At 54.9% G+C, this 135,609-nt stretch overlaps 8 protein-coding genes and 2 non-coding genes across 12 annotated transcripts in view; 5 read left to right on the top strand and 5 right to left on the bottom strand.

Moving 5' to 3' along the window:
- The window catches only part of NSUN5 (NOP2/Sun RNA methyltransferase 5), a 3,508-nt gene extending 953 nt beyond the window's left edge, over window positions 1-2,555 (top strand). For both annotated transcript variants that reach the window (XM_068154488.1, XM_068154487.1), the window contains exons 5-10: window positions 168-306; window positions 667-782; window positions 1,176-1,354; window positions 1,437-1,641; window positions 1,715-1,867; window positions 2,071-2,555. In XM_068154488.1, the coding sequence (XP_068010589.1) occupies window positions 168-306; window positions 667-782; window positions 1,176-1,354; window positions 1,437-1,641; window positions 1,715-1,867; window positions 2,071-2,176 (898 nt within the window). In that variant the 3' untranslated portion in view covers window positions 2,177-2,555. The remainder of the gene's footprint in view (window positions 1-167; window positions 307-666; window positions 783-1,175; window positions 1,355-1,436; window positions 1,642-1,714; window positions 1,868-2,070) is intronic.
- Window positions 2,556-2,757: 202 nt separating this feature from the next.
- On the bottom strand, window positions 2,758-16,490 carry LOC137449189 (putative nuclear envelope pore membrane protein POM 121B). The gene is made up of 13 exons (XM_068154486.1): window positions 16,210-16,490; window positions 15,916-16,134; window positions 15,380-15,544; window positions 13,472-13,552; window positions 12,978-13,149; window positions 11,868-11,959; window positions 10,979-11,049; window positions 10,120-10,238; window positions 9,616-9,718; window positions 8,898-9,074; window positions 6,884-8,593; window positions 6,062-6,190; window positions 2,758-5,835 (listed from the first exon to the last, which is right to left on the bottom strand). Exons 1-13 carry the CDS (start codon window positions 16,488-16,490, stop codon window positions 5,741-5,743), a joined length of 3,414 nt encoding a protein of 1,137 aa, XP_068010587.1. The 3' UTR covers window positions 2,758-5,740.
- Window positions 16,491-19,639: 3,149 nt separating this feature from the next.
- On the bottom strand, window positions 19,640-63,870 carry HIP1 (huntingtin interacting protein 1). Of its 2 annotated transcripts, none has more exons than XM_068154484.1 (31): window positions 63,700-63,870; window positions 31,646-31,709; window positions 30,871-31,013; window positions 30,343-30,399; window positions 29,797-29,877; window positions 29,090-29,166; window positions 28,745-28,806; window positions 28,507-28,647; window positions 27,921-27,978; window positions 27,201-27,276; window positions 26,722-26,853; window positions 25,963-26,060; window positions 25,705-25,777; window positions 25,163-25,346; window positions 24,974-25,062; window positions 24,771-24,887; window positions 24,581-24,682; window positions 23,635-23,829; window positions 23,344-23,491; window positions 23,110-23,196; window positions 22,885-22,992; window positions 22,542-22,678; window positions 22,341-22,451; window positions 22,169-22,227; window positions 21,925-22,018; window positions 21,450-21,550; window positions 21,236-21,341; window positions 21,022-21,145; window positions 20,739-20,800; window positions 20,063-20,174; window positions 19,640-19,754 (listed from the first exon to the last, which is right to left on the bottom strand). In XM_068154484.1, the coding sequence occupies exons 1-31, from the start codon at window positions 63,814-63,816 to the stop codon at window positions 19,744-19,746; spliced, it is 3,126 nt and encodes a 1,041-aa protein (XP_068010585.1). In that variant the 5' UTR covers window positions 63,817-63,870; the 3' UTR covers window positions 19,640-19,743. The 2 variants fall into 2 exon arrangements, with proteins under 2 accessions (XP_068010585.1, XP_068010586.1); XM_068154485.1 differs by lacking the exon at window positions 63,700-63,870 and adding an exon at window positions 39,955-40,137.
- Window positions 63,871-72,291: 8,421 nt separating this feature from the next.
- Window positions 72,292-73,751, top strand: LOC137449455 (C-C motif chemokine 5-like). Its single transcript, XM_068155006.1, has 3 exons — window positions 72,292-72,539; window positions 72,807-72,918; window positions 73,442-73,751. Exons 1-3 carry the CDS (start codon window positions 72,467-72,469, stop codon window positions 73,539-73,541), a joined length of 285 nt encoding a protein of 94 aa, XP_068011107.1. The 5' UTR covers window positions 72,292-72,466; the 3' UTR covers window positions 73,542-73,751.
- Window positions 73,752-74,296: 545 nt separating this feature from the next.
- LOC137449186 (E3 ubiquitin-protein ligase TRIM39-like) lies at window positions 74,297-82,397 on the top strand. Its single transcript, XM_068154483.1, has 6 exons — window positions 74,297-74,979; window positions 75,919-76,014; window positions 78,733-78,963; window positions 79,111-79,133; window positions 79,569-79,681; window positions 80,648-82,397. The coding sequence occupies exons 1-6, from the start codon at window positions 74,542-74,544 to the stop codon at window positions 81,217-81,219; spliced, it is 1,473 nt and encodes a 490-aa protein (XP_068010584.1). The 5' UTR covers window positions 74,297-74,541; the 3' UTR covers window positions 81,220-82,397.
- A 5,599-nt stretch (window positions 82,398-87,996) lies between these two features.
- On the bottom strand, window positions 87,997-89,643 carry LOC137449454 (C-C motif chemokine 4 homolog). The gene is made up of 3 exons (XM_068155005.1): window positions 89,493-89,643; window positions 89,021-89,135; window positions 87,997-88,427 (listed from the first exon to the last, which is right to left on the bottom strand). The coding sequence occupies exons 1-3, from the start codon at window positions 89,560-89,562 to the stop codon at window positions 88,340-88,342; spliced, it is 273 nt and encodes a 90-aa protein (XP_068011106.1). The 5' UTR covers window positions 89,563-89,643; the 3' UTR covers window positions 87,997-88,339.
- A 9,621-nt stretch (window positions 89,644-99,264) lies between these two features.
- LOC137449453 (C-C motif chemokine 4-like) lies at window positions 99,265-100,914 on the top strand. The gene is made up of 3 exons (XM_068155004.1): window positions 99,265-99,429; window positions 99,944-100,055; window positions 100,398-100,914. Exons 1-3 carry the CDS (start codon window positions 99,357-99,359, stop codon window positions 100,483-100,485), a joined length of 273 nt encoding a protein of 90 aa, XP_068011105.1. The 5' UTR covers window positions 99,265-99,356; the 3' UTR covers window positions 100,486-100,914.
- Window positions 100,915-105,870: 4,956 nt separating this feature from the next.
- Window positions 105,871-108,309, bottom strand: LOC137449452 (C-C motif chemokine 5-like). The gene is made up of 3 exons (XM_068155003.1): window positions 108,052-108,309; window positions 107,117-107,228; window positions 105,871-106,488 (listed from the first exon to the last, which is right to left on the bottom strand). Exons 1-3 carry the CDS (start codon window positions 108,122-108,124, stop codon window positions 106,401-106,403), a joined length of 273 nt encoding a protein of 90 aa, XP_068011104.1. The 5' UTR covers window positions 108,125-108,309; the 3' UTR covers window positions 105,871-106,400.
- A 3,480-nt stretch (window positions 108,310-111,789) lies between these two features.
- TRNAE-CUC (transfer RNA glutamic acid (anticodon CUC)) lies at window positions 111,790-111,861 on the top strand. The gene has a single exon. It is a non-coding gene; the product is annotated as a tRNA-Glu (tRNA).
- Window positions 111,862-112,662: 801 nt separating this feature from the next.
- TRNAS-UGA (transfer RNA serine (anticodon UGA)) lies at window positions 112,663-112,744 on the bottom strand. The gene has a single exon. It is a non-coding gene; the product is annotated as a tRNA-Ser (tRNA).
- Between the last annotated feature and the right edge of the window lie 22,865 nt (window positions 112,745-135,609).

Below are 135,609 nucleotides of genomic sequence, written 5' to 3'. Positions count from 1 at the left end.
ACTTGGGCCCTCTTGGCACTCCTCACTTCTCCCTCTCCTGGGTGCTGCCTGCTGCTGAAGTGTAGAGGAGGGGTGGGGTGAAAGGGTTTCTCTGGGCTCTGGAGTGCTCTGGGGAGGGCACAGTGGAGTAGGACTGTGTGCTCATCCTCCCTGTGTCTTGTGAGCAGTGTGGAGGAGCTGAGAGCCCTCTCTGGGAAGAAATTCGTGCTGGATCTTCACCTGCCAGAGCTGCTGGTATTCCCTGCACAGACAGACTTCCATGACAACTTTCTGTACACTTCAGGACACGTAATTCTGCAGGACAAGGTAGGGGAGCTGAGAAGCAGAAGAATGGGAAAACCACTGGCAAGGGGTGGAAACTCATCCCCTTCCTGTGGTGCTGAGGGCTGGGGCTGGCTTTGCTGCAGCACTTGGAGTGTAAGCAGAAATTGAATGCAGCCCACAGCTGCGGGGTTCACCTGGGAAGTGAGCTACACAACGTCCTGTAGGAGCTGGGACCAGCAGCTGGGAGGGATGCAGGGCTTTGGGCCAGGCAGAGTCTTCCAGGGCTGGATTTGGCCCCATGTTGCTGTGGCTGCCTGTGACCCTGCAGTGTCAGTTGTGCCCTAATGAGGGACCAGGGATGTTTGCTGCCCATGCCTCTCATAGGGCTTTGCTCTCTTGCAGGCCAGCTGCCTCCCTGCCTTCCTCCTCGCCCCTGCTGCTGGCTCCCATGTCATCGATGCTTGTGCTGCCCCTGGGAACAAGACCAGCCACCTGGCTGCCATCATGAAGAACAAGGGGTGAGGGTGGGTTTGTGTGCTGTGGGAAGGGAGGGATTGCAGGTGGCCCTCATCCCCCTGAGCCCACAAGGAGAAAGTGGCAAGAAGAGCTAGAGCCTGTCCCCCTGCAGGCTAACTCAGGGGTGTGCTGGTGGCTCTCATAGTACTGGGCCACTGGAAGGGCTGGGGGGGATGTGAAGTGGAATAGGGGTTGGCTTCCTAGCCCCTGACCCTGCTTTCTGCCCCACACTGGCCTTGCTCAGTGCTCCTGCCTGGAGGAGCAGCTCCCCAGCTCTGCCCACCTAGTCGATGGATGGTGTTTGGGGCTGCTGGGGCAGTCTGGTGCTGTCAGTGCAGTTCTTGGGGCTGGGCAGGATATTCATGCCTCTCTTGGGTGCTGGGCTCTGCCTTCAGCCAGATCTTTGCCTTCGATGTGGACACCAAGCGCCTGGCCACCATGAACACCATGCTGATGCGGGCTGGGGTCACCAGCTTCCAGCTGGCCCAGCAGGACTTCCTGACTGTGGATCCTGGAGACCCCAAGTACAGCAAGGTGACCTACATCCTCCTCGATCCATCCTGCAGCGGCTCAGGTAAGGTGCCAGGCTCTGGCCACCCCACCTGGAGCCGGGCTCTGGGAGCCTGGCCCCTGGGGTGACAGCTGCTGTGCCGCAGGGATGGTGAACCGAGGGCCAGTGCAGGAGGCTGCCCCGAGCGCCGAGCGGCTGCAGGCCCTGGCTGGCTTCCAGCGCAAGGCCCTGAGCCATGCCCTGAGCTTCCCTGCCCTCCAGCGCCTGGTCTACTCCACCTGCTCGCTGCACCGCCAGGAGAACGAGGACGTGGTGCAGGCTGTGCTGCAGGAGCGGGGCTCGGCCTTCAGGTATGCTGCATGCTGTGGGGAGGCAGTGCAGGGGGCCGTGGGGCTCAGCCTTGACCCTTGTCCCACCCCTCAGGCTGGTGGATCCCTTCCCTTCCTGGCCCTGCCGAGGACTTGCTGACTTCCCTGGGGCCGAGAGCTGCCTCCGTGCCTCTCCTGCAGACACACTCACCCAGGGCTTCTTTGTGGCTGTCCTGGAGCGGTGTGAGGAAGGAACTGCAGACCACAGGTGAGAGGAGAGCCAGGGGTGGGGGCGCTCTGCCTGCCTCCAGCGGCTCCTGGTGGGGGACCATGGGCTGCCAGCCAGGGGAGGGAGTTGCCTTCCTGGTGGGAAGAGGGAAGGCTCTGGCTGTGGTAGGTGCAGAAGGAGTGAGCAGGAACTGTGGTAGTGACTGATGGTGTGTGGCTTAGGCTGTTCCCACTTGTCCACAGCTCCCTGCCTGCAGCAGCTGAGGAGAACCCACAGCAAGCAGAGGGGAGGGAGCGAGGAGCAGCTCCCAAGAAGCGGAAGAGGAAAAAGCAGCGAGTGAAGGAGTGAAAGAGTGCTGTTAGGACTGCACAGTGCTGAGCTGGGGCTACCAAGGAAGACTCTGCTGCCTCAACAGCAGCAGGGTCTCTGAACACAAGCTCTCTGCCAGCTGCAGCCATGGTGGCATCTCATAACCCTGCTCTCCTGGGACTGACTGCCAGCCCCCAGGAGGTTTGCCCCAGGCTCAGGTCTGGCTATGGGGGCAGCCTTGGGAAGCCTGCAGGTAGCACAAGCCCTGTTTCTGTACCCTGTAGGGCTGGAGTGTTCCAGCTGGATCAAGGCTGTTACTTTACCATGTTCCCAAAACATCCTTACCCTGGCCTGATGCAGGGTTTCAGAAAAGCCTTTGACTGTAGGGATGAAACAGATTAAAGTTTCTCTTTCTTCACTGTGTTTTCTAGCATCTTTGTGCAGGCTTGCCCTGAAATTGCTGCTGGGCAGAGTAGAAGCAAAGTCAGGGGGTAAAAAGGTACCTGCCTTTGATGGGCACCCAGAAGGCAGAGGCTGATGGAAACCAGTGCTCTGTGCTACACCCATTGTGTACCCACCCTGTGCTCAGGCCCAGGAATCAAACACAAGCAAGGCAGATGTGAACACAAGTCTTTTTATTTTAAACCAGGGACAGAAGAAGCAAGGAAGAAAATTGCACATTCACACTAAAATCCTCATCAGCCACACCAGGAATGATCCAAGTTCTCAGCTGGAGTTAAAACCCAGCCTCCCCTGGCCACACAAGGCAGCCTGGGTACAAGGGCCTCTCCCAGCAGGGTCTGTGGTGGGGAAGGGACACAGCCTGGTTCCTCAAAGAACTGGGCACTTGGGACCTTAGCAGGGCAGCTGTATTGGGGCCAGCCCCAACAGCCACAGCTCCTCAGGGTGTCCTCACCTTGTCCCCTGCTTGTGCCCCTCTGCCTGCCATGCGGGTCTCTCTGGAGCTCCTGCCACTGCCACCCCTAAGGGCTGGGGAGCAGCAAGCACTCTCCTGGCTCAGGACCCTGCCTGGGGCAGAGGGAGGAATTGCTAGGGTCAGCCCTCACATGCAGTATTCCCTTTTCAGCTGCTTTCTCAACCTCTGAGGAGAGGTTTACCCAGGCTGGCTCCTCCTGCACAGCTCTGCCTTGCTCCAAACCGGCCATGCCGGCCAGGAAGGCCCGGAACACTCCCTACCACCGCTAGCAGCAGGCACCAGCCTGCAGGCCCTCCACCTCCACTCCCTAAGGGGCTGTGTCCCTTCTGCCTTCTTCCCACCTGCTGGGAGAGTCACCTTGTTCCTGGCAGGCCACCAAACCCACTCGTCCTGCTCCTCACCTTCAGAGAAAGAATTAAAAAGACAACCCAAAAGGTTTAGTCACGTCCACGTACATCACATTGGGAAACGAAGGAGATGATGCTGCTGCTGATGGCAGAGGCTGGGAGGAGCACAGGCAGTGGCAGAGCCCACGGGACATGGCTGCCTTTCCCCAGCACAGCTCGGTCCTGTGGGCAGAGCTGGGGCACCAGCCGGCTCCTCACCGGGCTGGGACAAAGGGGACAGCTAAACACTACCGACAGCGCTGCGGGGGTTGGGCGACCTCACTGAACCAAGCTTGAAGGAATTCCAAGGCAATTTAGCTTAAATATAAAAATAAATTTTTATTTGGTTAAAAAAAGGTTTTAAATATTTGCTTGTGAACTTTTTTTTTTTCTTTTTTTTTCTTTTTTTTTTTTTTCCCCCTTTTATTTTTTTTCCCCCCCTGTCTTTTTAATTTAGACTTCAGCAGACACACACACTCACACGGCTCGGGAGAGTAAAAAACACCTGGCAGCAAAAAAAAAGCACTCCTGGAAGGAAGTGGGGGGTGGGGAGCCTGTGGACACGAGTGGGGTCCCCATCCCTCACCTGGGGCAGGGTGGGGGGCAGCTCTCGGGTGACCCCCTGGCTCCAACGGTCTCTCTCTGAAGGAGCTCCCACCAGGCAGGGGGAGGGGCACCAGCTCCTGGCAGGATAGGAAGAGGGGAGGCAGCACCGTAGCTTCGAGGAGCTGGTAAAACCCAAAGAGGGTGGGGATGAGCTAGAAGTGAAAAATAGTTTGGATTTGGGGAGGAGGAGGGGGAACACCCAACTGCTCTGGACTCCTGTGAGTGGCTCCAGAGCACCCCGAGATGGGGAAGGGCAGTCAGGAGAAGAGCAGCCAGGAGAAGAGGGGAAGGGCCAGCCAGGAGAAGAGGGGAAGGGCCAGCCAGGAGAAGAGGGGAAGGGCCAGCCAGGAGAAGAGGAGCCAGGAGAAGAGGGGAAGGGCCAGCCAGGAGAAGAGGAGCCAGGAGAAGAGGGGAAGGGCCAGCCAGGAGAAGAGGGGAAGGGCCAGCCAGGAGAAGAGGGGAAGGGCCAGCCAGGAGAAGAGGAGCCAGGAGAAGAGGGGAAGGGCCAGCCAGGAGAAGAGGGGAAGGGAGGGGAAAGACTGCCAGGGCTGGAGCCGCCATGCCTGGGGGTCCAGGCTCCATCACACCTCCCACCAGCTGCCTGCCTTTCAATCTCGGCAACAAGGAAGGGACAACTCCCCCAGCGCGAGCAGCCACGCAGTGATGCTACTGTCAACACCCAATTAGCTGGGACGTGTCCCCCGCAAAGGGACAGGCGCCCCCCAAGAAAAGAAACTCCAAACAGCAAATCCGGCATAACCAACATGCCGCCACGCACACGGTTCAGCTCTTCCTCCAAACTCGATTCAGTGAGCACATGGGAAGGGGAGCACAGAGAAAGCAAAACAGGGGCAGCGGGGGAGGCTCTACACGAGCGGGGCAGGGGCAGCCCGCAGCCTGGCGGGGAGCAGCGAGGGCTGAAGAGGCTGCTCGGTGGCTGGCAGAGGGGTGCAGGGACCCCCATCCCCACCCCTGCATCCAGCCAAGGGGCATCTTCGGCAGAGGTCTGATGGGAGATGGAAGTCACAGCAAGGGGGGTCACCACCCAGCTGGCTCAGTCACCCATGCCACCGAGATGCCTACCCCAGGCTGGCACTAACCCCAGCTCGCGTTCTGCAGGGACAGCAGCGAAGCAGAGCCCTCCAGAGGGAGTGCGTTCACCAGGCCACCGGATGAGAGTGGGGAAAGCTTCTGGGACCTGGTGAAGGCAGCAGCCCATAGCAGCCTGGAACAGCAGCCAGCAGGAGCACAGTGTGTCACCAGCAGGGCTCCGACCAGGGACACGAAGCTCTGCTGGCTGCTGTGCCATGGGGCAGGGTCTGACTGGAAGGGGGGTTGAGGAGGAGGGCACAGGAACGGCTAGAAGAAGCAAATGGGGGAGAATTTACACATCATGGAACATGGCAAAAGAAAAGTGAGGGAGGAAATGCTGCGGATATGTACAAGAGGTTGATCCAGCCTTGGCTGTGGAACTGTTCAAGTAAGAAGAGTTTGGTTTATCCCATCCCACCCCGCTCACTGGCACCCAGCATGGTCTCTGGCTGGCATCAGTGAGGGGGTCCTGGCCCCATCACCACCGGTCCTGCCGTGGGTACCTCTCCAGAGCGGAGCGCCCTGTGCCCGGGCAGGGGCTGCCGGCGCAGGCTGGCGGCAGGGGCCCGGCGGCACCGGGGGTTACTTTTTGCGGGTGTGCTGCCTCCGTGCCTGCAGCCGCTGGCGAGTGCCCGTCTTGGAGCCTGACCCGATGGAAAACGTCGGGGTGGACGAACCTGCAAGCAGAAAACTACAGCTCAGGTCTCTGCAGCCTCACTCGGAGCTGGCACAGGGAATGAAATCCCTGCCCCAGGGGGAATGGAGGGTTTCACATCCCCTGGAGCTCAGCAGGTACTGCCTGCAGCACAGGTTGACCCTTCTGCTGTCCCCAGCTGGAGGACAGCCCCAGCTTCTGCGGCGCCCATCAGCTCCCTGAGGCCAAAGCCCCAGCTCCTCCCTTACCGAAGGAAGTGCCGACTCCTCCGAAGCCTGAGGCAGGGGTGCTGGGGGTCCCAAAGGTCAGGCTGCTGCTGCCGCTGCCCACGGCTCCTGGGACGGGCGTGCTCTGCCCAAAGGTGGGCGTGGGAGTTGCTGGAACACAACAAACCACCGTGAGCTGGGGCTGGCAAAAAGGGAAGGGTCTGGCCCTCAAGGGCTGGCAGCACCTGCAGGAAGCCCAGATCTCCTTCCGGGGCTGAAGCACCACAGTCCCCTGGGAACAGCCTCTTCACCTGAGAAGCCCTTTTAATGCATGGAGTTGTGCTCTCATGGTAATCCCTGGGCTCTCCTGCCAGTAGGGCAGCACAGGGGCATTTGCAGGCCAGGTGCCTGCCTTTTTCTAGACCAAGTAGCTGCTCAGCATGTGGCTCTCAGCTGCAGAGGAGATGAGATTGGCCAGTGAGGATGCAAAGTGCTGAGGAAAACCTCAAGAGGTGAAGAAAACCTGAGAGAGCGAGCAAGAAGCAACTTCAGTTGCTGGCTGGCAGAGCTTCTACTCTCCAAGGAGCTCCAGATTGCTTTTAAGCACTAGCAAGAGCTTGGCTTCTGCAGGGCACCTGGTTGCCCTCAGCGCTTGTGTGGAGCCAGGGAGCTGGGGCCAAGGAGTGCCATTTAAGGATTCCCCTCCATCACCAAGGGCTGGGGACCTGGACAGTCCCTTTGCATGGCAGGATGAAGGCCAGCTTCTTTAAGGCTGCTGAGCCTGGGGAACTCAGCAGAAAAGCTGCATCCTGCATCTAGCCCTGCCCTCCATCCCCTGAGAAGCCCCTGGCTGCCCCAACTCACCTCCGAAGGCCAGCCTGTTGTTGGGTGTGCTGGGCATGGCGAAGGCGAAGGGCGTGCTCTGGCTCTGTGCCCCCAGCGTGCTCTGTGCCAGGGAAGAGCCAAACGGCGTGGCCGCTGGGGAGGCCCCGCTCTGCCCGGCCCCGAAGTTGAATGCCACGGCGGGAGAGGCACTGCTCAGGGAGGGGGTGCCGATCCCAAAGGCGCTGCCAGAGGGGCTTGGCTGGGCGGTCGCCCCGAAGGTGAAGGGAGAAGGGGTGGTGCCGAAGACCGTGCTGCCCGTGCTGCTGCTCGTCGTCTGGGTGGTGGAACCGAAGCTGGCGGTGGTGGAGGTGGCTGTGCCAAAGGAGAAGACGGACGCGGTGGTCCCGAACGCCGCCTGGGTGCTGCTGGTGCCGAAGGAGCCCTGAGCGCTGGTTGTGCCAAAGGCTGGCTGAGCACTGCCGCCGAACGCCGGCTGAGCGGCAGACTGGGCCGCGGGGGCTCCGAAACTGAACGGGGGGCCAAAGGTGACAGGGCCAGCTGCAGGTTTGCTGGCGGGAGGCTGGCTCTCGGCCGTGCCGGCGCTGAAGGCAGGCTGGGTTGCTGCGCCGGGATATGGTGGCGGTGCCTTCGTGCCTGTGCTGAAGGAACTGCCAAAAGCTGAAATGGAGGAGCCAAATGTCAGCGTTGCTTGACCTGTGGTGGCTGGGGTAGAAGTAGTCAGTGCGGTGGCCCCAAATATGCTGAAGCCCACAGTGGTGGTAGGAGCTGTCGAATTTGCAGGTGCCTGGCCAAAGGCAGGGCCTCCCGGGACGCTGGTGGTGGCAGTGACTGTAGCTGCAGGTGGCTTTCCAAACTGGAACACTGGCGCTGGGGTAGCAAAGCTGCTTTCTGTTGTGGTAGCTGAGCTGGTTGGGCCTCCAAAGAGGAAGGGCTGCGACATGCTGGTGGATGTGGCAGCGGTGATGGTGGTGGGAGCAGTGGAGGCAGGTGGGTTGAGTCCAAAACTGAAGACAGGTTTAATGGTGGCATCTGTGGAGGAACTCTGCGTGGTGGAAGTCGTAGCTGCAGTGGTGAAGATGACGTTAGGAAGACCTGTGAACCCTGCCAGGGTAGTCGTGGAGGCTGCTGGCAGATCTGTGGCTGAGGTCAGCTGTGACATTGGTTTGAAGGCAAAAGGAGAGACCTTGACTGGAGATGAAGCTGTGGTGACGCTGCCGAAGATAGGCTTGAACATGGTGGTGGTGGAGGATGCTGAGGAAGCGCCTGAGCTCACGGTGACCGTGGCAGAGACAGCGGCTGCAGAAGGTGCGGTGCTCTCGCTTTTCGGCAAAGCACCAAAGATGGGTTTGAAGAGAGGGGTCGTGCTGGGCACTGCAGTGGCTGTGGTGGGCACAGCAGTGGCTGTGGTGGGCACAGCAGTGGCCGCGGTCGTGGCTGGCTGGCTGGCAGGAGGAGCGTTTGGCATCCCAAAAAGGATGCTCGGCTTCGTGAAGGAGGGAGGCTTGCTGGGGGTCTCGCCCAGCTCTGTGAATGTAGATGGTGCCAGGCTGCTGGGGGCCTGCAGCCCCAAGGCAGGGGGGGCAGCAGGGGCAGATGTGCTCAACACAGGCACAGGCTTAATGTCAGCAGAGGTGGCAGGCAGAGAAGCAGACTCCTGCGATACAGCAGGAGCAGGTGGCTGTGCAGCTGATGGAGGCGGCTGGGACACTACTGCAGCTCCAGTGGAGTCTGGGAAGGGGTAGAGAGATTACTTAGGGACAGGAGGTAATGGACAGCCAGCCAGCCTTCTGTCACCCACCCACCCCACTGCTGTAAAAGCTCCTGCAGCAGCACCCACCTGTACAGACAGAGCCAACCCTCCACACTTAGCACAGCTCCCAAACGGGCCACAAGCTAAGTGTGCCCAAACTTGCCTGCCAGCTCAGGTGCCAGCAGAGCCATTGAACAGGGAGTTTTGCCACCTGCCTCCCACAAAGGCAACACAGAATTCCCACCATGCCCACGTTGCTCTACCAATCCTCCTCCTCCTCACCTGCTGATGTGGGCACAGCCTGGCTGCTCTGCATCTTCTTCAGGCTGTCCAGGAAGGAGTTTGTGGTGGCTGGGGCAGGAGCTGTCGAGGCAGACACAGGCACTGAGGAGGTCACGGTGAACGCCAGTGGCCTGGACACAGGTGTAGAGTCTGCAGTGGTGCTGGGGACCACATCTGCTGGGAAGGAGCAAGAAATCAGGCCCTGCAACTTGCTGTAGGGAATTAACTCTTAGCAGAGCTTCCCCAGTGGAGGGGGAAACTGCATGAATATCCCACAGCTCCAGCCCTGAGGATCCTCACCCAGACCCTATGTGCCTGCTAGCACACCCACACTGCCAGCACCCCTTGCTTATCACCTGGAAATCCCTTCAGAGCAGTTGCAGAGGGCAGCAGAAGTGCTGCTGCCTTAGGATCAGCACATTCTTAGTTTCCAGGTGACATCTCAAGGCAATCTTTACTTCAGACCTCAGCTACCTCCTCTCCTGCTGCTTGCTCACACTGGTGGCCCACCCAACCTGGGCACAGAGCTGGTACCCTCTCATGTTCACCCTGAGGACGCTGGGGCAGCAACTCTCCCGAGTCTCAAGGCACTAAAAGTACCTCCAGACCTGAGGACCCAGGAGCTTCCGCAACCTGCACTACCCCAAAACCTCCCTGCCTCGCCAGCCCTGGGTTTCTCTGCCTTGCCACCCCCTCCCCATTCCCAGCCTGCCCTTACCAGCCTTATCCTCCAAGACTTTGTTGAACCACTGAAACGCTGCCTTCTTCTCCGCGTCCAGGTCCTCCGAGGTGATGGAGTAGCCCAGCTGAGGCGGAGGGGGCTGCCAAGAGAGAGCAGCAGCTTAGCTCCTTCTGAGGGAAGCGGGCAGAGCCTCTCTGAAGGTGTGGTGAAGGCTGGCCGTCGCAAGACCCGTCAAGCAGGTGGTTCTGCCGCAGCACGCCACCGCGGAGCTCCGATTCCCCACTCATTTTGGCCCCCGGCTTGGCGCTGAGGGCTCGGCAGGCCTTCCCCAGGCCGTTACCTGGTCCGGCAGCAGGCAGCACAATCACGCACAGCCCACCAGACACTGGGGCTGGGGATAGCGTCACTTCCCACTCGGCCAAGGACGGGGCCTCCTTCCTGAGGGCAGGCAGGTCAGTCTCCCCCCAGCCCTGCAGAAATTGCAGTGAGCACATTCTATCTCCAGAGGAGGGCAAAAGGGGCTGCGAGACAGCGACGTACCAGCGCCAGCTGGTCCCCCCGGCGCGCCGCCAGCAGCTGGATCTTCCGCTTGCGCTTCCCGCTGCTCCCCGACGCCGGGCTCAGCGAGTTCCTCTTCTGCCGCACCGGCGTCTCCACCGCTAGAGGAGGAGACAAGTCAGGACCAGCTCCAGGCAGAGGTGTGCTGCTTGACATGCACCGACAGGGCTGGCCCTCCTGACTCCTCTCGGGGTGACCCATCTCAGAAGGCAGAGAGCCAGGAGCACGGCTCTGAACTGAGGACAAGGCTGTAGTGCCCTGGAAGAGCAGCTGGCTGCAGTGTATCCTGGGGCAGGCTGATGCAAGAGCCTGCAGAGGCTCTGCTGGGCAGTGGTCCCTTCCCACCTCCACGCTGTATGCTGCCTACCAAAACCACAAACCACATGAGACACATCTAGCCATCGGACCTTCACGTGTCTGAGGCACATCCAGCTGTAGGACCCCATCTGCAATGGGTACAAAGGATCTCCTCTTAATTTAGCCTGAGGAAGCACTGGAATAAGCTGAGCCTGGAGTTTGATCAGGGTGCTACTTGTACCACAGCACATGTTGTCACAGGCTTAATACCCAGACACATGGTGGCTTAGGGGCTGATGTTCCTCCTTGCAAGTCAGCTCTCAGGCATCTGCTAGGGCACCCATACTGTCAGCACCCCTTGCTTATCATCTGAAAATCCCTTTAGGGCAGCTACCGTGGCCAGCAGAAGTGACACTGCCTTGGGACTTCTGCATTCCTAGCTTCCTGATGACACCTCAAGCCAATCCCACCTGCAGGCCTCAGACACCTCCTGTCCTGTTGCTTGCATTGGTGGCCCATCCAGCTGGGGCCCACCTACACTCACCTTTCTCTGTCTGCAGCTCCTTGTCTGATTTGACTGGTGTGGAAGTGTTGGAGTGATGTGACTCCTCCTCCCTGTGCAGATGGGAGAGAGACAGTTATGGTCAGCCCCCAGGAAGTTCCCTGTCCCTGGGGAGCAGGATGAGACCAGACATGGTAAGGACTTGCACAAACATCCTTGGTGTGTTTCTTTGCCTCCACCAACCTATAGACTGGAATACAACAGCCTTGCCCTCACTGTACCAGCCTGAAAGCAGCTCCAGCTGCTTTCCTTCCCCAGGCCCAGCTTGGTAGGGCCTGAGCCTCTGCACCTGCTGCAGGACAATGCAGCACCTCAGGGCAGCAACTAGGGGGTCCAGATGGGATCTGCTGGCCTTCACAGGTCCCAGGTTTGAAGCCACCCTGTCACCAAGGTGGTTAGCTTGTCAGATATAAGTTCAGCTCCTTCCCTGAGCTGGGAAAGAGGAGGAAAAGGGTCTGTGCTCTGAGGCAGGTGCTAAAATACAACCCTGCTGTAGGTGTCTTCAATTGATGGTGGGGAGATAGCAAAAATCAGGGCCCAGCTCTTCCCAACGTTTCAGCAACCAGCAACCCAGGTCATGCCAATGTCACCTCTACAGCAACCTGAGCCCTTAAATCTCTAACCCAGCCTGGGAGCAAGACAGGGATGGTGTAACTCAGCACTGTGACTGAGACCAGGATGTGGCAAGATGGCAGGAACACCAAGTGACACAAAAGGGTTTCCAACAGTGGTGGGTGACCCAGCAGCCAGGTCTCAGAGAAGGGCCAGCTCCAGCAGAACGCAGGACTCAGGCCTTGGGATGGCTGGGAAGGTGACTGCTGTCTGCTGGCTGGCATCCACAAGCTCACTTGCTGGGTGAGCAGGCAGTTACCTGGGCTTCTTGCGAGGCCACTCGGGGGTCTGGGAGCGGGAGGAGGCTGGGCTGGACAGGGGGGACACACTCACATCACTTCTCTTCCGCAGCTGCAACGCAGAGAGACACCAGCAGTAACTCAGCACAGGGGCTGGCAGGGAGCACAGCCTCCCATCCTCCTGCTCACCTGCAGATTAAACCCCATCTCCCAGGGCCATGATTAATCAGCCCAGAGCCTCTCCTGCTTTAGCACTGCTTAGCTTCCCTCCACACTCTGGACTGCAAAGTCTGGCCACCCCAAGCTGAACCCATGCTGGGAGCAAGCGGCTTCCAGGCTTGTTACACCCTGGTTGAGAGGATGGGGAGGGAGGATGCTGCTGGTCAGATGGTGGCTCTTGCCTTTCTACAGCACAGGCAGGGGCTGCTTGGTTGTCTTAGATGGTCTTGTGTGCTTAGGTGTGTTCTGACAGGAGCAGACCTCCTTATCAGTAGCCCAGAGCAGACAGGCCCCACCTCAGAATCTTTTGACTTGCCCTAGCCAGAGGAAACCTTTCCCTGCCAATACATCCAGAAAGAAACCTCTCCTCACACAGATCACAGAGCTCCATTAGCCATGGCAACATACCACCATCACACCTGCAAGCCTGGCCCACAACATAAGCTATGTTTCATTACAGCTCAGCAGCTTTGACCTGGGTCAAAGTGGGAGTGCAGGGCTCCAGTGCTGACTCCAGCTGAAAAGGTGGCAGCACAGCAAAGGGATTTTTTTTCCCCCCTCTTTCCCTTTCACCTGGACCTATCTACCCTAGCAGAACACTTGAGGCTGAAGCCTCCTTCTTGCTTTGGTGCAAAACAAGCACTGCAGCAGGACAGCTCAGCCTGGGGACTTCTCCAGCAGCATGCACCAAAGGGCAAGTGACATCACTGCCTGCTGCTGCTGGCCCTGCAGCCTGCCTACCTTTCAAAGAGATGAAACCACCCTGCTGAGCTGCACTGGTCCCCACAGTGCTCACTGCCAGGCTCCCACCAACACTGCTCTCTCCACAAGTCCTCTCTTACTCAAACACCTGAGTTACAAGGGGTGATCCTACAGCAGGGCTGAGCCCCTTTGTCCTGGGTGTCCCCTACCTGTGCAAGGCCCTGGCTGGAGCTGTAGGAGCTGGCGATGGCGTTGCGGATGGAGCTGGGGATGCCGCTGGTGTAGCTGTGGTTGAGGGAGCTCGTGGAAGAGGTGCAAGACCTCTTGTTTGAGCACTCATCTGGGTAGTGAGACACGAGGCTTCTCTTCAGAGAGCCAGGCCTAGAGGAGATTGAAGATGATTTTAGGAGGCACCCACCATGCTGTCCACAGATCCTTTAAATGCAGGGCAGGTGAAGGAATGCCACCCCACTTCTTCTCATACTGCAGGGCTTGGAAGTGAGCCACAGCAGTGGCACAGCCCTTAGGGCCATCAGCCTGTGCTCAGGGTGACAGGCCAAAGGCACAGCCACAGCCTCTCTTGCGCTCTCTCAAGGCTGGACTCTGCAAGCAAAAGCCCAGCACCTTCTCCAGAGCACAGAGGACTTCAGACACCCACCACCCCCAGCTCACAGCAGCTGCTTTTGGCCCAGCAGGCACTTACTTGGGTATGAGAGAGGTGGGGGCACCGTTGGCGACTAGTGGCTCAAATGCTGACTGCCCACTTCCGCTGCTGTCGTGGCGCCTGTGGGAGAGAGTGCAGCAGCCTGTGGTACTGTGGAGGCAGCAGAGACACAGGGGCTGCCTGCCCAGCCTGGGGAGAGGACTCCCTCCAGGTGGAGTCAACACTGAGAAAGCACAAACCTGACTTTTTTCCTGCCACCCAATAACTAGAGCAGAGTGTTTCCCCATCTGCATCCTCTTGCAGATTCTCTCTCCAGCTGCTCCTGTCCTCACCAACTCTCACCCCAAACTACCCTCCTCTTAAGTATCAGCAGCTCCAGCAGCTGCCTGCTAGGCACAGCAGTTTTGATTTTGCTCAAACTCATTATTCTAAGCTGAATTATTTTAGAGATACTCAGGAGCTCATTTCTGGAATAGACCTAAGCTCTGAAATGTGTACCTCCAACCTCTCCCTGAACTGCAAGTAAGAAACTGTATCCCCCTTCCCCCAAGGATTCTGCAAAGGTCTGAAGCCTGAAAATCTTCAAGCAAACACTGCTGTGAAGCAGAGCCAGAGGTGGACAATCAGCCCTGTCAGTTAACCAAAATGCTTCCCTTGAGCTCTTGAGCATGTTGACCCCACCACACAGACCATCCTGTGCTCTCCAGGGGACACAAGCTCATTTCTGTCCTCAGAGGTCACAGGACTTTCTGCCTACAAGCACTCCTCATGCTTGCCAGATACTAATGCTGACTTTAGGGGCAGAGCTAGACATTATGTTAAAAAAATATAATATAGTGAAAAATAAAGTGAAAAAGAAGCCAATCCTGTCCCCCTGCCCTGCCCCTCATGGCCCTGCACTCATCTTGTTGTTGTCCTGCTCAGGTGTCAAGGAATTTGGATTCACTAAGATGAAGCAAGGCTCCAAAGGCAAGAGGGGAAATTCACTGGGGGAGGACAACAAGCCCTGCTGCACAGCAAGGCAGCTGGTGGCTCCCTTCAAACCACTCCTCACCCTGCTGTGCTCTCAGGGCCACTCCAGCAGCAGCCCCAGCATAGCACACAGAACAATGTGCCCAGGCACTGCCTAAAGCCACTCCTGCAGACTCTCAGTTCCCCTGCTCAAGCCCAGGCAGGCAGCCCCAGCATGAAGGGGGCATGAGGTGAATGGCCTCCACAAACCCTAGTGGAAGAAGAATGAGGAGGGGAGACAACAGCAAGGCAGCACCTGGGCAGCTCAAAAGGCTCCAGCAGAGCCTGGCACGCCTTGTCCTTCCCAGAGGACTGGCAAAGACACCACACTTTCATCTCTGGGAGCTGGAAACTGCTGACCTTGACTAACACAAGCAGAAGATAGTCTCTCTTGCTTACTCCTGTGTTTTCATCTCTGTTTGCTAGCTACAGTACACAGAGGAAGCCAGCAAATATTTTAGAGCACAGTGCTTCCACCTGAGGCCATAGGACTCGGGGATCCTGTCTCTCCTGGAAGCCTGGGGCTGACTGAAGGCCAGAGATGATACCAGCATTTCACATCAAGTTTCACTAGTCTGCAAAGGCCTGTGATGACAGAGGCTGCTTCTCTGCCAGGTTTTCCTGATCTACATCCCAGCCTCTTCCAACCCCAGCAACAGAGGGGAACACACTTGACCCACGGGTTTGCCCAAAGACCTAAACCAAATCCTTTTGATCCAAGGACAAAAAGAGCTCTTGAAGCCTTTCTTCTTCTGACACAGCCCAGAGGGCTGAGTGATGGGGTGTGTTTCCTCTCTGTGGTTCAATGCCCACAGCACTTTTCTAACCCAGACTCCTGCTCACACAGGCCCTGGTGTGCTCTGGGACACATCCCATTTGTCACCATTTATGACCTTCCCAACACACAGGCTGTGACTTGGACTGCTGGTCTACTACCTTCTCTTGCTCTCTTGATTGTTTCCAAATGCCTGATCCTCCTCCTCCTCCCGCTCCACAGCCCTCTTCCTGCTCTCCTTGATGGCACTCAGCACAGTCTCTTTTGCACATGGGTCCAGGCTGCTGTTGGCTGGTGAGGCAATAGGTGACATCAGCTGCTCCAGGCTAGGAAGCAAAGCAAAGAAAGACTATTAAGCAAGCTGAGATCCTCAGTATGGTACCTCCTAGTGCCCCAGCTGCTCCCATGAGAAAGAAGAGAGGGTTATCCTGGCCTCTCCTGTGCAGCCTTTCCACGAGGTCGGGATTGCACAACCCTCCCCACAACACAGCAGCACCCGCGCTGGGGCTGGAGCGGTAAGTACCGGAGTCGGAGCAGCATGGTGTCCCCAGGGGACCGCTCCGAGCAGCACAATCGGCTGAGGGCCAGGTAACCGACCTTCCCCAAGTCAGCCTGATCAATCTGAGGTTCCTTCGGCGCTGCCCACCCGTACGGCGAGGCCGAAGGGGATCCCTGTGCCCCCCACTCCCACACTCACGCCGGGGAGCGGGCCAGGCTGGCTGCCGGCCGGGCGATCCTCACGGTGACCGGACTGCGGATGGGGCCGGTCTTGCGAAGCCAGGGTGCGCTCCTAGGCGAACAGCTCGTCTCCCAACGGGCGGCGGGCAGGACAATCGGGACGGTGCTGAGGGCCTGCGGCAGCGGGTAGCGACGGCGCGGGCCCTGCGGCGGGCAGCGCGGGGTGGCCAGCGAGGCCCTGCGGGGACAGAGGGGTCAGGGCCGGCGGGCTCCCTCCCCAGCCCGCCGCTCTCCCCTCCCCTACTGCACTTACCCGAGGCCGAGGCGGCGCGGAGGGGCCCTCATGGGCCGGCCTGAGGTAGCGGCCGGGTTCCCGTTGGCCGCGGTTTTCCCGAGTGGGCGCGGTGCGAGCGGGCCGGGCCGCATCGCGCACCAGGCCCCCGCCGCGCCCAGCGCCGCCGCGCCCAGCAGCGCTCCTCGCAGCAGCAGCAGACAGGCCAGGGCCAGCGCTAGGGACAGGGCCGCTGCCGCCGCCATCGCCGCCGTGCCCCGCCGCCGCCCCCAGCGCGCCGCGCCCGGCCCGCCGCCCGCCATCGCTGCCGAGCCGAGCCGAGCCGAGCCGCCCGCCAGCCGCGGCCGCCCGGCATGCACTGCGTGGGGCGGGGCCTGCCCCGTGCGGGGGCGGGGCTCACCCCGAGGGGGCGGGGCCGTGCCCCCACCCGACCCCCGTGTCCCTGTGCTCTAGCCCTGAGCCACGGGTGACCGCATCCTGACCCCACTGTCCTCCCTTCCTGCTTCTCGTCCCAGCCCCTGTGTTGCAGTAACGACCTCTGGGTGATCCCATCCTGACCCCACTGTCCTCCCTTCCTGCTTCTCGTCCCAGCCCCTGTGTTGCAGTAACGACCTCTGGGTGATCCCATCCTGACCACACCGTTCTCCCTTCCTGCTTCTCGTCCCAGCCCCTGTGTTGCAGTAACGACCCCTGGGTGATCCCATCCTGACCCCATTGTTCTCCCTTCCCGGTTCTCGTCCCAGCCCCTGTGTTGCAGTCCCGACCCCTGGGTGATCCCATCCTGACCACATTGTTCTCCTTCCCGGTTCTCGTCCCAGCCCCTGTGTTGCAGTCCCGACGCCTGGGTGATCCCATCCTGACCTCACTGTCCTCCTGTCCCGAGCCCTGGGTGATCCCCTCCTGAGCACAGCATCCTCCTGTCCACATCCCTGTCCCCCAGTCCCGAGATCTGAGTGATCCCATCCTGACTCCAGTCTTCCCGCCCACATCCCTGTCCCCGACCTGACCCTCTGTGTCCCCATCCTGACCCCCATCCTCCCATCCCAGCCCCTGTGCTCCACTTCCTAACTATAAGGTAACCCCATCCTGACCCCCATGTCCTCCTCTCACCCTCCCTGTCCACTCATCTTAATCCACTTATTCCCCATGCCATAGTCCTGCCAGGGTGACCCTGAAAGTACAGCAGGGGAGGGCAGGTTGATCTGCACAGGCCCCAACCCCACCCCAAGAAGGGACTAAAGTCACCACTGCCCCTTGGGTCCTGCTCCTCATGCATGGAAGGACAGAGATGATGTGCAGGTTGGCCCTGGAGACAGAGCCAGGAGGGGGACATCATTATCAACACATCCCACAGGTCACCTCAACAGCACCTCCCCAAGTTATTTATTTTGGGGGTCACTGAACACACCCATCAGGGCAGAACCCCAAAACCTCCACAGTGACACAGGTTTCCTGCTGCCACCCACTCCAGAGCTGGCAGGGCTGGGGGCTGAAGGCTTTATTGAAAAATCCAAAACACACAACGTAGTAATTATTATACAATGAAAAAACAGAAATCAACCCAAGCTGCAGTGGAGGGGCACCCTGCCACCCCTGCCACCAGCACTGGGGACTGCAGGAAGGACACTGTCCCCACCAGTGCCCAGCCAAGATACAAAAAGGAGAAGAAGTAGTTTCAGCTGAGGGTGGTGTTGCCATCCCCAAGCCCCTGCCAGCATCGTGACCCCCTCACCACCCTCCGGTGCCACCCCGGCCTGGAGGCCTGAGGTAGTTAGGGGTACCCCAGGCAGGTGAGACCTCCCCCAAAAGATCAGGGAGGGTTTGGGGCTCCTTGTGTCCTGCAAGATCAGGATGGTTGGTATTGCATCCGGAAGGGAGCCAGTAGGAGTCACTGTATGGCTGTGGCAGGGTGTGGGTCCTGAGGTCCCCAAGGTCCCCCTGGCAGGCTGGAGGCATGAAGCCAGGTGTGTTGGCAGCAGAGCTGGCTGGGGGACATGGGGACACCAGGTCCCTGCACGGTGGGTGGACAGTTGCACTGTCCTGAGCATAGGGGTGGCAGCCCCAAGGCCATGGTGATGGCAGGGGGATGGAGGCAGCTCCCACTGTTCTGAGTGCCAGCCACTGGGAAAGCACATGGTGACAGCCCAGACTGGGGAATGCCACCACTTCCTACACGGAGAAAGGCCAAATCCTGCATCCCCAAGCACCCTAAGGGGCTGGTCAGGCTGTCTCCCCCCTGAGGAAGCAGCAGCAGCCTGAAGGCAGGGTGCTGGCAACAATGGTGCCAGGCTGGAAAGGACACCCTGGCCCCGCAAAGGGCACCAGCAGGACCATGGGAGTGGCTGCAGGGGATGGGGACATCACCAAGCAGTCTGATGTCACCATCCCTGCCACAGTGAGACGAGCTGGGGGGGCCAGAGCTGGCAGACACCCCCCTGCATTTTGAGCCTCCCACTCCAAGGCACAAAGGTTCCCAGATGGTGCCAGCCCCACAGCAACCCCTGCCCATGGCAATGCCAGCATTGATGCCGTGTGCGTCAAAGAGGGGATGAGGACAGAGGGGTGGCACCGGTCCAGAGTGAGTGGGCACAGGGAGTTGCTTGCTCTGGCTTCTGGGTGCTCTAGATTTGAGACACCCTGGTTGCCCCTCAAACCCTCTGTGCTGCTGCCCTAGAGCCACCTCCCACCCCCAGGAGCTGGTGGCTTGTGCGGTGGCACCACGGTTGCCCAAACCCACGCCCAGCACCTTGCAAAGGGTTTATTGCTGGCATGAACACAGTGATCTGTTGAGGCAGGGCAGCCCAGCTCTGGGGGTGTGTGTGTGGCATTTTGGGGACTCAGAATGGTGGGGAAGGAGCTCACAGCAGCATCCTTCCCCCCACCCTCCCCACCTCTTCTCACCACCGGCTGCTCCCAGCACTGCTGCTGGTACTACTCCAGTCTCACCATCCAGGTTGTCCCATGGGAACGTTTCCTCCTACCCTGCGATGGCCAAAGGCACTCGGTGCCCCCAACAAAGGGTGGGGGCACACCTAGCACCAAGCCCAGCAGCACCCCAAAAGCTGGTTCCTGACCCAGCAGCACCCCTGGGGGCCCTTGGCACCATGGCAGGCTCTTCCCAGGGCAGGGATGTTCGCTCCAAGCCAGGGACTGGATTAAGGCTGGAGAAGCAGCGAGAGGCGAAAGAAGCCTGTGACCACTCTCGCTCAGCCAGAGCCGGCTCAAAGAGTTCAGAAAATCTGTGCAAAAACAAAACTAAAGGGTTAAAGACCCCCCCTGGAGACCCCTCCCCAACCCCAAGCAGCTCTAATAAATACAGGTGCGGTTTGTGGCTGGCATCCTGCCGGCGAGGCCTCGCTCCCGGCCCTGGGGTGCCGCCGGGCAGCTCTCGGTGCTCTGGCGCTGGAGGCAGCTCTCGGCAGGGGGGGACACGAAGGACGTGTGCTTGGGGTGGCTTTTGCACCAGGTTATTGTAGGGCTTCCAAAAAGGCTGTACCCAGCTGGGTCCCACCCCACTGCTGGGGTGTCCTCTGCAAGCTGCTTCTGCCATGGGCGTTACTCAGCATCTGGAAGGGCAAGGAGAGGGTAAAGGGGCGCGGAGCAATGTGGTGTCCCCAGCATCTCTCTGCTCCATCCCCCTGGGGCCCCATGGCTTCACAGGGTGGTGCGAGTGCCACAGGCTCTGGCACAGGTCAGGGGCCCCATTAGCTTTGCCCATGTGTGCCAACAGTCCCCAGGCTCCGTCTGTGCCAGCTGGAGTGAAAGCCACTCCTGCTGACTGGCTAGATTGACTGCAGGCAGGGCTTCCCCATCCTGCCCCACTACTGCCCAGGGCAGCTTCCCAAGCAGAGCAGGGCTGGAACCCACTACTCACCATCCTCCTCCCAGCCCTCGGCCACTCCTGCCAGCTCGTAGTGCTTCTTGCGCAGCTCCCCCAGCTTCTGCCGCTCCTTCTGCAGCTGGTTTTCCAGCTCCAGCACCCGCACCTGGAGGGCATCATGCATGCCATGGCCACCCTTCACCCTGGCACACCACCTGGGAGCTCCAGCCAGACAGAGCTGTGCTGGGCTGGGCACCCCCCTTTCACACCCATTAAATCCCCAGTATAGAGCCCAAAGACAGCAGAGGTAGATCCTGTGAGCTCTCCAATGGCAAGAGGTCCTGGGGAGGGGGTAAAGCTCAGGTGGATGCTGCCTGTGTCAGCAGATGAAGGCAGAGTGACCCATTTGGGCACCCAGGGAAGGGGAATTCCCTCAGCATGCCCTATGCCAGGTGGAGGTGAGTGCTGTGGGGCAGCCCAGTGGGCACACAGGACAGAGGTTGCTGTGCCATGATGAGGATGGTATTGGGGAAGGCTCAAGGACCAACTTCATGTGGCAAACCCATCTCTTCTCTTCACACCTTTGGCTTTCCCCTGAGCTGGTGCTACCTGAGGTCAGGCAGCTGGACAGAGAGTCCCCCATCCACCTCTCCCCAAGCCTGGGTAGCCTCCCACCAGCCCAAACAAGGCACTACTGGGTGTGTTTCCAAAACATGGGGCAGCCTCCTACCTGTGAGTCCATCTCCTGACGCTTGATCTGGGTGAGAGTCATGCTGGAGAAGTCCATGCTGTCTGTGAAGAAAGACACCACCAGCCCACTTCAAGCTCTGCTCCCCAGCTCAGACTCCCCAGCAGGTCTGATGCCACCAACAGGGTCTGCCACCATGGGGCACACAGACAGTGAGCAAGGGGCAGCTGCAGGCAGAGACCACCTGGGACATGGCCAACCAAAGACGGTGAGTGTGAATAGCAGAGGCTTCAGGGCAAATCCATGCTCAGCAGCCCATATTTACCTTTCTCCTCCACCTGTGACTTCCCAGCCTTGGTGGAGGCCACCACACCAGCTGTGGCCTGGTTGACACCTCGAGAGGCTTGCTGGAGCTTGCAAAGGTTGGCGCTGTCTTTGTCTGCCTTCACCTGCCAGGGCAGCAAAAAGGGGCACGCTCACACCCTGCCAGCTGAGCAGATCCCCCCAAGGGTGGCCTCCTAACAGCACCAGGCTCCTACCTTAGAGGCTGCCACAAGCTGGGCAGTGCTGGCGGCAATCTCCCGGGAGCAGACCATCAGCTCCTCGAATGTTCCCTTGCCTTGCACCACCAGGTCAGCAGCATCACTGTGAGAGGGCAGGGAGAGAGGGGCTGGAGCATCCTCCTGCAACCTTCATCCCCTTCCTTGTGGGGACAGCAGGACTCTGCCCTCCTCCAGTGTCAGTGGCACTTACACCATGACAGTGGCACCCCAGCCCACAGCCTTGGAGGCAGAAATGAGGCCCTCAGTCCAGCGGGAATTCTTGGCATAAAACTCCTTGGGGGATGCTGCACCCTGCCATGGGGAAAAGGACAGTTGTGAGCCGGGGCCAAGAGGGTGGCAGGGCCTGGGACCCCAAGCCGCCATCTCCCAGGGGAACAGAGTAAGTCAGGGTTTCCTTTAGGTCATGTATGGGAGCTGCAGAGACACCGAATCTGGTGGCTCACAGGGTGCCCTATGTGGGAAAGGAGATCAGGGACCTCCATGACACCCTGGGGACCACAGGCAGGGTGAGACCCTAGGGTTGGGGTGGGAGCTCCTGGCAGCCAGTGCTGATTCCCCAGTGGGCCAAGACTTGGAGCAGCACATCCTCAGCAAGTACATGGTGACTCTTGACTGGCCAAGTCCCTCCTGCCCTGTGCCCTGCCAGCACCCCTGCCCTGGCTCACCCGTCCGCTCTCCACAATCTCTCTCTGGAGGTCCTTGGAGGCTAGGACCAGGATGTGGATGGCCTGCATGAGGCCAGTGCAGGAGCCCAGGATCCTGCAAGACAAACTCTGCTGAGCCCCTTTGGTGGGGGAGGGAGACCTCAGAGCCATGGGACAACCACTCCGTCTGTGGCACTGGGCCACATCATAGTATCATAGTATCATGCCTGCCCAGCTCTCTCCAGCGTCCTGGGCAACCACTCACCTCTCATTCACTTCCAGTTTGACCCCGGTGTCACCAGCCCGTGCCTTGTTCAGCATCTCCTGGTAGAGTGGGGAGAGGCTATGTTGAGCCCCACTCACCACCCTGGCTGTGTGCCAGTGGTCCCAGCAGACACAGGACTCATGGGTGCCTTGTGGCATGTGGTGACCCTCACCTCGATGCGGGCAGATGCCGTTTCGATAGCTGCTGCTGTTGCTGCCATCTCCTTGTCCACCAGGTCACCCAGCTCCTCCTGCTTGATGTCCAGCCCTTTGGGCCGCAGCTCCTGGGGACGGGATAGAAAGGACCATCTAGCTGTGGCACTGCCCCTCTAGCTGTGCCTGCCATGACCTGACCTCATCCCACCAGCGCCCACCTCCCCGATGGCGCTGATCCGGCCCAGGCAGGTCGTCACGGGGCTGCAGTCAGCGCCTTCTGCTGTCCCTGGGTCTTGCAGGGCTCTGAGGTAGCTCACAGCCTCGCTGCCGCACTGCTTGCACATCTCCAGCAGACCTGCATGGGCAAGAAAGAGAGGCTGAGGGTACAGAGACATCTGGTCCCTGCCCTACCTAGCATCCTACTTGCCCCAGTGTCCTGCTTTCAGCATCCTGCCCACCCCAGTCCCTTGCCTGCCTCAGAATCCTGCCCACCTTGGCTCCTTCCCAATCCAGCATCCTGCCCAACCCAGCGCCCTGCCCACCCCAGCAGGTGGCACTCACGGTCAGCAGGCTCCATGGGGGCCACATGGGAGGTAGCACTGCCCTGCACGAGGGTGTCGCTGACGAGGTGGGCGAAGAGGGCCAGGCAGGGCAGCAGCGAGCCCACGGCTGTGACGGGAGAGCAGGCACACACCTCAGCCCCAGTGGCTGCTGCCCACCCAGCCCACGAGTGCCAGCACTGCCCCTTGCCCCCACCCCATGCCCAGAGCTGCTGCTGGCTCTCACCTGCACGATTGGAAAGGTATTTGCCATGTGCCTCCCGCAGCCGCTCCACACACTCAGAGGCTGCCAGAGTCCTGGACAGGAGGCAATCTGCAGGCATACAGATGGGCAGGGCTCAAAACACGGGCATGGCTGCGCTCCACCGCTGGCACAGCCCAGAGGACAGCACGGAGCAGGGCTCTGCATGGCAGCAGAGGGCTGGATAACGCCAGGCTTGGCAAGCACCAGGGAACCCACCTGCCGAGCCGGTGCAGCCGATGTGAGCAGGATCCTCCAGGCGACTGAGGGCATCCTGCACCATCCGCTCGGCCTCTCGAGCGGTGCCCTGCAGCAGGGCAAACTGCTCCTCGGCCAGGCGCTGCTGCCCTGCCCGCTCCTCGCTCTCCTGCCAAGCCAACATGGATGTCACAACCCCCACCGTGCCAGCTGGGAATCGACCCCACATCCCACCACCGCCTCCAGCTCTGCCAAACCCCTGCAGCTCAAAGGATGCCAGGATGCCCCGTACCAGCTGTGCCCCTGCGGTACCTTGTCTCGCAACTGGGTCTGCAACGTCTCCAGCTCCCTCTTGCTGCTCTCCTGCTCACGGCTGAGTGTGGCCTGCAGCTGCTGGAGCTCGGCTCTCAGGGCAGCCATCTCCTCTCTATGCTGCTCTGCTGCCCGGCTCAGGCTGTCCCTCTCCTGCTCCAGGCCTGCGATCCGAGTGCTCTGCTCTGCTCCCACCTGAGTGGGCACAAAACAGCAGCTCTGACTGTGCCAAGGGCTAACACCAGTCTGGGGACTTGTTCATGGTCCCGGCTCAGGCCACCCTGCCCATCCTTGCTTGGTGCACTGCAGCCTGTGCAGGTCACAGCCTTGCATCACCCACTGCCCAGCAGCACCCTTGCAGCACTGACAGCCTTGCCTGGGGCTGGCTAAGGATCCCTGGGGAGCCTTTTCACTTTTATCAGTGAAAAGTCACTTTTATTATGACTGCAGCATCCTGATGGAGGAGCGGATGAAGGGTGCTGGCTGCTGGCTCTGCCCCATCCCCACCCTGCTGCAGCGTGTCTGGCCAGCCTAGGGATGGGCAGATGCATTTTCCTGCCAGTTTCTGCCTTCTACAATGAGCCTGGAAAGCCCCTGCTGTCTTCCACAGCCATGAAACACCCTGTGGCACGGCAGCAAGCTCACACAAAAGTGATGTAATGGCACAGTCCCTGTCTGGGCTTCGCAGCAGGCAGAGCCATCAATGATCCCTGCTGTTGCAGGAGGCTCTGCATGCACTTGCACCTGGGAGTGTTAAACCCCCTGGTATGACTGATGTGGGAAGGAAGAGGACAGGGAGCTGGTTATCACATTAAAGGTGGGTAACGCCTCCTGGATGGGTAATACCTCACCCAAGCATCATGACAGCAGACAGACCTCCCCTTTGCCCAGGCTGCCCATCCCAGGGTGCTGGTGGGGTTGGTGGTGACCACCGTTGGGTTTTCACCTGTGTCCTGGACTCAAGGGTGCCCTGAAGGACCTGCAGCTCCTGCTTGCTGGCTGCCAGTTCACGTTTCAGTGTGTCCAGCACCTCTGCCTGTTCCTGAGACTGTGGGCAAAAAGAGAGGTTGCTGGCACTGGTGCTCCACAGGGGAGCCCACCCTCCATCCTTGGCATCCCTTCCCATCCCTACTCACCTTCCTCTGTGCCTGCTCACTCACTCGCTGGAAGGAGTCCTCCAGCTCCTTCTTCTCCCGCTCCACATCCCCCTGGGCCTGCCTGGCCACCGTCACCTGCTTGGTCACCTCTGCGTTCTGGAGAGGGCAGAGAGAGAGCTCAGCAACCCTGTGGGGGGGCTGGCTGGGAAAGGGGATGTCAGGGGAGAGTTCAGGGAGCCCACCTTCCGCAGCAGGTCCGCGTGGTTCTGCACCAGCTCACTGTACTTCTCCTTCAGCTTGCTGTAGCGCTGCTCGTTGGCCTGCGCCCGCCCTGCCAGGCACGAAGAGGGACACTGAGGTGAGCAGCCAGGACAGCCCCCACCCCACACACCCACCGGGGGCTCACCCTCACCCCGGCTCTCCCTGCTCACTTTCGATCTCCGTCAGGCTCCTCTGCGCCTTCTCGGTGTCCTCCCGCTGCTTCTTCAGCTCCTCCAGCTCGGTGCGCAGGAACTCGCTCTCGTCCTGGGCCTGCTGCTTCAGGTGCCGCTGCTCGGCCAGCTCGGCCTCCAGCTCGCTGGCACGGCCCCGCAGCTGCACCGTGCCGCGTGCGCTCTGCGGGACGGCACCGCCGCTGGCTGCTGACACCTGCCAGCACCTGCTGGCACCCACCCCTCGGGCGGCATCACTCAGAGCCCCAACTGCAGCAAGCTGAGACGTTGAGGGTGCCCGGAAGGGATGGAGCCCCCATCCCCATCCTGGCACACCCTCGTATGGGCAGGGAGGACTGTGCCAGGGATGAAGAACCCAGCGGGGACAGGGTAGGACAGACAGGGTCTCCACCTCACCCACCCATGGATACAGCTAGCACCCCACCAGCCCAATTGCCAGTGTGAGCTGCCAGGTCTCATCCTGCCCCTGGACTGCCACACAGGTGCTCACTGCATGACATCACCAGACAGGTGTCACCCACCTCAGCTTTGAAGTTCTCCAGCTCCTCCTTCAGGGCTGCAGTCTCCCCGTAAAGCTGCTCGATTAACCTGTCCCTGAGAAGGACAGACACCAGATGCATCCTCAGTGCCACCAGCCATGCTGGTGCCATGGGGACAAATTCTGGGAGAAGAAGTGTTCCCTCTGCCACCACAACTGCTGTGCCATGGGAGCCTGGCAGGTGGCTGCAGTGCCACACCAGGGAGGGAGCTCCTGGTCTGGCACCTCCAGGACTGCTCACTTGTCATCCTTGTTCATCCCATTCTGGCTGCTGAAGTTGAAGGGGTCGCTGCTGAAAGAGCTGCCGAAGATGTCGTCAAACTTGTTGTCAAACAGGCTCTGTGGGGACAGCAGCATGGACCTGGGGTGAACCCACCATCCCCTGGTAGCCCTCATCCCCTCCATGTCCCTGGTGGCACCACCAAGCCAGCCCACATGCTGGCTGCTGCCTGCTCCTGCTGCCTGGACACCGAGGCTGGATCCCTCCCACTGCTCCCAGGGCCTTGAACGTGTTGAACATGGAGCACCTCTTGTCTGTCCCCAGAAGACCCCCAAGCATGTCACCACATATCCCTTCCCCTCCTAAAACACTCAGTGCCTGAGGAAAACCCCTGGTGAAGGGCAAGAAAACCTAACACAAACACTCAGAGCTGAGGAGTGGTGCTGGGAAACCGAACATCTCCAGCCAGCACTGGAGGGCACCAAACCACCAAGAGAAGCACTGTGAGATGAACCAGTCTGGCTCAGACCTAGCAGCACCCACTTGCAACACCCAGCAAGGACTTGGCTCCCTGCAGTCATGCTCCTCAGCACCCATATGTGACACCCAGCACCCACACAGTCCCCTGAAGTGATGCCCCCAAGCATCCAAAGGCCATCCCAGCTGTCTCACTCCCCATTGTAGCACGGTTTGGGAGAACTAGCCCCAGTTTTGGAGCTGAAGGGCACTCACCATCCTCTCCACAGCCCAGGGGGCATGGGCTGTGCCAGGGTGGCTCACCTGTGAGGCTGTGTCCATCTCCACCAGGTCTGTGATGGGCTCACTGTCGGGTGAGGACGCCTCGGCAGGGATGACCACCACAGGGCTGATGTGCTCCGAGAGCGCCGAGGCACGCAGGAAGTTGGGAGGGTTCTGGTGAAGGAGGGCAGCATGGCAGGGCTGGGAAGGACCAGCATTGCCACGGGGCTTTGGGCATGGCTGGCCAACATCCTCTCCTGATGCTGAGCTGGCTTTGCCCGGAGCCATGGGAATGGAGCCAGAATGCACAAGGATGGATCCCAGCAAGGGCTGAGGGTTGCTGTGAGAGGGATCTCAGCTCCATCCCGCAAGATTCCATCCAGGAAGGGATTCAAGGATGAGCCCCACAAGCCCCACATTGCCACCAGCCCCAGGAAGCCAAGCAAGGTGGCAGGGGCCCTTTTTGGGCACTTTCCCAGTCAAAATGGTGAGCCTGGGGACCAGGGACCACAGGGGCTCACCTCTGGCAGCTGTGGGATCTGAATCAGCCGCTTGAAGTACTGCAGGTTGCTGGAGCGGTAGAAGAGGTCCTTCAGCCTGCAAGGGGCAGGGAGCGGTTAGGGATAGCTCTTGTCCAACCCAGACACCCCCATCCCAAAAGTGGGTAGCTCCAACCCCTCAGCTGGCTTCAGGAGGGTGTCAGGGGGCCACCACACTGTGCCCAAGGGGATGGCCATATGTGAGAGGCTTTTTGGGCTGCAATCACACACTGCTGACTCACGTCCCATTTTCCACTCTGCTCACCCAACATCCAGTTTGGGCATCCCTGGGGTCGCCCTACTGACAACCCCCCACCACGCTCAGCTTCTCAGCCTGTCCCCAGACTTTCATCTCAGCAACTCAGCTGTAAACTGTAAACATTTAAAGCTGCAATTAAAGGGCTTGAGGGTTCCAAACCCTCGGGTGTGCCAGCAGCAGCTGAACGCCTCGTTAGAATTAATAACGCCGGTGTCTGGTAATTCAATAGCTCTGCATTAGCCAAGTGTCCTGCAGGAAGCTCCAGGGAAAGCAGAGGTCAAAGCAGGCTGGATTTTCAGAGCCCCAAGCAAGACTGACTCCTGCACTTCCCTTCTCCATCATTCAGCTGCTAGGCCCTGGCACAGGGACTCAGGCATCCCCCTGTGCTCCCTCTGCCCTGTGAGCACCCCTGGAGCATTGCTGGCACTGGGATGGGCACTCACTTTCTGAACTGCTCCAGGAAGCGATCCCGGTGGCCCTGCAGTGTGTCTGCTGGCAGACCTGGAATAAGCAGCAAGTAGAAACATCAGCAGGCACCTCCATGCCAGGAAGGAGTACAGATCAGGGGATAACCCATTGGCACAGCCACGTGGGGTGGATATTCCCCAGAGATGGCCACCCTCCTTCTGGGGTCTGGATGCCCTGGGCTCAGCATCCTGCTGCAGAAGGGGTTCACATTCATTCCAGACACCCCCAGGGCAGGGAAAGGCAGTGAGCTGGTGCTCAGGCAGCTGCCACCACTACACAAGGTCTTGGGGTACATGGAGTCTGCAGACAGTGCCTGGGAGTGCTCCTAGTGGGCACTGACTCTGTGGCCAAGAAGAGTTTGGTAGGGCAGGCTCCCAGGACAGCTCGGTCCCCCAGTGCTTGCATCTCCTTGTCCCTTGCCCTGGTACCTCCCTTCGCTCCCCTACAGAGGCCATGAAGGAGATGGGGGAAGCACATGGCCCAGCCTGAGCGGAGTGCTGACCCCTGTGTTCCTTTCTGTGTCCACTCCCTGCCTGAGACAGTGGTGCTGGGGACACTCACAGGAGTGGAGCTTGAAGAGCAGCTTGACAGTGTAGTCGTAGAGGTGGCTGCAGTCCAGGATCACCTGAATGAGAGGTGCCAGGCGGCACTGCCCCGCGGCTGTCACCGACACTGAGCGCGACATGTCCAGGGAGCTGAACACTGCAGGGAAGGGGCAACAGGATCAGTGTCCCACCACCCCCAGCTACAGAGCTGATTCCTTAGATGCAGGCTCTGGCAGGGCAGGGTAGGGGCTTACCTGTCTGGAAGAGGTTCAGCTCACACTCCAGGTAGTCAAACATCTCCACTGTCAGCTGAAAACTAGAAGAAAGGGATGGGGATGGTTGAGGAGCATCCCTGCCACCACCCATGGGCCTCAACCTGGGCCAGATGCCACTTCAGAGTGATGAGAAGGTGCTCTGGTGTGGATGCATCAACCCCGCCCAGGGGTCTGCCCATTCCCAGCACCTGTGGCAGGGGTGGGAGGAAGGTGCAAGGTCCCATATCCCCAGCTTGTGGTGCTGCCTGTAAGGCTGGGCAACACCGTGCCACCCTGCCTGCAACCACCCCCAGCCCTCACCTCCCAGCCCTGCCCCACGCTCACAAGTTGTTGACGTCGTTCTCCCCTGCCTCGTCGAGCTGCCGGTCAGACATCTGGAGATTGCCAGGGAAGCGAGGATTCTGTGTGGGAAAACAGGAGCTGGGAAAGGGTTTTGCAGGATCTCCTGCTCCAGCCACAGCTCTGGGAGCACCAGAGTTGCAGATTTAGCTGGTAGCCTTGGTGCAAGAGAATGGGATGGCTCTTTGGATGTGGCAAGTGAGTGATGCAGGGGGGTAATGGGGGCTAAGATGAGGTCTGCTGAGCCTCAGGTGATCACAACAATCCCAGTCCATAGGGCCTGTATGGAGGCACCCATGGCCCAAAAGCCCAAAGGTCCCCAGAAGCCCTGCCCACTCCAGAGCTTCATGGCCTCTTCCACCTCAGCCCATCCAAGATACCTGGGAGAGACATGCATCCCAAAGCTGGGGATCTTTTACTGCTTCTTGTAGTACCTCAATTCCCAGCCCAGCCCAAATGCCTCCAAGGAGCCACAAAACCATCAAGCCCTGAGGCCACTTTTAATCCAGGCTAAGGTTGGACCCTGGCAGCCTGGGACATGTTTGATGGTAGCTGCAGGAAGGTCATGACAGATAAGAGGACCCTCAGGGGTGACAGCTCTGCCAGGCCCTGTTCTGCACTGTCATTGGTCACCACTTTCACACCAGTGCCCCATCACATGGTCATGGGAACAGGGACAGGACAATGCTCACCTTGGTGTGAAACTCCATCTTGGTTCTCAGCAGTTTGAGGTAGATGCTGCAGAGCTGTCCATAGCCCTCACTCAGGTGGCCCTAGGGACACCATAAAACTGTTGAGACCTGGGGCAGGTGTGTAAAAACCTTCACCCCCTTGCAGGATGACCAATTCCTCCCTTATCTTCCCCAAAACCCAAGCCAAACCCCTCCTCATTGGCACAGAAGCTGCAGGCTGGCTTGCAGCATATTTGCTGGAAGGCTTTGGTCAAGACCTTCTCATCACCTTCTCCACAGATTCCAATGCTGCACTTAACTGCCAGAGCTGAGTTTTACTGGGTTTTGTCAAGAGGGGAAGAAGGTGTTTGGCTTTGGTGGAAGGGGATGTTGAACTCAACCAGCAAGCTCAGTTTGGAGAGGTCAGGGCAGCCACAGGTCAGCCAGAGCCTGGCTCCTCCTGGGCCAAGGATGAAACCATCATCCAAGCTCATACCACCCCAGCCTGGATGGCAAGGGACCACTGGGGTGTCCCTGCCACAGCTGCTGGTGGGGTTGGCCACTTACCCACATCCTGCTCATGTCACTCAGCTCATTCTTGTATCTCAAGGAGTCTTTCAGGACCTGGAGGAATGACCACAGCAATAAGCAGGAGCACGGGCAGCAGGCAGGGCAAGGCGTGCCATACTTAGAGCTGGCAGTTGGGGTGAGGAGTGAGAGGTCTTGATGTGTTCCCAACCCTGCAGCCTGCCACTACTGCCAGCCTCAGGGTGCCTCAGTTACCCCAGCTGCACATAGGGCAGGAGGATCCTCGCTGATAGCTTCCACACCGATTTTCTGCCCCGAGTGGTTTCCTCCTTCACCGGTGCTGCAGTCAGCACTGGCATTTGCAGCTCAAGGCGGGAGTGCCAGGCAGAGCAGTGCTAGGAAGGCTTTAGCAGAGTGCGCAGGGAGGGGGCTCTGTGCTGGTCCCCATTCAGGAGTGACCCTCCAGGAGAGCACCAACCCACCAGCATCTCCCACCACCCCGTGCAGCCCTGCAGGGGAAAGGGTTTGGGCTGGGGGCAGCTGCCAAGCTGAGGCTGCAGCACTCACGTTGGAGTGGCCGTCCCGGAGCAGCTTGTGGAAGACGTGGCAGAACTTCCAGCAGAGCACAGCGTTGCCTGACAGCGGCAGCCGGTTCACCACAGACCAGAAGGTCTGTGCCCCCTTCTCGTGGTGCGTGCCCAGGATGCATGGTGCTGGCCAGTCAAGGAAATGCTCCTGTCCCCTTCAGCAGTGACGGAGAGCGGCCACCCGGGAGCCGGCACCCGCGGAGCCGAGGGGAGCCAGGCCGCTGCAGGGGGCTGAGAAGCTGCCAAGCCCAGGCTGTCCCCGGGGGTGGCACACACCCTCCCCTCTCCTCCAGCCCCACGCCGCCGCTCTGGGCGCACCATGGCACGCTCAGGGCTGGGGTTGTGCATCCACTGTACCTTCTTGGCCGCCCTGCCAGGATGCTGGGGATCTGGCTTTTAGTAGCAGCACGCTCACAAGCACCTCTGGGGATTAAACATCCTGACCCCAGGCAGAGAACCTGCTGCAGGAATCTGTCCATCCAGCCCTCCCATGGGACGGCAGCACAGGGAGCACAGGGTTGGGCACCCACCCAAAAACAAAGGCTGCAGCAGCAGGAGCAGGGACCCTGCACTTGCTGGAAACCCCCCAGCCATCAGCGAGAGGCCCCCATCCCAGCCACCCTCAGCATCCCCAGCAGGCAGCCTGCAGTGCTGGCCCCTCTCCCCATGTGCCAACTTGCCACTGCCCCTTTTCCGGGCAGCCCCAGCCCCGCTCCCACGCTGGCTTGTCCCAGGGCCAGCTTCGGGAAGGATATTTCTGGCGTGCTTCTCCTTGACAGCCACTTCCTGCGCATTAATGGCCTTATTGATGCTGACAGTCTGCAAAAGAGAAGTGGTGTAAGGGGGGGGAGGTGAGATGGGAACAGCTCAGGCTCCTCTCTGGTCCCCCTCACCCACCGAGACCCCCCGGCTCTGCCGGCACCTGTCGGTGGTTGGGTCCCATCCAGGTCCCCGGCCCCCTGCTCGTGCCAGCTGGATGCTGCCCGTTGCCGGATGCCTTTCTGGGATGTGGTTGGCATCCGCCAGGTTCAGCTGCTGCCAGGGCTCATTTATTCAGCATAATAACGATGCAATTAAAGCAGGGATCACAAAGGACCCTCTCCTATCCTTGGGGTGGTGGGATGGGCAGAGGGAAGGCAAATCCCTCCCTTGCCCTTGGATCATGGGCAGCATCCAGCAGCTCCACTTTCGGGGGGTGAGGGGGGCTGAGTGAAAAGAGCATTGTGAGTGGCACAGGGAACCTGGCACTGGAACATCATGACCATGGCATGCTGCAGAGTGGAGTAGGACCAGGGCTGCCTGTCTGTCTGGCACCAAAGGGCATGGCCCCAGCCATAGAATCATACAATTATTTATGTTGGAAGAGACCTTTAAGATCAAATCCAAACATAAACCCAGCACTGCCAGGTCACTACTAAACCATAGCCCTCAGCACCACATCTCCATGGATTTTCAACCCTCCAGAGATGGCAACTTCACCATTTCCCTGGGCAGCCTGTTCCAGGGCTTGATGTAACTTTCCTGATGTCCAAACTAAACCTCCCCTGATACAACTTGGACTTGATGAGCTCTGAGGTCTCTCCCAACCTTATTGATTCTATGATTCCATGACATTTCCTCTTGCCCTATCACTTGTTTCTTGGGAGAAGAGACCAACCTCCTCCTTGCTTCAACCTCCTTTCAGGAAGTTGTAGAGAGCAAAGTGGTCTCCCCTGAGCCTCCTATTTTCCAGACTAAACAATCCCAATTGCCTCAGATGCTCCTCACCAGACCCTTCCCCAGCTTCATTGCCCTTTGCTGGACCCACTCCAGCACCTCATGGTGTGGGATTAGAGGAGCAGGAGACGGATCCACTTGCCCACAGTGCAAGCAGCTGCCCTGGCTGGCACCCACTGCCACCTCCCCACCCACTGCTGACAGTCACATCCAGACAGGGCACAACCAATCGCCAGCACCCGGAGCTCCAGGGACACTGATCCCACTGGGAGCCAGCACAGCCCTCCCACAGCGCTGGCAGCAGCACCCAGTGCTTGCCTGGCACCTGCTACATGAGGATCCTGTTGCCCAGGGAAGAACCTGGCTGGCTCAGCACCTTCCTTGCTCGAGTCCTTCTTGCTCACCCTCTCTGAGGTGGCCCTGCCTTCAGCACGACTGACTGCAATGACTGTGGTGAGCAGGGCTGGGGGAGTCCATGGGCACCCCGTGCATGGCTGGGCACAGCTCCAAACCCTCTAGCACCCAGCCTGACCCAAGCTCCCAGAAATCCTTTTGCCACCAAGACATCAGCCAGCTGGAGCAGAGAGGACGTGCTGAAGGGCTGAGAACTTCTGATCTCACCCACAGCTGCCACCTGCAGCCTCATCCCAGGGCTGAGCATCTCCTTAACTGAAACACTGGGGCTAGGTCCTCATATCCCAGTATGAACCAGTTCTGCTGCTGGGACTCTGCTGCTGGGACACTGCTGCTGGTCCCAGCTGTGTTGGCTGCTCTTGAGGAGGGATGGCTCATACAGCCCCATGGTGTCTGCAGCCTCATCCCTACAGTGCTGGCTTTGCCAGGGACTGTGGTGGGTCTCCAGCCCTGCCAAGCTGCTTACCACCAGGTCCCTGCTTACTGGTGACCATGGAGGTCATGGCAGTAACCAGTAGGGACCATGGAGGTCATCAGTAAGATGCAGGAGGCTCATTTTGGGGTGCCATGGGACCTGGATCGTGGGCTACAAGGCAGCAGCAGGCTGGACACAGACCAGAACCTACATCTTAGCTTGGTTTTAAAAGGAGCTGACAGTGGAGAAACCTAACCTCATCAAACATCCCTTCCCAAAGGGCTGGATGGAGGTGAGCAGGCTCCCAACACAGGAGGACCAAGGGTGGGAGCCACCTCTGCAACTCTGCCCAGCCCCATGGCCACAGTCCACAGTCATTTATGAAATCCACAGAATAAAACTCAGCATTAAAAAAATGCCCCCCCCAAAAAAAACATCCTCAGAAGGTGCCTCTCTGCCAGTGGCAGCAGCCTGGAGGGTGATGCCCACATCCCCATGGCTCTGGGTGACTCATGCCATGGATCTGGCTCCAGGTGCAGCTTGGCTGTGCCCAAAATGCCAGTTTGCAGCCAGGAAGGAGCAGACAGGAGTTTGACTGCCAGCCAAGCTCAAACCACAACATGAGGGGCTGGCAGCTCTTGGCTCCAGGTGGTGACCTCCAGGACCCTCCATCCCCAACCCCCTTGCTCTGTTTGAAGCACAAGCAGTACCCATGTGGGCAGCAGAAAGGTTTTCCACGAGGAAAGGATGGATCCCAGGCTTCTGCCCTTGAGGGTGCTGTGGGTACCTCAACTACCAAGAGGGCAGGGCAGGGGTCTCATACTGGGAGCTGCTTGGAGCAGCCAGTGGAACTCCAGAGAAGCCCAAATTGCTACTCCACTGGCCAGCAGTGCTTGCATAAGGAAACTGGAGGAGTGCAGGGCAGCAGTGAGGGACCAAGGCTACAAGTGTCACCTGCAAGGGACAAGCAGGGTCACCGAGGGTGACAGCAGCATATCCTCCAGTCCATGAGTTTTGGCTGCAAAACTGGGTCAAGAAGGAGGCAAATTTGGGGCTGCCTTGAAAGGAAGTTCCCAGAGAGGGTCTTTCACTTTGACCCACAGGTGCTGCTTCCCAACACCATCTGGTGCCTACAGCTGGTGGTATTTTAATTATAATTTAATTAGGAGCTTCTACACCACAAGGGCTGTTTCCAACCTGCCAGTGCTGCTGGCCCAGCTCCAGTTTCTTGCTGATGGGGGGATGTCAGGTCCTGGTCTCTGTACCCACACGGGCACCCAATGGACTCCTCTTCCATTGCTGCTCCCCCTTAGCAGGAGCAGCAGGGCAGGAGGCCACAGCAGGCGTGGGGCAGCTGGGCTCTTCTCCAGCCCCACACCCTCCCTGCTGCCGGGACAGGAAGCCCTGCTGTTTCCTCTTGTGCAACCCAGGGAAGCGAGAGGAGAGGCCAGCGGGGCCCCGTTTGCACAACGAGAGCTGCAAGGGGGTGGCACTGCCATGCCAGCCTCCCCTTGGCAGGGCCATGGGTCTGGAGTGTGGGGCAGACCTTAATGGAGCAGCACCCTGGGCAGGGCTGTGCCATGGGTGCTCTGCTGAGGCTTGGTGAGCAGCACCAGGAACGCTGAAGCACCACCAGCGCCTCAAGCATTGGAAGACAACTTGAAGGTCACCCAGTCCAACCCCCCTGCCATGGGCAGGGACCTCTTCAACTAGATCAATTGCTCAGAGCCCCAAACAACCTGACCTGGAATGGTTCCAGGGATGGGGCATCTACCACCCTTCTGGGTGACCTTGGCCAGGATCTCACCACCCTTAGCATGAAATATCTCTTCCTTGCCTGTAGTCTAAGTCTCCCTCTTTTAATTTAAACTCATCATCCCTTCTCCTATCACAAAAGGCCCTGCTAAAATGTCCCTAGCTTCCTTATAGCCTCTCTTTAAGTACCAGAAGGTCACTATAAGGTCTCCTTAGAGCCTTCTCTTCTCCAGGCTGAACAACCCCAACTCTCTCAGCCCTTTGCCACCAAAGGGAGAAGCTGAGTCAGTTCATACAGACCAGGGATTAGCCAACCCAGTGTCTCTGCCCCACAGCAGTGGGACCTACCTGAGGAGCTGCTTCTCCCTCTCCAGCACCCAGAGGGTCCTGGAAAACCCCCTGCAAGGTCTTTTCCTGTGGCTCCATATGCCACTGCAGCCCTGTCCCGAGGGAATTTCGTGCCATTCCCATGGGACTTCCAGGAATTCCACCAGCCAGGAGTGCTGCCAGACATTGAGGTGAGCTGGACCACATCCTGTGGGACCCCACTAACCCCTGACTTGACCCAGCTCCTCTGACAGGAAGATGCTACACCAGAGCCAAGCCACCAACAGCTCCACACTGAGGTGACCTTTCCCCTGCCTGTGGGTCATGTCAATACCTCTCTGGGTGTGCAGCAGGGACAGAGGAGCCCAGAATTGCATGGGGGGACCAGGGATAGAGTGACAGCAGTTTCCTAAGCACTGAGAAATGCTTGGCTCTTTCTCATGCTCATCTGCACACCCTCACCCCCTGCCAGACCTCCTCCTGGTCTCCTCTGTATTGCACGTCCTGGGGGGGGAAGGCGAGCTCTGCTCAGAAGCTGCACGGTGCCTTCCCACTTCTCCTTTCATTTCCAAAAGGAAATGAGTGCTGATTAAAGAAGCCAGAGCCACTGCAAATTATGTGGAGAAAGGGAGTAAGTCGCAGTGCAAATCCTCTTAGCAATGCTCCCTCATTTCTCCTTAATTCCTTTCTATAAATGGAGAGCAGGGACGGAGCATACCTCCGGAAAACCGCTCGCAACCGAGCCCCGCAGACGCTCCGGGGAGAGCTAGCGAGGAGGGAGACCTGACTATGACAACCCTGGCAAAAAAAATGGAGATCCAGGAGCTTAATTAAAACACAAATCCCAGCCTAGCAAAGCCTTCCTCTGGCCCTGGAGGTACGTGGGACATGGAGGTGAGGGCAAGTTTTTTTGGAGGGCACGTCTCTCTCTCTCTCTCTCTCTTGTGAAACATTGACTGCCAACAGCAGCTAAAAGCAAATCTCAGCCCTGCTGAGGCTCAGAAAAAGGCTTTTCTCCAGCAAAACCCTGAAGCAAAGCTGGCTGGATAATGCTGAGGGACAGCCAGGGTGGCTATGGTCCCCACTCTGCCTGTGGCCTTCAGCAGCAGCAGCAAGGAACAAGCCCAGCTTTGTGCCCAGCAGCTGGAGGGAAGACAGAAGCTGCGCTGGCGGCTGTGTAGGGCCAGGTGCTGTGTGCCTCATGTGTGCACGTAGGGATTCCACGGAGAGGAGAGGATGCTCAGCACAAATCACTCTTCCTGCCCAATCCTAAATGCTCCCTTTGAATGGAGAGTGTGAGGAGACATCAAAGCCACCTTCCCACCAATTAGTCCAGGCTATTCGGCTGCATCCGCTGCTGGATCCGTGCTTCCCTCCTGCCCTGCTAAGCGCCAGAGCTGCTCCAGGGATGAAGCACCTGTAGCAGGGCTGTGTGAGCATCTCCCTGAAGGAGCTGATGCCCTTCTTGCCTCCTGCTGTCACCAGATGAGAAATAATCCCCCACATGACACGAGCCTCAGATTTCCCTACTCTTGGGTCATAAAAACAACCACATTTCCCCAAAGCAACGTTGGCCTCCAGCGCTACAGAACCTGAAACCTCACTGCGTCTGCCAGGGTTTGCTCCCAGCGGTGGTAGCTCAAGATGATCTAGGAGATCCCACCTCCTCCAGCTTGGATGCCAGCAGAAGGAGGACCCAGGTATACCAGAGACAGCCTGGAGTCCCAAGGGTCACCAGCGTGAGGACCTTGGAGGGGTGTTTTGGGACACCTCACCCCACACCTTACCCTGCTACAGGACACTCCAAACTGGAGTCACTGGGAAGATCACCATGGGCTACACAAGCAAGCTGGAAGCCATCACCACGAGGCTTATCTTGGCAGAGACCTGCCCTGGCATTACCAGCTCCAGATCTACTCTGGAAAAGTTGAGAGGATGACGACTCCAGATCTCTGTCATGCCTGGTCTATTCCCCTCCCCAGTGCTCTCTGGCACATGGTGAAGCCCAATGTGAACATTATGGAGGAGCTCTTCCACCATGGGTGATGCTTCCAGAGAAGAAACCACCTGGACCAGACCAAGAAGGGGTGATGTGATGCTCAGAGGTTTCCACCCCACAAGAAGACACAAGAAAGAAGCAAGCTGCTGTCCAACTCCCACCAAGGCCTTTGCCTTGTGAGCTGTAGGACCATTGGCACGGTAGAAAAATGAATTAAGTTGAAGGATACACATTTTGAGTGTATCTAAACAGCCCACCCCACTAGCTCCCAGCTCCTCTTGAGGGCAGCAAGGTGACACCAAAGCAGAGGATGGGATCCACAGGGTGACGTTCCCATGAGCTGCATGTGCATGTCCTTCTGGCTTTTCCAGAGCCAGTTATGAATTCAGTATCATCACCAGAGCTGGAGCAGGGTGAGAGACACAATCTGATTGCTCCTCCACCTTCAAGACAAGCAAAGGTAATCAATGAAGACAACCACTCAACCAGCTGGTGGTGGCTCCCAAGTGAGACATCCGATGCCAGGAGGGGAGAGCCAGGCTGGTGACCAGCAGCTGGAAGGGTTTGATTCACTGACTCTGGAGACAAGAACTTGTTGTGTTGAACACATCTCTGCTCACCAAGGAGGCACAAGCACCCAAAGGCTTGGACCACCGATTCTCTCCAGTGCCATCAACAATTTATGCAGATGAATGACTTGGACATGTAGGTTTTAAATCCAGTTCAAGCAATATGGACTTTTCTGATACACAGATAAACCTCTGGGCAGGGGGCGGGGGGAAGGAAAACCCCAAACCACCAGGACACAGAGAAAACAGCTCTTGGGGACAACAGGTGGCAAAAAGCAAGGCTACAGAAGAAGCCAAACCTCACCAATGACCATTGGGGAAGCTGCCACTGTCAAACTCTGTGATTCTGTTGAAGCTTCAGATTCAGCTGAAGTAACAGAAGTCAATCAAGGCTCTGGGGAGTCCTTCGGTCACCTCCAGCATCACTAAGAGCCAGCACAAGTTCTGACTTCTGCTGCTGGGCACTTCCAAACCATCAAAACAGCCAGATCCCACCGCAGGGAGCTGGATCCAGGAAAAGCCAGGAAGGTCCCCAGGACCCTTGCAACCTTCAGCAGCTGCTCCCCACAAGAAGCACTCGTTGCTCTTCTTGCTTACTTGCTGCTACAGGCTCTCCATCACTCACACTGCCCAGCCAGCTCGACCACAGCCGGAGCCTTTCCCACGAGATCCCCCAGGAGCCAGGCTTCTCATTCTGTGTAGGGATTTCATGCCAAGATCATCTCTTCCAGCAGTGGTGATTTCTGTCTGGGGAGGGGGGTGGGGGGGGATGGCTGTGTTTTCCAGGATTGGTGGCTCAGGAAGGTTCTCCGCTGCCTTCAAATGTTCCTGAAACATTCCCAGTGGTCCCAAATGGAGTCTTCTGCTCCCCAGCAAATGCAGGTATTTGGCCATTTGTTTTTGGAACAGGAGAAACAGAAGAGTGAAGCTGGAGGATGCAGGGAGACCTTATCTCTGGATGCACGTTTTGGTTATCGGCTGCCAATCCAGGGCTGTCCTGCCTCGGGAAGTTTCACCCTGGTGGGAACACTTGGGGGTGCATATTGCCCTAGCAGGGTGCTCCCAAATTCTGTGGAGCTGGGATGTCCTGGAGATGTGGAGACTGGCAGTGCCAAGGCAGCTTTGGTGGAAATCCTTCCATGCAACACCTCCCACGGAGCTGCAGAACAGGGAGTCCCTCACCCGTTATCCCTCTGGGAGGTCTGGATCCTGCAATGGAACTGGGAACAGCCAGGACCATATGGCCAGGACCATATGGGCTCCATGCTGCACTCAAGGGACCTTCTCCATCCCTAAGCCAGCTCCGCTGGAGCACCGTGAAAAGCAAAATCCTTCTTCCCAGGTGAGCAGCGCAGGAGATGACCACAGCTCCCTGCAGAAGGGACCCTAAATACCCACTTTCCACCTCAAAATTGCTTCCATCCCTTACGCCCGGGCGAGGATCTGCCCTAACGGGCAGTAACAACAGCACCGTGCGTGGGCGCACGGCTACATGGGGACACCGGTGCTGGTGGCACCAGCTGAACCCAGCGATCGAAGCCCGGCGGGGGCACCGCGAGTTAACCGGGTGGGTGGGAGCAGCCCCGGCCCCGGGCTGCGGCAGCACGGCGCGGGAGGGTGCTCAGCTCTAACGGCTCGGACGAGCCCCCCGATAAGCGCAGGAGGGGGCGCCCGGCTGGGTCGCCGCCCGCCAGCCACCCCTGCCTCCCCCGGGCACACAGCGCTGTCGCCGGCGCGGGGAGGCTCCGCAACTTCCCGGGGAAGGAGTTGGCTGGATGCAATTCCTCACTCCGGGAACCAACCCACCTGCCGCACTGAGCCGCCGGGCTGGGGGGGCTGTCCCCATCCCCGGGGGGGGCACGTACTTACCACCTTGCCCAGCTCCATGGCGGCGGAGCTGCCGCTGCTCGGGGGCCCGCGGGCGCCGGGTGAGGGCTCAGAGCGGAGCGGCGCTGCCCACGGCGGTGCCCATGGCGGCGGCCCCGCGGGGCGGCGGCGCTGGAAGGTTCTGCCGGGCGGCGGCGGAGCGGGAGCGGGAGGGGAGACGGGGAAGAGAACGGGAGGGGGAGGGTGGGGGGTGCGCGCACCCGCACACGGGCGCGCTCCCGCGAGGGGCGGCACAACCGAGCTGGGGAGGGGGAGGAGGGTTGGGGGTTGAGGAGGCGGGGGGGTGGGGGGGCGGCCACGGCGTTCCGCTGGAATAACAAAGGAGCCCCGCGGGGGCGCGCATGGAGGACGGGGGGGTGGGGCGCGTCCCCGCCACCACTGAACCGGGAGCGCCCCGCCCGGGGGGAGGGCGGCTTCGGGGTAATGGCAAAGCGGGGGTGGAGGGGATGTCCAACCTCCCTCCCGGTGCAGTCTGCCTGTATCCCTGTCCCACCTGCATTCTGCTGCTCCTTTTTCTGTCCTCCCCATCTCCGTCCTACCCCCTGCCTGCTCTCCTGCGCCCCCGCGCTCCATCCTCTGCTCACCCCTTGTCCTACCTTCATCCTTCTGCTCCTTCCCCTGCCCCACTCTCTCTTCCCCCCGCCCCATCCTGTGCCCCATCCCCTGCCTGATCCCCCACCCCATCTATGTGTCCTAGAGGGGGAAGCGACACTTGAGGGTCTGGCCGGTGATCTGCACAGGGTTTTCCTTGCACTGGAGTCTACTGGTGCAATCTGGGTTCCAATGAAAGACATTGAACTGGTGTGGTAAACGAGCCCACTCCCTCCCCCCACCCTCCCAGCCCATCCATCCCCACTGCCAGCATTCCAAGCAGGGATTGCCACCCTGCCATGGCACAGGCAAACACCCAGGCAGGACTATTTTGGTGTTTTTTTTCCTCCAGCTCCTACCAGTGCTTAGCATATTCCAGTGGGAGGCACTAAAAAAAAAACCAACACAACAAACCCACAAACAAATAAATTCTTCTGTTTTTTCTGTGATCTCCTAAAAGCAACCCCAAAGCCATGAGGAGGAAAAACATCACAGCTGCCCCTTGCCTGAAGGAGGAGGAGAAGCTTTACAACCTCAAGAGAAAAATGCTCCTGTGGTGCTGGCCCTGGCTGAACGTGCTAATCCCCTGGGATTACTTTAGTCTAGTCATGGCTCAGCCACTTACTCCAGGATGGGGACTTGGCCACTCCTAATAAGATAATGAGATCCCACACCCCTGCAGGGACCAAGCACAGCCACCCCGGCACCCAGCTCCACACCCACCCACCCTGCTCCATTAATCCCAGCCCTGTGAGTGGGAGGCAGCCTTGGGGGCCCAGCCCCAGGCTGTGTTTTCCTTGGGTGGCTGTTACAGCCTCCACCACGACTCCTTGGGACGGACAGACGGACGCAGCGCTCAGCAGCGCTGAGCTCATCGTTTGTTGGCTGGACCAACGTGTTCTGCCGGACCAGATGGTTTCAAGCAGCAGCTAAATTCCTCTGGGAGCTGCTCCCATCATGAGCACCTGTCCCTAATGTGGGTACCTGCCCCTGTCATGGGTACCTGCCCCCATCGTGGATACCTGTCCCTATCATGCCAGGCATGATGGGACTCAATGGCCTCTACCATGACAGGCATGACAGCATATGTGTGTGGCAGGAATGGTCTCTGCTGCACCAGCCAGCACAGCACCAACCCTAGCATCTGCAGGACAGGGCACCCAGGCCCCAAAAGCAAAGGGGACAAGCCCAAAATCAAGCTCTCCCCACGGTGAAACCCCTCAGTGAGTGATTCCCAGCTGCGTTCTCAGGACCCTGGGTCCTCACAGTGCAGCCCAACCCCCAGCCTGGTGTTCCCCCTGGCTTAATGGGTTGCAGGTATTAATTAATTCACCCCTTAGCTGGGTTTAGCATTGCTCTGAACCCAAAGCCACAACCACTGCTGCCTTGCTGTCCTGGGATGTCCTGTGGATGCAGTCCATGCTTCCCAGAGCACGCTCTCCAGAGGCACCAAGAAGCCAGTGCCTCCAGAGGCCACAGCCCTGCAATTAGCAGTTGGCCATTATGTTTTAATGCCTCATTTGCATGAAGAGACCTTAAGACAGATATGCAAAGAGCACACCTTGCAAGGCACAGCCAAAACCAAAGAGCACCCTCTGGAGCAAATCCCAATCCTCCCCAACACACCCTTAGGAGGGCTGTCACCCTCCCTGTGAATCCACCTGCATGGGACATAGATCTGACACAAAGGGTATTGTTAAGCACCATGCAGGATCCATTCTTCAGCCATATTTGCTGGTGACACCCTGCAATACCATCAAAACCTGTGTGCAACTGTGTCAAGCTGCCCACCTCCTACACACAGGCTTGGAGCTCCCAGTGTCACTCCTTAATCCCACCAATGAGGTCAGTTCACCATCATTAACCTTGGTTTTCTAAATCAAGCTAGCATGCCAGCTCACCCCTGAAACAAACATCTCCACTGGTGCTACAGCCAGTTCAGGGAGGAGAAGGCTGTTGTCATTACTGATGGTCTCCTAAGGATGCTGCAGTGCTGGGACATGCTGGCTGCTGTGACACAGTCAGGGCCACTGCATGGTTCACTGTGACAGAACAACTCCAGCTGGCAAACCCCAGATTTTGGAAGCCACCAAGAAACGCTTAGGGGAAAGGGGGAGAGCTCCAAGCCACCTGGCTTCTCAGCAAGGGCCAGTCTTCAGCTAGAGGGCAAAAATACGAGCCAGGGCAGCTCTAGAAGGAAACCTGCAAATTAACTTGAAGGCAATTTCAGAAGGGTCTCTGGAGCAAATTCCCAGCGGCAAGGCAAAGCTGCACTCCTCATGCTGAGAGCACCGAGCAGGGAGCAGGGATGGCAGTGCACACGAACACCACTGGGGCTCAGGAGGAACTGGTGTGACCTGTGAGAGTTCATCGAGGTGGAAGGAATTTCCTTCTTGCTTTACTGAGCCACGAGGGAGTTCCCTGCCGTGGGTCACCGCAATGCCGTGGAGAAACCCTGGTGCCAGCAGACGAGAGCTGCTCGTGCCCTGCATGGAGCTCCCAGGGGCTCCCTTAAAGATGCTGAGGCACTGCCCTGCTGCTCTCTACAGCTGCAGGAGCATCAGCTCTGCTTCCACTTTCCTTCAGCTACCACAGGCACAAAGACACATGTATTAAGCTGACCTCACTCGCAGAGATCCACCGCAGGCTGTGTGAGGAGTGAACTTGCTCTAAATCTCCATTGCACTGCAGCAGGAGCAGGGAGGGGCATCTACAGAGCATCCCAGTTGGGTGTGTACACCCACATCCCTCTCTCCAGCCCTCTCCGAGGCTGCATCCCATCCCAGCAGTTTGGGATGAGCTTCACGAAGGACCAGCCCTGAGCAAGCCTCTCTGGAGTGGTTTCACTCCAGCTGGGATGGGAGGAATTACTTAGTGAATGCTGGGAATGTGCTGAAGGAGCTGCTGAAGAACGGCAGGGTATCAAAGGTGCTGCTTCCACTAACCACTCCATCTTGGGCAGTAGGAAGGGACCTTTCCCAACAGGGAATAGGGAAGGCAAAGCCATGGCTCTGAAGACTCAGAGGGGATCTTATTAATGTTTACAAGTATCTGAAGGGTGGGTGTCAAGAAGAAGGGGCCAGGCTCTTTTCACTGGTGCCCTGGGATAGGCAGGGGACACAAACTGGAACCCAGGAGGTTCCACCTCAACATGATGAAAAACTTCTTTACTGTGAGGATGCTGGAACCCTGGAGCAGGCTGCTCAGGGAGGCTGTGGAGTCTTCTTCTATAAAGTCTTTCAAAACCTGCCTGAATGTGTTCCTGGGTGACCTGCCCTAGGTGATGCTGCTGTGGCAGGGGGCTCGGACTTGATGCTCTCCAGAGGTGCCTTCCAACCACTGCCATTCTGTGATTCCCTGGAGAGCTAGGGAGGAGGCAGCCCCTTGCTTTACTGTGCCCCACGAGTGCCTTCATCATCCTCCTGGCTGATCTGGAGAGGCAGACAGCCCCCTCCTCTCCTCCTGGGCTATATTTAGCCTCCTCCAGTGCTGCACTCTGAGACCTTTTACACCCCACTGGAAACATCCTCCTGCAGCTCTGTTATTCTCCCGTGAGCTGCCAGGCTGGTCCGTGTGGTCTGGACCATGATGATGAAGCAGGAAGAGACATTCAGCACCTTCCATGAACCTGCTGGAGGCTCTGTGAGCAGCTCCTGAACCATTCCAGCACTGACTCCCGTTAAACTGAAGGGAATTTGGGCTGAAACGTCTTGGCAAATGTGACCTTTAGGCACTCCAGCCAGGTTGGTCTCAGGTGGTGCTCCAGAAGACACTGCCTTTTATTGGTTTTTACATCCCCTACTTCTGTTTGAGCAAATCTCTGCCTGAGCTGATGCTTGGGGCAGGATGGAGCAGAAAGCCCAGGCCCACTCTGCTCCACCAAGCATTTACATTTCTCTCTCAGAGGTCTCTTTGCCTGTTTCCCCTCACCCCTTCACTGTTCATTTTACCAGGTCTAAAAATACTCTGAAGCCTTTTAAACCCTCTTCCCCTGCAGCTGCCTCCCCCCTGGATGACTAATAATATCTCTTGCTCTCTTGATCTCTCTCTGTTTCCCAAGACTTCCCTGAGGGAAGGAACCCAACAGGAATCATGCTCTCAAGCCACCCCTCAGAATCCCAGGCTCTTAAATTCATTTTCCTGGGGAATGGAATTTTTGTCCACCTGCTCCACCCTAGGAGCAGTTTAAAGTCACCCCCACCCCCAAGCAGCTCTCTTAGCTCACACCAAACCTAGTCCTACTCCATGGCTTAACTGTGAAAGATGCTGCTGGAGCATCTTTTTGATCCACAATCTCCAGGATCATAGAATCATAGAATTGGTTTGGTTGGAAAAGACCTCTGAGAGCATCGAGTCCAAGTGTCAGCCTAACACCACCACAGCCATTCCACCACGGCCACACATTTCCTGAACACCTCCAGGGATGGTGACTCCACCACCTCCCTGGGCAGCCTGTTCCAATACCTAATCTCCAACCTAACCCTCCCCTGGCACAATTTCAGGCCATTTCCTCTCCTTCTATCACCTGATACTAGAGAAGAGACTGACCTCCACCTCTCTGCCATCTCCTTTCAGGCAGCTGTAGAGAGCAATGAGGTCTCCCCTCAGCCTCCCCTTCTCCAGATTAAGCAGTCCCAGTTCTCTCAGCCACTCCTCACAAGACTTGTTCTCCAGACCCTTCTCCAGACCCTTCTCCAGACCCTTCACCAGCTTTTGGTGCTCTTCTTTGCTGCCTGGGGTTTTCAGCACTGCATGTACACAGCAGAAGAACAGGTTCACTGGGAAACCCACTGAGCACTTAGAAAACCATTTAATTTTTGACTTTGCAGGTGCCAGCTCTCTTCAGCATCTCTCCAGATCTGGAGCACTTGCCTGGAGGACTCATGAGGCTGGGTTTAGTTTCTGATCCATGGGGCTGGGTGAGCATTGCTGGCTGCATGAGGAATTTTGCTGTTTAGGAGAAGGGAGCAAATGCTGTGCACTGAGGTGTATTTGTAGTAGTGTGCTTTAGGGGAAAATCCCACCCCACCACCCCCCTTTGTGGGAATGTTTTGGGTTTTCCCCTGCTGAGCTGTGTAACACAGAACAGCTTTCCCTAAGCCACTGAGCTGCTCCTTCTGAAACAGAGCTGAGACCTGCCCTGGGCAACGTCCCCAAAGGCAGCACTGGGTATGTGGAACACTGGAACAGGTTGCCCAGGGGAGGTAGTTGAGGCCCCATTCCTGGAGATATTCAAGGTGAGGCTCGACAGGGCTCTGAGCAACCTGATCTAGTTGAGGATGCTCCTGCTGACTGCAGAGGAGGTTGGACTAGATGACCTTTGGAGGTCCTTTCCAACCCAAATCATTCCATGATTCTATGATCCCAGGTAACACCACAGGTTACTTGGGATACAGGGAGAGAGCAGCCACAGTGGCAGAAGCTGAAGGTGTAACTCAGACACCACACTATGACCAACCCCCTCTGGGCTGATCCCACAGCACTGCCATTTTCAGAAGGGATCTAGCCATGACCAACCTTCAGAAATCCCTTCAAAAAACACTGGGGGGATGCAAAAAAAATCCCCCAAACTGTCACAGCCTTGGTGAAGTGGCTGCTTTTCAGTACCAAGTCTGCACTCACATGGGAGGGAGGTTTAAAGGCTGTTTGGGTGCTCCAGCACTTCTGGAAATCCCCCACCCCGGGCTGCCTAATGCCCAAATAAATACCTCTGCAAATCTTGATTTAGGAAAAATATCTGCTCCTGAGCACTGCTTAAAAAGCTCAAGGCCATTCTCAAATCCTTGTAATGCTGCAGTTTCCTGGGCATGTGAAAGCGAGAGGAAAAAGCAGATCAGTCTGAAGCGGGCATGGGTCCAGGGCTGGCGGCTGCGCTGGAGCAGGCAGCGGGCAGCTGCTGAGGGGGTACTGAGCTCCCCCAGCTCCTCACCACAGGCTGGCCCAGCACGGGCAGCTAGGGAGGAGGGCTGCCCTTCCACATCACCCCAAGCAGAAGATAAAGGAAGGGTTCCTGGGCTGCAGAACCAGCAATGCCTGTGGGATCGATGGGAAAAGAAAGGCAGCGCTGCCAGCCTCAGGCCAGGGTGCGGGCAGGGAATCCGGCTCCATTATCCCTCCTGCCTTTACAGGAAGCACTTTGTTGTGCTGTCAATAGAGAGATTTTCTTCAAAATACAGCAAAGAGAAGCTGGGATCCATGCTGCTGGGGTCCATGCTGCTGTTATTGATCTGCTGCTATTTTTAGCTCCTCGTTCAATCTCTCGCCGCCGGTGCCACAGCTACTGCATGAGCCCTGTGCAACGTGGATCAGACAGGGCTGGGCCAAGGTTAGCAGGAGCCCAGCAAGCAGCTCCTCAAAGCCAAGGGGATTAAAAATGCAAGAGGGAAAGAGAGAAACAGGAGAAGCCTCATCCTCCCCACTCGCTGCTTCACCCTTCTGTTGATGTTGTAAGGAGCCAGGAAGATCCTCCCCATCCAACCCGGAGCAGAAGCAACTCTGTTCTGCAGATGGTGTGGAAGGCTAGAGGACATCCTGGCCCTGGCCACCAACCTGAGTAGTGCAGTCAGATCACTGGAGGGGAGGGATGGCATCCAGAGGGACCTGGGCAGGCTGGAGGAGTGTGAACACCATGAAATTCAACCAGACCAAGTGCAACATCCTGCACTTATAGAATCATAGAATAGTTTGGGTTGGAAAGGGACCTCCAAAGGTCATCCAGTCCAACCCCCTCTGCAGTCAGCAGGGACATCCTCAACTAGATCAGGTTGCCCTGAGCACTGTTGAGCCTCACCTTGAGTATCTCCAGAGATGTCCTTGGGTTAGGGCAACGCTCAGTACCAGCACAGACTGGGAGATGGATGGATGGATGGATGGATGGATGGATGGATGGATGGATGGATGGATGGATGGATGGATGGATGGATAGAAAGCAATGCTGCAGAGAAGGAATGAGGAATGCTGGTGGATGGAAAATGGGATATGATCTGCCAATGAAAAAGCCAAGCCCCCTCACTTTGGCTGTCTCCAAACCTCTGCCTTGGGTGACCTTCAAGTTGCCCCCTCAAAGGAATCACTTTGAACTCTCTGCTTTTGTTTGTCCCCTGAATTGAGGATCTGTGGACTCAGTGGTAATGCCAGATGCTTGACACTTCGTCTCAATGCCTGGACAAGAGCTGCACACCCACCACCCAGGACCTTCTCACACCTCCTCCTGAGCTTTACTTTCATGCAGATGCAAAAGATGGGGCAGCAAGGGGCTGCACAGGAGCTCCTGGCACATTTGAACGTGGACACATGCCTTGGCACCTACAAACCTTAAATGCTGCAGCTTCAGAACGTCCACATCATGAGGAACAAACTCCTCTGAAATGAAACCACCTGATGCAATAGGTTGGGAAATACCACAGCAAATGTTTTCCCCATGGCCAGACCCCACCCGACGGGGCCAGAGGCTGCCAGACCCCTGCCTGCAGCCAGCAGAGCGGATCTGGAGGGAGGCAGAGGGCTGAGGACACTGAGCCTGCCTCTGGCTAACGGGCAGCAGCAGAAATATTTATAGGAAATAGGCAACATACTTCCAGCCCCGGGCGAGTTTCCAGCTCCGAGGATGTTCGTACTCAGGCACCACGTGGTTGCAGGGAGAGGTCGGAGCAGAGCGGGTGATGCCGGCTGGCAGCGACACCGCCGCCTCCTCCTCCTCGCAGAGCTCCAGGAGGTTTTTCCACTTCCTGTGGTGCCACAGGTTGCTTCTCAGCTCTCTCACCCTCCCATCTCGCAGAATCAGACAGAAGCACCGTGGTTGGAAATCACCTCTAAGATGAGCAAGTCCAACCATCGTCTAACTCTTACCGGGGTCACTGCTACGCCATGTCCTTGAGCACCAGATCTGGAGGGCTTTGAAATACATCCAGGGATGGTGATTCAGCCACTTGCCTGGGCAGCTTGTTCCAGTCTTTGAGAACCCTCTTGAGTTAGAAGTTTTTCCTAATGTTCAACCTAAACCTCTCCTGAGGTGGCTTGAGGCCATTTCCTCTTGTCCTATCAGCTGTGACTTGTGAGAAGAGGCCAACACCTACCTCTCTACATCCTCCTTTCAGGTAGCTGCAGAGAGCGATAAGGTCTTACCCCAGCCTCCTCTCCTCCAGACTAAACAACTCCAGTTCTCTCCACTGCTCCCCAGATTCTTCACCAGCTTTTTTGCCCTTCTCTGGACACACTCCAGCACCTCAATGTCTCTCTTACACTGTGGTGCCCAAAACTGAACCCAGCACTCAAGGTATGGCCTCAGCAGTGCTGAGCACAGTGGGGCAGTTATCTCTCTAGTCCTGCTGGCCACACTCAGCACTGAGACCTTTGTTCACCTCCCCATCTCCTGGAGAACTGCAGCCCAGAAGCACTGGCATGTCATGGGCTCCCAAGAGCTGCAGGTTTGCAGCCTGTGCTCTTGCAAATGGGCATTGGGGTCCTCTCCCTCCCACCACAAGCAGGATGAGCAACCTCAACTCTCTCAGCCTGTCCTCACAGCAAAGGTAGGACCTAATTCAAACATGATCAAGGGCTGGTGGCATTGGAGCAGGCTGGAGCTCTGCATACAGACATCCCCTTGGCACCTTCCAGGAGTTCAGAAGCAAGTGTCCAGCTCCATTAAACCATAGCTGCAGTTCCCACACCCCAGCCACCATCAGCCCTCCCCAGTGCCCAGGTCACCACATGATGCTGCTGGCTGTAACCAGAGCTCAGGGTGTCTGCTCCCCACTGTGGAGGACTGGACAGAGGAGGAACAGGGGATGCTCTCTGACAGATGCACAACTGGAAAAGAAGTTACTCCCATTCTGGGAAGGGAGTGTAAGCTCTCCTTGTGCTCTTTGAAGAGTACCAGCAGGCCATGCTTCCCACATTCCACACCTCTCCTGTCTCTGGATGCTCCTCACTGCAGGTGATGCTCCACACAGGGAGCCGCGCGGCTTGGCTGGGCTGCAAGCATCTGGCAGGCTGCCTGCTCGCTGGGTGTGGAAGGCGCCTGGGGAGCAGGCAGAGCTGGAGCAGGGATCTCTGCTGGGACACAGGGTGGAGCCCGAGGTGGAAAAAAACCCCAGTGAATAAAGGAAACTGTGTTCCATGTGTTATTGCTGCCTGTCTGACGCTTCCCGGCCGGAGAGTCGCAGGCACGATTCCGTGCTAGAGGCTGTGGAATCCCTTCCCGAGATCCAAATATTAGTTTTTACTCATTTTCCCTGTTCAAAAACAAACACTGCTGGCTGCACTTCGTGCCAGCACGCCCTTCAGCTCACCCAGCCCAAGGAGAAAGGGTTGCACTGCCCTGCTCCTGCCTCTCTCCGCTGTGGCTGGAGATGGGGGCTTGTGGGGCTCAGTCTCTTCTCCAAGGTAACAGTTGGTAAGAGGAGATGGCCTTGACTTGCACCAGAAGAGGTTTAGGTTGAACATCAGGAAAAAATTCTTCCCCAAATGGGCTGTCAGGCCCTGGAACTGGCTGCCCAGGGAAGTGGTGGAGCTCTCACCCCTGGAGGAGCTTTAAAAGCTGTGTAGATGTGGTGCTGAGGGACATGGTTTAGTGGTGACCTGACAGTGCTGGGTTAACGGTTGGACTTGATAATTGAAAAGGTCTCTTCCAACCAAAATGATTCTAGGAGCCCAGCTCCAGGTGTGGAAAACACAGCTGTGCCTCCTGACAGGACAGGGAAAATGGATGAGAGGCACTCAGGCTGGGAACAGAGATGCAGCCCCATTGGGAGCCCCTCTGGTGGCAGGAGATACTTCTATATTGGGAGCCACTGGTGCTCCACAGCTCACCCAGGGACAGGAGCTAGGCTCAGGGAAGCTGCAGCCATCACCCCATGCCCTCCCTCCTGCAGCACCATGAGCAGGATACTGCATCCTGAAGAGCAAGATGGAGTAGGGGGATGCAGCGCTTGTCACCATGGCCACACAGGGCAGAAGAGCCCTGCACACAGCTCGGCCAGCCCACCATGGCCTCAGCCCAAGGCAGGACAGGGAGGCAGGGCAGCTGAAGGGCTCTGCACTCTTCCAGTTAGATAAGGCAGAGGGCAGCCCTGTCTCCACGTTGGTTCAGGAAAGCAGAGGCTATAATCTGAGAGGGAAATCTCTGCTCTCCAAGGCAAATCACAGCGCCTGGAGCGTGCGCGATGCTATCACTGCCAACCACTTCCTGCCTGCCCCACGCTGGCAGAGGGGCACATGGGCCACCAAAACCATGAGGCATCAGCTCTGAGACACAAAATATGTGCTCATGGCATCAGCAGCTGAGCTGGAACTGAAGCACAAGCAGGCTCCTCTTCCCAACCCATCAGTCACCCCCTTCTGATGCAGCCCTCACGTCAGCAAGCCAGCCACACGCAGCAACTCCAGCCTGCTCTCCCAGAGGAGTTTTCCAAGTGCTTCAAACCAAACAACCTACTACAGAGATGGATTTTCTCCAGGTAGGTCCCATCCCCAGCAGGCATCAATGTCACATCAGTGCACGTGGCTGAGGCAGCCCTGCTGCCTGCGAGATGCTCACACACACATGGCCTCACAGAGACCAGCTCACACCTGGCAGCCAGGACCTGAAACAGTCCCCATATGATAAAAGCTCTTGGAGGGGGAGATTGCAGACATGGAATGCCCAAAAATGGCATCCAAGTATTAGGGGATTAGTGGAGAAGTCTAGAGGTGATGTTGTTAATTGTTCCCCTTGCTAATGGGAAAGAGAAGCAGCCCCAGTGGGATGCCCAAGGATGCCTGTGCCAGCCCTTAGGCAGTGGTAGGGCAGGTGTGCCCACATCTCTGCCCTGGCTTTGCACTGCAGCCAAAATCCCAGCTGGTTTAAAGGGGTTGAAAAGCACAGGTTTTGTCAGACTAAGCATCCTCTGCTTTTTGCCCCTGTTTCTTCACAGCCATGCAGCAGATGCAGCTTCACTTCCCTCCCAGTGGGCTGGAACCATGGAACATTTAGTCTGGGCTCCATGCTCTCCACCCAGTGGCTCCAGCAAATACCTGATCATTTATCCACCCCCCTGCCAGACATTATGAAGTCTGCAGCCTCAGCCAACACTGCTGGCACACAGGGAACTCTTTTGCCAAACCAGCCACACCATGGTGTGAAACCTAGGGGTTAGGAAAAACACTGGCAGGGGTGAGAGACCTCATTCCCTGGGAAAGCTACCTCCTGGAGGCTCAACAGCTGATGAGAGGGCACTGGGAATAAGGCAAGGGAGAAAGAAGAGCCAGTCTGAGTGGAAAAAATGCTGGACATGGCTCCCAGCTAGGCACTTGCAGCAGTGGGACTCTTCAAACTTGGACATCTCAGCTGAAAAAACAGAGGAACTGGAATGCAGCAGCAGAGAGCAGCCCTATTTCTAGCTGTGACTCCTCCCTGTGCGCTTGGCCTCCCAGACGACTCCGAAGCTAAAGGCACTTCTTTCCAGGCTATTAAAAGAGCTGGAGCAGGACTGCAGTAGCCAGGAAGACAAACAAGAGGGGAGCATGCCCTGGTGGGCCAAAAGCATCTCACCAGCAGAGGAGTGAAGCTAGGAGTTGGTCTTGCTCAACCCAGCTCCTCACCTAATGTCACCTTTTGAGATGCCCACAAGGAGGGAGGGCTGTAGGGCACAGCAGGAACTCCAGGCTGGACACCCCACACTGAGACACTGGCTGTGTTGTGTCCCAAGTCATCCCACACCTCTCCCATCCTATGCAAAGAGGAATGGTGAAAGTTTAGCTTCAAGCCCTTTTGCATGTGACCCTCCAGCCCATCACCCCAACGTGAACCTGGGTCACCAAAGCAAGGAGATGCTCTGTGCTCATGGGCAGGCACGTCTGTGGCAGGGCCCGTGGTGAGCAGAGCTGTGTCCTTTGGACTACAGAGAGAATGAGCTGCACCAAAATGGAGCTCCCTTCTCCCCAGGCAAGCTGCTTAAAGAGTTTAAAAAGCCTTGCCTGACACCCATTCTACGTGTCCCAGCAGGACAGCCTGGATCATGGAAGTTTCAGGGAAGAGAATGGAATTCATAATCCAGGGAACTCAGAAATGCCTTCCTTTGTCCTCTCCAGACAAGTATTTACCTCCACAGAAGCAGTCAAACCTTGCTGACTCGGTGGGAACATTTCGTTCCCGTCTGTGAAGTGCACACACCACCTTTCTGGCTGGGAAAACACAAGGTCTCCACCAGGGCATGGTCTGGGAATGCTTCCACCGCCAGAGATGACTTTCTTCAATGACTTCATCGACTTATTTAATGCAGAAGTCATCATCCCTTCTGGTGGAGCTGGAAGGCTGTGGGCACAGAAGTCAAAGTCCTTCGCTGCCTCCATTTCAGCATTGCCTTAAAGACCTTGGGAAACCTTCACACAGCTCCGGTCAGTGACCTTCCCTGGGAGCAGGTCTGAGGGTTGCAGAGCTGGACTGGTGTCCCACAAGGAGAAACCTCAGACAGCATGCATGGAGCATGCAGTAACCATGGCTCAGGAGGAAAGGGACAGCCACATAGTGGCCAGCAAGGGCCAGGACCAGTGCTGCCAAGGCCACTGAGGTGCAGAGGTGCTGAGCAGTGCTCGACTCAGTGGATTGCAGAGACTGCGTTTAGTCCACGCTTGGACGAACTGTGACCTTCACCAGTGGCAGGGCAGGGACCCAAGGGCCACATCTTGCTCATGTAGAGGACACTAATTGCTCTTTGCAACCATACCCAGAGTCTTCCCATGTCCAGACACCCAACCCCAGGGGAGCACTGCTTGGTGGGAGCTGTCATCCCAGGACATGCATCATTAGGTCAGCAAAGACTTCTGCTGAGGTCTCGGTACTCAACCCATCATCTGTTTTCTGGCTTCTCAGGAGGAGGAGGGCCAAATTCTGGGTGTCCCTTATGTCCTGGCACAAACACTTTACCACCCTCTCTGTGCTTACAAAGCCCTGTATTCCTGTTCCCTTCCATGTGGACACGGTGATTGGGAAACACAATTTTCCAGCCAGCATCTGCTAACTGAAATCAAAAGCGATGCTGCGGACTCTCCAGAGAACCCTGAGCTGCTTGCATGCAATAAAAGAGACAAATGGTAACAATAAAGAGGGAGCTTCCAGCCTGGCCCTGCTGAGAGAAGCCTCTTCTCCCAAAGGGTCCCTTTGTTTGCTGCAACTTGTCCCCTTTCTGCATGGTAAATGCTTGCTGTGGTCCTCCTCAGCGGCAGCGCCTCGGCCAAAGGGCTGTGCTGCCCAACACAGGGACTGGGGCGCTTGGCAAAGTGGGGGACACAGTGGAAAGCTGGGTGGTGAACACCAGACCCATGGAGAGACACCTGAGGAACAGAAAATCAAATGCCAACTGCCTCTGATGGAGCATCTGAGGCAGCAGTAACCCAAATCTCAGCCAGGAAGGAGGAAGGCTGATGCTGTTCAATTAGGATTTACTGCAGTCACACCAAGCTGGCTACCAGTCAGGCTAGGTAAAAATAGCATGGAAAATTGGGAAAGTCCTGGAATAAAGTAGCCACAGTTTCAGCAGCCTGATCTGCAAGCCTGCTTAGCAGAGTTTCCTTAGTTTGCTCAACAGCCAAGCAACAAAGAACCTTCTCCACCTCAAGCCTCAAAGGATGGCAGATCTGGGCGACTCAAGTCCACCTCACAACCTGAGTTTCATGACAAAGCCACAAAACCAGCCTGGTAACCTCACTATAAGCTGCATGAAGCTCACTGAGCTCTGGTGCTACCTGGTTTCTCAGGAACACAGCTTTTGCAGCCACCATGCTGAATGCTTTTTGTGTTGGTGGGAACAGAGAATGCAATGGTGTCTGCTTGTCCGAGCACCAAAGCAGCATGGCTGGCTAAAGGCAGGACAAGAAGGGATCAGCAAGCAGGCACCAAGCCCCATGGAAGGGTACAGGCTCCAAGATACTGCTGAGGGACATACCCACCCCAAAGCCTGCAGTGGGCACTCTCCATATGGGAGAAATTGAGGGAGCTGGGGTTGCTTAGCCTGGAGAAGAGGAGGCTCAAGGGAGACCTTCTTGCTCTCTCCAACTACCTGAAAGGAGGTTGTAGCCAGGTGGGGGTTGGTCTCTTCTCCCAGGCAAGCAACACCAGAACAAGAGGACACAGTCTCAAGCTGCACCAGGGGAGGTTTAGGCTGGAGGTGAGGAGAAAGTTCTTCCCAGAAAGAGTAATTTGCCATTGGGATGTGCTGCCCAGGGAGGTGGTGGAGTCATCATCCCTGGAGGTGTTCAAAAAAAGGCTTGGATGTGGCACTTGGAGCCATGGTTTAGCTGTCAGGAGGTGCTAGGTATTAGGGAATAGGTTGGACTTGATGATCTCTGAGGCCTTTTCCAACCTGCTTGATTCTATGATTCTGTGATCCATCTGTGTGTGAGAGACTGAAGGTGGAAGGTGTTGCTGGAAGCCATGGACAGGGCCATATCCTATAGTACTCACAAGACCAACCATGACCACCACCAACCTACCCCCATGCTCTCCATTGTCACGAGACTTCTCAAGCTGCTGAAATGTCCCACCAGAGCAGGGACTGAAAGCCTGTGGTTACAAGAGACAGCTCTGTGTGCTCAGCTGAATGAGGGTGGGGTTAGGCTGGACGTAGGGAAGGAATGTTGTGCCCTGAGGCTGGTGAGACACTGGCACACGTTGCTCAGGAAAACTGTGGATGCCCAATTCCTGGAACTGCTCAGGGCCAGGGTGGGTGAGGCTTTGAGCAGCCTGATCTGGTGGGAGATGCCCCTGCCCATGGCAGGGGGTTGGACTAGATGACCTTGGCAAGTCTTTCCCAACTAAACCCATCCTGTGAGCCCACGAGAAGACATTAAATATCTCTATATGCCTTTGATCAAGGAACTTCACCTTCTGCCTGTGGACCAGGGATCATTTAGCTTCCACCACAATTAGCTGGGAACAGCAAACAATGTCTCCTGAGTCCGGCCGTGGGCTGGGACTCGCACATCCGGGCTCCAGTCCTGGCTGTGCTGCTGGCTTCTGCTGTCACCCGGGGAACAGCCTGTCCCCAGGAAGTTTTCTTACTTGGTGACTGTGCAAAAGCAATCAGCCAAGCTGAAGGCAGAGATTAGGGACAGGATTTGGCCCTTCCTCCAGTCCTTGTGCCGCTGTGTGACCCCCTGCTCGCTGGCCCTGCGTCCTGCCTGTCCCAGCACGGGTCATCCTTGGGGGCAGTGGAGAAGGACCACATCCCTTGAAGGACAATGAGGTTTGGAGCTGGTTCTCTGTACCCCGTGCCACAAGGCTGAGCCACAAGGCTGCCCATGAAGCCTCCTCTCCTGCCTGCACTGGAATGACCCTGGAGCAGTCCTCACCAGCCCTCTCAGCACTGCCTGCTACATGCTGATTATGTGTTTTTAAACATAATTATCAGCATTCTTCATTAAATATTCATCAGTGCTCCTCATCTGGGAGCTGAGGCTCATGCCTCAGTGCTGGATGGGGCTGGAGCAGGCAACGCTCCGCCTGGCCTCACCTTGCACCCATGGGATGATGCCCTGGGAGCTGCAATGGGCATCTCCTCCCCATTCTTGGTTTTTCAATCTTCAGCCAAAATTGTTCCTCCTGCAGCTCCAGACCCTTCATTGTGGTCTCTCCAGAGTTTTTTCCCCCCGTGGCAGCACCCACATCCTCCCTGCCCTTCCTCACCATTTCCTCTGGACTCAAGGGGTCACTGCCAATGTTGGCAGATAAGCCACACTCAGTCCAGAGTCCTCTGATGGGGAATTTGGTAACAATAACCTTTCTGCCTGGCTGCTTCTCCCCAGCTCTGCAGGAGGATGGAATTCAATGGGCTGAATTTGAGAGGACAAGAGCCCTTGTGCTCCTAAGGACAGGACACCCTTGGTGGTGAGCCCTCTTCTAACTGCAGGGCCACCAAATTACAGCCACCCTGGCTCACATCATTTCTGCTGCTCTGTATTGCAACCACTAGATTTTAAAGAGCCTCTTGAAGCCATCAGGGCAGCAAGTGCTGAGCCAGGTGCCAAGGGTCTTCGGGGCAGCAATGTGCTCCAGCATCCCAACCTTCCCATTCAGCCTCTGGAGTGATCTGGGGCAAGGTCTCCCCTGTGTCACTTGGTGGTCCAAAAGGATCACATTCCCACCTGGAGCTGCCCCCTGGAGCCGCCCCCTGGAGCCAGTAGCAGAACTCTGACAAAAAGGACTTGGGGGTGCTGGTGGATGAGAAGCTCAACATGAGCCAGCAGTGAGCACTTGCAGCCCAGAAAGCAAATCACATCCTGGGCTGCATCAAGAGAAGCATAGCCAGCAGGGCCAGGGAGGTGATTCTCCCCCTCTGCTCCACCCTGGTGAGACCCCACCTGGAGTACTGCATCCAGTTCTGGAGCCTCCATTACAGGAAGGATCTGGAGGTGCTGGAACATGACCAGAGGAGGGCCATGAGGATGATCAGAGGGCTGGAGCACCTCTCCTGTGAAGACAGACTGAGGGAGTTGGGGTTGCTCAGTCTGGAGAAGAGAAGGCTCCAAGGAGATCTAATTGTGGCCTTCCAGTATCTTAAGGGGGCTACAATAAATCTGGGGAGGGACTTTTTAGGGTGTCAGGGAGTGATAGGACTGGGGGGAAGGGGCAAAAAAAACCTAGAAATGGGCAGATTGAGATTGGATGTTAGGAAGAAGTTCTTCCCCATGGGGGTGGTGAGAGACTGGCACAGGTTGCCCAGGGAGGTGGTGGAAGCCTCATCCTCATCCCTGGAGGTTTTGAAGGCCAGGCTGGATGTGGCTGTGAGCATCCTGCTGTAGTGTGAGGTGTCCCTGCCCATGGCAGGGGGGTTGGAAGTGGCTGACCCTTGAGGTCCCTTCCAACCCTGACCATTCCACGGTCCTATGGTTCTAACTTCCCCCCAACTTCCCACACCAAACCTATTTATCCTCCTGAAGCTCAGCTGCTTCTGCAGCCCCTCACCACATTCAACATTTCTGCATATATATATAAATATATATAAAATCTCAACACCCCCCCCCCCCCTTTATCCCAGATTGCAGTAAAGAGAAAAGCAGCTCCTAATCTAGCAAAAGACAAACTATTTTCTTTCCCTGGGGGATGGAACTAAGTTCCTAAGAGGGGACTTGCTGAAAAGAGATGAGATGACTCATTTCTTCACTGCTGAAGCTATATTCAATCCCAAGCACCTCTAATTCCCATTAAAAGCCAGGAGACCTTAAAGCACAAGGAGGGGAGGGGAGGGGAGGGGGGGGGGGGAGTTTCACACAGCACAGGAGCTCATTTTCCTGGAGATGAAAGAGGCATGAATTAATCCTCTGTATCACCTACTCCCCCAGGATGGGCTCAGCTGCCTTCAGCCCTCGCTCCCCGCAGCCAGGAGCTATTTTTTCCTGTTCTTGCTAGTGTCAATATGTTTCTTTAAATATCTTTCTCTTTTTTTTTCATCTTTTTATTTTTTTTTTTTGTTGCAGAGAGGCTATATATATATCTCTAGCCCCACTCTGGTGCTGCTTTGAAAGGAGCCTCATTTCCTGTGCAAGAGCTGAAGTTCTTGGCAAAGCCGCCCGTGGCTGCAGCATCTGAACCACAAAAATTGTTTTCTTCAGTAGTAAAATGGTATTTCCTCTGCTGACTGTGAGCTGTCCCGAGCTGGGGCTGGGGCTGAAACCAACAGGGCTGCTGGTGAAGCCCTGGAACGGGTTGCCCAGGGAGGTGGTTGGGGCGCCGTCCCCTGAGGTGTTTAAGCCCAGGCTGGCTGAGGCTCTGGCCAGGCTGATCTAGTGTGGGGTGTCCCTGCCCATGGCAGGGGGGTTGGAACTAGATGATCCTTGCGGTCCCTTCCAACCCTGACTGATTCTATATGATTCTATGATGGGAGCTGTGGTGCCATAGGCTGAGGGAAAAGGATTCGTGACATTAATAGGCGCTGCCTGGGCTGCGGCGGTACCCGAAGGTGGCACAGCCCATGGGCACTAAGCTGCTTTCAGCCTGCATTGGGCTGTGAAAAATGGTGGTTCCCACATCAAAAGGGATTTACTAAACAATGCTGGGGGAGGAGGGGGGGAAATAAATAAATAAAAGCCCATTTGGTCTGACATCACTTTGTGCCTGCTAGGTTCCTCTCCTTCTTCTGCATGCTGTCGACATGCCTGGATTTGGAGAGGCCTCCTCCAGCAGCAGAGCAGGAAAGGAAGCAGCTTTTCAGCTTGGGATCTTAAAACCTTTCTGAGATGAAGATGTGGCACTGGCTGCCTTCAGCATGCTGCATCTCCCTGCTGGGAAGCTGTGGTAGTTTTAGCCTGGGGCTATTGGGTTTGACACCACATCAGGGACCTCTTATGACAGGAGCAGTGATGCAGACAGATCAGCAATCACCTTCTGCTGCAAATATGTCTTTCCAGGGTAACTTCTGAGTCATAAGTTGCTTTTAGTGCTGGTACAGCAGTAAGGCACAGTCCTAAGGACCCAGTGTGTACACATGCAAGAGAAGGTGGTGGCCACAGGCAACCCAAGTGGTTCACATTTCTCTTTGCTATTCAGAGACTTTTTCAGGGGAAAAAAACCCTCAACAAACACAACAAAACATCAAAGAAGATGAAGTGCAAGATTTTTTATATTATCTGGAGGGATTGTAACCAAGAAGGGTCTTCTCCCAACACACCACTAGCAGCACAGATAGAATCATAGAAGCAACAAGGTTGGAAAAGACCTCAAAGATCATCAAGTCCAACCTGTCACCCAACACCTCATGACTACTAAACCATGGCACCAAGTGCCACGTCCAATCCCCTCTTGAACACCTCTAGGGATGGTGACTCCACCACCTCCCTGGGCAGCACATTCCAACACCTAACAACTCTCTCTGTGAAGAACTTTCTCCTCACCTCGAGCCTAAGCTTCCCCTGGTGCAGCCTGAGACTGTGTCCTCTTATTCACCCATAGGACTGCCCAGAGTGGACAAGCACACAGAGATGGGAGGTGGGGAGATTCAGGCTGGATGTGAGGAGGAAGTTCTTCACCATGAGAGTGGTGAAGCCCTGGAATGGGTTGTGCAGGGAGGTGGTTGAGGCCCCAGCCCTGGAGGTGTTTAAGACCAGGCTGGATGAGGCTCTGGCCAGGCTGATCTAGTGTGGGGTGTCCCTGTCCATGGCAGGGGGGTTGGAACTGGATGATCCTTGTGGTCCCTTCCAACCCTGACTGATTCTATGATACTATGATAGATCCTGATGGGCACAAACCTTTGGTACTAGGGAGCACCATGCCTCCTGGCACAAGGTCCCAGCATACATGACCTGAGGGAGAAGCACAAACCTTCTGTCCCCCTCCACAACCCCAGGCAACATCTCCCCCAGTGCTGCATGGACAGTGAGCTCACTGGGCCACAGCACCACCAGGACAGGCAGCCCACCTTCATGGCAAAGCATGGTTGGGGCAGCAGAGCAACACTCAGGATGAGGGTAAACATAAGAGACTTGTGTTGTGGTCTTTGCAGCCCAGAAGATAACATGCAGAGACAATACACTGCTTAGCCATGGGGGCAGGATGAGGACTGCAGCTCAGCACACATCCTGCTGGGACTCCAAGGACACTTCCTCCATTTGTCCCTCTCCACTATATGGTTCCAGAAGAGGGAAGGGATTGGTGCAGGAGCAGTTGAGCTGAATCATGCTAGGTCAGGAAGGAGACCTTCCCACACCTTCGGCTTTCCAGGTACCAGTTGGCACCGCTCCCAGCACCGTGGCCTTACTGCCACATTGCTGCTGGGAACAAAGAGGAAGCCCCCACGAGAGTTTGAAACACCAGTGAAGCAGCAGCAGAGCTTGGCATTTCACTCCTGTGTGTACCCTTCATACCCCTCAGAAATTCAGTGTCCTTCTGACTCTGTTTTCACCTGCAAGACCTTGGTTTATTCAACTCCTGTTGGTCTTTGCCAAACCAGCCAAGTGAGTCAGTGCAGAACAAGATTCGCTCCTTGGCACCATCATGACACAGTGACCTCCACTGAAGGACCACTGCAGTGAGGGAGGGGAGGGACACCCAAGGAGGGAAGATCCCAATGCACCAACCCAAAAGAGGAGGTTGTCAGACCTTCCCTGCAGAGCTCTGACACCAGGCATGCTCCTCAGTACCACCAGGAGAACTTGCAGGGAGCGTGATGCCACGCTCAGGTATCAGGTCAAATCCATTTCTCTCAACACATGGCAAAACTTTTCACTTCTGGTGGTTTTTTCTCCTCTCTTGATGACCTTTGGTCTGTCCAAAGCTTTATTCTGCTGAGGTTGAGGCAATGAGCAGTGGTGAATCACAGCAAGTGAAACACCAGCAAAAAGAGACAATCATTGCAACACCTGTCCCCTCCAGGGCTGTGATGCACCCTGTGCCTCTGCAGGGCAGCAGAACTGCAGGATTTGGTGTCTCTGCTGCTCAGCTTCCCATGAGAACTATCAGCACTGATGGCAAGAGGCAAGGGGAGCCCTTGGGCGTGTGTCCAAACCGGGCAGCCTTATCTCTGTGGTCCTCAGTGAGCAGCTCTTGCCCAGCAGGCAGCAAGGACGTGGGCAGCACAGGGGCAGGGACACTGTGTTACAGCAAGTCCTCAGGTTTCTCACATTTGCATTGCCAGGAAAGCTGAGACACTTGACCAGCCATGGCAGAAGAAAAGAGGCCACCAGGGAATTCATTCCCATCTACCCCCAAGCCAACAGACAGATCTTGCCAGGGCACAACCACTGAGAAAAGTCATGGCCAGCATGAAAGCATCCCCCCCCCCCCCCACCAGAGCTTCCCATCACCATGCAAGTGTCCCTCTCCCAGAACCATGCACCACCACCACACCAGCACCCAGCCACCAGAACATCCCACCACAAGACCTTCCCACCCCTGGGATGTCCCACCACCACCAGAACTTTGTAGGGTAGGTGTGCCCCACGTGGTGTGCCCCGTGTGGTCGCACCTGCTGAGCTCTTTTGGGCTCTTTCAGCCCAGAACCATCTTCCTGGCGAGTGCACCGCTGCCAAGAGACAGCCAGGTTTGGAGGTGAGGAGGGAATGAGCCTGCACATGCAGAAATGTGGGGGGGGGAAATCTTCATTTTGAAAGCCACTGAGCAGATGAAACTTTTCTTGAGAGACTTTTTCTTTTGGGCAGCAAACAACAACAACAAAAAAACCAACTCCAGCAACCAAAGCCCAAACCCACAATGCCTAAAAAAAAGTCAAAAAGAACGCTCAGAAAGAGGAAGTTTTGACAAAAAACTGGATGACCAATGTGTGGAAGATCTGAGGGGTGGCTGGCAAGTTCCCTAAACTGGAAAGAGAATGAGAATGATGCAAAAAAAAAAAAAAAACAACAAAAAAGAAAAGAGAAATGGAAAAGAAATTGGAAAAGGAGTGAGAAAGGAAATGGCAGGGAGCTAAACACAGAGGAGCAGAAAAAAAGCCAGGCAGAGACTGAGCTGCTACCAGCACATGCTGTGTCATTTGCCTGCAGGTTGGGCAAGGATCTAGCAGGCAGCCTGAAGCTCACAGTGCTGGGTGCCACCTGTGCCACCCCTCCAGCTCTGCCCTTCCTGGGGAGCAGTGCCTCACAGGGAGCACATTGGAGCTCCAGGGATCCCATGGGGTCCTTGGCTGATACAAAGGAGGAGCCAGGCAATTGCTTGTGCAAACTACTGCTGGTTCCACCTTCAAGCACTATAAATAATTGATAGTGGAGGTAACTTGAGCAAGGAAAGTAAGGAGACTCCCTTCACATAATCTTGCATACAACCTTAAATGCTAATGTTTCCCTTTCTGCATAACCCCCCCTCGGAGCTGATCCTTGGTCTTTATTTTCATCACCAAGCTACCACCCACGTGCTGTTCCCACTCTGGTCTCACCCAGGTCCTTGTTCCCCCCCCTTGCACTGCTCTCAGAGTAGCTGATCCTCCTGCTCACCACCTCTGCCCTTCTCCTGCCTGTTTCTCTTCCTCTCCCTCAGTGGGTCAGGACAGTATCACTTCACCTTTACTTTCCAGCCCTGGACAAGGAACAGATGAGAGCTGTCCCCTGCTCCTCCTGCCACCGTCCATCCATCTATCTATCTTCACTCTCACTGTGGCTTGTTTTGGCTACTTCCAAGGATGTCCCTTCCCCAGATCACCAGTTCCTTCCCCCCCTGCTGCCTCCCGAACTGTGCCAGCACCTTCCTCTCTACACAGGACATGGGGCTGTCACTTAAAACACAGGTGAAGGGCTGAAAGGTCCCATCCAGGCGTTCTGCATGCTGCTGAGGGGCAAACTATGTCTGTTTTTCAACCCATTGATGCCTCCTCCCAAAAGCCACCCTCATGGGCAGTCCCCATCTCATGTCCTGCCCGTGCCAGCTGTCCTCAAGTGGCGTGGGAGGTCTCTGTGTGGCAGCGCCCCATGGGGTGGCCGACCTCCCTTGTCACAGTGCTGTGCCATGTCCCCTTCAGCCAACAGAGGCAGAGGCTGGCATGTCCTTAGGGTGGCTCCGAGGAGAGGAAGCAAGATGGAGCGCAGGGTGGAAACAGCGCTGGCCTAGGCACAATGCCCGGCTCTGGCTAGGGTTGGAGGCCAAGATTCCCCTGCCCCTCGCCAGCAGCCCAGCTGGCACGGCCGTGGCAGGACACCCGGGGAGCCAGGTGTGCCGCCCACCAGGCTGCTGACTCACCGCCCCCGCAGAGGAAAGGCTCAGCCATAGCCCGCGGGGCCAGGCGAGCCGCATGAAATCCCCACGTGGACCCCACCACGGCCACCCACTGCACTCGGGTGGGGTGGAGTCAGAAAAGCCCCCACCCACTCACACTGGCTCCACCTATCAGGAGCAGCCCTGCCCACTGGAGCCAATCCAACTCACCTGGGCCGGCCCCGCCCTCCTCGCATAAGCTCCACCTACCACTACAGGTCCTGCCCACTCGTGACAACAGCAGCCAATCGGACATCTCGGCACACTCCCGCCGGCTGGAGCTCACCTGGGTTGGCTCCGCCCCTACCTAAGCCCCGCCCCTCCCGCGCACAACCCCGGCCTCGCGGGCCAGCCCCACCCAACGGCCCCGGCTCCAGCCCCGGCCGGGCCCCGCCTCCCCAGCGCGTTCCCCTGCCGCGCGCGGCAGCACCTGCCGGGCCAGCTCCGCCCCGAGCCCCGCCCCGCACCTGGGCACGCTCGAAGCTCTCCCGCTCCGCCTCCAGACCTCCGCCTCCCGCCCGCCGGCTCAGCACCTTGGGCAGCGGGTTGGACACCTGCTTCATGGAGCTGCTGACGCGGTCCATGGTCCCGCCGCTCCCGCCACTGCCCCAGCCGCGCCGCGCCGCGCCCTCCCCACCGCTCCCCTCCGGCGCTGCTGCTGGCTGGACCCCGCGCCATTGGCCTCCCTTCCTGCCACTCACGCGTGGGAACGCCTCTCTGACCCCGCCTACAACCCCTTAGCACCCACCCCCGCCCCACCCCTACGCTCTCATTGGCTACTGCCACTGGCACTCTGGAAGGGTCCCCGCAGAGGCCGGCCGCTAGTCGGCTCGGGCGGCCACCCCACATGACAGCCGCCAAGCTCACTGGTTCGGCCGCACGCCAGTCAAGGCCATCTCCCGCCCCTCCGCGGAAGCCCCGCCCACTGCCCATATTCGGAGCTCACTCTCTCAGCACCGCCCACCTTAGCAATATGGCCACGCCCCTGCCCAATCATCCTCTGATGATTGGCCTCTCCGCTTGCCACTCACACTCGCCTGCCACGCCCCTCGCCTGGCCCGTGCGCGCCATGGCGCCCCCTGGCGGGGATGGAGGAGCGGGGGGGGGCCGGTGTAGGGGCTCAGGAGGGGTTACGAAGCCGCTGGAGCGTCGGTCCCAGCTGGGAAGGGCTTTGTGGTGCCCATTCTGCTCAGGGGCTAAGCCACCCTCGGGGGGCTCGGAGGACCCCGTGCCAAAGGGCTCTGAGCTGCAGCCGACGACGACCCGGGGAGGGGGTGAGGGGCAGGCCCGGGGGGGAGGTCCCAGGGGCCCGGGCGTGCGGCCTGAGCGGCTGCCGCTGCGCCGAGGCCCTGCTGCGGGCTCCCGGGCTGGCCTGGCCCCACAGCGGGATGCGGCATCTGCGCTCCCCCGCAGCTTGGCCCGGAATAGAAACAGGCCGCGGGGGAGCACGGAGGCCTCCGGCCCTGCCGGCTCCCAGGCCGGCGTCGGGGGGGTTACGGAGGGACCCTGGATGTGCGGGTTCCCTGTCCGTGGTCTCCCCCAGCCCCCTCTCTCGCTCCGGCTCAGGGTGGCCTCTCGGAGCGCTGCGCGCAGGCTGAGCTGAGCTCCGCTGCCGGTATCCCGCTGAGCAGCATTTGTCAGGCTTTGCTTAGCATATGGGCTGGATTTAGGGCTTCATAGCCCTGCCTGGGGCCGGGGAGGAGGTGGGGGGAAGACATCCCTGAGCTGGCAGTGTGGATGGGGTGACCAGCAGCCTGCGGAAAGGTCTGGGATTTTCGGGCCATCCAAACTGGTTGGGGAGCTCTGAACAGATGTGCACCTGGGCAGGAGGCAGCTGCAGGCACAGCTGGCAGGGCAGAGGACAGGCCATGCCCCGAGTAGTGTTGGGCAAGGGGCAAGAAGTGGTCACAGATGTCTGAAAAACAAGGAAAGAGAAGCAGGAGAGGGATTTAACTTCCATGAACTGATTGATTGCAGAGATGCTTTTATGCCTAACACGGTCCAGGCTCACATCGCTGGTCCCTTCACTCACCAGAGTCTTGTGCTGGGGTCTGATCTCTACCTCCCCTCAAAGTGGTGAATTGTTGGCTTGTGGTTTCAAGCAGGAATCTCAGCCCACGCTGGAGGTGAATTTCCCACTGGGACCTTTGCCAGAACTTGAACATTTCTGCAAAATTCAGACCAGGAGACTGAAGACTCTTAGGGCTGCTCCCCATTTAATCCCCAGTGATTGCAGAGGGGGGGCTGCATTGCCAGCTGGGCTCCTGGACCCTTTGATCACAGAATGTTGGTGTCTTGGCTTCAGGTGGGGAGTCGCTGTGCAAACCCATCCCATCTGCCTCTGCCGGGAGCGATGGGGCAATCTGGGCACAACCCCCAAAGGGATGTGGGCTGTCAGGAACTCTTGAGCAAGGAATTCTCTCTGTGTAATGCGCTCCTGTGGCTGAGGTTGGTTTTTTTTTCAGCTGAAAGCATTTCCACACAAGCAGCCTCCTGGATCTGCCCAGTGGGATGTGTGAACGGGCTGTTTGCATGACAGACCTTACCCGACTCTGTGCCTCGAGTATCAGATTCACAGCTGCTGGGAAACGGGCTACACTGCACAGCAAGGCCACCTCCTCCCACACCAGCTTGTCTCGGCTCCCTGTCTGCCTTCTCTCTAATGCATTTTCTGGAAGCCTGCCTCTTTCCTTGGGGCTGATCCCAGAGGAGGTTTAATGGGTTTAATCGAGCCACAATTGTAGCTAGGTGATTAATAATTGAAGAAATGAAGTCATTGCCAAATAGAGAGGGAGGAAAGAAAGAAGAGGGGAGAGGGCATTTGATGAAGGACAGCAAGGTCCTTGTGAACTGCCCACCTCTCCCAGCCCTCTGCCTGCCTAAAAGCAGCCAGCTCTTGCATGACCTTTCCAGCTTGCAGGCCTGGATCTGGGAGAGCTGGACCTTGATGTGGCTGAGACTTGTGTTAGTATTCAGTATTCAGTATCACTAAGGTTGGAAGAGACCTCAAAGATCATCGAGTCCAACCTGTCACCACAGACAGAGTAGGGAGGACACTACTGCCCACTGCAGGCTTAAACTCACGACCTTCCCATTAAGGGTCTGATGCACTACCAACTGAGCCACCTCAAGACCAAATGAGGGTAAAACACAAGGCAGAGCTGCTCCCTCTCACTGAAGAACAGTCACCTCCTCTTCCATGGCCAAGGACAAGTGCCCGTTTTGGGACCTGAGCTGACCAGCTGGGAGAGCACTGCCTCAGACTGGATAGGGAGGCCTGGAACTGGTCCTTTCTCTGCTGCAGGGCTCTCTAGGGCAGCTGTCCCTTGCTACTTGCATGCTCTCAGCCTCCCACTCATAACAGCCCTAAAGGGAGCTGCTCCTTCTCCACTAGAACATTGTTCCTCAGCTTGATCTCAACCCAAAGGACCTGCAAACAAAGATGAAAAGGAAGTGACAGGAGACTGCAGGGGCTGTGGGTCCTGACCAGTGCTGAGGGATGCTCTTTTCCCAAGGGCTGGGAGCCAAAGGCTCCCTTTCCAACCTCTCTCCCCAGCCAGAGCCAGGAGAGTCCCAGGGAGCTGCTGCAGCCCTCCTCACCCTCCCATGGCCTGGCCCAGGCTCAAGGAGAGCACAGATCCCCCTTGTTTCAGGGAGAAAACAGAGGCACAGAGAGCCCACAGTCCTTCCTCTGTTACCCGGCCGGCTGTGCCGGGGCAGGCGGGCACAGGGCTCTGCAAAGATCCTGCTCTTCATTGCCCCACAGAGGTGAGCTCCCAAATGAACCCACACTGGGCACCCTTTTAGACACCCCAAGGCACGATCTCCTGAGCCCTGTGGTGCAGATGAGTTGTCCCTGGGGATCACATCTTCTGGAAAGCCATCCAGTGGGAGGCAGGGGCTGTGACAAGCCTTCCTCAAGGGCAATCCTGCAGCCACAGGTACAACCCTGCCCTGGTGATGGAGGTGGTAACTCAGATCCTGAAACAAAAACTTAGGAGCCAAAGTGCTCACCTGGTGCAGGGAGAGGGCAGAGAATCAGATGCAGGGTGGTGGCCCAGACCCAGCAGGAGGGTGCTTGGTAGAGCAAAGAGCACGGTGCACCAGGAGGAGCCTGTATGTATGAGAGTCTTCATCTTTTTATCCCACTTTTTGCATGCTTTGGGCAGAGCAGCTGCTGCTGCTGAGCCCTTGTCTGCTCCTGCTGTCAACCAGCCCCTGGGCTGCTACGTGGGACGGTGGGTGGGAAAGGGAAGGGGCATGCTGGTGCAGGAGGATCAGGGAAGGGGCATGCTGGTGCAGGAGGGCCAGCTCCCATCCAGGAGAGTGGATGAGACAAGCAGCTCTTTTGAAAGGGACAGGGAGAGGGTCTTGGAGAGGACTGCTGAGCCTCCAGTTGTCCAAGAATGTGAAAGGAACGCAGGGCATGGTTTCCAGCTGGATCTGAGGACCCAAACCCAACCTTGTGCTGCGGTGCTGCAGAGGTGGCTGCCGAGGTGAGAAGCTTGCTCCAGAGCGGGGCCTGGCCATGGGAAGTGTTTGCCATCTGCTGGAGAGCTTCCCCACTGCAAGGGCAGCAGGTCCGGATGGAGAATAGAATAGAACAGAATTAACCAGGTTGGGAAAGACCTTTGAGATCATCGAGTCCAACCTATCACCCAACACCATCTAATCGACTAAACCATGGCACCAAGCACCCCATCCAGTCTCTTCCTAAACACCTGCAGTGGTGGTGACTCCACCACTTCCCTGGGCAGCCTGTTTCAGGGCTTGACAACCCTTTCAGGGAAGTAATTATTCCTAATGTCCAACCTAAAGCCTCCCTGATGCAAAGTGAGGCCTTTACCTCTTGTCCTATCACTTGCTGCTTGGGAGAAGAGACTGACTCCTTTCAGGGAGTTAGAGAGCCAGAAGGTCTCAGCCTTCTTTTCTCTAGGCTAAACAACCCCAGCTCCTGCAGCCACTTCTCAGAAGACTTCTTCTCCTGACCCTTCAGCAGACCCTGTGAGACAGCCTTTGGCTGCCAGAATGTGACTGCTGAGAAAAGAATTTCTGTGCATGACTTGTGGTGTGCAGGGCTGTGTGTTTGTTGTGTGTGCTTGTTGCAGGAGAGCATGGACTGAGGCAGGGGTTGGAGGAAGGCATGGACTGTAGGTCTGCAGAGCCAGTCTGTCCCAGTCTTCCCTTCATGGTTTGGGCATCACCCCACATTCTCCAGTGCTCTTGGGGAGCATCAGCTTTAGATTCCTGAGCTCTGATGTTCTGACTTGCAGATGTCTTGAGCACCTCCAGCTGCAGACAACAGGAGGCAGACTTTGCAAGTCCAAAGTGCCACAGAACTCCAAGCGCTCAGAAATGTCAAGTCCTGGGTGACTCAAGGCTGCCACCCAAATGGTTTTGCTCTTAGTTCCTCTGAACTTCCGTTGCTGTAGCTGAAAGAGTCCTGCAGTGCTGGAGCTGCAGGGAAAACCCTGCTCAGCTCCAGGCAGGTTCCTATGTGGCTTGGTGCTGAGGGCATCTTCCTATGTGATCTGTTTTGGGTGGTCCTGCTCTGGCAGGGGGGTTGGACTCGATGATCTTCAGAGGTTCTTTCCAACCTGTACCATTCTGTGATTCAGGGAAACATGGCTCCATACCTATGGCTGTGACCTGGCAAAGGCAGCCTACCTCTGGAAGCACTCTTGGAAGCACTACAACATTGCTGTGAGGGCCACACCCTGGCACAGCAGCTGGCCAAAGTGAGGCTTCTCTAGGCACCCCAGTTTTGCCTTGAAGAATGGCACAAGTGGCAGCAGCTGTGCTCAGAGCTGGTTGGTGTCTTTCTGCTGACACCAAGAATGCTCATCTGGAGGCACAGCCTGGTACATCCATTGCAGTCCAGGGATTTCAATGCCATTTCACAAGCTGCACTATAGACCTCTCAGCCCTGCAGGAGCAGCTGCCCTGGGGAATCAAATAGGAACAGTCTCAGAGGATGCAGGGCTAAGGATCCATCTAGCCCAGCCTTAACATCTCCAGATGTGGCCACAGCACAACCCTTGAAAAGAAAGGTAAATATTTGTGCTGCCTCCCTTGAGTGCTATCCCAACCATTCTCATTTTGTAAATCTTCTTGAGCTTATCTGAGATCCAGGCTGTGACTCAGACACATGGAAATTTCCTTGCAATCACCATGTCCTTTGGCAAGGAGCTCCTCTTATGGAGAGCTGCTTCCTTCTGTTAATTTTGAACCTGACTGTTGCCAGTTTCATTGGATGGTCCACTGTTCTTGCTCTGGGAGAGGCAGCCAACAATTGCTCTTTGTCCCTCTTTCTAGGCCACTCATTGTTTGCAGACTTCAATTCCTGTGCTGGAAAGCCTTGATCCCTCTGGGAAATGCCTCTTCCCAGCTGAGAACTTGCTTGCCTTTCCTGGAGCAACACCACCCTGTGATTTCTGACTTTCCTCAGTCATTCTCTTTCTCTTTCCAGCTGATTCTCTCCCAGTTAAAACCACAACTCTCCTTAAACCCAGAACTGTCCCCTTCAGTCATCTGTGACAATGCAATCCCTCAGACACGACTCCAACCTGAGTCATTGTGGCGGAGCAGGTTGCATTCAGGGCTAAGAAAAGACTTCCTCCTGCAGCCCAAATCTGTTCTGGTGCTGGATCCAAAGGCACCATGTGTGGTTTCTATTGAAAGCTGATACACACCATAAGGCAAAGGTTTTAGAGGCTCCATAAATAGCTACAATTTTGGGTGTATGATATGGAGGAGGCTTTAGAAATCAAAATATTTAGAGGTTTGCATTATTTGTCTTGGCAGAATGGGGCAGCCAAGATTGAAATGCCAGCTCCTCCTCCAGGGAAGAAACAGTCTTGAGGAAAAACACTGATCAGGGGGAACAACAGAGGTGTCAAAGCCTCCAAAGAATTCCTTTTGCAAGGAATGGAAGCAGGAAACTCAGCCCAGTGTACCTGAAAGGGGAGAGGACTCACTGGAAAGGTCTCCTGAGAGAAAATGCTGATGTTTTCAGACTGGATCTTGGCCTTTCCACCAAAGCCCTGTTTGAACACGGCAAGAACATCCAGAACATTCGGCTAAAAGCAGCTCCAAGCTGAGCTGTGTCGGTGTGAGCTGCAGCAGGGAGGATATCTCCAGCCTGTTCTCCTCCTCTCAGTTTTATTCTGGTCCCTGTGTGCGGAGATGTGCAACAGGGATGCTGAGATTGATCCGAGTGGGGAATGGGTGCAAATGTTGGGCCTGGACACGCCGGTGGAAGTGGCAGGAACAAGGGAATGAGAGTGGTAGACGTTGATGGCATCTAGGTTAGCAGGTCTCCGGTGCATCATGATCATCTCAGCTCAGGCTGATCTCAGCCTCATCTCTCCGTGTGGTTCCTGGTCTGCCACTCGGTCAGATCCATCTCCAAGCCTGTTCCTAGCACCCCCAGCCTCAATCTGCCGTCTGTTGCCTCAGGCGGGGCTGTCAGTCTTGGTTTGTTATCTTGGGCACCTCAAGCTGTCATGTCTCTTGTCTCAGGCTGCACATCCACCCCAATGACTGGCTGCACATGATAGAATAGAATAGAAATAGAAATAGAAATAGAAATAGAAATAGAATAGAATAGAATAGAATAGAATAGAATAGAATAGAATAGAATAGAATAGACCAGGTTCGAAGAGACCTTTGAGATCATTGAGTCCAACCTATCACCCAACACCATCTAATCAACTAAACCATGGCACCAAGCACACCATCAAGTCTCTTCCTAAACACCTCCAGTGATGGTGACTCCACCACCTCCCTGGGCAGCACATTCCAATGGCCAATCTCTCTTTCTAAGAAGGACTTCCTAACATCCAGCCTAAACCTCTCCTGGCACAGCTTGAGACTGTGTCCTCTTGTTCTGTCACAATTGCCTGGGAGAAGAGACCAACCCCCACCTGGCTACAACCTCCCTTCAGTGAGTTGTAGATGACAATAAGGTCTCCCCTGAGCCTCTTCTTCTCCAGGCTAAGCAACCCCAGCTCCCTCAGCCTCTCCTCACAGGGCTGTGCTCCAGACCCCTCCCCAGCTTTGTTGCCCTTCTCTGGACACCTTCCAGCACCTCAACATCTTTCCTAAACTGAGGAGCCCAGAACTGGACACAGAACTCAAGGTGTGGCCTAACCAGTGCTGAGCACAGGGCAGAATGACCTCCCTGCTCCTGCTGGCCACACTGCTCCTGATGCAGGTCAGGATGCCATTAGCCTTCTTGACCACCTGGGCACATTGCTGGCTCATGTTCAGCCTATTATCAACTATTACCCCCAGGTCCCTTTCTGCCTGGCTGCTCTCCAACCACTCTGACCTCAGCCTGTAGCCCTGCATGGGGTTGTTGTGGCCAATGAGGAGCCCAGACCTGGGAATGGTCAGGCACTGTAATGTGCTGCCCAGGATGGTGGTTGAGTCACCAACCCTGGATGTGTTTAAAGGACGTTTAGATGTGGTGCTTGGGGGCATAGTTCAGGGGTGAACCTTGAAGAGTAGGGTTATTGGTTGGACTTTGATGATCCCAAGGGTCTTTTCCAACCTGAATGTTTCTGTGATCACACTCCACCCTCTCCTCTGCACACTTACAGACTGGTGGCTTTCTGGGACTGCTGAAGAAAGCTTGCATCTCCATGGGGCAGTGCTGCAAGCAAGGCAGGGCAGGGCTGCTGACCTGCTGAATGGGCAGACAGAGAGGCCTGCCTCACTCATAGACAATCCCTGCTCCAGTTGCTGTGGGAGAAGTGCAGTGGCCCCAGTTTGGCTGTGACTTAGAGATTCTGAGGAACCCAAGTGTGTGCCAGCCATGGTTGCTCTCCATTGCCATCATGTGACTTCTGGGCAAGAGGTCCAGCTACTCATCTTCTGAAGAGTTCTTTCTAGGGTCTCTACAGAATCTTTTTGCTAGGGGAAAGGAAAAGAGAGGTCACATCCTTTCCACTAGCATTTTGTGGTATCGTAGCATCATATAACATGCCACGTCAGGGCACTGCTTTCCTTGGGGCTCTGGCCACTTCCCCCCCAGGGCTGTGTGGCAGCCCTGACACAGCACTTCTTCCATTGTGTCATGTCTTACAGCAACATTTCCGGCATGTTTGAGTCCTCACTGACTCTGACCCCCTATAAAGTGTGCTGAACACCGGGATCCCCCATCAAGCACAGCAAGGCACACTCTGCAGCCGTCTAGCCCAACTCTACCATTTATCTCCACTCAACAGGACCATGAAGACCTCCACAGCTGTCCTTGCTGTGCTTTTTGTGGCTGTCCTCTGCTACCAGGTCTCCTCATCTCCACGTGAGTCCAAGCTCTCCTCTCCAGGGAGCTCACTCCTCTTTCTGCTGTATGAGGTCTAGTAATGCTTGGCAGCTCTCCCTTCCAAGCATCTGCCTGGGAGAGGAATGCATCCTGCTGTTCTTGGACTTCATGAGGGAAGGATGGCTGTGGTGGGAGCCCACAGTGGGGGCAGCACCTCTTCCAGTGGGGACCTTCTTATCTTCTGACCTTGCTTCTCCCCACTGGTGCTTTTCCTGGTCTGGTTTAATCAGAAATTTTCTCTTTCAGTGTCTGTCAACTCTGGTCCCTGCTGCCTCAGCTATCTCACCCACCCACTGCCTAAAGAACGAGCAGTGAGTTATGCCCACACAGACGGCCACTGCCCACAGCCAGCTGTGATGTGAGTACATCTTCTGCCCTGTTCCACTGAAGGATAGCAATGCCAGAAACCCCCACATCTCACTCCATCCTTGCAAGGGAAGACACCAGGCTCAGTTCTGATGTGTTAGTACAGCCTCTAAACACCTTATAGGCTGATTCCACATCCCAGGCAACCAGTTCCTGGATATGCCAGTCAGATTTGAGCCAAAAGAGCTTCTGCTGGTCACCTCTGCTGTCTCTAGAGAGCAGGGCCCAGGCAGGATGGTGTTCCAGCTGGATCAGACATGCTGGGACAGAATGGCTTAAGTAGCAGAGAGCAAGACACCTGTAATGTGACAGGTTGGAGTTGATGATCTCTGAGGTCTCTTCCAGCCTTGGTGATTCTGTGATTCTGTAATGCCACTAAACCAGCACTGACCCTGTATTTCCTTGGGGTGGTTCTGCAGCTATAGAGATACCTGGTTTGGTGGGGTTCACCAGTGGCAGGGAACAGCTGGTCCCTTCACCCTCTCCCTCTCCAATAACTGGATTTCCTCCTGCAGAATTACCACAATTCAACACAAGATGGTCTGTGGCAATCCCCATGAAAAGTGGGTCCAGAACATCGTGAATCACCTAAAGAGGAAGGCAGGCAGTGGCTGAGCAACCATCACCTCCGTGAAGACCTCTCACCTCCAAGACACAACCCTTTTTAACTTGTTGCCTGTGAATTTGGCAGACTGTTTAATACAGTGTTTAGCTCATTTATTTAAATTATATGCAGAAGCATTTGTAATTTATTTGGGCACTTCCAGTGCAGTTTTTCATTCTGATTTGTATGGGTTAGGGGTGAAGTTATTTTGTGTAATAAAAAGGAGCAAAACCTACCTCTTCTTCCCACTGGCTCTCAGGATGTTTCGTGGGGGTTGTGGGAGGTTGGAAGGGGTCCAAGCTGGCACTAGATGGGTCTGTGGGGTGCTGGGGTGGGTCTGAGACTCCCCCCCAGCCCCTTGATGTTGCGCAACGGAGCAGTGCTCATCCTGCCCGCTCCTGGCGGGGCTCTTGCACCCCTTGCCTGCCAGGCTGGGCTTCACCCTGCCCCAGGTGGTACCCAAGCTTGCAGGGGATGTTTCAGTATGAACGATAGTGTGGGGACACCAGGCTCGCCGGTGTCAGCAGGCGGTGGGCAGCCAAGGCTGGGGCTGCCCCTCCAACCATGGGCTGCTCAGCTTCGCAAACACCACAGGCGACTCGGACTCTGCCCCCCCGCAGTTAGCTACGGGCACCGATTATTTCTGGCGCTTCCTAATTTGTCCTGCGCTCCCAGCAGGGTTTTGCTTTCTGTTCCGAGGAAGGCACAGCCTTTGGGGCTGGCTGCAGCTGTCCTGCCTGCTCCTCCCCCATCTGGCACACAGGGCTTCCGTGCAGCACAGGCACGGCACCGAGGTCGGCTTCTCCCCTGGCTTCTCCCCTGGTTTCTCTCCAGGCTTCTCAGGCTTCTGCACTGGCTTCTGCCCTGGCTTCTCCCCTGGCTTTCATGGCACCGCTGGTGTTGCCCTGAAGTGAGGCTACCACAGCTCTGTCTGCCTGCGAGCCTGCCTGTGCCGATCGACCCCCGGGCGACAGAGGCTGCTGGTGAGAGCAGCTGGTCAGGGAGCCCAGCATGGCCCTGGCGGATGCCCTGGAGCGGCTGCAGGAGGAGGCTATCTGCCCCATCTGCCTGGAGTGTATGAGCGAGCCGGTCAGCATCGACTGCGGCCACAACTTCTGCCGGGGCTGCATCGTCCAGCACTGCCACAACACGGGGCTGCGGGCCGACGGGCTCTTCTCCTGCCCACAGTGCCGAGCCTCCTGCCGCCGCAGCGGCCTGCGACCCAACCGCCAGCTGGCCAACATGGTGGAGGGCATCCAGCAGCTGAGGCTGGGGACCGGCCCGCAGCGGGAGCCGGGCACGGGGCCGCCGCTCTGCGCCCAGCACGGCGAGCGCCTCAAGCTCTTCTGCGAGGAGGACGGGAAGGCCATCTGCGTGGTGTGCCGGGAGTCCCTGCACCACCGCTCGCACACCGTCTACCCCGTCGAGGAGGCTGTGCAGGTCTACAAGGTAGGGCAGCTTGGGGTGCGGGAGGAGTCTGTGCCCGGTGCGCCCTGGGCACGCTGGCACCAGCGGAGTGGCTGCCAGGAGCCTGTGCTTGCAGGGTGTCAGGTAGTGATAGGATGGGGGGAATGGAACCAAACTAGAAATGGGTAGATTCAGATTGGATGTCAAGAAGAAATTGTTCCCCATGAGGGTGGTGAGAGCCTGGCACAGGTTGCTCAGGGGGGTGGTGGAAGCCTCATCCCTGGAGGTTTTGAAGGCAGGCTGGATGTGGCTGTGAGCAACCTGATTTAGTGTGTGTGTCCCTGCCCATGGCAGGGGGATTGGAACTGGCTGATCCTTGAGGTCCCTTCCAACCCTAACAATTCTATGATGCTATTGCCCCTCTCCCAGTGCCCCAATGGCCTTGCCAGGAGACTGGAGGAGGGGGTGACAGAGGCAGCAGTGCCCACCCAGCTGCTCTGTTTGCAGGGATGAGGCTGGACTCGCTGGCTCCCAAATTGTGGAGGCACTCAGGCTCAGCCCTGTCCATCTGGGTGCATGGAGGCAACCTCAAGGCTTCTTCCTCTGGAGAAGTGGAGGGTTGGTCCTGCCCTGGGGACTTTTCTCCTCGGTGCACCCAAACCCCATGTCCCAGCAATGCTCCCAGCAGCACGCTGCAGGCTGTCCCACGGCCTGGCACTGTGGGGAGCAGTCACTGTGATCTCCAAATGCTAAATGAGTGGGAAAAATACAGGGAAAACCCGAGGGACATCCAGAGGGTTAATGCTGGGAGTGGAGTGAAGAGCACAGCTGCTGGGTTTGGGTGCCAGGGCTGGCACTGCCTGGCATTGCATGGTCTCTGTCCCCTGGCTGCCTGCTGGCACCCACCATCCCAGGGCTGAACCAGGGTTGTGTTCAGTGGGTGCTACTGGGGAGAGCTGAGCCTGGCTTTTGTCTTTTCAGGTCAAACTCCATAAATCCCTGGAGCATCTTTTGAAGAAAGTGGAGGACGTGAAGAAGCATGAATCAACAGAAAAGATGAAAACCCAGGAGTGCAAGGCAGGTGCCTGGCTTAATTCTTAAAGCATGAGCTTCAGAGAGACCAGCAATTGTGATCTGATCTGGGGCTGTGTACTGGGGCAAAGTCCTCAAGATGGAACTTGCCCCCTTGTCCTGCTGTTGTGGAGTGCTGGAAACCATAGTATCATAGTATCAGTCAGGGTTGGAAGGGACCACCAGGATCATCTAGTTCCAACCCCCCTGCCATGGGCAGGGACACCCCACACTAGATCAGGCTGGCCAGAGCCTCATCCAGCCTGGGCTTAAACACCTCCAGGGACAGGGCCTCGACCACCTCCCTGGACAACCCATTCCAGGGCTTCACCACTCTCATGGTGAAGAACTTCCTCCTCACATCCAGCCTGAATCTCCCAGGCTCAGCAAACTGTGTGAGCTCTATAGTAAACATTAAACAGGTTTGCAAAGGAAAGCTTTGCAAAGCACAGCAGATCACCCTCCCCCTGCAAGTGGAGGGTTTGTGTGCCAGGTAAACTAACCCTGAATATTTGTTATCTCAGAATCCCAACATGCTGGGGGTTGGAAGGGACCTCTGGAGATCACCTAGTCCAACCCCCCTTGCTAAAGCAGGTTCACCTAGATCAGACTGCAGAGGATCGTGGCTTTTGAAAGTCCCCAGAGGAGGAGACTCCACAACCTCTCTGGGCAGCCTGCTCCAGGGCTCCAGCACCCTCCCAGCAAAGAACTTTCTCCTCCTGTTTAAGTTGTTTGCCTTTTGGTTTACAGCACGTGTCTGAGTTATGAGCCACCCAGGGAGCTCTGCTGCACAGCACTAGGAACTGAAAGTGTCTTCATTAAAAAAACCAAACCCAAACCAAACCCACAACAACAGAAAAGCTTAATTCTGGCACCTCTGCCCAACTTCCTGCAGTCCTGGGAAGATATGACATCAGCAAAAGAGCTGCATTTCATGTCCTTTTGAGGTGGAAACTGGAAACTGGAAAGCAAAAGTAACTGCAGAAAAGGAAATGAAACTTCTGGAGCAAGTTATCCAGCCCTGAGCTGGATGATGAATCAACCTTGGCACGGCAGACAAGTTTCTCTGCACTCCCTATGTCATTTCCTCTGCTCCCCTGCCTGCCCACCACAACCTAGCCAAGTGGGTGGTGGGGTTTTGGGGTGCCTCTCTCTGCCCACCATCCCCTTTGGGAGCCCTGTCACTGTCCCCCCCACCCTCCTGAGTCAGGGCTGCGGGGCTGCGACTCAGCTGCCTCTGGCTTCCTCCTGGCAGCTGCTTGAGCTCCTTTAGTTAAAAGGGAAAAAAAAAGGTCCCTTGAGAATGGTGTGGGGAAAGAGGCTGAGACCATCCTATCTTATCAAGCCTTAGTGACTCAGGTCCAAGAAATCATGTGCTAGGACAGAAAGATAAATGCAGTTCAGTTTCCTTTTGTTTATCCTCTGTGTTGGGAGGTGTCATGGTCTCTGCTGACCTCACTGTGTTACCCTGGTGCCAATATTTAGGGCTCAGACAAAACCACAGAATCGCAGAATGGTTTGGTTTGCAAAGGACCTTTGAAGGTCATCTATTCCAACCCCCCTGCACTGAGCAGGGACGTCCCCAACTGGATCAGATTGCTCACAGCCCCATCAAGCCTGACCTTGAGTGTCTCCAGAGATGGAGCCTCCACCACCTCCCTTGGCAACTTGTTCCAGTGTTCCAGCACCCTTAGAGTAAAGAGCTTCTTCCTAATACCCAGTTCTAAAGCACTGGCAGCCCCTGCCTATTACTGGCTGTAGGGAGAGCTCTCAGACACCTGAAGAACTCCCCCTGGCTCCCCCTGCTCAGCCCTCTCCAGCTCTGGGAGAGAGAGATCCCTCTTTTCCTCATGCTGTGGGATTTTCTGACTTGGATCATTTCCTCCCCAGCAGCAGGTTAGCCTGAATCTAGCTGGAGGGAGGAGTTGTACCACATCTAATAAAGCCTACCCTGGACACCTGATGGCACCTCCTGGCAGCCTGGAAACCCCACAGGTCCTCCTGTGCCTCACTGAGACATTTGATGTCTGTGAGGAGAAAAGGCTGAGAGCCCTGGGGCTGTTTAGCCTGGAGGAGAGCAGCCTGAAAGGGGATCTTCTCCATGCTCAGCAAGAGCTAAAGGGTGGGGGGCAAGAGGATGGGGCCAGACTCTTTTCAATGGTGCCCATTTGACAGGACAAGGGGCAGTGGGCACAAACTGGAACCCAGGAGGTTCCATCTGAACACAAAGGGAAAAATGTTTGATGTGAAGGTGCTGGAGCCCTGAAGCACAGAGACCCTTGTAGAGTAGGGTTCTGGGTTGGACTTGGTGATCCTGAGGGTCTTTTCCAACCTGAATGATTCTGTGATTCTGAGACTGTAGAGTCTCCTTCTCTGGAGAGATTCCAAACCCACCTGGGCACTGTGATCCTGGGCAGGCTGTTGTGTGTGACACTGCTTTAGCAGGGGGCTTGGACTGGATGATTCCAGAAGTTGCTTCCAGCCTCCACCATGCTGAGCAGAAATGCCCTGGGCAAAGTCCTACTGCTGATAAGCTCAGGCTGTTGAGGAGGAGCTGGGGGGAGGTGAAGGCACAGCAGTTGGCCTCTGGCTGCTTTCTAAAATACATGTGCTTATCCAAAAAATGGGGTGGTTTCCCGGGGCCTGAGGCTGGAGAATCCAGCTCTGCCTTGACTTCCTGGATAACTATGCCTCACTTCACCCCATGTAACTTCTTATCTCCAGGAGACAGTGAAAAAGAAGCGGGAGAGGATTGTGAGCGAGTTCGGGAAGCTGCATCGGCTGCTGGCTGATGAGGAGTATCAGCTGCTGCAGAAGCTGGAGGAGGAGGAGAAGCGACTCCTGTTGCTGATCAACAAAAACCTGGCCACTCTGGTGGAGCAGAGGTCCTTTCTGGAGGAGCTGATCCTGGAGATAAAGGAAAAGACCCAGCAGTCAGCTGAGGAGCTGATCAAGGTCAGGCTGTGCCACCAGCCCTACCAACTCAGCCCCGATGCCTTTGCTCTCTGGGCAGGTGGCTGGGGCCAGGGTGACTGCTGGGCTCCAGAGCCCCACACCCATGATGATTTTTCTCTTATCTTCTCTTTTATCTTCTCTTGCCAGGACATGAAAAGCTTCCTGGTCAGGTAAGTACCTGTGCTTGTTCCTCCTACCATCCTGGCTGCCTCCAGACTACATGATGTGTTCTTGTCTGCTCCATGCCAGCCACCCCCTGTCCCCCCCAGCTGGCATCTGCTTTGGTCCTCCCTGGCGCTGACAAAGGAAAGATTGCAACCAGCAGGGGCTGAAGAAGAGTCTATATGATTCACCTCCTAAGGGACATGCTGCCCTGCTGGCTTTGATCCATCCTTCCAGGGAGTGGCAGTGCTGCTCCCCAAATTGTTTTGCCCTGGTCCCATCAGCCTTGCTGATAAGCAAGTGGTTGTCCCTCGTGCTCTTCACAGCCAAAGAGCTCAAGGGAGGAGATATGGCTGTGCAGTCAAGATAAAAACATTGACCCCCCACCAGCAGGCCATGCTGTGGGCTCTGGAGACAGCCCATGGGCATTGCTCTTCTTTCAGGTGTGATGGCATAAATTTCCCATCCCCCACGGCTGTGTCTGTGACCCTGAAGGAAAACTACAGCATCCCAGAGCACTGCCTGTGCATGAGGGACATGCTGAAGAAGTTCAAAGGTAAGGGATCTGCTCTTGTGCCAGATCCTGGTACATTTATGCTCCAGTTGCCCTTCTCCACCCATGCCCTGGGGAACAGGAAAGTTTCTTGAACAAACTTTGTCCAGCTGGTCCCAGTTTGTGAACTGATGAGTTCAAGCTGGTGTCACGGTGGGGAGACCTTCCTCACTTTGGTCTTGGGTGGGTTGTGACATTACTCTGAAGCCTAGGAGGTCACTCAGGAATTTCAGGCTCCCTGTTGCTCATGAACTCTTCAGTGTTGGCTGCTTCTGAAGCTGAGGCCTGTGGAGCCGCTCCCCCCCCAGCAATGTTCTGTTCCTGCTGTGCAGCCAGATGCTGAATATTTTGGTGTGGTTTAGCAGGATGTGATGGATTGAGTTTCTCTGCTGCTAGGCAGCACTGGGAGCCATGCAGAGCCATGGGCACCAGCAAAGACATGTAGGAGGTGGGAGGATCTGGATGTGCTGAAGCGTGTCCAGAGAAGGGCCACGAGGATGAGCAGAGGGCTGGAGCACCTCTCCTATGAGGACAGGCTGAAAGAGTTGGGGCTGTTCAGTCTGGAGAAGAGAAGGCTCTGAGGAGACCTTATTGTGGCCTTCCAGTATCTGAAAGGGGCTACAAGAAAGCTGGGGAGGGACTTTTTAGGGTGTCAGGATAGGACTAAGGGGAAGGGAAAAAAAGTAGAAGTGGGTAGATTCATATTGGATGTTAGGAAGAAGTTCTTCCCCATGAGGGTAGTGAGAGACTGGCACAGGTTGCCCAGGGAGGTGGTGGAAGCCTCATGCCTGGAGGTTTTGAAGGCCAGGCTGGATGTGGCTGTGAGCAACCTGCTGTAGTGTGAGGTGTCCCTGCCCGTGGCAGGGGGGTTGGAACTGGCTGATCCTTGAGGTCCCTTCCACCCTTGACCATTCTATGATTCTGGGCTCCTGAAGCCTTGTTCACACTTCCACCCTTCTCCCTCCCCAGTGGATGTGACTCTGGACCCCGAGACGGCGCACCTCGAGCTCATCCTGTCGGAGGACCGCAAGAGCGTGTGGCGCGGCAGCAGGAAGCTGCTGCTCTCCTTCTTCGACAACCCGCGGCGGTTCGGCAGCGTGCCCGCCGTGCTGGGCAGCCAGACCTTCTTCTCGGGCCGCAGCTACTGGGAGGTGCAGGTGGGGGACAAGCCCGAGTGGGGCTTGGGGCTGTGCCGGGAGAGCGCCAGCCGGAGAGGCAACGTCGTCTTCTCCCCCGACAACGGCTACTGGGTGCTGTGGCTGCTGAGCGGGGGCGGCTACGAAGCCCTCACCTCGCCGGCGTCCCCTCTGAGCCCCAGCGTCCGGCCCCGGCGCGTGGGCATCTTCCTCGACTACGAGGCAGGGGAGATCTCCTTCTACAACGTCAGCGACCGCTCCCACCTCTACACCTTCACAGACAAGTTTTCAGGGAAGCTCCGGCCTCTCTTCTTCCTGGGTGCCTTTTTGGGGGGCAGGAATGCAGAGCCCTTGGTGATCTCCTGGGTGAAGGACACTCAGGGGACCAGCTGCGTGGTGCTGTGACGGCAGCCGCTGCGGGCTCTCGGCGGTGAGCCCGGGAGCCTGGCCGGTTCCTCCCACCGGCAGTGCTGGGGGAGTTCTGTGTGCCTTGGTGAGCGCCATGGGAAGGTTCCACAGAATCACTGCACCCCAGAGTCATGGGGTTGGAAGGGACCTCTGCAGATCAGCCAGCCCAAGCACCCTGCTAGGGCAGGGACACCTGGAGCAGATCCCCACATGCTGCTGCCTGCTGGGGGAGGGTGACACCCACCGTGTGCCATACTGATGCTGGGAAGGACAGGTGGCAGTGGGGTCATGCCATAATTCCCTGTGCCACGAATGGAGACAGGCTCACACTGACCTCTGCTGCCCTGCCTCGCAGCCAGCCTGCCACACTGTGCTGCTTTTGGTCTGAAGCAGACCGGAACAGGGCAATAAAGGGTTGATTTGGGGAGCCTTGTGTGGTTTTGTGGTGTGCCCAGCCCTGCTCGTTAGCCCCAGCTAACCCACAGCATCTCAGAGGGCAAAGGATGCTGCTGCTGCATCTGGTGCTCCCCAGCCTTGAGAAGGAGATCCTGCCCTTGCGTCAGTGGGACACTGCAGGAAGCTGCACACCCACCAGGCAGGAGGTTCCGTTGTGGCAGCTGCCTGTGTGGTTGGCCACGCTTCAGCCTCGTGTTGCTGGGGTGAAGGCAAGAGGACATCTGTGTGGGGGTGGGCGGGTGTGGCTGCTCTCCCTCATCCTCTGGTGGGGACATCGCCTCCAGGTCTCACAGCTCCAGCCCCTCTGTGTCCCCTCACGAGCCCTGTGGGTGGGGAATCTCCAAGCACATCAAGCATTGTGTTGCCCACTGCAGGATGGGGACCCTGTGGGGGCTGCAAAACCCAGGGAAAGGAAAATGACCCATCCTCAGCTGATGCCTCCAAAGGTCACTTTTGAGCTCTCCATCCCCTGGGACATCCCTTCTCCAGTACTGCTGTGGAGGAAAAAGTCTCAGGTGTGGCATCAGCCAGTCCTGCTCATCTAAACCAAAGTGCCTGTGGTCCACAGAGCCAGGAGGCAGCAGGCACTGCCCTGGGGGCAGAGGAGGTGGAGGTGATGGGAGTAGCCCTGAGCTGCCAGATGGAGTGGCTGTGGAGCATGCCTTCCAGATGAAAATAATGAAGCTGCTTAATTTAAAGACCAATTCAATTAAAACAAAGTGAGATTTGATAAAGCAGTGTCTCAAATGCTCAGTTTCTCTGGGGATGTCCTGGATGGTGCTTTAGGAGTCTCCCAGTGAAAAAAAAATGGGAGCTGGAGCTGAAACATCAGATATTCTTGGCTAAGTTTTGTGGCATTTCAGCTCCTCCCCTCAGCTGCAGGCTCTTTCTTTTGGAGGCTGCATGGCAGAGGGAACAAAAGGCCAGCTGGAAGAATTCAGTCCCAGCTTTGTCATTTCCCAGGAAGGAGAAGGGCAATGGATCTTGGTGTGCTCTACAGCTCAATGACCTCCACTGAGATCTTACAGGGAATTTATGGAGCCTGAGAAGGGAAGAAAGGACAGGAATGCTGAGGTCTTGACTGAGGGCTGGAGGCAAAGGCAGCGGTGAGGGGAGTGATGAGGACAGGGTGACAGCTGGGAAGGGACCACACCAAATGCCACCAAACCTGAGGCAGGAGAAGGGCATGGGATGGAAGCTGTCCAGAAAGCCAGCCCAGCCATAGTGGGGTGACAGATGAGTGGCACTGGCTGCAGTGCTGGAAGGGTGAAGAGCATTTCCAGGAGAGAAAAGAGGAAGTGCAACACTTCAGAGGTCTTGCATTTAGGGGGAAGAAATGAATGAGCAGAAAGGATGTGGACTCACCCTGATGCAGTGCCCAAAGTGTTCCTAGGAGTTATGAATCTGCCTCTTGCAGGAAGGAGAGTAAAGGTTGAAGGCAGGAGAGAGCCCAGAACGGGCTCTGCATCACTTGCAACTAAGAAACTGCTCAGGGTAGATACTGCTCTGCCCTGAGATGCCCAGACTGGCTGGCAGTGGGCAGCTAGAGAAAACCCAGGAGCACTGGGAGCTGGCTTTCAGAGCTCCCTGCTGACCTAAAGCTAAAGCTGCTCCTAAAGCTTATCTGCAGGTTTCCTTTTTAAGTCACCACAAGCCAAGCTTAGCCCTGTCCTTGTGGAAGTGCATTTAGTGCCTGGCTCTGGCCTCCACGCAGATCCTCCCCAGCAAGGACCAGGTCCTGCCTGCATCACCTCCCTGAGCCATGAGGGATGGCCAGGTGGCACAGCTTGCTCTGATGTTGGCTTTGCTCACAGCAAGGCTTTCCCCACAGCAAGGCTTTCCCAGGGGTTTCATTACAGATGTTTGCTTTTATCTACACAGCACAAAATACTCAGTCAACACCACACTCTGCTTTCAGGGTGAGTCTCTCTTTTAGTAGTTGACAAATCCTGAAAGCCTTGACAGTGTTGCTCTTATCTTGCTCTGAATTCAGAGGAAACCCCCTGTAAGCCAGCCTCCTCTTGGGTGCCAGCCTCCTCTTGGGTGCCAGCCTCCCCTTCCTCTTCAGGCTTGGTGCCCTCTGCTTTCGTGCTCCCCTGCCCCAACTCCAGTGGGTGCTCCTTGAGCACCTCATGAGGCTCGTTTTGGGAGGGGTGAACATCATGGTTGGCCTCTGAGACCTGTGCATGAGCACCAGGCAACAAGAGCTGTGGGGTGTGAGGGCTTCCTTGCATCACTCAGCTCCAGCAGCAAGGTCAGCCCCAAACAGCTGCATGAATCTATGTGGCGGACACAGCCCTTGCTTTGGGCAGAGTAATCCTCAGGTGAGATCTGGTGACATGGCTACTGCCTGTCCCTGCTCCTGGCCACCTTCCAACACTACTCCTTCTTCTTTTTAAAACAAGGTGGCTCTGAAGGTAGCCAGGAATGTGTTCCCCATGCTGCTTGAGGGCTTGGAGGCAGCTCCCAGCTTCCTCTTCAGGAGGAGGCTGAGGGGAGACCTTCTGGCGCTCTGCAGCTACATGAAAAGAGTTTGGAGTGAGCTGGGGGTTGGTCTCTTCTCCCAAGTAACTAGTGAGAGGATGAGAAGAAATAGCCTCAGGTTGTGCCAGGGGAGGTTTAGGTCGGATAATAGGAACAATTTCTTCCCTGTCAGAGTGGTCAGGCACTGGAACAGGCTGCCCAGGGAAGTGGTGGAGTCCCCATCCCTGGAGGTGTTAAAAAGCCATGTAGACATGGCACTTCAGGACATGGTTCAAGAGGCATGGTGATGTTGGGTTGATGGTTGGACTTGGTGACCTGAGAGGTCTCTCCCAACCCAAATGCTTCTCTGGAAGCTGCTCGGCTGCCTGTGCCTGGCTCGTGCAGGCTTCGCTCGCACCTCGGCGCCCGGGGGAGTGGAGTAACAAGCTGTGCTCCTCACAGGCACTTTGAGGGCTCCTCTGAGCTGTCACACTTAGGTGGGTGGAAGATCAAGAAAGACATGAGCAATTCAGGACTCCCTGCAGGCACCCAGAATAGCAGCGAGGAGTGAGCTGAGGTTCCCAGGGTAGGTGTCTGCTGTGGGTGGCTTGAATGTGACTTGGGTTGTTAAGGAGGTTGACTCATGGGGTTGTTCACAACAGGCTCAAACAGTGCACAGCCTGGATGGTGATTCCCAGATGACTCTGCACTGTGTGTCCTTCAACAAGAAGGCCCAGGGCTGTGGGACTGCTTCCAGTGCCACAGGGACAGATGATGCTTGTATCCAAGAGGGATTCTGGAAGCTAAAGTCATTTGGAGATGAACCTGTTGCAGGTCTCCCCTCTCCTTTCCCCTTCTCATGGTGTTCCCTGAGTGAGGGCATCTCTGGGCACTCAATTTTGTACTAATCTCAGTCCTCAGGGGGAAGCTGCTGGGTTTGGGCACTCATATATGGAGCTGGCTGGTACCCAACAGCCAAGGTGTCCCCACTTCTAGTACAGCCACAACGAGCCCTGCTCCCAGAGCTGGCCCTGAGGCTTACAGTGCCTGGGGAGTCAGGGCTGTGACCAAAGCCACTAGCCTCATATGCAGAAGCAGCTCTGTGTCACCAAGGTGATGTCCACCTGAACCTCCCACACATGGGCTCCCTCCCAGCAGCACCTTGAGGAAGTGGGCTCTGGTCCTGCTGGCACAGTTCCCTGTTTCACCTTCCTCCTTCTCCTCCTCAGTTGCTATTTCCAGCTGTAGTGCTGTAGTGAGATGACTGACGGGCTACAGGCTGCCCTGTGGGCTGAGGAGCTGGGGGCTGCAGTTCCCCAAGTGTTGAGGCTCCTGACACAACTGATGTGGTCCTTCCTCCCCCAAACACCCCCATATCCCCCTGGTCCCTTCCAGCCTCACCTGAAGCTCCTCTTGCTGCACAGATCCCACCCAGCCTCTGCCCTGTGTCTGCTCATCATCAACCTTCCCCAGGAGCCTGCTCTTCTCCCCTGGGTCTCACTGATGACGTTTGCCCCCCCAAATTCAGTTAGTAAACACTGGGGTGAGCTCCAGACTGAACCTTTTTCCTTGGACTGCTCTACAGGCACCAGAGGTCCAGGCAGGAGGACCCCAAACCCTTGTTGTTCATCCAACAGCGTGTGTCCAGAGCTGATCAGAGCAACCTAAACACCATCAGTGGTGTGGGCTCCATCTCCTTTAGCTCAGGTGGGAGACCAGCCCCAGGGCTGCAGCAGAGATGTCTTCTTGCAGGGACAGATTGGGACCTGGCAGGGGGACACTATGTCTCTGGACATGCCCAGGGATGGGCAGGTTTTGGAGGGACAGAGAAAAGTCACTTTTTCAGTAAGGACACATCTGACTGAGCCTCATGGCCCAGCTAAATGAGAGTTTAGTGCAACTGTTCTAAAAACCTTGCAGTGAAACAGATTTCCCCCCTTCCCCTCCCCACCCCATCCTCAGCTCTGGGAATAGCTGATCCATTTTAGCTGCAGCTCCCAGCAAGCTCTCCCTGAAACAGCCAGCATCAGAAACTTCAGCCCCTGAAGGTAACCTTTTAAGGGACTATAAATGGGGCCAGTGGTGGAATTTAACCAGCTGCCAGCAGCCATAATGAGCAGGGGTGAGGAACCTTCTTTGAGGGGTGAGCCAAGCTACCTGGGTGTCATGGTGAGGGTGCCCTGCTGAGGTCACTTCTGGAATACTGTGTCCAGTTCTGGGCTCCCCAGCTCAAGAAGGAGAGGGACTTGCTGGAGAGAGTACAGAAAAGGGCTACAAAGATGCTGGAGGGGCTGGAACATCTCTCCTGGGAGGAAAGACTGAGGGAATTGGGGCTTTTCAGTTTGGAGAAGAGAAGGCTGAGGGGTTCTGCTCAGTGCTGATCAGTACTCAAAGGCTGGCTGACAGGAGAATGGGACCAGTGCTTTTTCCGTGGTGCCCAGTGACAGGACAAGGAGTGGTGGGCACAGACTTGGCCGCAAGAAGTTCCATCTGAACACGAGGAGGAACTTTCCTCACTTAAGGATGATGGAGCACTGGAGCAGGCTGCTGTGATGGGTTAATGCCCATCCTGGAAGCAGGGTGGGGAGGGCTTGTGAGTGCTTTGCCCTCCCTGCAGGCAGCCAGCACCAGAACAAGAGGACACAGTCTCAGGCTGTGCCAGAGGAGGTTCAGGCTGGAGGTCAGGAGGAAGTTTTACACAGAGAGAGTGATTGCCCATTGGAATGGGCTGCCCGGGGAGGTGGTGGAGTCACCATCACTGGAGGTGTTCAGGAGGAGACTTGACAGGGTGCTTGGTGCCATGGGTTAGTTGCTTAGGTGGTGTTGGATGATAGGTTGGATGTGATGATCTTGAAGGTCTCTTCCAACCTGGTCTATTCTATTCTATTCTATTCTATTCTATTCTATTCTATTCTATTCTATTCTATTCTATTCTATTCTATTCTATTCTATTCTATTCCCTAGCTGGGCAGGGAGGGGGAGTGGAGCAGACTCAGTTTCCCAGGGGGAAAAGGCCCTGCAAGGAGGGAAATGCACTCCCAAGCCCTCCCCACCCTGCTTCCAGGATGGATAATAATAATAATAATAAACAACAACGAACCAGGTTGGAAGAGACCTTCAAGATCATCGAGTCCAACCCATCAACCAATCCAACCCACCTAAACAACTTACCCATGGCACCAAGCACCCCATCAAGTCTCCTCCTGAACACCTCCAATGATGGTGACTCCACCACCTCCCCGGGCAGCCCATTCCAATGGGCAATCACTCTCTCTGTGTAGAACTTCTTCCTAACATCCAGCCTAAACCTCCCCTGGTGCAGCCTGAGACTGTGTCCTCTTGTTCTGGTACTGGCTGCTTGGGAGAACATCTGCCTGGATGTTACTCCATGAGAGCTGGCCGGAAAGGTGGGGGAGTCCCCACATCTGGAGCCATTCGAAACCCACCTGGACATGTTCCTGTGTGACCTTCTCTGGGGGAACCTGCCTTGGCAAGGGGGATTGGACTCTGTGATCCCCAGAGGTCCCTTCCAACCCCTACCATTCAGTGATTTGGTGATGCATCCTTCTCCTACCTCCTCCTTCATGGCTTTTCTCTGTGTGTTTTGCAAGAGAGGACAATCAGGTAGCTAAAGCTAGCAGGGGGGCTGGAGAATGTAGGAAAGGGACTAAGAACCACGCTGTCACTGTTACCATGCCACTTCTTGTCGTTGTAAGGGATTGTAATAGAGGCCAAAAGGCAGGAATTTCTTACAAAAATATTTTATTTCTCAACATCTGCATTAAATATTGCACCAAAAAAAAAACCCAACCCCACCCACCCCAACCCCAGCCCCAACCCCAACCCCAACCCCAACCCCAACCCCACAAGAATTCAGTCGATGCAGAAAGGTCTCACCAAAAAAATCTTCTCTCCCTCAAATGTGAATTAAACAGTGCAGCAAACCCACAGTTAATTAAATACAGGAAATGGAACCTGAGCATGAGTCTTTGGAGAAAATAAATTAGGAATAAAAGAGATCAATTAAATAATTCTCTTTGTCTGGAGTATTTACATCTTACCCCCTCCCCTATAGAAAACAATAAATAGCAAAACACCAAAGTCAGCTTCTGGGACATTTTCGCTTTCTCTGCTAGCTGTAAGTGGCACTGAAGCATTTCAGATGGGGATGCAGAGTGGCAGGGTCTGTCCCAGGACCTCAGTTCAGCTCCAGGTCGTTCACGTACTCCTGGACCCATCCCTCCTCAGGGTTGGCGCAGACCTCGCGGCCCTTCCTCGTCACAAACCTGTGGGGTGCAAAGAGAGAGGTGTTTTGGTGAGAGGCCACTGCGTGGAGAGGAGCCCTGCCCCAAACCCAGCCCCTCCTGAGCAGGACCTGGGCATGCAGCGTGCAGTGCCCCTCATATCAAGCAGCCATCGGTGGGCTTGGCAATTGCTGGAGCAGGACCCTGCGTGCTGAGCTCTTGGAGCATCACAGAGAATCATAGAGTCATAGAATGGTCAGGGTTGGAAGGGACTTCAAGGAACAGCCAGTTCCAACCCCCCTGCCATGGCCAGGGACAACTCACAGTACAGCAGGTTGTCCACAGCCACATCCAGTCTGGCTTCCACCACCTCCCTGGGCAACCTGTGCCAGTGTCTCACCACCCTCATGGGGAACAACTTCTTCCTAACATCCAATCTGAATCTCCCCACTTCTAGTTTGGTTCCATTCCCCCTAGTCCTATCCCTACCTGACACCCTCGCACCTCCTGTTCCCCATCTGTCTCATTTCCTGGGGCCAGCCTCCAACCTTTGTCTTTGGAAAAGAGGTCTTTCCCTCTCTGAATCCTCAGCCCAAAGGGAGAGCCCCCCAACCCCCCTGGAGGAGAGGACTTACACAACAGCTGGCTTTGGGCACTGGCTGCTGGTGTCGTAGTACTTCACCACAAAGCTGCGGGGCAGCTGCCGGGCGACGTAGCTGAAGCAGCAGGAGGTAGGGGGGTCAGAGCCAACTGTGAAGGCAAAGACAGTCATCAGCAGCGGTAAAGGATGGGGAGCAAGGGCAGGAAGATGGAACCACAGACCTGGAGGGTCTGGGAGAATGTGGAGGACAAAGAAAATTATGAAGTCTTTTTCCTTCTTCCTTTGCCTATGAGTTCACCCTGAGCTGGCACTGATGAAGCTTGTGCCATGCTTTGAGCTGTGCCTTTCCCATGGCAGAAGAGCCCCAACTGCCCTGGAGAACCTGTCAGAGGGTGGTCTGACAAGGGAAGGACACCAGGGTGGAAGGGCTGGTAGAAGGGACCCTGTCCCACCAGTGACATCTCTTCTGTCCCCATTCAGAGAGCAGAGGGAGGGCTCAGACTTACTCGGTCCAGCGGAGGTCTGGTAGCAGAAGACAGCAATGAGAACAGCGAGGACAGCCACAGAGACCTTCATGTTGGCTGAGAAAGTGGTGGCTGGAGCTGAAGTAGGCAAGGGGAGTTTGCAAGCTTCTTTTCTGTCTGCTGAGAGAGTCAGCAGCTCCTCAGTTTATATGGTGAGGAGCTCCATGGTGCAGCTTGCGTAGGCATGATGGAATTTCCAGCAGAGGAGAGGTTGGTTGTGGTGCAGTCTCGTGGTGGAACAGGACAGCAGCCTCAGCCCCGGAAGGTGAAGCTCCCCCCTCATTCAGTGCCTGCCCAGTGACACAGGATATGAAACAATCCTCACTGCTATTTCTGCTTCTTTCTTGCATGTCCATTAGTAAGAAGTTCCCCTGTGGAGGTTCCTGCATTTGCCAACTGTCGCTGTTACCCAACCTGCCCAAGAAGCTTGGAGATGGAAGTGCATCCTTCCAGGATCAGATGGGCTGAAGAGCATGAATGGGATGAGGCTGGCTAGGGCTGAGGTCTCCTCTGCCATGAATGTTTCCCTCACACATCTGCACAGCCTGTGCTGCCCCAGCAGCAGGAGATGGGAGCCACCACCAGTAGTCTCCACGACTTGCTTCACATAGTTTGAGGGGACTCAGGGCACATCCTGCAGCCATGGCAGCGCTGCAGGCACAGTACAGGTAGTGGTGGGTATGAAATAAGGGTCCCAAAAGCTGAAGCACTTGTGTTTTCTCCTCAGTTTAAGGGGAGAGAGAGCCAAGATGAAGTGTTATCTCCTGGAGGTGTCTGCTGCACTCCAGATCCTAGAAGATGACCCTAAATGACCAATTTTCCCCATGAGGGTGGTGAGACACTGGCACAGGGTGCCCAGGGAGGTGGTGGAAGCCTCATCCCTGGAGGTTTTTAAGGCCAGGCTGAATGTGGCTGTGAGCAGCCTGCTGTAGTGTGAGTTGTCCCTGCCCGTGGCAAGGAGGATGGAACTGGCTGATCCTTGAAGACAGGAGCAGACTGGGTGACAAGGGCATGGGCTGAAACTGGAATGTCCAGGGAGAAAAGAGTATCCAGTCTCCCCAGAAGAGAGAAAACTCTAATGACCAGAGACAGGAAGGAATGATCATATTGCATGGGGGAGAGGGAGAGCTCATATCTCTTCAAGGGCTGGGCAAGGGCTGCCACCAGGGATGGTTCACTAGGAAGAATCCACCACAGGCCTACACACAGAGTGCCATGGAGGTCTACCAGACTGTTCTCTGTCCCTGAGGAGAAGGGGGAAGGCCTGGCAAGGAGAGGATGGATGTTCTGGGAAGAGCTGTGTGCAACATAGGATGTTCCTAGAAGGATTAACTCTTCTTAACAGGGAAGCAGACTCATTTCTGGTAAATGTCCCCATTTAATTATTTTCAGGAGAGTGCTGAGTGGTGGTGTTGTGGCAGATGCTGCCTGGAGGTCAGCGGAAGGATTAGAAGCTAAAGTGGAGCAACCCAACCGCACCAGCAGCACCTCTGCACCCTCACCGCGGTGTGAGGCACTGACTCACTCTGTTTCTATTACAGGCTCCCAGCTGGTGACCCAGCACCTTCTGTAGATAACCCTGGTGTTTTCCACACAGGGCTCCAAGGCTGCCTGCTGTGCACAGCCCTCCGCCAGCCACGGCTGATAGAATCAGCCCCTTGCGAGTTAACTTCCCTGCTCCATGCAGGGAGAGATGAAGACAACATGGCCAGGAGAATCACACAGAATCACCAAGGTTGGAAGAGACCTCCAAGATCATCAAATCCAACCTGTCACCACAGACCTACCTCCCTGGAGGCGTTTAAGCCCAGGCTGCATGAGGCTCTGGCCAGCCTGATCTAGGGTGAGGTGTCCCTGCCCATGGCAGGGGGGTTGGAACTGGATGATCCTTGTGGTTGCTTTCAACCCTGACTGATACTATGATACTATGACTAAACCATGGCCCCAAGTGCCACGTCCAATCCCCTCTTGAACACCTCCAGGGAAGTCCCAGAGATGGCCCTGCTGGGAGCCATGGTGATGTGCCTGCCCTTTGCCCTGTGTGAGGAGGACAGATTTACCCCACGGAACAAACGTGACTGTCGCCAAGATGAGCATCATCTTCTTCCTGGCCTCACCATGACCAGTGTGGTCCCTTCTCCATCCTTCCATTTGCTGCTCTGGAGAACAGGTCTTACAAGGAGTGGTTGAAGGAACTAGGGTTGTTTAGCCTGGAGAAAAGGAGCCTAAGGGGAGAACTTTTGGCTCTCTACAACTTCCTGAAGGGAGGTTTGAGTGAGCAACAAGTGACAGGACAAGAGGAAATGGCCTCAAGTTGCACCAGGAGAGGTTTAGGTTGGACATTAGAAGAAAATTCTTCTCTGAAAGGATTTTCAAACCCTGGAACAATCTGCCCAGGGGGACAGTTGAGTCTCCATCACTGGAGGTGTTTAAGAGAGCCAGTGGTGGGCTGAGGGACCTGGCTTAGCACCAGACTTGGTAGAATTCGAGAATGGTTGGACTCCGTGATCCGAAGGTCAGTTCCAACTGAAATGATTCTAAGATGTTTCTAGAGAGAGGCACTTCACAGACTCAGACATCAGCTCAGCCCTCACTTTCCACTCCAATTCCCAGCTAGCTTGTCACCAGATATCCCAGGAAGATGAGGAGGGATCCTGCCTCCACAGAGAGGTTATCCAGCCAGCGCTGGGACCCCGGCGCGCAGGCGGACGCCAGCTGGAGCAGATCTCGTCTCTGAGCAAGCACTGCTGGCTTGGCTCCTCTGCCTGCTGCTTCAGGGAATACAACTTGGAGATGTACGTAAGAGCGTGGTTTGCCTCTGAGCTGTCCCCTCTGATTGGACCTTCAAGCATTCACAGGGTCATGTCTTGGGTTCTGCCACCTACGGCCGTCTGGTCCTGCCTTGCTCCCCAGGCAGAGGATGGGGGTAGGGCAGGCAGGAGCAATGCCATTTATGGTACAGAAATGTTCTGATCAAATCCCAGGGAATCTGAGAATGGCTTGGAAACCTGCACTGATTAGCCAAACCTTTTCAGGGAGGCTGCTCCAGGCAGCTGAAAACCTCCATCCCTTCATCCCTTCACCAGCCAGCAGGTGCCAAGCTCTGCTGGGCTGCCAGAGACCAGCTTTTAATTAAACATTAGGGGGAAAATTGCCTTAATTTTGCTGAGTCAGCTTAGCCCAGCTAATGAGTTACAGGGGCTGGGGAAGGGCTGAACCTTTTCTGCTTCTCTTGCTGCTGAAAGCCAAAATGACCTCAAGATCAGTGTGCTGGCTTCCTAAGGGACTGTTTGTTTTTTTTTCCTTAGAAATCTGACAAATCCAGCTCCTTGCAGGCTGAGCAGAGCTTGGAGGCTGTGCTCACATCAGTGGTGAGCTGGGGTGTGTTGCAACACGTTCCTAAGAAAGTTTTGTTTGCTCACCCTGCTGTGTCCCACTCACGATGAGACAAGAGACCTCTTCCCCTTTGCAGAAAGAGGAGAAGCTCTGTGCCATCTAAGGTCCATCTAATTCAACAGGTGCTCTGAGATGGACAGATGGCCATGGGAGGGTGGCCAAAGGGTGGTCAGCAGAGAGGATGAGGTAACTTCCTGAAAGGAGGCTGGAGTGAGGTGGGGGTTGGTGTCTTTTCCCTAGTGACAAGTGATAAGGTGAGAGGAAATGGCCTCAAGTTGCACCAGGGGAGAGTTAGAATCATAGAATAATAGAATTGATAGGGTTGGAAGGGACCTCAAGGATCACCCAGTTCCAACCCCCCTGCCATGGGCAGGGACACCTCACACTAGAGCAGGTTGAGGCATTAGAAGAAACTTGGGTTGGACATTAGAAGGAACTTCTTCACTGAGAGGGTTCTCAAAGGCTGGAACAGGCTCCCCAAGGAGGTGGCTGAATCTCCATCCCTGGGGGTGTTAAAAAGAGGCAGAGATGTGGTTCTGAGGGCCATGATTTAGCACCAGCCTTGCTAGAGTTAGAGAATGGTTGGATTTGATCACTTCAAGGTCTTTTCCAACCAAAAGAATTCTGTGATTCTAGCAGGTGATGGTGTGAGGTGGAAGTGCTCTCACTGTGGCCCCCTGTGGTTTCAGGATTCATGACCCAGCCTGCTGTCTACCCTTGACCCCACCACCATGCTTGCAGTCAGCAGGGCCATCTGCAGCAGTCTGGCTGATGTTGCACTCATTTACATGGAGGGATATGACAGAGGTCTCCTGCAAGCCCCCAAAAAAATCCCGGGAGAAAGTGCCAAGTAAAGCAAACACCCAAAATAAACTTCGTGCCAGCAGAAATGGGGAACTTCTTGGTGCTGAATGAAAGGGGAACCCTGACTTAATGGAGAATCTGGCTGATGTCAGCTGCTATTTCCAGCAGCTTTTCAGCAAGTCAGGACTTGCTCAGAAGAGGAAGCACTCAAAAATGTCCTGGGTTCAGAAACCGCCTCTAGGTCAAGCTCTGCTTCCGCCCGCGGCGCTCTCCATCCTGTCCTGCTCAGAGGTCAGGCACTGCTGACTTTCCCTTGGTGTCCAGAAGTGTCACCCCCACCAAGCTTTCCATTTCTGGAGAAATGTTGGAATCTTGGAAATGATGTCACACTCCAGAACTGGCTCTGGAGACAATCTGTGCCTTTGGGAATGGCTGGTCCAGAGAAAGGCAACAAAGCTGGGGAGGGGTCTGAGGCACAGCCCTGTGAGGAGAGGCTGAGGGAGCTGGGCTTGCTTAGCCTGGAGAAAAAGAGGCTCAGGGGAGACCTTAATACTGTCTACATCTACCTGAAGGGAGGTTGTAGCCAGGTGGGGCTTGGTCTCTTCTCCCAGGCAACCAGCACCAGAACAAGAGGACACAGTCTCAAGCTGTGGCAGGGGAGGTTTAGGCTGGGTGTTAGGAAGAAGTTCTTCATAGAAAGAGAGATTGGCCATTGGAATGTGCTGCCCAGGGAGGTGGTGGAGTCACCATCACTGGAGGTGTTTAGGGAGAGACTGGATGGGGTGCTTGGTGCCATGGTTTAGTTGATCAGATGGTATTGGATGATAGGTTGGACTTGATGATCTCAAAGGTCTCTTCCAACCTGGTCTATTCTATTCTATTCTATTCTATTCTATTCTATTCTATTCTATTCTATTGACTCCTCTGCCTTTAAACTTGGGTCAGAGCTGTTGCCACAACTGGGGGGACTTGCCATGGCCCTTGGACCTGCTTGAAGTCTCTGTGTCCACCGGCACCGGCTTGGTCCCTGTCTTTGCAGCGTGCTGGTGGTGTCTGCACTAACAGGGGGTAGGAAACCCCCTGGGGTGTTGTGAACCCCACTCCCACAGCGAGGTGAGACCTTTCCAGTTGCAATGGTGATGGGTGGATGTTTATCAGCCTTACCATTTGTTCTGTGCTCGCTTCAAGGCTGCAAACCACTTCCCATGTGTGGGCGCTGCTGGTAGGTTAGGATGCTCTGTGGTGTCTCTCTGAGGCACAGGTCCCATCCTGCTCCCTCTGATGCTCAATCTTTTGCCACCCCAGATGGGTTTTGCCCTTCAAAGGGGCCATTGTCTGGCTGCCCCTGCCAGCACGGGTTGTGCCTGGCACCAGTGTCTCCTGGGGTGAGGGGAGGCCCGGGCAGCTCTGGCACCATTCGCAGGCATGCCGTGGCTCTGCAGCCTCCCCATGTGGCCTCCTGCATTCCTCAGGGATGATGCAGAGAGGTGCAGCTTCAGGAGGGACTTGCTGGGAACGGTTTATGGGTGGAGTGGAGAGTGTGGAGGGGAGCTGGACTTGCTCAGGGATCACCTTTGCCACAATTAAGAGGGACAAGGCTGTGACCCCCCTGAAGCACTACATGTCTGCCCCAGGTGAAACCACCAGCAGCTCCCAAATGGAGCACCCCACACCCTAGAGCTTGCAGGACCAAATGGCTGGCAGGAGTGACAAGGACAGGATAATATCCTCTCATGTGCTCCAATGTCTTTCTGATGGTGCTAAGGTGGCAGGGCTGGGATGGTGCAGCCCCCATGGATGAGTTGTATCCCCTAGATAAAGCTTCCCCATCATAGCATCAGTCATAGAATCAGTCAGGGTTGGAAGAGACCACAAGGATCATCTAGTTCCAACCCCCCTGCCATGGGCAGGGACACCCCACACTAGATCAGCCTGGCCAGAGCCTCATCCAGTCTGGTCTCAAACACCTCCAGGGACGGCGCCCCAACCACCTCCCTGGACAACCCATTCCAGGGCTTCACCACTCTCACGGTGAAGAACTTCCTCCTCACCTCCAGCCTGAATCTCCCCACCTCCAGCTTCATTCCATTCCCCCTAGTCCTATCACTCCCTGAGATCCTGAGCAGTCCCTCCCCAGCCTGAGGACAACCCTCACCATTACTCATGGGCAAAGTTCCCTGCATCCCTCTGCCCTGGGGGGGTGTGCTCTGTCACCTGAGGACCTTGACAAGGGCAGGATTTCAGGAGGGTTTCAAGGAGTCCCAAAGCCTCTGGGCTAATCATTGTCACTATCTATCCCAGGGGACGAAGTCTCAGCACCCACTAGCTCATCCTTCCCTGCAGCCTTCCTCTCTGATTAATTTTAGCTTTTTTCTTACCCTGCCTGCACCCAAACAAAACTCATGCCCCAGTCTGGGTGAGGATTAAATGGTAAAGATGTCTCATTTCCAGCAATAATAAAGGAAGTTGGAGAGAGGCCAGCTTAGAGCTGCAGGAACTGTGACAGCAGAGGGCTCTGGGGGTTGACAGAGATGAAAAAGCAGTGGAGAGCAACAGAAAACCAAATCCAGAAGCTGGGCTCAGGGGCCAGCAAGAGTGAGCTGCTGTGGGATCAGCCTGGCTGGAGCCTGTGGTGGGGCTGAGCTGCAGCCAAGGACTTGGAGCTGGAGCCTTGTAGGGAGGGAGAGGTTCCCCCTTTCCAGGAGGCTGCTCAGCACCGTAGGGGACACAAGCTCCCAGCTGACAAAGGGCAGTTTTGTAGATGCTGGTTGCTTCGTGGTGATGACACAAGCAAGCAACTGCAGCTGCAGCAGCTCTTTGCAGACTCTCCTCCTCCTCCAGCTCTGTCCAATTCATTAGCAGTAAGTGATGGCTGCTTTCCCCACACTGACCGTCTTGGGACTTCCAGCTGGAGGGGATGGAGCTGCCTGATGCAGATGACATCACAGCCCATCATGACTCCCCATCATGACTCCCCATCATGACTCCACATCATGACTCCCCATCATGACTCCCCATCATGACTCCCCATCAAGACTCCCCATCAAGACTCCCCATCACAACTCCCCATCATAACTCCCCATCATAACTCCCCATCAAGACTCCCCATCACAACTCCCCATCACAACTCCCCATCACGACTCCCCATCACGACTCCCCATCACGACTCCCCATCAAGACTCCCCATCACAACTCCCCATCACAACTCCCCATCATAACTCCCCATCAAGACTCCCCATCACAACTCCCCATCACAACTCCCCATCACGACTCCCCATCATGACTCCCCATCATGACTCCCCATCATGACTCCCCATCATAACTCCCCATCATGACTCCCCATCATGACTCCCCATCATAACTCCCCATCATGACTCCCCATCGTGACTCCCCATCACGACTCCCCATCACAACTCCCCATCACGACTCCCCATCACAACTCCCCATCATGACTCCCCATCATGACTCCCCATCACAACTCCCCATCATAACTCCCCACCACCTCTGGGTGCTCTGTGCAGCAAGGGAGATGGCACTGGCTGCACCACCAGCCCTGTGGCTTGCTCCTTGCGGGCAGCAGAAGCTGTGAAGTTCCCATGAGCAAAGGTCTCCCTGGCTGGTGGCAGCCACAGAGCTGCCTTTCTGCAGGCACAAGCTTCCTCTGCCTGGCACTGGAGGGCTGGCAGCTGTCATTTCCCCATGCACATGCCAGGGTGTGAGCTGCAAGCACAGAGGAAGGTGAAAACTCCCACTGCTGCTTTCAGCATGAGTGATTTCCATGGCAAAAAGCCAGGGCTTGGTTTTGCTCCACAGCAATTCAACCGAAAGCTGGAGCCACTTCTCCCTCTGCCAGGCACCTCTGGCAGCAGCTGCTCAGAGTTAGAGAAAGCAGAGCTGGTCCTGCCAGGGCTGGATGTGAATCCAGCAGACCCCAATTCCCTCCCTGATACCCATGTCAGGACTTAGAGAACCTTTGGTCCCAGTCAAACCACATCCTGGTGCCCTCCTGGGGTTGGACCTAGATGATCTTTAAGATCCCTTCCAACCCAAACCATTCTATGATCCTGTGAGTCTCTGGTCACATCAGTGTCCTGGGCTGTAAGGCAGGGTAAGATGACACAGAGAAGCTGGAGTGCAAAGGAGGTCCTCCCCAGGTGGGTCAGTGTGTGTGGATGAGGAGATCATCACCTATCTCAGGAGCTTTGCACCTTCTTTCTGTCTGTGCCAGAGTCTCTGATTGTGGAGCTGGCACTCCTGCAGATAGCCCAAGCCCCTCTGGACATGGTCCTGGGCAGCCTTCCTAGATGACACTGAACCTTAGAACACTGAGGTGTTCCAAGTGGGTTCAAAGAGGAGGAACTAAGCTGGTGAAGGGCCTTATGAGGAGCAGCTGAGGGAACTGGGGTTGTTTAGTCTTCAGAAGAGGAGGCTGAGGGAAGACCTCATTGCCTTCTACAACTACTTCAAAGGAGATTGGAGCCAGGTAAGGGTCCAAGAGCAAAGAGCCTCAAGCTGTGCCAGGTGAGCTCAGCTTGGATATTAGAAAGAAATTCTTCACATAAAGGGTTGCCAAGCATTGGAAGAGGCTGCCCAGGGAGGTGGTGGAGCCACCATTCCTGGAGGCATTTGAAAGACACCTGGGTGTGGTGCTTAGGGACATAGGTTAGAGGCAGCAGCTCAGCAGTGATTGTGGGATTATGAGCTCTGGGTGAGCAGTTGGACTTAATGAGCTCAAAGGTCCTGTCCAACCTCAACAGTTCAATGATTCTACGATCCTGCTTTAAGCAGGAGCTCGGGTGGAGGATCTCCAGGGGATTCCTCCAGCCTCACCAACTTGTTGGTCATAGAATCAATAAGGTTGGAATAGACCTCATCAAGTCCAACCTGTCCCCCAACACCTCATGACTACTAAACCAAGTGCCACATCCAGTCCCCTCTTGAACACCTCCAGGGATGGGGACTCCACCACCTCCCTGGGCAGCACGTGCCAATGGGCAACAACTCTCTCTGTGAAGAACTTTCTCCTCATTAAACCAAGCACTGTGGGATGGGTATGGGCAGCACAGAGCCCACAGTTTGGCCACCTCTCAGCTCCACGTGCTGCAGCTTAGTGTCCATTGTTACACACCCAGCACTCAGTGCCAGGAGCTGCTTTGGAGCCCGCCAGGGTTCTGTTGTTTCTCTCTCTTTTTTTTTGTCCAGACTTGCACAATCTCAGGCAAATCTTGTGCCTTCTGCTAGACAGCCAGAGAGGGAAAACCCCTCCTGTAGCTCAGATAAACAGTTCTCCTCTTTGTGGTCATGCCACTTGGCAGATTTTGCTTTCCATTTGCTTTGCTGAACTCGAAAGTGGGTGCTGAGTCAGAGCTCCCCAGGCCTGGCTCCAGCACGAGCCTGGTCCCATTCTTTCGGACTGCTTTCCTTTGTTTTTCCCTCTTCTTTTGAATTCCTTTTGGTTATTTCATTTTCATGTCATCCTCTGTCATCATTCTGGAATTTCCACTTCCAGGATTCTCCCAGCTGCCTCCAGGACTCTTTATTAAGAGGGAGCTGAGTCCAGCTGCTGCAGTCTGAGCCGCCTCTGCCAGAGCTTCTGACTCGCTCCGATTGCCCTCATCCAAGGGGAAGATCACAGAATCAGAGAACATGAAGGTCTCTGCAGCCCTTTTTGCTCTTCTCCTCATTGCAGCCTCCTGCTCCCAGACTTTCTCTGCCCCAGGTGAGTCCTACTTTTTCCTTTGTGCAAGAAGAGCTGAGCCTTCATTGCCTTTTCTCCATTGAGCTCTGGGAATTTGTTAGCCTCTGTACCACTCTCCACTCTGCACTGAGATCAGCTACATGTAGGAACCCCAGAACTAGAAAATGATCTCTTCATTATCCATCCATCCACCCATCCATCCACCCATCCACCCATCCACCCATCCACCCATCCATCCATCCATCCATCCATCCATCCATCCATCCATCCATCCATCCATCCAGCCATCCTGGGCTCAGAGTACTTATCCCTGGTTAAGGTTTAGGTGGGGAAACAAATCTCTGATCTTCATTCCTGGGTGGGAATTTCCTCCAGGTCCTGACAACAGTGTTCCTGGCCAGAACCAGCAGATCCCCAATGACCCCAGATCCCCTTAATTATTCTCTACTCCCACATGAGCACAGCTCCCTGAACTGATGGCCTGGCTGCTCCCTACTCAGCAGATGCTCACACTGTCTCTCCTTTCCTCTTCCAGTTGGACCTGACTCCTCAGCCTGCTGCTTCTCTTACACACACCAGAAGCTCCCCAAGAAGTTCATTGAGCTTTACTACCGCACCAGCGACAGCTGCGCGCTGCCGGCCGTCGTGTGAGTACCAGCGCCACCTGGGACAGCGGCTGGGGAGTGTGCTGGGAGCGGGGCAGGGGGACTGACCAGCTCTGCAGGGTGGCTGTGGGCACAGGGGTTTGTAGGAACAGAGCAGGGCAAGGAGAACTCCAAGGGAAAAGGGCTGGCACAGGGATGCTCTTGTGGGGATGTTCCAGCAGGAGTCGAGGGGACAGGGTGGGGAAAGAGATGAGAGTGGAGGAAACCAGAGCTGGCTGCTGGCTTCGGCATCAGCTTAGGGCACAGGGGAGTGCCCCAAAGCTGGGATCCAGGCTCTGCTGGGGTGTGAGCAGGGAGCTCATATGTCTCATCCCTGTGCCACAGGTTCATCACAAAGAAAGGTCGCCAGGTCTGCGCCAACCCCAAGGACAGCTGGGTTCAGAACTACCTGCAGAACCTGAAGCGGGACTGAGCAAAGCAAGATGACAAGTGTAGCTGCTGCCAGACACGAGTCCTGTCATCCTGAGCTCCTGCAGGGAGCGGGACACTGGGCCAAGAGGAGCTGCATGAGCCCACAACCACCTGCAGGCAGCTCCGTGGGGCTGCTGGAAGGGCACCATGAGGCACCTCGTGGCGAGGGGGCTGCCGCTTGCCCTCGGCTTGCATGGACCAGGCTGCAGCCTCATCCCTCTGCCCTGACACCTCCACCTGTGGCCTGGGAAGGCCCATGGCTCTGCACCTCTGTGGTTCTGATGGCATTTTAAATTATTGTTAATATTATTGTATAAACTAGGCAGTGCTGCCTGCTGTGGGTGCTATTTATGGGAGGGTGGCTCAGAGCCCCAGCTCCGGGTGGCCCTGGCTTCCTTCTGTGAAATCACCATTCTGGAGAATAAAGAATGTGGAGAAAACCTCTGCTTTTTCCCCTTTTTTTGTGTGTGTGTGTGTGGCTCTGTCTGGTGTTCACCAGCACTGAGGCAGAACCTCACCCTGAGCCTGTCTGCACCCTCTGGTTGGCACCTGCTGATGGGCATATGGTTGAGGCAAACCATTCAAGTTTCCACACTGCAGACACAGGAACATCCTCCACCACCTCATACCCCCACCACACACCCCCTCAGCTCCCACATCCTCTACAGAATTAGCCATGTCTGTGGCTGTTATGGGCTGCACATAAGGGCCTTTTGCATGCATGAACATACTCTTCATGTGTGGAATCTATATGGTTGGAAAAGACCTCTGAGATCACACCCCCCAGGCACATCCCATGTGCTTGCTTCTCCCAGCCCCACCTGCTGCACTCCAAACTGCTCCCTGGCTGTGCAGTGGGATGATAAAGGACAACTTGCTGTCTGGGGTAAAGTCCTGTAGGGGTTGGAATAGGGAGAGCAGCTCAGGACTGGATAGGAGGAAGCACAGGGCATGGAGTTGCCGTGGTGCTGGGGCTGCTCTGTGAGCTGGCAGGTAGCCAGGGCTCATGAGCTGCTCATCCACCCTTCTGCTGAGGGTGCTGAGGAGCAGCACCAGCTCCCTGCCCACACCCAGCCCTGCAAGCCATTTCTGCCAGCTCAGCAGCAGCATTTCCCAGCAGAGAGCCCACAGGCACCCACATGCATGCTGGCAGCAGCCCCACAGCACCTCTCTTCACCGTATCTGCCCCTTCAAGACGTCACCACACCTCTGCCACCAGCCCCCATGTGCAGCTGGGTCCTGCCAAGCCTGGCAGCCCTACCCAGGGAGGGGCAGGGACTTCAGCTTGCTTTCTGACCACTTCAGTGGGTGTTGTTCCTCCTTTTCCCACCTGTAGAACAAAGGGGAGGGTTCAGCTGTGCTGCAAGGGCAGAACAGCCTCCAGTAGCCCTGCTGCAGCCATTCCCAGGGTGCAGCTTTGCATGGGAACATGAGGGGAAGGGATGAGGTCCCAGGGGCAGAAGCACAGTGGTGGGCATTGCAGTGTGGCCCTTGCACTTCTGCTCAGAACTCTGCTTCTGCATGCTGAGAAGAAACATCCCCAACAGCATGGTCACCCAGAGCTGGCCTGGCCTTGTGGCCATCCTGTTCCAGCTGGGATTCATTCTTCCTGCAAAACTCCCTTGCTCTGATTGTTTGGGATATTTTTTTGTTTCATTTCCCTCCCCCTGCAGCTATAGATCAGATTTGGCAAGCCCAGGGCTGGGAAAGCACCTTCTCATGGTCTTGTGATTTCCTTCTAGTCCTGTGTTTTCTAGGCTGGAATGCTGGCTGCAGGCAGGAGTGCTCATGGGGCACTCATGGAGCAGCATCCCAGAGAAGGGCAGGCCCAGCCCAAGCACCATGTTGAGTCCTAGGAGATGGTGCTGATGCTGGTGGACTGTGTGGAGGACTCCTCTCCAGCTTCATGGGGATGGCTCCTGACTGCTCTGCTAGGAGAATGATTTGGCACAGGCTCTCACTCAACCCCAGCAGGATCCCCAAGCTCCCCTGGCACAGCAGGGTCCTAGCAGAGAGGGTCAGGGCTAAGCAGAGGGGTCAAAAATCTTGTCCCACTCTAAGGCTTATCATCATCAGGGAGAGATAAAAGCCTGCAGAGGTGCAAGGCTTCCCCACAGTGCTATGAAACTCTGGAAACAGAGAGAGGCCAACAGGAACACAGGAAGGGAAGGCTAGAGGTCTACCCTGAGGCCATCCCAACTCCCCCACATCTGCTGCACACTTGTGTGTTGAGAAGATGAGTTTGGTGCATCAGAGGAACTTCAGAAACTGAAAGTAGTCCTGGTCTGGGGCTTTGCACACTGTGAGGGCATGGATGAAGGATGTCGTGAGAGAGGGGAGGTTGTGGGATTTGCCCCAGGGCCAGGGTACAGAGGATACAGAGGACAAGCAGGAGGACCCAGCACTGCAGCTGGCTGTTCTCTGGACAGTCCCTGGCCAGGAGCCCAGGCACTTGTGGGAATTTCCCTCTCCAGCCTTTTCTGTTCTCAGTTTCCTTAGTGAAGCTCCAGCAGCAGCAGCAGCCAAGCCACTTCTGCTCCAGGAGCCTTGCTCCCCCTTCCCCCTGACCCATCTTCCCTGGCATGAGCCAGGCACTGTGGGGGCAGGGGGGCAGTGGCAGCACAGCCTGGCTGTCAAGGTGGGCTCATGGGGCTGGCAGAATGCACCCAGAAGGTCAGAAGGCCCTCAGGGGGCTGTGGGCAAAGCACCTGGTATAGCCCAGTTCTCTCTGGTGTTTTTGGGCTCATGAACCATGTGGCTGCCCCCGTTGGTTGGCTTGGACTTGGCCTCATGGCTCAGCCTCTGTCAGCTCTGTCTTTCTGACTGATGCTGGCCATGGTCTGGCAGCTTCACAGCACTCAAGGAGCCTTCCTGCTAAACACACCCCTGTCTACATCCCATCACTGGCGCTTCCCTGTGGGAAGTGGGGGCTGGATGGAGCAGTGCTAAGCACAGTCATAGTCTGTGTGTCTGCTTAGCTCCTGATGGGAGCACAAAGGTCTCTCTGGTTCAGCCTTGTTGCTACTCCCTGCTACCAGTCCTGCCCTGCTGCAGGTGAATCTGCCTCTGGGTTGTGTTTTTCATTGCATTGAGGAGGAAAAGCTCCTGATGGTGACTTGCAATGCCTGAGGACAGGCATGACCTGCTCTGACTCCTTGGTCTGCAGTGGGACCTGCTAGGAGTGCTTGTTCTCCACTTGTACACATCCATATTGTGTCCTCTCCTGGTCATATGGATTCAGTCCTGCCCCTTAAATGTCTTCCAGATGTCCCTGGCACAGCTGTGGGCTGCTCTTGAGAGAAGCTTTCCAAGAAGCACGTGAAGGACTGCTTCTACACCACCAGCAGCTGCTGGCAGCCAGACATTGTGTGGACACAGGCTCTGGCCCACACAGGAAGCCTTTGGTTCAAGCCCACAGATCCCTCTCCCTCTTGGAACCAAGACTGGGACTTGTTGGGGCATTATCTGGGATTGGCCATCATTCAGTCCTGGCAAAGAGAAATGCTTCCCAGTTGCAAGGGTGGCTGAGAAGGACCTGCCCATGCTGACACTGGGATCAGCCCAGCAGAGACAGGATGAGAGGTTGCTCCTGGTGTGCTGTGGGTTGCAACATGCAGTTTCCCCACCTGTGAGGGACAGCAGCACTTCAAAGCTTCCTGTGAAATGCTCAAGGAGCCCTGTATGAAAGCAAGAGCACTTCAGTCTGAGCACCAGGCATCCTGAAGCTCCCTCCATTGCCTGCTCTCACTGGGAGGATGCTCAGCCTGGCAGAGTGGGAGCCCTCAAAGCTGCCTCATCCTGGTTGCTGAGAGCCTCCCCTGTGCCCTTGGGCTCTGGGAGGTTTCTGCACCCATTCCCTGCTCTGCTGCAGGCAAACTCACACCCAGGCCATGAAGAGCCCCAGGACTGGTGAGTGAGAGCTGTGGCCTTGACCTCTACCAGAAACAGAGATTTTGATGCAGTTCATAAGGAACTGCAATAGGAAATGCTGGTTAATAAACAGGGAGACCTGTGGAGAGATGATGATGATGAGCAAGGGGAGACCAGGAGGCAACAACCTGAGCATTTGCAGAGCACTGTGGCACCCAAGGGCTTGGAGTGCTTTATGAGCACTGCAGAAATGTGGGTTTCACAGTCACACTGGTTTGCTTGCTCCTAATGATGAGGGATCATTTGTTGCCAGCAATGAAGGGGGCTTAGAAATTACTCCCAAGGGTAATGAGTAGCTCATTTCATGAGGCAAAAGGTCCTGGGAGGTGAAGCTTTGACATGTACAAGCTGTCAGGTGGGGATAATCTTGTCCAAGGGGTGATACAGAAGCTTCTGAGCCTTTGCTTCAGCCAGCTGTGGTGGTGGCAGCCAGGAGAGCAAAGGTCCTGTCCTGCTCTGCAGAGCTTCAGCAGCAGGGAGGTCAGACCCAGCAGTTTCATTCTCTACCCACAGAATCATCAGCTGCTCTGAAGTGCAGACCACAGGCTGCTGAAGTGCTTCTGCTGGGTTTTCTTGCTGCAAAGAGCTCTTGGGCTTTTTTTAAAGCAAATTCAGGTTTCCTTCTCACAGCAGCTGCAGAACAGCAGAGAACTGGTGCTGGTCTGTAGCAGCAAAGTATCACAGATCACAGTATCACAGTATCACAGTATAACTTAGGTTGGAAAGGACCTCGAGGATCATCGAGTCCAACCTATCAACACAGACCCCATGACTAGACCATGGCACCAAGTGCCGCGTCCAATCTCCTCTTGAACACCTCCAGGGATGGTGACTCCTCCCCAGAGCCCCCCATCAGCCCCCAGGCTGATGCCCCACAGGAGCCTTTGCTGGGGATGTGGTCCTGGCTGGCCAGCCCCTGAGCCACTCTCCTGAGCTCACTGCAGGGACACTGCTGCACCCCCAGCCTGTGACTTCCAGGCACAGAATCACAGCATGGTTTGGGTTGGAAGGGACCTTTAAAGGTATACAGGATCATCCCCAACTAGAGCAGGGGGCTCAGAGCCCCATCAATCCTGACCTCCAGTGTCCCCAGGGATGGCATCTCTCTGTCAAGTCTGCTGTGACAAACCCAGTGGGACCAGCTCCACCAACTCCTTGCCTTGGCTACTGATATGATGGGAGGAAGGGGCTAGGGAGGGGTCTGGCTTCCAGGGAAGAGGTCAGGGATTTGCTGGATTTGTGATGGGGCTGCAGCTGCAGTGCTGGGAGCATGGAGACATTGCAGAAGGGAAGGGTTTAAGGGCTAAGGAGGCTGAGGCATTTCCAGCTGGGGAGTTTGAGCTCTTCCCCTGGTTGCAGTGGGGTTCTATCAGCCCTGTTTCTCCAGACAGGAGGAGAACAACCTTTTCCAGAGCTGGCACACAGAGAGAGAGAGAGAGAGAGAATAAAACCCACAATCTTTATTCTTTGGCATCAGCAAGAGATAGCATTTTGAGAACAAGGTGAAGAATGTGGTTCCACAATGAGCAGCCTGTAAGTAACCAGCAAACCACTTCCTCTGCTGCGGAGACAGATCTTACACCATCTGCTGTCCCGGGGCAGAGCTCAGCAGCTGACTTAGAAGTCAGCCTGGGTTTACATAAAAGCTCTCATACCTCATTTCCAAAGACCACTGGGGATAAAATTCCCCTCCCATCCCAGCAGTGAAGGCACAAGGAGATGGCAGTTCAGCCACATGGCACACAGCAGGCTACACCGAGACAGAGCTGTGAGACCAGGAGGTGCCCAGCACCACAGCTGCCCGTAAGGGTGGCTCAAAGAGCGTGGAGAAATGACACTATTGCAACACAAAAGGAACTTCAGGGGTCCTGAGGTGACTCAGCAGGATTCCTAGGGCTCAGCAGCAGGATTCCTAGGTCTGTGCCCAGACTCTGTTTTGTGATCTTGCAGGGCTCTCCAGCGCAGAGACCTCTGAGCTCCCAGCGCTCACTGGAGCTCCAGGGCGTTCACATATTCCTTCACCCACCTGGCAGTGGGGTTGGCACACACCTGTCGGTGCTTCCTGGTGATGAACCTGGCAAGTCAAGCAGGGAGAACTTACAGCCTCAGAGGAGGAAAGGGACAGGAGGGCTGTGGGTCACCTTCTGGGCACACACTGACCAGCTCTGAGATCAGGGCTGGCTCCCAAGGGGGTAACCTACCCTCCAAGCTCCCATCCCATAAACCTCCAAGCATCAGGGTGCTGCAGATCCTGCTAAAACCCAGAGGGAAGGGAGAGATTAAAGTCCCCTGGGAGAACCTCCCCATGCTGAGATGCTCCTGGCCATGGTCAGCGTGGTGAGGAGCCTGGAAGCAGCGTGTGGGCAGCTGGCATATCAGGGGCAAGTCTTGGGACATCATGTGCATTGGGCTCATCCTCTCTAGGAGGTCCTGCTGGCTACATGGGCACCTCCTTTCCCACTCTCTATTCCCAGCACCAGGGTGGTTCAAGGAGACCAAGGAGGCCACTTGTTTCTCAGCTGAGGAGGATGAGTGTTCACATGCTGTGCAGGGCAGCTGCTCCTGTGGTAGCTGCTCTCATCTCTTACTCCAGGTGTGGTTTCCTCACATCATCATGTTATTTGTCCAGCTGGACACAAAACAAAGAGCCCAAAGACCGGCAGAGCCTTTCCTCAGAACCCAGAGCAGGAGCTGGTACTTACACAACTGCTGGCTCTGAGCACTTGCTGCTGGTGTAGAAATAATCCTTCACATGACTCTGGGGCAGCTTCCGTGCGATGTAGCCAAAGCAGCACACACTCATGTCAGGCCCAGCTGGAAGAGATTAGCAAAGCCAGCAGCATGAGTGTCACTCAATAACCTGCACATCCCCCAGCCAAGAGCAGGGGCAACCAGCCCCTTAAACCCCTGTGGAGCCCTCTGCTCTCCATGGCTCTCCAGAACCTCTCTACAACTACCTGAAGGGAGGTTGTAGCCAGAAGGGGCTTGGCCTCTTCTCCCAGGCAGCCAGCACCAGAACAAGAGGACACAGTCTCAAGCTGTGCCAGGGGAGATTTAGGCTGGAGGTGAGGAGAAAGTTCTTCCCAGAGAGAGTTGTTAGCCATTGGAATGTGCTGCCCAGGGAGGTGGTGGAGTCACCATCCCTGGAGGTGTTCAAGGGGGGATTGGACGTGGCACTTGGTGCCATGGTTTAGTAGTCATGAGGTGCTGGGTGACAGGTTGGACCTGATGATCTCTGAGGTCTTTTCCAACCTTTTTGATTCTATGATTCTATGAAAGTCAGCAAGAACTTGCTGTGAGCACCCAGGATCAATTACAGTCGTTGCTGAGATGCTTTGTGCAACGTTTTGTGGTCACTTCCAATGATGACAATTCCCTCTGGTCACCCTGGGACCACTCCTAAAGTCCATCAATAAAATCAGGGGAGATGAAACCTGAAAACTTTGATACTGATTAGTAAAATTCATCCCTCAGATGGAAGTATGCTAGAAAGCAAGATCAGCCCTAAGAAAGCAGGAGAAGCTATTCACAAAAGTTTCCAACCTTTGCAGCTAACTTCTTCCAGTTCTGCTCCAGAATTGCTTCTAGGCAGAGCAAAAGTCCACCCTGAGAGAGCAGAAAGAGATGCTGTACTCACCTGGAGCAGGGGAGGTCAGAGAAAAGAGGGCAGCAATGAAGATGACAGAGAGGCACACTGCAGAGACCTTCATCGTGGGCAGAGATGAGCTGCAAGGGCAGAGGCAGGAGCAGAGCAGATTCCTCTTGTGTCTGAGGAGAGGTGCTGCCTCAAGCCCTTTTATAGGGTGGGTGGTCAGCCCTGCCAGTCAGATCTCAAAGCAAATGCTTGGAGTTTCCAAAATGTAATAGAGCTGATGTCATGGCACCTCTGCCTCAGAGATGCTGAAGCAAAAAAGGAAGCAGCAGGCCTAGGAGACACCACAACAGCCTTGGTGTGAGGTGAGGCAAGGCTGAGCAAATCAGCACGGGCAGGAGCACTGTGCTGACCATGACAGGATATGAAGCCACCCTTGAGCAGCACATTCACACTTAGATTCACCACCATGACTGCAGTAGTCCTCAAACTCATCGCAGCATCCTTACTGAAGGACCAGGAGGGCCTTAGCTCAGTCTCCTTTTCACAGACCCAAGCCTTGAGGACACAAGTGCTCAGACACAACAGCTTGGAGGCAGCACAGGTCCAGCCAGGTGGTCCTTGATCCTATGGTGGGTCTGAGATGTGGCCAAGGTGGGTGCAGGAGGTCAGTGTGGGCAGCATGGGCAGTAGGCACACACTGAGCAAGGATGGTTGGCACCCTGGAGACTGGCTATGGATTTGGGCTGGCAGCCTTGGCACCATAAACCACAGAATCCTCAGTGTTGTGCTTCCAGCATGGAGCTCAGGATTTCCCATTCCCTCCTAACACAGCCCAGCATCAGGCAGTGAGGTGCTTGCCAGGGGTGCCCTGCTCAGTGGTCTGACTCTACAAATGCCCTCCTCTCCTAGACACACAGGGGGCACACAAGTGCCAGCGTGGGCTGTGTACAAGGTGGGCTGCAGGAGGTGGAGCAGAGGGTTCCCCTGGTGTGGGCAGTGGAGAAGGAGCAGCCCTCATGCAAATCCTCTTGTGCACATTCACCGTCATGGGGCTCATGGTGCAGTCCCACTTAGAGCTCCCTGGCACAGCCCTTGCCACGAGGTGATGGGCTCTCCAGGGTGCCCCAGGGAGCATTTCCCTTTTCCACCTCCCCCTTCTCAGCAGCAGGCACCAAATTTGCCAGCTCACAGCCTGTGGTTTCTTTGGGTATTTTCATGCCCAGCTCCCAGCTCCCACGAGGCAGCACGAGCTCAACTCCCTGGGATTCCTCTCTGCCCCATGGCTCCAGTAATGCAGTAAGGACCACAGGGCAGTGCTGCTCTGATCCCACTCTCCTTCCTCACTTCCTCCTTGTGCCTGGGTGTATTTGGGCTGCCTCCCCACAATGTCCTTTCACTGTAATGTCCACATTGATGGGACCAGTGGTGCAGGAGGATCCTCATGGGCTGTGCCAGGGCCCTGCTGGGATAGGTAAGAGTTCATGGCCTTCCCAACTCTTCCTGCCAGGAGCCATGTTCATGGAACTGGGGATTCTAGTGTCCTGAGAAGGAGCTGGAGATCACAGAATCACCAAGGCTGGAAGAGACCCCAAGGATCATCAAGTCCAACCTGTCACCACAGACCTCATGACTAAACCATGGCACCATGAACCAAGTGACTGACACCACAAGGTCACAAGCACACAGTGGTGGCATTTTGGAGCAGCACAGCAAGGTGCTAGCTGGTAGACAGGGCTTGCAAGGGACAAAAATCTCATCTGGAATTTGGCAAGGGATATCTCACTCTCCTGGGGCTGGGGAGAGGCATAGTTTATTGCTGGTCCCATATTGTGTGCATTCCAGCATGGCAGGTAGCCTCCTGCTCTGGCTGATTTCTGTGTCTGTTGCTGGTGCCCCAGGACCACCAAGGTGGTGTCTCCTTTCTCCAGCACCAACTACACTTTGTACCAAGCCTTGAGGAGTCCCTGCTGCCCCAGGGCTGTTCCTGGGGCTGGGACTTCTCTTTTGAAGGAGCAGTGCCTGTAGAAAGTAAGTTTTTACATCCCACCCCACCTGCTCACCACAAGGATCCTCACACTCCCAGGCTCCAACAGGCTCCAGCACTGTTTCCCTGTGGTCTTTGGTGGGGTGGCAGTGACTCAAGTCCCCTTCCTCTGCCATCCCAGAGAGAGACTGCCCTGCGATGAGACCTGTGCAGCTGAACCTGTTTTGGGGTGCTCAGAGCTACTGGCAGAGGAAGGAACTGTCTGTGACAAAACATCTGATCGGTAGAGAGATCTAAGAAACCACAGGGATATGGCACTGCCCCGACCGCAAGGCTGCCGGGGCTCACGCTCTCCTGCAGCTCGTAGAGGCAACCGAAACCATGACATCTGCCTTTCCTTCTGAGAGCAGAGGGTGGCTGAGCCTCAGCCCAGCACGGCTCCCCCTGCCCCCATCCCAAGGGATGACAATAATCCCCTGTGGCCCTTGCACGGCGCAGCCCTTGCTCCCCACTCGGTGGGCTTGGCTCGGTGCAGCGGTTCGGAGGTCTGTTCTGCAGCCCTGACCCTCACAGCAGAGATGTCAGAGAGTTGGAAGGATGCCAGCCCGTTCTTCATGGCTCCATCCTTGCTCCAGGCTGGCTCTGCTCACCTCCTCATCCTACCCTGCACTCCTACACAGCTACACTGCCTGCCTTTGCCTGCTCACTGCAGCTCATCAGGGAAGGGAGGTGGCAAAGGCAGCAAGCAGTGGCTGGGATCCACCAGGCATTGCAGAGAAACCTGGGAAGACATTGAGGCATCACAGGGACAGGGCAGCTGGATGGCAGACGTCCCACTGTGACCCCAGAACATCAGAAGGGCTGCAGGGGGAAGCATGGAGACCATGCTGGAGCTTGGCTTCAGATCACAGAATGGTTTGGGTTGGAAGGGACCTTTAAAGGTCATCTAGTCCTGCCCCCTGCAATCAGCAGGAACATCTTGAGCTCAGAGACCCAAACAACCTCAGCTGGAATGTTTCCAGGGATGGGGCATCTACCACTTCTCTTGGCAACGTGGGCCAGCGTCTCACCACCCTCAGTGTCAAACATTTCTTCCTTCTCTCCAGCCTAAACCTCCTCTCCCTTATTCTAAAGCCCCCTTGCCCTGTCACAACAGACCTTGCTAAAAAGATTGCCCCAAACTTTCTTATAGCTTACTTTTAAATACTGGAAGGCTGCAACAAGTTCTGCCCCTGGAGCCTTCTCTTCCCCAGGCTGACCGAACCCAAATGAGCTGCAGTGACCCCTTTAGGGAGCCGGGTGAGGCAAGACAAAGAGGTGTCCCCTGCCTCTGACCCTGCAAGTCAGAGAGTTTTTCTCTCTGCCCATTCAGATCTCCTTCCAGCCACACACGAGCATCCAAAGGAGCACTGAGACCTCTGCTGTCTTCTGTGGGAAGTGTTCCTGGAGCCCTTTCATTCATTCATCTCCCTCTCAGTCACAATTCATCCATCTGCTGAGGAGCCCAGCAGTGCGTCCTGCTCAGCTGCATGGGTGTCTCTGCTCGTGCACTGGTCAGCCCCTGGGTATCATCCTCAGTGTCACTGGTAGGGATGGGATGGGGTCTCTCTTGCTCAGAAGGTCTTCCCCAATGGCACAGCTCTCAGAAAGGAGGAGGCACCCCTTGCAAAGTCCCCCAGAAAGGTTGTGGCATCCATCCCATCTGATCCTCTCCTTGGGCTGTGGGTCCCCAGTGCTCCTGCCCTTCAGGACTTGCTTGATGGGCACCAAACAGGTCCATCACCCCTGCCACCTCATCCCTGGTGGTCTAGTGGTTAGGATTTGGCACTCTCACTGCCACGGCCTGGGTTCGATTCCCAGCCAGGGAAGGGGGTTCTGCAGTCACTGCAGGTCTCAGTCTTTTACTGGCTGGCTGCAGCACCCTTGAGCAGCTCGCTGGGTTCAGGAGCTCCCATCCCCAGTGCATGGGGCTGGGGCCAGGCATGGATGAATTTTGTTCCCTGGTAGCAGCCTCTTGTCCCTCCACTACCATCAGCCTGCACCTCTCAGCAGAAAAGTACCCCAGGTGGAGGGCACCCAGGAGGAGCCTGTGGTGGGATGCAGGGAGTAGGGTGACCCAATTGTGTGGGGTGGGCATGGGGTGTGGGGTGGAGATGCTGTGTGGGGTGGGCATGGGGTGTGGGGTGGAGATGCTGTGTGGGGTGGAGATGCTGTGTGGGGTGGAGATGCTGCATGGACTGGAGATGATGTGTGGGGTGGGCATGGGGTGTGGGGTGGAGATGCTGTGTGGGGTGGAGATGCTGCGTGGAGTGGAGATGCTGTGTGGGGTGGGCATGGGGTGTGGGGTGGAGATGCTGTGTGGAGTGGAGATGCTGCATGGACTGGAGATGCTGCATGGGGTGGAGATGCTGTGTGGGGTGGAGATGCTGCGTGTTGTGTCCATGCTGTGTGGAGTGGAGATGCTGTGGCAGGATTTCTTCTGGTGATGAGAGGTGCAGGGCTGCAATGGAGAGGTGCAGGGTTGCTGCCATGGACATTGCCTTGTGCCTCTCCTAAAGGTAAGGAGGCCGTGGGTAGGAACGCAGGGTCCCCTGCTGAGGCCTGAGAGAGGTCTGTGTCCATCTGTGGGCTCTGGGGACAGCAGGACAGGGGCTGCCAACAAAAGCTCCCGCTGTGAGCAGGACTTGAACCTGCGCGGGGAAACCCCATTGGATTTCAAGTCCAACGCCTTCACCGCTCGGCCATCACAGCAGCTGCTGCAGCGCCTCTGCACGCCAGGCATCAGTGCCGGCCGCGGGAGAGATGGACGAGGCGGGAGGCCTGTGTCCCATCTCACCTCCTTCTGTCCAGTGGAAAACTTGTCCTTGGGTGACCATCCTCAGCCTCCTTTCCTCGTCTGGAAACATCTCAGCCTCCCCCACCGCCATCTCCTGCAGCTTGCACAGCTCTGCCTTGGAAACAGGCGCAGACTCCTCCAGCTGAGGCGGGCTGGAGCCACCAGCCTCGTGTCCTTCAGCTGGCAGGCTGAGGCTGCAGACTTGTGTGGTCTCCACCAGGTTGTTGCCTGCCTTTTGGGTTTTGGAAGAGGGGGTTTGGAGAGCAGAAGGAAAGGTGGCAGTCTGGAGGAGACCCTTGCAGAGTGAGGTGGTGACTTTGGCCTCTCCTTGGAGCACAGGACTTTAATTCTTGGCTCTTCCATCTTTGTGTACTGCCCACCCTTAATGGGAGAAATGAGTTCCTCAGCATCTAGCACACAGCCTGCCTCCTGACTGGAGCCTGGGACCCTATCTTGATTTATTTCCTTGCTGGCTTTGTTTTGGACCAGGAGATGGCAACATTCCCCACCCAATACTCGGAACTCCAGGCTCACCTTCTCCTTCTGCCACCAACCTGCTGCCTGAAGTGCCAACTCCAACCCCCAAGTCTCAGTGGAACTTGCATCCAACGTGCATCAACCATGAATAGCTGGAGTATTGTGCCCAGTTCTGGGCTTCCCATTTCAAGAGAGACAGGGAACTACTGGAGAGTCCAATGGAGGGTCACCAAGATGCTGAGGGGACTGGAGCATCCCTGAGGAGGAAAGGCTGAGAGGCTGGGGTTGTTTAGCCTGGAGAAGAGCAGGCTGAGAGGGGATCAGCTGCAGATTGCAGTTTGAGAGGTTCTGTGTTGGACATGGGGAGGAAATTCCTGAGGGGGCAGCTTTGGCACAGGTGCCCACAGAGGTGGAGAATCTGCATCCTTGGTAGCTTCCAGCCCTCAGCTGGATAAAGGTATGGCCACCCCGGTCTCTGGTGATGGCCCCTACTGTGAGACTGCTTTGTGTGGAGCAGCAGTGGAGGAAGAGGCTGCTGGAAGCCCTGAGGGCCACGGGAAGGCAGCAGGGACCCTGATGGGCTGATGGCAAGCCTGGAAATCATGGAAGACAGAGCTGCTTGCCTGATGTGTGAAGTGAGGGGGGACAGCTCCCAAAGCAAACTGCAATCCTAGTTTTAGAAACTGCTATCACTAGGCAGCAGCTGGGAGCATCTCCAACCTATTCACCTGCCCCCACTGTGTGGTCTGATCCTCCTCTAGCAGCAGGTGATTTAAAGTGATTGATCATCAGCATCACCTGTGCTAAGCACAGGCACGTGGGAGACGGTTGGGGGTGAAGCAGGTGCAGGTGCTTTGATATCAGCTGCTCCCTCCTGGGAACCTCATTTGTGTCCTTAAATGCCGTGGTGGTGGTTTGGGGGTGTCTGTGTCTCTTCATGTGGGGTCATGGTTGATGTTCTTCTCTGCATTTTACCTGAGGATCATCACAGTGCTGCTGGAGAAGGTGAGACTGAGAGAAAGCACGGGCTCACAGCATGGGTAAGAAATCTGGGGGCAGAGTGTTTAGCAGGGCCTGCTGTGGCAGGACAAGGGGTGATGGTTGGGAATGAAAAGGGGGAGACTCAGATCAGAGAGGAGGAAGAGCTTTTTCACACTGTGAGGGTGGTGAGACACTGGCTCAGGCTGCCCAGAGAGATGGTAGCTGCCCCGTCCCTGGAAACATTCCAGCTCAGGTTGTTTGGGGCTTTGAGCAGCCTGCTCAAGTTGAAGGTGCTCACTTGCAGGGGCCTGGGTTGGATGTCCTTGAAGAGTCCTTTCCAACCCAAACCATTCTGCTGTTCTGGGATGCTGCAACATCAGTGCCTCTGAAGAAGTCAGTTATCTGTGTAGAGCATTTTCATGCTCACTGGGGTTGTCTGGACTTGTCAGCTTCATTAAGGGAACTCTGTCTTTCCTCTCTCCTAATGGACAAGGTGTGGGAGGAAAGGGAAAATATTTATGACTGCTGATGTTCCAGGAAAAGAAAATATGTAAACAGAAAATAGTTTAAGTGAAGAAAGAGATCTAGTGGGGAGCTTGTAAGTGCCTTGATGTCCAGGTTTCAGCTGAATCAGCTAGGAGAAGTGGGCAGAGGATGGGTCTGCCACAAGTGATTGGCTTTTTTTCTGGTGATCCCAGCAGTTCCAAAGCAAACTTCTGAGCTACAAGTAAGTACCTCTAGCTTCTGGAGTGCTGCAAACTTGCCTTAAGCCCAAGCCAACTTCCTTCTTTAAGGTGCCTGTTGTCCACCCTGATGTGTGAAATGTCTGCCCTCTGGTGATGCTGCAGTGATGCCTCCTCCTCCCAGCCTTCAGACTTCACTTCTCATGGCTCTGGAAAGCCAATGTTAAAGCTCACTTGTCTGAGGCAGCTTGCAACAGAGGGGCTGTAATAGCTGATTTCCAACGAGTCCCTGCATGTGTCAAACATGTTGTACATGCTGAAGGCAATGGAGATTGCTGGAGTGCCAGAGCTGGTTGTATTTTCTTCCCAGTAAGGCTTTCCTCCTTCTTATCCCCCACTAGCCAAAGGCCATAGCAAGGCTTAAGGAGGGAGAGGATGAGGGCTAATGGATTTAAACTGAAAGAGGGCAGATTTAGATTAGCTATTAAGAAGAAATTCTTTACTGTGAGGGTGGTGAGACACTGGAGTAGGTGGCTCAGAAGTCAGCTGTGTCCTGGGCTGATCCCCAGCAGCATAGACAGCAGGTGGAGAGAGGGATTCTGCCCCTCTGCTCTGCTGAGACCCCCACCTGCTGTGCAGTGGCCAGCTCTAGAGTTCTCAGCACAGCAGAGACAGGAAGCTGTTGAAGCAGGGGCAGAGGAAGACCCAGCAGTGATAGGAGGGCTGGAAGCCCTCTGCTGAGAGCATTGGGGTTTTTCAGCCTGGAGAAGAGAAGGCTCCAGGGGGACCTTATGGCAGCTTTCCAGTACTTAAAGAAGAGCTACAGCAAAGATGGAGAGGTTCTTTATCAGGGGAATACAGTGATAGGATGAGGGGGTAAAGGTTTTAAGCTGAAAGAGCAGGGTGGGAAGAAGTGAGCAGTACTGGGAACAAACAGGAGGAGCAGTAGGGAATGAGAAATGTCCTCAGTGGTGCTCTGATCCCCAGCATCCCATTCAGCAACTGTGACATTTGAATTACAGAGAAATTTTGTCCCTTCAAGAGATTAATTTTAATTCTTTATTAAAGTAGCAGATATATGTACATTTCCCCCCTCTAGCCCACTGTTTTAATAGGATTACCTTTGGCATCACCCCACAGGCTCTTTAATTCCTCATTCCAAATCCTCTGTGTGAAGTCGCTTCAGCAGATCCAATCAGGTCTAGTTCATTGCCCAACAGTAGAGAGGAAATGAGTTTTTTCTGGTTAGGGAAAAGCAGAGTGAATAGCTTGATCCTCCTCCCCAACACCATCTGCAATCAGTTGTGTGCTGTGAAAGAAGTCAATGTTTCCCTGGGTCAGAGGTGGCTAATTATTCAGAGCGCTTTCATTTCCAGCACTAGAGGCACCATATCTCTGCCAATCATCACTCTGCTCGGGGTTTGGTTTGCTTTTCAGTTTGCAAGTCCAGCTGCTATCCAAACTTGGACTGTTCTTCCCCTGGGTTAGTGCCAGTAGCTCTCCCAGCTTCTGAAGAGACTGAGAAGAGGACTTTGGCACCAGTGTTGTAGCTTGCTCCCCTCTTAAGAGATCATATCTGTTAATAATAGAACCAAACAGGAAGGAGGGAAGAATTTAACACTCAGTTCACTTGTAACTAGCCAAAATCCCCACAACTGAGTAGTATTTCACTGAGATGGACCAGTGTCATTTGTTGTTGTTGTTGTTATTTCTTTGGGTTTTTTAAATGGCAATAAAAGGCCCAGAGAAGTTTATTAGCCAAGGTACAGCTGGGATTTGAACTTGACTGTCTTAATTCTAAGGCTGGTACAGACACAACCTGCCATTTTTCTGCTGTCATGGCTCTGGTCCTTACTCTGGAGTCACACCAGAATCATAGAACCAATAAGGTTGGAAAAGACCTCAAAGATCATCAAGTCCAACCTGTCTGCAAGACCTCATGACTACCAAACCATGGCACCAGGTGCCACGTCCAATCCCCTCTTGAACACCTCCAGGGATGAGGACTCCACCACCTCCCTGGGCAGCACATTCCAATGGCCAACAACTCTCTCTGGGAAGGGCTTTCTCCTCACCTCCAGCCTAAACTTGCCCTGGCACAGTTTGTGTCCTCTTGCTCTAGTGCTGGTTGCCTGGGAGAAGAGACCAATCTCCACCTGGCTACAACCTCCCTTCAGGTAGTTGTAGAGAGCAGTAAGGTCTGCCCTGAGCCTCCTCTTCTCCAGGCTAAGCAACCCCAGCTCCCTCAGCTTCTCCTTGAGGGGCTTGTGCTCCAGGCCTCTCCCCACCCTTGTGTTCCTTCTTGTACTTAGTGCTTCCTTCTGATGAGTGTCCAGAGCTCAGGCTGTTTCAGCAACCACAGACGGGTTTACAGTGTCCTTTAAGCTTGTCCCTTGCAGTTTTGCCTGTGGATTTCCAGAACCATATTATATTAGAGTGGCTGAGCCTTACTGCCCTTTCACTGCAGCAAATGAGCTGATGCACTGGTAGGGATGGAAACCCAAAGAAACTCTGACCAGCCCTTGCATTTTCATGTAGTAGCGAGGTGCTCTGTGCACAGATCTGTTCAGACAGATTTGAAGGGGACTGCAATGTAGATGCTGATAATTAAAATGCTAATGAGAAATGTTCCCAGTGGTATTCAATGATAGTGTTGCCAGAGCAGGTGAGATTTCAATTGTCTGGCTGTTCCTTTTAGAACTGGAAAAATGTCCTGCAAGGAGTTGGACTTCCTAAGCCAGGGCTAATTCATAGCTTTTAAGTGCTGACTTTCATAGGATCACAGAATTGTATTGGCTGGAAAAGTCACAGAATCACCAAGGTTGGAAGAGGCCTCAAAGATCATCAAGTCCAACCTTTCACCGCAGACCCCATGACTAAACCATGGCACCAAGTGCCACGTCCAATCCCCTCTTGAACACCTCCAGGGATGGGGACGCCACCACCACTTTTCTCTAGATTTCTTCAGTTTCTCTTTTTCATTATTACTATTTTTACCCCTTTCTGGAGGAAAGGAGGCTGGAGGGAGACCATATTGCTCTCTACACCTCCCTGAAAGGAGGTGGTAGTGAGGTGAGGGTTGGCCTCTTCTCGCACGTAACGAGCAACAGGACATGAGGAAACAGCCTCAGGTTGTGCCAGGGGAGGTTTGGGTTGCTTATTAGGACAAACTTCATTGCTGAAAGAGTGGTCAGGCATTGGAACAGGCTGCCCAGGGCAATATTCCTGGAGGTGGTAAAATCTGTAGGCATGGTACTTGGGGACATGGTTTAGTGGCCATGGTGGGGTAAGGTCTGCGGCTGGACTTGATCTTGGAGGGTTTTTTCCAACCCTGATGTTTCTAGCCTGTAATTAATTATGCAAATTGCAATCTTTGCTGCTGCCAGATTAGTGCCTATAATCTTTTTTTCCTTCAGTGTCATGTCTGCTTGTAGCTTTTAATTATCTTAGCTAAGTGTATCTGCAGCTTTAGTAAACAGCCTTGTGGATTTCACCAGAAGTTTATTCTTTTCCCAATACTCATCCCTCTCCTATTTCAGTGTTGTCACACAACTCCTATGTGTCAGCCTAAATATTTCCACATATACCTTTCAAACCCTTTGAGCTCTCCCTTGATAGCCAATCCCTCCAGTCCTTTTAATTACACTTACAGTTTGTGTGTTTAATTTGTCTGTGCTGCTGCAGAACTGTCAAAGAGCTTCCCGTGGCAGTTGTCCTTGGGCTGCAGCTCGTGGAACAACGTGCCAGCTTCCCATCTGCTGGGGAGCTTTCCTGTCATATGGAGATCACTTTCAATAGGCTGTGTTCAAGAATAAGGCTGCTGCCCCAAGTCCTTGTTTGGCTGGCAAGCCCCCTTTCTGTAGCGTTGTGATGGGTTAACGCCCATCCTGGAAGCAGGGGGGAAGGGCTTGTGAGAGCATTGCCCTCCCTGCAGGGGGTTTTCCCCCTGGGAAACGGAATTTAGTCTGTTTCACTCTCCCTCCCTGTCCAGCAAGCCTATAAAAAGGAAGACACTGGAGCCATTAGGTCTCATGGGGCCTGCCTTTGCTTGGGCGAGGACTGCTGGTGGCTCCCTGCTTCTCTGCCACATGGTCAGGCCTGATCCTTCTCCCTGCTACCTCCACACCTCTTCAAAGAGACTGGCTTTGTATTCTTATTTTTTCTCCCATCCATCCTTGTTCCTTACCCTTGTGAACCCTACCTGTTATTGTTACATATACATATATATTGCTTAAAGAAAGTTCTTTACCTCTCTACTTCCAAGCCGACTCCAAATTATTTCTGTGTGGATTTGCTCTTCCCCTTTCTTTTTCCTCTCTATTGGGAAAGAGGAGGGGGAAGCAGGGGAGGGATTCTCAGCCTTGCCCCCATCTGAGCTCTTAAGTCCCAGTTAAGGCTCAAACCACCACAAGCATCTTGTTTAACTCTGTGCTGTGAGTGACTTGAGCTAAGTGAGGGTGCACGGCGCAGCCGAGAGCTTTGCACACAGCATCTGCTGCAGCCTTTGTTTAACTCTGCCCAAAGTGCTTTTCTGATAACTGATTTGGGAATCTATTCTCATGGAGAGAACTCTCCATTTCCCTACCAAATGATTTAGCAGAGCTTTGCTCTGAGCATCATTTTCTGTGGCAAAGCCTCTGAGTCGCCACGTGGTGCTGAGGGACGTGGTTTAGCGCTGCAGCAGGTGGAGCTAGGTGATGGTTGGACTCAATGGCCTTGAAGGTCTCTTCCAAACACAACAGTTCTGTGGCAGCAAGGGTCCTTGGGGGTCAGATAATGAACCAGGTGACAGAAGAAGAATTTTAGAATTGTAGATTTAAAGGAAAACAAAACCAACCAAATCCAAGGCAGGACTGAAGCCCACTGCTGTTACCAGGTGGCAGAGCTGCTCCGCTGCAGGCAGGTGGTGCAAAGCCTACAGGCTCTGTTACCAACTTTGTCACCACACCAGTGATCATCTTGCTTGTTTCTAGCAATGATCCCTGCAATGAATGCCCATCAGGATGAACTGGAAGATCCCCTTCAGCACTCCTGTAGCTTTTACAACTCCCAAGCCTCTAATCATGCCTTGCTGAGACAGGTTGTTAGCACTCTGAATCCTGCCAGGAGAGCACTGGGGTGTTTCTGTAGCAGATAGAGGTGCCTGAGGCAGATGTAGGTAGGACCATTCCCCAGTCATGTTTTTAATTGTTTTGCCCTGGATCCAGCTTAATTTTGATTCTTCTCAAAGTGTCATAAATTTAGCATTGGAGATGCTAAATGCTTCCAGGGGAAGTTTAGGCTGGAGGTGAGGAGAAAGTTCTTCCCAGAGAGAGTTGTTAGCCATTGGAATGTGCTGCCCAGGGAGGTGGTGGAGTCACCATCCCTGGAGGTGTTCAAGAGGGGAATGGACATGGCACTTGGTGCCATGGTCTAGTAGTCATGAGGTCTTGGGTGATAGATTGGACTTGATGATCTTTTCCAACCTTATTGATTCTATGATTCTGTGCAGCAGCTCCCTGCTGGTCACATTTGCAATGGCTGCAAAGCCAGGACAAAGCAAGCACAGCTCTCTGTGAAGCTCTTGAGATGAGTTGGGCAGCCTCTCCTGACTGAAGACTGTGATTTTTGGGTTGGGGTGAAGGCTGCTGCTCCCTATCTTGCTAAGTTTGTGCCATGCAAAGCATGTTCTGATTGAACTGTCAGTGTGTAGGCTGCTTCTTATTCATCAGACTTTTCATTGAAGTCCCTGAACCATTTGAAACAAGCTGTGAGCACAGCAGTGAGCAATCTTGGATGAGTCTGGACGTGCTCTACCTGTTGTGTCTGCAGAGAGGTAAGGCCACAGTGAAAGTGCTCCCTGGGGTGTGTTGTTTACTCAGCTTTCTCTATTATTTGCTAAAAATTCACTGCTGCTGTCAGACCTCTGGCTGGCAAAGGAATAGAATAGAATAAACCTGGTTGGAAGAGACCTTTGAGGTCATTGCATCCAACCTATCATCCAACACCACCTAATCAACTAAACCATGGCACCAAGCACGCTATCAAGTCTCCTCCTAAACACCTCCAGTGATGGTGACTCCACCACCTCCCCAGGCAGCACATTCCAATGGCCAATCACTCTATGTAGAATTTCCTCCTAACCTCCAGCCTAAACCTCCCCTGGTGCAGCTTGAGACTGTGTCCTCTTGTTCTGGTGCTGGTTGCCTGGGAGAAGGGACCAACCCCCACCCGGCTACACCCTCCCATCAGGTAGTTGTAGACAGCAATAAGGTCTCCCCTGAGCCTCCTCTTCTCCAGGCTAAGCAACCCCAGCTCCCTCAGCCTCTCCTTGTGTTCCAAACCCCTCCCCAGCTTTGTTGCCCTTCTCTGGACACATTCCTTGCTGTGATCCCCAGCACACAGGAAGGTAACTGATGGCTTGTCTCTTGGTGAAGCAGGGGTTATCTGGATAAGCAGAATACCAGCAGCCTTGTGTATAGGAGTGTACCCAGTTCCTGGCACTGAAGAACAGCTAACTCAAGCTGGTGCCTCAGGATATCACTGGTGAAAGGGAATTACAAACTGGAACAGTTAATTTTGCAGTCTTCCTCTAATCTTGGACTGATCTCTGCAAAGAGAAAATAAGAATTGCATTTGCATTCCAGATGTTGGTTGAAAAGGGAAGAGACTGCTCCATGTCATGCACAAGCTTTTGTTGGCACACAGTGCAAATGAGGATTGGACTCATCTCTCCATTTCACTTTGTGGTAATCATATCATCTCTTCAAGTTCACTGTGCAGCTTCCTTTTTCTTATTTTAATTGACTTGTTCTCTCTGCAGCAGCCTCTCTTCTCTCAAGTCAGTTGTGCTGCTGCAGGATGGGACCAACTGCAGTGCTTATAAAGGTTTTGTTGATCAGAGAAATGAGCTCACATCAAAGAGATCACTGATTACTTGCCTTGGCTGTCCTCTCGTGCCTCTTGCTGCTCCATGAGGCTGCTGCTTTGGGGGCAATGGTTTGAAACTGGAGCAGAATAGATTTAGATTGGACATCAGGAAGAAGTTCCTTACTGTGAGGGTGGTGAGACAGAGGAACATGTTGCCCAGAGAGGTGGTGGAGGCCCCATTTCTGGAGACATTCAAGGTCAAACTTGAAGGGGTCCTGAGCAACCTTATCTGGTTAAAGATGTCCCTGCTCACTGCAGGGGGGTTGAACAAGATGACCTCTGAGGATCCCTTCCAACCTGCTGCAATCTGTGAACCTGTGATAATATTTTTCTGTGATTCTATGCCTATCTAATAATTGCCTTCTGCAGGTTTTCATCTGTTCAGCATGAGGACTTCATTAGCTTATAGATCTGACCTATTTTGCTATTTACAAGCCTTCTGGTACCTGCTCCCTGTATTCTCACAGGAAGGTGTAGTTATGTTATCAAGAGTGCAGCAGATGCATTTGGCATCAGTGTTATGAAGATGTTCTTTCCATTACCCTAAATATGTGCCAGGTATTTTCAGCAGTGTGGCATATGGAATATTGAGCTCTCTGGAAAATGACCTTTAAAGCATCTCTAGCTGCAAGCCCTCTGTGATGGGTTTGGAGGCTGGGATATTTTTTCCTAGCACCCTTGGAAAAATGGAGGCTTTTGGAGGTATTAGCCTAGATTAGCTGTTAGCTAACAGCTATTAGCTGTTGATTTGTCGTGCTAACAGAGAGCATTGACTTGAGTATCAAAGAAGAGGGGCATGAGGTGAGGGAGTCACCATCCTGGAGGTGATAAAAAACCCACATGAAACTTTGGGACATGGTTTAGTGAGCATGATGGCGTTGGGTTGATGGTTGGACTTGGTGATATTAGAGGTCTTTTCTAACCTTAATGATTGAATGATCCTCTCACACATAGCACTGAGGGTCTCTTCCAACCTGATTTGGTTTGGTCTCCTATTCTATTCCATTCCCTGTGATCTGTATGAGTCCCAGTGTTCTGGAGCATCAAGATACTCCTGACTTTTCCTCCTGCTACAGATAAATGTCTGCCTTCCTCTGACTCTGTGGTTGTGAGCCTTGGGGATTTGCATGAGACTGTGTTATTGAACGCCAGGGCACTTCTCCAGCCAAGTTCCTCTCTTTGGATGCTTCTTGCTCCCCAGCAGATGGTACTTGTTGGCTTGCGCTGTTGGATTTAAGCCTTTACCCAGCACTTGTGCAGGCTGCTTTGGGGGGAGTGAGACAGAGTGCTGTCCTGAAGGGGACAGGATCAAACAGAACTGAAGCAGATAGCACAGCAGGAAGCAGGCTGGAAGCTCAAGATGTTCCAGGGTGCTCTGGAGGACTGCCTGCTGACTATTGAACAGGCAGTCTAGTCATAGGAGGGAGGGATGATCTCCCCTTCTTGGAGCACTGGCTATTTACATCTGCTTCAAACACATTTAAAGAACAAAGTGAGATGGAAACACCTCCTGTTCCTTTCTGACAGGGCTTCTCTGAGCCTGCCTCTGCTCTCCTCTCCGTGGGGAAGGCTGCACTGGCAGCGCTGCACCACGGATGTGAACTCACTTTACATCACACTCTCAGCCAGCAAACACAACCAGTTTGTGATGTGTGCCTCTCTCACAAACCTTGCCTTGCAAAGAGGGGAAAGATGTGGCTTGGTGCAAGTTAAATGCACTCTCATAGAATCATAGAATTGTTAGGGTTGGAAGGGACCTCAAGGGTCATCTAGTTCCAGCCCCCTGCCATGGTAGAAGTGGGTAGATTCAGATTGGATGTTAGGAAGAAGTTGTTCCCCATGAGGGTGGTGAGACACTGGGACAGGTTGCCCAGGGAGGTGGTAGAAGCCTCATCCCTGGGGATTTTTAAGGCCAGGCTGGATGTGGCTGTGAGCAGCCTGATCTAGTGTGAGGTGTCCCTGCCCATGTCAGGGAGGTTGGAACTGGATGATCCTTAAGGTTCCTTCCAACGCTAACAATTCTATGATTCTTGCCCTGGATTGTTGCCATTAGCTTGGATGGATTTTTCCCCTCTTATTTCTTCACTTATTTGGAGGAAGAAATGTTGCCAAAGGAGTCAGGCTATGATTTAAACCCTGCAACGTTGATTTCACAGGCTGCTGTGTTTGGAAGGTGCTATCATGCTGAATGCAAATAAAGCTATTGCCATTCTGGGAAACTAAGGTCAAGTGCTCAGCCCAGGTTGCAAAGAATCCCTGTGTCCTTGTCTAGACTGCCTCAAAGAGGCCATGTCTGTGCTGGATTGCTGAAGTGCATCAGCAGAAGCAGAACATGCCTTTAAATGGCTTTAATGCATGCCTTTTAAATGCCCTTTTCTTTCCCTATGCTAACATCAGTAGCCCAGCTGCCACTCCGGGCAGCCCCAGTCTAGACAAGCTAATGTCCATAGATTTATGTGCCAGAGGCAATGGGTGAACCTTGAAAGGCTGCCATACCTGGCTGCTCCTTCACCTCAAAAAGGAGAATTTTTCTCATGTTCTAAGTGTGGGAGTCCTAAGCAGAGGCAGACCCTTGGTAAGCTGGCCTGCAGCTAGCACCAGTGGGGGGCTTGTGTTTGGCTTCATCTGGTTCTGCTGAGCTCTGATCAGCCTGTGCTCTTTTCTCCAGTACAAGCTGCCCCAGAAATAGCAAAGGTATCTCCTTGCTCTGAAGATAATGCTAAAACATAGTCTCCACTACTTGTCTAGACTACCCTGAAAGATGTAGTTAAAGCCCATTAGCTCAAATGACTTAATTAGAAGATTCTAAAGGTGAAGCAGGCAGGGTGATTTGTATTCTGTGGCTGCAGCCTGAGGAGGCTGGAGTGCTTTCTGGGGATCTCAAGGCTCTGCTTCTGTGCTGGAATGGCTCTTTGTGGAGACTAAAGGACTCTAGCATCTGGACTTCACCCAAATCTCAGAGAAATCAAAGGCTACAGAATCAGCATGTGCATGTAGCCCTGACTTATGAGCACCAGTTAATGAGGTAAACAGCTTTGTTCATTCCCTACCACTGCAGGTTGTTAGGTCAACTGGCATTTTATGGCTTTAATGGCTTGTCAGCTTGCTTGGTATGTCAGAATTGGTGGAACAGACTGTGTTTAAAATTCAAATAATCCATTTTCATGTGAAATCTGTGTGGGATTTGAGCAGTGTCCAAATTAATGCATGGCACATTTGAATCCTGACTAATTAGACTTAACAAATCAGTAAGAATTGGGCGCTGGCAAGAAAGAAACCTTTTAAAGAAGCAGGACAGCAGTTCATTAAAAATTACATCTATATACATACAAAATAACATCCCTGACACTTTATGCAGTGTTTTCCATTCACAGAGATTGGGAAATGTTGATTAAAAAATGCTGTGACCTCTGGGCTAAAGCTTGGCTGTGATGTGCAGAGCAGAGAGGTAAAGCTTGAGCGAGACAACAGCAGAATTCCAGTCCTGACTGATAAAGCACAAAGCCTCCTGAGGTCCATCATTGCTGAAAGATTTGCTTTCCAGACAGTAGCAAGAGAAATTAATTACTTAAATGACAGACTCCATTATTGCTGGGTTAGGCCACACCTTGAGTCCTGTGTCCAGTTCAGGGCCCCTCAGTTTAGGAAAGATGTTGACTTGATGGAAGGTGTCCAGAGGAGGACAAAAAAGCTGGGGAGGGGTTTGGAGCACAGCCCTGTGAGGAGAGGTTGCTTAGCCTGGAGAAGAGGAGGCTCAGAGGAGACCTTATTGCTGTCTACAACTACCTGAAGGGAGGTTATAGCCAAGTAGGGGGTTGGTCTCTTCTCCCAGGCAACCAGCACCAGAACAAGAGATCACAGTCTCAAGCTGTGCCAGTAGAAGTTTAAGCTGGGTATGAGGAAGAGGTTCTTCATAGAATGAGAGATTGGCCATTAGAATGTGCTGCCCAGGGAGGTGGTGGAGTCACCATCCCTGGAAGTGTTTAGGAGGAGACTTGATAGGGAGCTTGGTGCCATGGTTTAGTTGATTAGATGGTGTTGGGTGATAGGTTGGACTTGATGATCTCAAAGGTCTCTTCCCACCTGGTTTATTCTATTCTATCCCTCTATGCATGAGTCAAGACTGGTTTCTTTTGCACCATTGGATTATGGTGGAAATGGGCATTAAATGTACAATTGTGAATATTAAATAGATATTGAATGTGCAGGACAATGAGCAGCACCTTCCAGGAGACACTCCTGCTCAGCTTTTCCCCCTTAGTCTTGCTTCCTGTTGCAAAGAGCTTACTCAGGCTACACCTGGGGCTACTTAATTTCCCAGCTTGTTCAGTGGCACTGTAAATCTCAGCTATTTTCATGTGAGTTGCTCCATGGTAATGTGCTGCCTGCTGCTACAATGGCTAATAGACCCTGGATAAAACCCCCTCAGTGGCTTCAGAAATTAGCCTCATAGCTCATGCTTGTGTTTGGAAGAGGACTCCACTGGGCAGCAGACATTTCAGCTGATGGTGAGCTTTCATCTAAATCTCCACTAAAAGCCAACTTGAGTCAGCAGTGCTGAACACCAGGCCCCTTTTTTAGTTATGTAATGTGGACTGTGGCTCTCAGTTCAGATGTTTAGGGATAGCAGTGCAAAGACATAAGATACCCTTCCAAGGGGTCTGATTGGAGGTGGAGGAGTGTGACATGACCAGGGAGGTGGTTGAGTCCAAAACCATGTCCCTTAGCCCCACATAGCTGCATCCTTTAAATGCCTCCAGGGAAGGGCATCCAACCACCTCCCTGGGGGTGGCTCCAGTCTTTGAGAAGCCTTTTGGTGAAGAAGTTTCTTCCAATATCCAACTTAAACCTCCCCTGATACAACTTGAGGCTGTTTCCTCTCACTCTGTCACTTTTTACTGGGGGGAAAAAAGACCAACTCCTACTTTTCTTCAGCTGCCTTTTGGATGGCTGTAGAGCGAGATCTCCCCTCAGCCTGTGTGGGATGCAGGAGCACAATACTGTGTAGCCAAAGGGCTTGGATGGGTGGCCAGCAAACCCTCATTAAACAGAGCTGTGTTCATAGAATCAATAAGGTTGGAAAAGACCTCAAAGATCATCAAGCCCAACCTGTTACCCAACACCTCATGACTACTGCATCAGGAGAAGTGTGGCTAGCAGGTCGAGGGAGGTGATCCTCCCCCTCTACTCAGCCCTGGTGAGACCCCACCTGGAGTACTGTGTCCAGTTCTGGAGCCCCTATTACAAGAGGGATGTGGAGGTGCTGGAACGTGTCCAGAGAAGGGCCACAAGGATGATCAGAGGGCTGGAGCACCTCTCCTATGAGGACAGACTGAAGGAGTTGGGGCTGTACAGTCTGCAGAAGAGAAGGCTCCGAGGTGACCTAATTGTCGCCTTCCAGTATCTGAAGGGGGCCTACAGGAAGGCTGGGGAAGGACTTCTCAGGATCTCAGGTAGTGATAGGACTAGGGGGAATGGAATGAAGCTGGAGGTGGGGAGATTCAGGCTGGATGTGAGGAGGAGGTTCTTCACCATGAGAGTGGTGAAACCCTGGAATGGGTTGTCCAGGGAGGTGGTCGAGGCCCCGTCCCTGGGGGTGTTTAAGCCCAGGCTGGATGAGGCTCTGTCCAGCCTGATCTAGTGTGGGGTGTCCCTGCCCATGGCAGGGGGGTTGGAACTAGATGATCCTTGTGGTCCCTTCCAACCCTGAATGAAACTATGAAACTACTAAACTATGGCTCCAAGTGCCACGTCCAATCCCCTCTTGAATATCTCCAGGGATGGGGACTCCACCACCTCCCTGGGCAGCACATTCCAATGGCTAACAACTCTCTCTGGGAAGAACCTCCTGATCACCTCAAGCCTCAACTTCCCCTGGTGCAGTTTCAGACTGTGTCAGCACCTCAGCACAGAGGGCAATGCCCTGGGTGTGGTTTCTTCAGCCACTTCTGTGTCTGGGCACTCCTGGTGTTATCGATCAGGCTTGGCAGTTGTGCTGACAGCACCGTGAGAGGCTCTGCAATGGAGCACTGAAGAGGAGGCTCAGGGGAGACCTCATTGCTGTCTACAACTACCTGAAGGGAGGTTGTAGCCAGGAGGGGGTTGGTCTCTTCTCCCAGGCAACCAGCACCAGAACAAGAGGACACAGTCTCAAGCTGTGCCAGGGGAAGTTTAGGCTGGAGGTGAGGAGAAAGTTCTTCCCAGAGAGAGTTGTTAGCCATTGGGATGTGCTGCCCAGGGAGGTGGTGGAGTCACCATCCCTGGAGGTGTTCAAGAGGGGATTGGACGTGGCACTTGGTGCCATGGTTTAGTAGTGAAGAGGTGTTGGGTGACAGGTTGGACTTGATGATCCTTGAGGTCTTGTCCAACCTTATTGATTCTATGATTGCTTCCCTTCCACCCTGATTCATTCGCAGGTTTTCCTCCCCGATGGCTGAAGGTTTGCAAGCCTGCTCTGGGGGCAGGGGTGACTCAGCACTTCCTCCAGAAAGCTGAAAGTTTGCCAGCACAGACAAGGTCTTTCTACAGACCTCAGCTTATTTTCTTTTTAAATGAATCCCTTAAATTGCTGGGGACAACTAGAAGTGCATGCTTCCATGTGGTGTGTAGGAGTGGTGGAGGATAATTGCAGAGAGATGAAAGATCACCACTTCCCCCCACTTCACTGTTCTGTTTTAATCACTCTCACTGACTTTTATTATTTTTGGTAGGCTTCTGTCTAGATTTAAAATAAAAGATCAGGAAGATGCTAATCCCTCTCATCCATCTGACCTTTTTTTCCCTCCCCCCCCCTTCCTTTTTGCTGCTTCTCTGAAAGCTTATATATTCTTACTCACCAAATTGCTTCCCTCTTGAGCACTGAGGAGCCAAGTGACTAAATCCTGCTGCGTTTTCCTATCTAAGTACCACTAAAAAATAATAAATATGAACAGCTTTGTTCTCCCATTACATCATGGAGGTTTCATAAGCTGCACTTGAATCTGAAAGATTTGGAGACACCTTGGAATAGTGTACCCTGTTTTGGGTTCCCCAGTTCAAGACAGACAGGGATGTGACAGAGAGAGTCCAACAGAGAGCTATCAGGATGATTAAAGGGCTTGAATATCTGTCCTATGAGGAAAGATTGAGAGAACTGAGGCTTGAAGCCATGGTTTAGTAGTCATGAGGTGTTGGGTGACAGGTTGGACTTGATGATCTTTGAGGTCTCTTCCAACCTTAATGAGTCTATGATGAAGGTGTCAGGCTCTTTTTTGTGGTGCCCAGTAATAGAACAAGGAACCAGGAGTATATGCTGGAACAGAGGAAGATCCACCTCAACATAGGGAGAAACTTTACTGTGAGGGTGACAGGGCACTGGAGCAGGCTGCCCAGAGAGATTGTGGAGTCTCCTTCTCTGGACAACCCACCTGGATACATTCCTGATTAGCCTGCCTTAACTGATTCTGGTCTGGCCAGGGGGGTTGGACTAGAAGATCTCTAGAGGTCCTTTCCAACTCCTAACGTTAAGATTCTGTCCCAGTTCTGACACAGAAAAGCTGTATCTGAATCCCTCTGTCTCTGAGCTTTCTGGTGTAGTGGGCACTCCTCTAGTTCCAGCAGGAAGCTCACTTTCATGTTGGGCAGCATCAAATAACTTAGACTTCATTAGTCCCTCAAAAGCCAGAGTTGAAAAGGATGACAGTTGGCAGCAGACACTGGGTGAAATGCTGCAAGATTGGAAGGGAAGGAAAAACAAACTGCAGTGTCATAAAGCTGTAGCTGTCAGTCAGAGCAGGAGGTCAAAAGATGCTGACTAAAAGTGCCAAGTTACTGTCCTTGGGTCTGGGCATGAGAGGAAGGACAGAGAATCTGCTGTTAGGTACAGAGGGCTAACTTGGCAATCAGTGAAGCTGTGCTTGAGGCCAGCTGGGTTCCTGAGGAGAAGAGGCCTGATGAGGAGCAGCTGAGGGACCTGGGGTGGTTTATTTTGGAGAAGGCTGAGGGGAGAGCTTTCTGGCTCTCTGCAACTCCCTGAGAAGGCATTGGAGCAAGGTGGGTGCTGCTCTCTTCTCCCTAGTAACAAGTGATGCAAAGGGAGGAAATGGCATCAAGTTGTGCCAGGGGTGGTTTAGGCTGGATATTAGTCAAACTTCTTTGCTGCAGGAGTGGTCAGGCACTGGAACAGGCTGCCCAGGGAGGTGGTGGAGTCACCATGCCTGGAGGTGCTCAAAAAAAGATGCAGGCAGGGCTCTCTAGGACATGGTCTGGTGGGCATGGAGATGTTGGGCTGGCAGTTGGACTTGATGATCTTAGAGGTATTTTCCAGCTTCTATGATTCTTTAGGTGCTCTATGATGCCAGAAAGGAGGCACCACTCTGGGGGAGGTCACCGAAAGGCTGTGCCCAGGGTGGCTGTGCTGGAGGGGGGAACCTGTAGAGTTGGTTCAGCCTTGCTTTGTTCTGCACTTCCAAGTGGGGACTTAAAAGGATGCCAGTGTGAAATATCACGAGCTTGTGGCTCTCAGCAGCTGCTTGTCAGGTTTGATTTAGGAAGAGCACAGGAGTGGTGAATCCCAGTGGTGCTGTGTGGGGACTGAGAAGCCACAAGCCTTGGTACAAAGGCACAGGGAGCAGTGGAGCACTTCAGAATTTGTACTGGCTGTCACTTACTGTGCATTGACCTTCACCTGCTCAGAGACTCAACTGAAAACCTCCATGCAAAACTAAGTTACAGTGGTTTTGTAAGTCCCACTGCAGGGAAACCAGAGCAATGAAGGGAGTTTCAAAGTGAGAGCATGTGTGGCTCACAATGGTCCATTTAAAAGCAAAGAACTGCAAAAGATTAGAGGCTCAGAAGCAAACCTAGGACTCTAATGGGGACAGATGTGTGGAGAAACACCTAATGTGATTGGTACCTGGCAGCAGGGCACTCCTGTATCCTATTAGGATATAGCTGAGGCATGAGTTTCAGTGCTGCAGAAAAAAAAAGCCCTTATGAAGCCATTTAGGCTGCTGCAGTTCCCTGACAGGGCAGGATGAATGGAGGCAGAGATGTATTTATATCACTTGATATTTTATTTAGTGCACATGCATATTTTAGCAAAGCCCTGATTAGCTCCCACAGCATCTATTCTCTAACTCTTCCTGTGCCTGTGAGTGGCACTGCTGCTACCCCTATGGCTCTGGCTGCTGCCTTTAGCCTTCAGGGCAAACTAAGTCTTCCCTTTCTTCTTCTCTGCTAACTCTGTTCTCCTCCTCTGCTGCTAACCATGGGACCACAGCTAAGCTCATTACAGGGTCTAGACCTGTAGCCTGCCAGACAGCTTCTCTTCACTCTTTTATCCTTGGCAACTCAGCAAACTGAGTGGACAGACAACTGCCCAGCCCCCTTTGCTACTAGAATAACAAAAACCTGTCCTCATACTGTTCTGCTACTTCCTGTCCCAGAGAGCAATCTGTTCAGTCATAGAACTGTTGAAGTTGGAAGAGATCTTAGAGTTCATCAAGTCCAACTACTCACCTGGGGAATCATAGAATAGAATCAAGAAGGTTGGAAAAGACCTCAAAGATCATCAAGTCCAAGCTGTCACCCAACACCTCATGGCTACTAGACCATGGCACCGAGTGCCACATCCAATCCCCTCTTGAACACCTCCAGGGACAGTGACTCCACCACCTCCCTGGGCAGAACATTCCAATGGCTAACAACTCTTTCTGTGAAGAACTTTCTCCTCACTTCCAGCCTAAACTTCCCCTGGTGCAGCCTGAGACTGTCTCAAAGGTCTCTTCCAAGATGGTTAGTTCTGTTCTATTCTAAATGCAGCTATATTGTTATTTTACTCTTTCTTTTGCTAATCAATGTAACAGCTTCACTGACCCTCTAGCACAGGGGTCTTGTTGCAGGATGAATTTGCCTGCTGTGGCATGATCAGCAGCTTCTTCAGAACCTAGAATAGAATAACCAGGTTGGAAGAGACCCAAGATCATCGTGTCAACCTATCATCCAACACCACCTAATCAACTAAACCATGCAACCAAGCACCCTATTGTTGGTGAGGGGTTTGGAACACAGCCCTATGAGGAAAGACTGAGGGAGCTGGGGTTGCTCAGCCTGGAGAAGAGGAGACTCAGGGGTGACCTTATCACTCTCTACAACTACCTGAAGGGAGGTTGTAGACAGGCAGATGTTGGTCTCTTCTCCCAGGCAGCCAGTACCAGAACAAGAGGACACAGTCTCAGGCTGCGCCAGGGGAGGTTCAGGTTGGATGTTAGGAAGAAGTTCTATACAGAGAGAGTGATTGCCTATTGGAATGGGCTGCCCGGGGAGGTGGTGGAGTCACCATCATTGAAGGTGTTCAGGAGGAGACTTGATGGGGTGCTTGGTGCCATGGGTTAGCTGTTTGGGTGGGTTGGATTGGTCGATGGGTTGGACTTGATCTTGAAGGTCTCTTCCAACCTGGTTTGGTTTATTCTAATAAAGTTTATTCTATCAAGTCTCCTCCTGAACACCTCCAGTGATGGTGCAGCAGTGCCCCTAAGGGCTTGCTGAGGCTCTATCAAATCTGAATCTGAGAGGCATTGCTCCTGGCTTGAAGCGCTCCTTGAGTCTGTGAGCAGATGGAGCAGCTCGGTGCACGGTCTGCCAGCTGAGGAGCAGACACCCAGTGGGCTGGCTGTGCTCTATTAACTCTCTGGCAGTAAGATCACACACAGGAAGAAGCTTTTCATCTATTTATTTTTGCATTTTCTTTTTCAAAGCATTCACCCTTGGTACCTCTCCCTGGCCCTGACCTGCTGCTTTGCTGGGGGGTGTGGGGGCTCTTTCTTCCAGCCAGCCCAAAGATAGGAGCAGCTCTTGGTGGACTGGAGCCAAAGCTGCCAAACACACAGTGTCTGTGAGATCACCCTTGGTGACCACTGTTCCATCTGTGCCTGGGATATCCCAACCATGTTTTGCTTTGTTGGTGTGGATCCAATAGCCCTGCTTCACCTCACACTTTTCTATTATACTTCTTTTCTCTGCTGGGTTAGCTTGAGCTAGAGAAGTGTCTCCTTGTGGGTCCTTGTAGCCCTGCCTTCATAGCACAGAAACTCATGCCATGGTGTTATCTTCTGCCTCAAAGATAGCCTCACTGAGGTACTGCAGAAATGAAAGACCTCTTTAGGAAAGGTTGCCCAGGGAGGTTGTGGATGCCCCCTCCCTGGAGGTGTTCAAGTCCAGATCAGATGAGGCTTTGAGCAACCTGAGCTAGTGGAAGATGTCCCTGCCAATGCCACTGGGGCTGGAACTGGCTGATCTTTAAGATATCTTCCAACTGATGCCATCCTATGAAGGTCTGTCATGATGATGATGACTCCACTCTACAGATCTCCCAGTGAACAGGAATTTCCACTTGTGGAAAGATTTTGGACTATGGCTGTTAGCAACAAAATTAAGGGGTGATGAAAAATACTCTCAGAACAGGGAAAATTAGTGAAATACAGACAAGACAGATTAATAACTGATTGATGTTATAGGATCATAGAGTTCTCAGGGCTGGAAGGCACCTCAAAGATAGAATAGAATAAACCAGGCTGGAAGAGACCTTCAAAATCGTGTCCAATCTATCATCCAACACCACCCAACCAACTAAACCATGCAACTAAGCACCCTATCAAGTCTCCTCCTGTACACCTCCAGTGATGGTGACTCCACCACCTCTTTGGGCAGCCCATTCCAATGGGCAATCACTCTCTCTGTGTAAAACTTCCTCCTGACCTCCAGCCTAAACCTCCCCTGGTGCAGCTTGAGACTGTGTCCTCTTGATCATCTAGTTCCAACCCCCCTGCCACAGGCAGGGACACTTTCCACTGGACCAGGTTGCCCAGAGCCCCATCTAGCCTGGCCTTAAAAACTTCCAGGGGTGGAGCCCTACCATAACATGATGTGTTGCTGCAGATTCTAAGAGATGTTAAGGCTAGGTAAAAACAGGGTCACTCTTGTTTTCTCTCCACTTCCACTACTCCTTGCTCAGAACTTGAAGAAAGGGAGGGGAGAAGGGGCAGCAAGGGACTCTCAGGTGGTTGCATTGACTGTGGGTAGGAAAAATCCAAAGTGTCTGGTGTACACAAGTCACCAGAAGCAGATGGTGAAAAGACAAATGAGTGGGAATTGGCAGCATACCTAAAGCAACCCCAAGCTCATCAAAACACGGGAAGGGAAAGGACAATAATCTGTGTTCCACTTTGAAGTGACCCCAGGCAATCTCTTCAGCTGTTGGAAGACTTCCCAAATGCAGTCTTTGGGAGCCTTGCATGCAAACTAACAGTGCTGAGGATGCAATCCAGTCCAGTGCCTTCTGCCCCTCTGGAGGATGTGTTATCAACACTGTTGTATGGGTGGTTCTTCCCTCAGTGGTTTCTTCTGTAGGAAAGTGCAGTGGGGGGGAAAAAAAAAGGTGATTCCCTTCAAATTATTTACATATGTGCCTTTGACTCCAGAGGGAATAGCAGGGAAGAAGTTAAATTTATCCTTATTAGCATTAAACCCCCCAAGCAATCATCTCAAGAATAGATCCAAACCCCTCAGGAGCATGAAAATGAAACCACAGAATCACTGTGGTTGGAAGAGACCTTTAAGGTCATCAAGTCCAACCAAAAGTGAGGAGCAAATTGTTTCTGTGTCCTCAATTCTGGTGGTTGGGGTTGGACTCCTCCTACACAAAGTGGGTGTGTTGAAGAGACAACAGCATCACTGTGACACCCAAGCTGACAGCAATGTCCTACTGGAAGATTCCTCAATGGACTACTTCTCCAAGTAGGCTTCAAGGCTTCTCTTGCTTGAAAAGGAACTATGGCAGAAAGTTCAAAGTAGTCATTTGGATAGGGTCTGGAGAAACCCAACTCTGTCCAAACCTTCTGAGGGGATAGTGTTGAGCCTCTCAAACCCAGCCATTCTAGGTTACCAAGGTACCTTGTGGTAGTGATGAGCTTCTGATGTGGTAGTGTTGAGCCTCTCAAACCCAGCCATTCTAGGTCACCAAGGTACCTAGTGATGAGCTTCTGATGTGGTAATGCTGAGCCTCTCAAACCCAGCCATTCTAGGTCACCAAGGTACCTTTGTGGTAGTGATGAGCCTCTCAAACCCAGCCATTCTGGGTCACCAAGGTACCTAGTGATAGTGATGAGCCTCTGATGTGGTAGTGTTGAGCCTCTGAAACCCAGCCATTCTAGGTTACCAAGGTACCTTGTCCTGCCCCAGCACAGCAGACCTGTTCTCATTGTGCTTTGAGCTCTCACTGCTAAAATGGGGACACCAATGTCACTGGGTGTTTGTGAGGTTAAGCACATCCAAGAGCAGGAGCTGGAGGGCACCAGAACAAGAGGATACAGTCTCAAGCTGTGCCAGGGGAGGTTTAGACTGATGTTAGGAAGAAGTTCTTCATAGAAAGAGTTATTGCCCAGGGAGGTAGTGGAATCACCATCACTGGAGGCTGGTTCTTGCCCTCCCCCACAGTGTGGCAATTTCCTAGGTCTGTTGGGACACTCCTCATTCAGCAGCATCCTCTCAGGGACCAGAGACACCTGCTGTGACCTGACCACCTCTGTGCTCTTTGACACATGACAGCTGAAGCCTTGTTGTCATATCTTGGGCTTGCCTTGTGATGTGGGCACTGTGGATCCCTCTGGTCTGCGTGTCCAGTGCGTGGGTGTCTGCCCTCATGGCAGGGGACTGGAGTCAGGCTGTCAGGCCATATGTCAGCTGCTAAACTG

This window comes from Melanerpes formicivorus, unplaced genomic scaffold (assembly GCF_026170545.1).
Source record: "Melanerpes formicivorus ecotype bairdi unplaced genomic scaffold, bMelFor1.0.p_v2 SCAF_29, whole genome shotgun sequence".
Classification (NCBI taxonomy): Eukaryota; Metazoa; Chordata; class Aves; order Piciformes; family Picidae; genus Melanerpes; species Melanerpes formicivorus.
Note: the sequence above shows the minus strand (reverse complement) of the source record. Positions and strands in the feature narration are given on the sequence as shown.

What these genes read in the sequence shown, in the direction of transcription:
- LOC137449189 (XM_068154486.1), bottom strand. Translation starts at nt 16,490, where the DNA reads ATGGCGGGCGGCGGGCCGGGCGCGGCGCGCTGGGGGCGGCGGCGGGGC. An exon ending in AATCAAGAGAGCAAGAGAAG is followed by an intron (nt 13,553 to 15,379) that starts GTAGTAGACCAG and finishes TCTCTCCCACAG; the next exon opens with GCGCCACGACAGCAGCGGAA. An exon ending in GGGGGGACCAGCTGGCGCTG is followed by an intron (nt 9,719 to 10,119) that starts GTACGTCGCTGT and finishes CTCTCTTGGCAG; the next exon opens with CCCCCTCCGCCTCAGCTGGG.
- HIP1 (XM_068154484.1), bottom strand. Translation starts at nt 63,816, where the DNA reads ATGGACCGCGTCAGCAGCTCCATGAAGCAGGTGTCCAACCCGCTGCCC. An exon ending in CGGCTGCACCGGCTCGGCAG is followed by an intron (nt 23,197 to 23,343) that starts GTGGGTTCCCTG and finishes GTATGCCTGCAG; the next exon opens with ATTGCCTCCTGTCCAGGACT. An exon ending in AGATTGTGGAGAGCGGACGG is followed by an intron (nt 21,551 to 21,924) that starts GTGAGCCAGGGC and finishes TCCCCATGGCAG; the next exon opens with GGTGCAGCATCCCCCAAGGA.
- LOC137449455 (XM_068155006.1), top strand. Translation starts at nt 72,467, where the DNA reads ATGAAGACCTCCACAGCTGTCCTTGCTGTGCTTTTTGTGGCTGTCCTC. An exon ending in CCAGGTCTCCTCATCTCCAC is followed by an intron (nt 72,540 to 72,806) that starts GTGAGTCCAAGC and finishes TTTCTCTTTCAG; the next exon opens with TGTCTGTCAACTCTGGTCCC. An exon ending in TGCCCACAGCCAGCTGTGAT is followed by an intron (nt 72,919 to 73,441) that starts GTGAGTACATCT and finishes TTCCTCCTGCAG; the next exon opens with AATTACCACAATTCAACACA.
- LOC137449186 (XM_068154483.1), top strand. Translation starts at nt 74,542, where the DNA reads ATGGCCCTGGCGGATGCCCTGGAGCGGCTGCAGGAGGAGGCTATCTGC. An exon ending in TGAAAACCCAGGAGTGCAAG is followed by an intron (nt 76,015 to 78,732) that starts GCAGGTGCCTGG and finishes TCTTATCTCCAG; the next exon opens with GAGACAGTGAAAAAGAAGCG. An exon ending in ATGAAAAGCTTCCTGGTCAG is followed by an intron (nt 79,134 to 79,568) that starts GTAAGTACCTGT and finishes CTCTTCTTTCAG; the next exon opens with GTGTGATGGCATAAATTTCC.
- LOC137449454 (XM_068155005.1), bottom strand. Translation starts at nt 89,562, where the DNA reads ATGAAGGTCTCTGTGGCTGTCCTCGCTGTTCTCATTGCTGTCTTCTGC. An exon ending in CCAGACCTCCGCTGGACCGA is followed by an intron (nt 89,136 to 89,492) that starts GTAAGTCTGAGC and finishes TTGCCTTCACAG; the next exon opens with TTGGCTCTGACCCCCCTACC. An exon ending in TGCCCAAAGCCAGCTGTTGT is followed by an intron (nt 88,428 to 89,020) that starts GTAAGTCCTCTC and finishes TGCACCCCACAG; the next exon opens with GTTTGTGACGAGGAAGGGCC.
- LOC137449453 (XM_068155004.1), top strand. Translation starts at nt 99,357, where the DNA reads ATGAAGGTCTCTGCAGCCCTTTTTGCTCTTCTCCTCATTGCAGCCTCC. An exon ending in CCAGACTTTCTCTGCCCCAG is followed by an intron (nt 99,430 to 99,943) that starts GTGAGTCCTACT and finishes TTCCTCTTCCAG; the next exon opens with TTGGACCTGACTCCTCAGCC. An exon ending in TGCGCGCTGCCGGCCGTCGT is followed by an intron (nt 100,056 to 100,397) that starts GTGAGTACCAGC and finishes CCTGTGCCACAG; the next exon opens with GTTCATCACAAAGAAAGGTC.
- LOC137449452 (XM_068155003.1), bottom strand. Translation starts at nt 108,124, where the DNA reads ATGAAGGTCTCTGCAGTGTGCCTCTCTGTCATCTTCATTGCTGCCCTC. An exon ending in TCTGACCTCCCCTGCTCCAG is followed by an intron (nt 107,229 to 108,051) that starts GTGAGTACAGCA and finishes AATCTCTTCCAG; the next exon opens with CTGGGCCTGACATGAGTGTG. An exon ending in TGCTCAGAGCCAGCAGTTGT is followed by an intron (nt 106,489 to 107,116) that starts GTAAGTACCAGC and finishes TTGACTTGCCAG; the next exon opens with GTTCATCACCAGGAAGCACC.